Source organism: Schistocerca americana, chromosome 1, assembly GCF_021461395.2.
Source record: "Schistocerca americana isolate TAMUIC-IGC-003095 chromosome 1, iqSchAmer2.1, whole genome shotgun sequence".
Taxonomy (NCBI): Eukaryota; Metazoa; Arthropoda; class Insecta; order Orthoptera; family Acrididae; genus Schistocerca; species Schistocerca americana.
Window position 1 is genome coordinate 1221072829 of NC_060119.1, and position 144179 is coordinate 1221217007.

Below are 144179 nucleotides of genomic sequence, written 5' to 3' on the forward strand. Positions count from 1 at the left end.
TGGTTTTCCTAGAGGTCGGAGGGACAAGCTCCTTCGAGTCTGTTATGGCCGATGGAATTGGATTCGCCGAGTTACTTCGGTGGGTTGCGTGCGGCTTAATTGAATATGGCAGTGTACTACACATCCTCTGGAATTGTTTTAGTTGTTTATCACTTACCTCGGTGTCGTGACTATCTTGACGGCAGTTGAGGAAGTGTGGCCACGCCCAACCTACCGACATGAAGCGTGGTTAAAGGCATAGCTAGAAGTGCAACTAGTAGTGAGTAAGTCAGGCTCTGGCGTTTCAAGACACGCAGAAATACGTCCTCTATTCTACATTGTATTTCATTTGGTAGTTTGGCGTGTAAATATGCGCCGAGATAATTCTTGTCAGCTCTACTTTAGAGCATGATTTCAGGGAACTTATTAATCAAAGTTCAAGGGCTGGCACTGGCCAAGTAATTCACGGAGGCTAATTTGTTTCTATTAAGTTGTATTGATCACATTTTCTCTAAATAAGATTGTGTAGTTTATGTCTGCCGTTCATGTGTGTTGTGTTACAGATAATTGGCAGCGGTCGAGGTGAGCATACTGGGAGCAGAGCACCACATGGGCAGAGATATATTTAAGGCCCTGTGCTCTCCTTTACATCTTGGGTTATGTTGTCACTATTGCGTGATTCCATCTTTCCAGTGGAGAATAGTGGAATCTGAAGTTCAATTACAGTGCCAAGTTGAGTACATTTCTATGACATTTGCTGTCTCGCGGATCTCTCGTATTGATTTGAATCCTTGGTCTGCTCGCGTCTACCGCTAATTCACACGCAATATTGAAGTAATCCCATTATACACTCCTGGAAATAGAAATAAGAACACCGTGAATTCATTGTCCCAGGAAGGGGAAACTTTATTGACACATTCCTGGGGTCAGATACATCACATGATCACACTGACAGAACCACAGGCACATAGACACAGGCAACAGAGCATGCACAATGTCGGCACTAGTACAGTGTATATCCACCTTTCGCAGCAATGCAGGCTGCTATTCTCCCATGGAGACGATCGTAGAGATGCTGGATGTAGTCCTGTGGAACGGCTTGCCATGCCATTTCCACCTGGCGCCTCAGTTGGACCAGCGTTCGTGCTGGACGTGCAGACCGCGTGAGACGACGCTTCATCCAGTCCCAAACATGCTCAATGGGGGACAGATCCGGAGATCGAGCTGGCCAGGGTAGTTGACTTACACCTTCTAGAGCACGTTGGGTGGCACGGGGTACATGCGGACGTGCATTGTCCTGTTGGAACAGCAAGTTCCCTTGCCGGTCTAGGAATGGTAGAACGATGGGTTCGATGACGGTTTGGATGTACCGTGCACTATTCAGTGTCCCCTCGATGATCACCAGTGGTGTACGGCCAGTGTAGGAGATCGCTCCCCACACCATGATGCCGGTTTTTGGCCCTGTGTGCCTCGGTCGTATGCAGTCCTGATTGTGGCGCTCACCTGCACAGCGCCAAACACGCATACGACCATCATTGGCACCAAGGCAGAAGCGACTCTCATCGCTGAAGACGACACGTCTCCATTCGTCCCTCCATTCACGCCTGTCGCGACACCACTGGAGGCGGGCTGCACGATGTTGGGGCGTGAGCGGAAGACGGCCTAACGGTGTGCGGGACCGTAGCCCAGCTTCATGGAGACGGTTGCGAATGGTCCTCGCCGATACCCCAGGAGCAACAGTGTCCCTAATTTGCTGGGAAGTGACAGTGCGGTCCCCTACGGCACTGCGTAGGATCCTACGGTCTTGGCGTGCATCCGTGCGTCGCTGCGGTCCGGTCCCAGGTCGACGGGCACGTGCACCTTCCGCCGACCACTGGCGACAACATCGATGTACTGTGGAGACCTCACGTCCCACGTGTTGAGTAATTCGGCGGTACGTCCACCCGGCCTCCCGCATGCCCACTATACGCCCTCGCTCAAAGTCCGTCAACTGCACATACGGTTCACGTCCACGCTGTCGCGGCATGCTACCAGTGTTAAAGACTGCGATGGAGCTCCGTATGCCACGGCAACCTGGCTGACACTGACGGCGGCGGTGTACATATGCTGCGCAGCTAGCGCCATTCGACGGCCAACACCGCGGTTCCTGGTGTGTCCGCTGTGCCGTGCGTGTGATCATTGCTTGTACAGCCCTCTCGCAGTGTCCGGAGCAAGTATGGTGGGTCTGACACACCGGTGTCAATGTGTTCTTTTTTCCATTTCCAGGAGTGTAGTTCAAAATGGCTCTGAGCACTATGGGACTTAACTTCTGAGGTCATCAGTCCCCTAGCACTTAGAACTACTTAAACCTAACTACCCTAAGGACATCACACACATCCATGCCCGAGGCAGGATTCGAACCTGCGACCCTAGCGGTAGCGCGGTTCCAGACTGTAGCGCCTAGAACCGCTGGTCCACCACGGCCGGCTACCCCATTTTAGTGATATTCTCATATGTTCATGTTATAGTTGTAATCATTCTAACAATATTGTTGATTAATCAACTGGGAAAGTAAATTTGAAGATTTTTTTAAATTAATATTAAAGCACCTCTCAAATTGTTTTAGTCATTTGTATATAGTTTTGTTCAGGAAAATTGGCTAGCCAAACTTTAAAGGATCTGTGTTCTCGTTCTCACCCTTAATCTATTCCTCAGATGATTGGAAGTAATAAAAGTTCTGATGGGAATTGTATGGACATTGGTACTATTTAAGTAAAGCTTTACCTGAGTGTATTCACCTAGTCATATGCAAATTTCAAGTTTTATGGGCCTTGTTCCGTTTAAAGAAATTTATTCGTTATATTTCAAAGTGGTCTGGCCTTGTAAGGCAGAGTCCTGTATTATTGTGATTGTAATTTTATAATGCTTCTGATTGTAATGAAATATGTAGCAACTGCAGCGGATTACTGTTGTGAGTTTGGTGTGTCACTACCATTGCCACATTTGACAGTGATTTGAACATAAGTGACTCAAAAATAGAATGTTTCGTTTCTGATTATTACAGTTTCTTTTTTAAAATGTACCGCCAGCTCCAACACTTCAGTCGTGGTGTCTAATTACACTTTGTATGCGAACTGTGCTTGCACTGGTTTCTGCGTTACGATTACTTTAATACCGGAAACAGCAATGTTTCCTACCCAAACCGTCTACATTGGAGGTAAAAAGTGACATTACTCTGTTATTTCTGGATCAACGATGCAAACGCGGTTATTTTGCAGAATTAGCTATATAAAGTATTAAATTCTTTTCCACTGTGTATCCGTTTTTCACGTTTCTACCGGGCCCTTTTCTATGTTTCAGGATGGCCTGAGCTCCTTTATCTGTCTATGGACGACCGCGAATTGTTGTTGTGGTCTTCAGTCCAGAGACTGGTTTGATGCAGCTCTCCATGCTACTCTGTACTGGCAAGCTTCATATCCCAGTACCTACTGCAACCTACTTCCTTTTGAAACGGTTTATTGTCTTCATCTCTTGGTGTCCCTCTACGATTTTTACCCTCCATTCTTCCCTCCAATGCTAAATTGGTACACCCTTGATGCCTCAGAATGTTTCCTACCAGCCGATGCATTCTTTTAGTCAGAATGTGCCACAAAGTCCTCTTCTTCTCAATTCTGTTCAAAACCTCCTCATTAGTTATATGATCCACCCATCTAATCTTCAGCATTCTTCTGTAGCACCACATTTCGAGAGCTTCTATTCTCTTCTTGACTAAACTACCTATCACACATGTTTCACTTCCCTACGGGACTACATTCAATACAAATACTTTCAGAAATGACTCCCTGAAACTGAAATCTGTACCTGATTTTAACAAATTGCTCTTGTTCAGAAAAGCTTTCTTTGCCAGAGCCAGTTTGCATTTTATATCCTCTCTCCTTCGACCATCATCAGTTATTTTGCTCCCCAAATAGCAAAACTCCTTTACTACTTTAAGCGTCTCATTTCCTAATCTAATTCCCTCATCATCACCCGACTTAATTAGACTACATCCCATTATCTTCGTTTTACTTTTGTTGATGTTGTTCATCTTATATCCTCCTTTCAAGACACTGTCCATTCCGTTCACCTGCTCTTCCAAGTCCATTGATGTCTCTGATAGAATTACAATGTCATCGGCAAACCTCAAAGTTTTTATTTCTTCTCCCAAGGCTTTAATTCCTACTCCAGATTTTTCTTTTGTTTCCTTTACTGTTTGCTCAATATACAGATTGAATAACATCGGGAACAGGCTACAATCCTGTCTCACTCCCTTTTCAATCATTGCTTCCCTTTCGTGTCCCTCGACTCTTATAACAGCCATCTGGTTTCTTTACAAATATTAAATAGACTTTCGCTTCCTGTATGTTACCCCTGCCACCTTCAGAATATGGAAGAGAGTATTCCAATTAACATTGTCAAAAGCTTTCTCTAAGTCTACAAATGCTAGAGGCGTGGCTTTGCCTTCCTTTAATCTATCTTGTAAGATAATTCGTATTGTCAGCCTCACGTGTTCCAACATCACTACAGAATCCAAACTGATCTTACCCGAGATCGGCTTCTACCAATTCTTTCATTCGTTGTACCGAATTCGAGTTAGCATTTTGCAGCCGTAACTTTTTAAACTGATAGTTCGGTAATTTTCACATCTGTGAACATCTGCTTTCTTTGGGATTGGAATTATTATATTCTTCTTGAAGTCTGAGCGTATTTCATCTTTCTCATACATCTTGCTCACTAGATGGTAGAGTTTTGTTAGGCCTGGCTCTCCCAAGGCTGTCAGTAGCTCTAATGGAATGTTGTCTACTCCTGGGGCCTTGTTTCGACTTAGGTCTTTCAGTGCTCTGTCCAACTCATCGCGCAGTATCAAATCTTCTGTTTCATCTTCATCTACATCCTCTTCCAGTTCCATAATATTGCCGTCAAGTACATCGCCCTTGTGTAGACTCTCTATATAATCCTTCCACCTTTCTGCTTTCTGCTCTTGGCTTAAGACTGTTTTTCCATCTGCGCTCTTGATATTCATACAGGCGGTTCTCTTTTCTCCAAAGGTCTCTGATATTCCTGTAGGCAGTATCTATCTTACGCCTAGTGATACATAAGCCTCGATATCCTTACATTTGTCCTCTAGCCATCCTTGCTTAGCCGTTTTGCACTTCCTGTTGATATCGTTTTTGAGACGTTTGGATTCCTTTTCTCTTGCTTCATTTACTGCATTTTTATATTTTCTCCTGTCATCAATTAAATTCAGTATCTCTTCCGTTACCCGAGGATTTACCTACTTGATCCTCTGCTGCCTTCACCATTACATCTTTCAAAGCTACCCATTCTTCTTCTACTGTATTTTTTCCCCTGTATTTGTCACTCTTTCCCTACTGCTCTTTCTGAACCTCTCTACGACCTCTGGTTCTTTCAGTTTATCCAGGTGCCATCTCCTTAAATTCCACCTTTTTTGCAGTTTCTTCTGTCTACAGTTCATAACCAATAAATTGTGGTCAGAGTCTGCATCTGGCCCTGGAAATGTCTTACAATTTGAAACCTGGTTCCTAAATCGCTGTCTTACCATTATATAATCTATCTGAAATCTAACAGTGTCTCCAGGCCACATTCACGTACACAACCTTCTTTCATTGTTCTTAAAGCAAGTGTTAACATTAATTAATTTATGCTCTGTGCAAAATTCTACCTGGCGGTTTCATCTTTCATTCCTTACACCCTGTCCATATTCACGCACTGCTTTTCCTTCTCTTCCTTTTCCTACTATTGAATTCGAGTCCCCCATGACTATTAAATTTTCAACGCCCTTCATTATCTGAATGATTTCTTTTATCGCATCATACATCTCTTCAATCTCTTCGTCCGCGGAATTAGTTGGCATACGAAGTTGTACTACTGTGATAGGCGTGGGCTTCGTGTCTATCTCGGCTACAGTAATGCTTTCACTATGCTGTTCGTAGTAGCTTACCCGTGCTCCTATTTCTTTTGTTCATTATTAAACTCACTCCTGCATTACTCCTATTTGATTTTGTATTTATAACACTGTATTCGCCTTACCATAAGTCTTGTTCCTCCTGCCACCGAACTTCACTAATTCCTACTGTATCTAACTTTAACCTATCCATTTCCCTATTCAAATTTTCAAATATACCTGCCCGATTAAGGGATGTGACATTCCATTCTCCGATCCGTAGAACACCAGTTTCAATTCTCCCGATAACGGATTCTTCTTGAGTAGTCCCCACCCGGAGATCCGAATGGGAGACTATTTTACCTCCGGAATATTTTACTCAAGAGGACGTCATCATCATTTAACCATACAGCTGCGACTTACAACTCGTAAATACTTATATGAGAATGTTACATGTATGGACCGACCATAAGTGGGTTTATAGTTATCACTTTTAATTTCCATTACCTGCCGTTACCAAACAGCTCAGCATTTACCAGTGTTGCTCTCCTATACTTACCAATGGTCCGCCGTCGTTTCCGCTCGCCACTTGGTAAGATGTGGTCTGAAGATGATTTTTTTATAAAATCTAAACCGGTTACCATTATTACGTGTGATTTTTTAGTTTGCAATAAACTGATTAGCTTTTTAATTATCTACTAGATCGCTGTTACTTTCCAGTAATATTTGGAAAGTTAATTATGTTTTACTTGCACTTTCTGAAGCTAGTACAACATAAAAAAGTAAAGACGCATTAGAAAAGGAATATACGTAAGTCAAATAAGCAAAAATTACCGAAGCAGCCAAAGAAGGCGTTGAATATGGTTCTCCTGGTTGAGTGATTATAAAGACGACTAAAGCACAATCATGGCACTCTAGATGACTCGTTTACCAGGGCTTTTTACTTCATCTACATCAATATTCTGATGTTCCACAACAAAAATTAAATAGAAGAGAAAAAATTCGAGATGAAGGAAAATTGGAAACATCACAGTATCTACAAATAAGATAAGCCTGTCTGATCATTAGAAACCTACGCCTTCTAAACAAAGGCCACTCAGTTACTCATACAGCTGATTTTCAATGTAGCCCCGTAAATGCATTGACTTCTGCGGCCAGTTATTTAATAAAAAAGTTCCCTAGGTCTAGAAAGTGCTTTAATCGGATGTTACTCTTTTCCCTTTTAGTCATCAGTCTTCTCACGTCTTGGCAGGGCCAGCAACGAGTTCTTCCCCCCCGTCTGTCCCATCATCCCAGAACAGCACTAACAATCCCTGGTCGAAAGCATAGGGGCACCATTATCTAATGCGGATTTTGACCGCTAATTTTTAGGAGAAGCGGACCCACCAGCATAAAGAGAGGCAGGAGTACAGAGTAGAGAAGCCGTGACAAAAGAATGGGTCGGACAGGAGAGCTCAATGACTTCGTAGGTGTACTAGAGTCACTGCCTGTCACCTGAGTAACAAATACATCATAAACATTCCAACCTTTCTAATGCTGTCCAGTGTTGGTAGTGTCCATGCGAGGTGGAACCGCGAAAGAGCAACCACAACTAAACCGAGAATGATTGTCTTCATGTACTTCATGGCGGGAGTCGAGCGTTGCGGAGAGTGGTTGTAAAAATTTGACTGAAATCAGCGGAAGGAATTATAAAGCGCTACCAGTGGTCCAGCTACCGCAGTGACTGTGTGTAAGAAGTTAAAAGGAATGGAATACAACGATCAAGCAGCTCCTCACAAATTATATACATATCTATAGATAGTGCTAAGCGACTCTTCACGTAGTGTAAAGAGCACTGGACAGTGGATAACTGGAAACTAATTCTTTGGGTTACGAATCATCTTAATTGTTCTATATTCGTTAAAGTTCATATAGCAAATTATTCATCTTTCCTTATAGCATTTACCAGTCATTCACAAAATTTAAATCACATTGCATCTCCATATGTCGTGTAATGATTTTTGTAGGACCAATACAAAATGGTTCAGATGGCTCTAAGCACTATGGGACTTAATATCTGAGGTCATCAGTCCCCTAGAACTTAGAACTATTTAAACTCTAACTAACCTAAGGACATCACACACATCCATGACCGAGGAAAGATTCAAACCTTCGACCGTAGCAGCAGCGTGGCTTCAGACTGAAACGCCTAGAACCGCTCGGCCACAGCGGCCGACCCTGTGTAACCTGCTTCATCTCAGAACAACTACTGTAACCTACATCCTTCTAAATATGCTTAATGTATTGATATCTTGGTCTCCCTTTGTGATTTTTAACCCCAACACTTCCCTCAAACGCTAAGTTGTTGGTCCCTTGTTGTCCCAGAATGTGTCCTATCAAGCGATCCCTTCCTTCAGGCAATCTGTGCACAAATTTCTTGTCTCCCCAACTCTGTTCAAGTGCTCTGCTTATATAAATCTTATGGCATCTTCTGGAGGCTTCCAGAGAGGGCCGGGTTGACGCATGGACGGAAGGCAAATGGAGCAGCTCTTAGCAGCTCCGTCCTGCCGCGGCACTGAGGTCCACGAGGAAGACAGGCCGTGGCGCACAAATGACATCACTGTACACAGCAGGTCTTACGAGGACCACCAGCCATCTCGGGCTGGGAGCGAGTAACTGTTTCAGACGAGTTTAACAATCCTGGCTTCGTGTTTAAATGCATGCAAGTTCCCGATGTCACTCGACAACAGTGGTTAGCACACTGGACTCGCATTCGGGAGGACGACGGTTCAATCCCGTCTCCGGCCATCCTGATTTAGGTTTTCCGTGATTTCCCTAAATCATTTCAGGCAAATGCCGGGATGGTTCCTTTGAAAGGGCACGGCCGATTTCCTTCCCAATCCTTCCCTAACCCGAGCTTGCGCTCCGTCTCTAATGACCTCGTTGTCGACGGGACGTTAAACACTAACCACCACCACCACCATCACTCGACAAAACTAGATCTTCAAGTGTATTCCTTTGCAATTCATATTGGTTTCCCGTGGGACCTGCGTGGAGTCGAGCGTTCGCGAAGTGTGGCGGACAAGCCGACTAGTGTGACGTCACAGGTTCGTGGCAAGGTCCGTATATCCTCGTTAGCCACGAGCGGGACCAAGTAACAAGTAACATCACAATGCGCAAGGGGTCGGCGTCACGTTCAAAACTGTCGCTCCTGCGTCCCAAATAACGTCGAGCCTACATTTTTGCTGTTTCGCTCAACGTCGAAAGGTCGCCCTCGTGCCATACTAGGTGTGAGCCCCTCGTCTCTGCTAAAATTGTTGCTGTGTATTCTAATTTTGGCCTCTTCCTTGACAACAGAATCCCAGTATGATGGTGTTTGAGCCAAAACTCTTCTCTTTCCGAACTGTATTTTATGACAGTTCTCTAGGCGACCTTCACCCACGGCCGACTTCTCAAATGGTTGAAATGGCTCTGAGCCCTATGGGAATTAACATCTGAGGCCATCAGTCTCCTAGAACGTAGAACTACTTAAACGTAACCAACCTAAGGACATCACACACATCCATGCCCAAGGCAGGATTCGAACCTGCGACCGCAGCGGTCGCGCGGTTCCAGACTGAAGGGCCTTGAATCGCTCAGCCACACCGGCCGGTGGCCGACTTCACATGTTCCCTTTGTTTGACTTGTCGTGAATGCTCTGCATCACGCTCAGAAACTGTGAGAACTCTTTGACCTGTATACATGCTATCACATTCACAAGGGACACCATATACGCCAGGAACTCTAAGACCTATGTAGTTTTTAACGAGGCGTAACGTATCTTTCACCTTGTTTCAAGGTCGACAGATCCAGCTTTCGCTATTAAACTTAAAGTTACACACTCATATCTGGTGCCTTTACCTTTCGTAACACCAAACTAATCATCGTCTAACAGATCCTCAGCTTTTTTCGTCCTCTGGTATAGTTTTATTAGCAACGAACTTTTTAGCTGATTGTGCGGTAGTTGCTGCGTTTATCTGCCCCTACATGGTCCTACGAAACCTACAACGGTTTGCGTAGATATGGCGTTCTTAATGCAATTCTGTCGGCTACCACGTCACGCTCACGTAGTCGAAAGACGAGAAACTCGTTCGCCACTTCTGGTGCCACACCTCTGGCGGCCGACTGATGGATTCCTCTGCCGTCGGAAATTGGATGGAAGTCGGCGCTCCTCAAAGGCCGCCTGCTCGCGGCGCTTTTTTCGGTGGGAAGTCGTTGCTAGGCCGGCGTGATGCGAAAGAAAGGTCTCCATATCACTTCAAACGCACAGACGTCAGTTTTGACGTAAATTGCGTCAGCCTCCAAGTATATCACCATCGCGACGAAATCCTCAAAGGAAGTTTGAGGGTAATTACACGTAAACAATTCGTCAACTGCATAATTGGGTACAGCCACGTCAAAATGAGACTTATGATCCATCTATGTCAGCTCCAAAGACACTAACCACATAACTAACAATATGTAGGAAAGCTGACAGCTACACCATACATTAAATTTAGTGCCTTGTTTCGACATGCTACAAGCGGAATACGTACAACGAAACCGTAAAGCATGCCAAATGACAGCTCGCCTTTTACAGACTTGTACACTGCCCGTCCAAAAAGTTCCGAGACGTCAGTGCAGTACTACAGTGGCAGCTTGAACTAACAGCTGTGAACAGGAAATGAGCCATGTTAACACTACAGACAGAAGATTTAATTAGCTTGTGTTCCTCCAAGTGTACAGAGGCTCATTACAAATAACCCAGCACGAACTCACCTTATACAATACCAACTAGGATGAGCCTCTCTGTACACAACATGAACAATGCCTCCAAGTGCCAGGTGCCGCCGGCCATCCTATAACGCGGCGGCAAAGAGCACTCTTAGACCGGCACCGCTGCAGGCATGGCTCAGCAGGCATGCGTCATTGGATCCACCAGATCTGCGTGACCGCTGTCGGCGTCAGACGGAAACTTGCTGCTCCGTTACGCTTGGGGTGGTACTGATAATGTGATACTACAGTTTCCAGGACGGTATATATTGAAACGTCAACACTTTGTTGGCTGAAGATGAGACTACAATATCACTGAAGTAGTCGTGACCAATACATCATTTTGACGCAGCTGCTCTGATTTTCGTCAGTCAAAATTCTTCAGAATTTTCAGAAAAAGTGAAAAGTTCGTGCACATTGTCAAAAACAACAACGCGTGGATTAAAAGAACGGATAATTCGTTTCCGAAAAAAAGTGTCAGTAGTGATGAAACTCAGTGTTATCAACACGAACCTACCAAAAAACAACAAACTACGAAAATTCACAGAAAGGGTCAATGCTTTGACGACATAACCAAGATTGAAGAAACTGTGACGCGCGAATTAAGCGTCTGGAAGCAGGGTTTTTCTGACACTTTCACTTGGTTGTATGAATGTTCTGCTCAATTTCAGGAGACTGTACAGAACACCTGAAGCGTGATTCCAATCTCGAAATTTTTTGTACTGACTGATACTCGTATTTCACGAAACTAGTCGCATCAATAAATCACTTTGACGCGACTGTTCATGAAGAGGAAGAATGTTTCAGTATGTCAAACTGCATTTACTAAACCGCTGGACAGCCGCAGAATTGCTTAGGCTTTTCATGCGTTTCCGAGATCCTACTTTAATATTGACATGAACTAAGTTCTAAGTTCTAGGGGACTGTTGACCTCAGAAGTTAAGTCACGATTAAGCACGATTCGCAGGAGTGCTCCTGTAAAGTTTGGAAGGTAGGAGACGAGATACTGGCAGAAGTAAAGCTGTGAGTACCGGGCGTGAGTCGTGCTTCAGTAGCTCAGTTGGTAGAGCACTTGCCCGCGAAAGGCAAAGGTCCCGAGTTCGAGTCTCGGTCGGGCACACAGTTTTAATCTGCCAGGAATTTTCTAAATTATGGCCAATTATGTTAAAGGCGGGGGCGGAGAGGGGGGGGGGGGGGAGGGGGAAGCGTTGGTGCAAGTCCGGTATTCAGCAAGTTGTATGTGTGAAAGCTTAAAATCTACATTCAGACTGGCGCAGACATCGGCCCTCGTCATTAAGCGGGTTGGCGGATTCGATTCGGAGACTCGCCTTCCTCCCCGAGGCTTGGAAGCGACGTGCTAACTCACGCGTCTCTCCGGGCAGATAACTCTATTACAATTAATAATTGTAAACTGAGAGGCTTAACATCAAAATTGGATTATTGTGAAAATACTTCCGCACCTACAGAATAGCATGGTCCATTTTCAGACGCTCTCTCGTCTCATCAACATATAGGCAAACGTTACTAAAAATGTTTAATACATGATTGATTAAATCATTTGCTAAAATATAAAACTTCAAGTAACTGTCGCTGAATTTCAACCCCCGGAAACTGCCTGTATCGACTCATGGAAAATTCAAAACATGTTACTGTATTAACGGCAATGCTCTTTCGCAGTGTAAACGAGAGCAGAGCTGTGTGTCACACTTGTAGAATTTAATTTATTTATTACTGCTGGCTGCAGGCCTAACGTGTAGTGTTTACATAATATATCCTCTTTAAATGCAACTTGATAACGAAGCTACGTTACAGCATAATACCAGCAGGCATTATTATTAATATGAAATAACAATACTGATTAAATAAGAGTAAAAGTTTACATACTAATCGTAATTTTAATTGAAATACTTTATGTATACGTACTGGCTAAAATACGAGGATAAATCAAATTTTAAAATTAAAATGAATAAGAAACAAATAAAAATACTGTAAATATGAAATTTAAAGTTTCTGTTTTAAATTTAAAGGTTGTTCTAAAGAAGAGAGTCAGATGATGTTGCCAGCTAGGCACGCGTGGGAAAGGCTGGGAAAGGCTGGGAAAGTGGTTTTATTTCATTTGCTCCTCTAAATCCTGACCATTCTACAACTACATGTTTACATCTACATGATACTCTACAAATCACATTTAAGTGCCTGGCAGAGGGTTCATCGAACTACCTTCACAATTCTCTATTATTCCAATCTCGTATAGCGCGTGGAAAGAACGAACATCTACATCTTCCCGTAGGAGCTCTGACTTCCCTTATTTTATCACGGAGATCGTTTCTCCCTATATAGGTCGGTGTGCACAAAATATTTTCGCTTTCGAAGGAGAAAGTTGGTGATTGCAATTTCGTGAGAAGATCACGCCGCAACGAAAAACGCCTTTGTTTTAATTATGTCCACCTCAAATGCTGTATAATCTCAGTGACACTCTCTCCCCTATAGAAAATGCACTGCCCTTCTTTGAACTTTTTCGATGTACTCCGTTCATCCTATCTGGTAAGGATTCTACACCGTGCAGAAGTATTCTGAAACAGGACGGACAACCTTAGTGTAGGCAGTCTCCTTAGTAGGACTGTTACATTTTCTAAGTGTGCCGCCAATAAAACGCAGTCTTTGGTTAGCCTTTCCCACAACGTTTTCTACGTGTTCCCTTCAATTTAAGTTGTTCGTAATCGTAATTCGTAGGTATTTAGTTGAATTTACGTCCTTTAGATTTGACTGCTTTATCAAATGGCTCTGAGGATTATGCGACTTAACTTCTGAGGTCATCAGTCGCCTAGAACTTAGAACTAATTAAACCTAACTAACCTGAGGACATCACACATATCCATGCCCGAGGCAGGATTCGAACCTGCGACTGTAGCGGTCGCTCGGTTCCAGACTGTAGGGCCCAGAACCGCACGGCCACTCCGGCCGGCTGACTGCTTTATATTGTAACAGAAATTTAACTGATTCTTTTTAGCACTCATGTGATGGCATCAGACTATTCGTTATTTAGGGTCAATGGCCAATTTTCGCACCATACAGATATCTTTTCTAAATCGTTTTGCAATTTTATCTCTTGATGACTCTATTAGTCGATAAATGACAGCGTCATTTGCAAGCAACCTAAGAGGGCTCCTTAGATTGTCTTCTAAATCCTTTATATAGATAAGTAACAGCGTGGGGCCTATAACACTACCTTGAGGAACGCCAGAAATCACTTCTGTTTTACTCTATGACTTTCCGTCAATTACTACGAAGTGTGACCATCTGACAGGAAATCATGAATTCAGTTACATAACTGAGACGATATTCCATAAGTGCGCAATTTCACTACAAGCCGCATGTGTGGTACAGTGACAAAAGCCTCCGGAAATCCAGAAATACGGAATCAATCTCAAATCCCTTGTCACTAGCACTCAATACTTCATGCGAACATCCATGCCCGAGGCAGGATTCGAACCTTCGACCGTAGCGGCCGCGCGGTTCCAGACTGAAGCGCCTAGAACAGCACGGCCACACCGGCCGGCAACAGACCGTTTCCTTCGTTGTAATTCATAATGTTAGAACACAATGTATGTTCCAAAATCCTGATGCATATCGACGATCATGATAAGGGCCTGTAATTTAGTGGATTACTCATACCACCTTTCTTGGCTATTGGTGTGACCTGTGCAGCTTTCCAGTCTTTGGGTATCTTTCCTCGAGCGACCCGTTGTATATGATTGTTAAGTATGGAGCTATTGCATCAGCATACTCTGAAAGGAACCTAATTGTTATACAGTCTGGACCAGAAGACTTGCTCTTATTAAGTTATTTAAGTTGCTTCACTACTCCGAGGATATTTACTTCTATGTTACACATGTTGAATTCTGGAATATTTACTTCTTCTTTCGTGAAGGCATTTCGGAAGGCTGTGTTTAGTATCCCTGCTTCGGCAACACTGTCCATTGCTATCGCGCAGAGAAGGCATTGATTGTGTCTTGCCGCTAGCATACTTCACACAAGACCAGACTCTCTTTGGATGTTCTGCCAGATTTCGAGACAAAGTTTTGTTGTGCAAAGTATTATAACCGTTTCGCATTGAAGTCCAGGCTGAATTTCTAGCTTCTCGCAATGTAATTTCACGGTTTCTCAAAATTCCATTCTGATGGTGACACCCTTAGTAGGTGTCGGGACCTAGGTCAATATACCAACAGTTATTTGCAACCGGTTGGCTGTACAATCCTATGTTGGAAGTAGTATACGGTCACTGTGTTGAAAACTGTATTTCAGGACGTTTGGTCAGTATTCAGGGACATAACAGGAACGGTCATTTAAAGCAATCAAGTCTAGTAAACAAGAGCCGTAAAATGCATGTCTCAATAGCTGTGAGCACTTTTTTCAGTAGTCGAGATGAGTTTCACAGTTTCGAAGATGAAAAAGTGCTCAGGTATGTATTTCAGAGCCCATGTTTATTAGATTTTTCTGCTTCGAATGAGCGTTAAATGCCCCAGTACTGACCATTCCTATTGGGACATCCTGTTGGCCTTCATCATTTATTTTAGGACAGGGAGGACAGTGCCAAAGCAGACCTCATAAAATATGAATTTATTAAGTTGCGACATAGTTCCGCGCAGTAGACCTGCGTCCAATATATGGATACTGAACACTTTTTTAAAACACTTTTTGTCTGGTGGTAGCAACAGTCCACTTGTTATTAAAACTCGTAAATAGGCTGTTTAGATTTTTATGTTGGTAACGCCACGTAGTGATCTTTATGAAAATCTGTGACTGCGCTGTGTGCAGTCTGTGGCTGGTTGGACTCATTGTTGGAATATTCGCTTGGTGTTGGGCTGCTGGATGTGAACAGCCCGTAGCTTTGGGCAGTTGGAGGTGAGCCGCCAGCAGTGGTGGATGTGGGGAGAGAGATGCCACGGTTTTGAGAGCGGACGATCTGGACGTGTGTCCGTCAGAAAAAGGAAAAGTTGTAAGACTGGATGACATGAACTGATATATACGACGTCTGAACACTAGTAAGGTAAATATATTGTTTGTTCTCTATCAAAATCTTTCATTTGCTAACTATGCCTATCAGAGTTAGTGCCTTCATAGTTAGAATCTTTTATTTAGCTGGCAGTATTGGCGCTCGCTGTATTTCAGTAGTTCGAGTAACGAAGATTTTTGTGAGATAAGTGATTTAGGGTATAGGTTATTGTTAGTCAGGGCTATTCTTTTGTAGGGATTATTGAAAGTCAGATTGGGTTGCCCTAAAATATTGTGTGTCAGTTTAGTGATAATCAGAATAAGTAAAGAGAAAACTGTTTGAGTACGTTGAGTTTTACCCTGCTGTTTCTGTACCAAATAACGCAGAAGTTTACTAGCACAGTCATTCTTAATTTTCAAAGGGGAAGTTCCAAATTTAAATAAATTAAGTAAGTAAATAGATGTATACTAAGATGGTATCTGCTGTTTCGGACAAAAAGGTACGGCCAAACTTTCAGGAAACATTCCTCACACACAAAGAAAGAAAATATGTTATGTGGACATGTGTGCGGAAACGCTTAATTTCCATGTTAGAGCTCATTTTAGTCTCTACATTTGGTACCGGGGTTACGTAGACAAGAGCTTTCAAATGCCCCCATAAATGAAAGTCAATAGGGTTGAAGTCAGGAGAGCGTGGAGGCCATGGAATTGGTCCGCTTCTACCAATCCTTCGGTCACCGAATCTGTTGTTGAGAAGCGTACGAACACTTCGACTGAAATGTGCAGGAGCTCCATCGTGCATGCACCACATGTTGTGTCATACTTGTAAAGGCACATGTTCTAGCAGCACAGGTAGAGTAGTATGAAATCATGATAACGTGCTTCATTGAGCGTAGGTGGAAGAAACTAAAATGAGCTCTAACATGGAAATTAAGCGTTTCCGGACACATGCCCACATAACATCTTCTCTTTATTTGTATGGGAGGAATGTTTCCTGAAAGTTTGGCCGTACCTTTTTGTAACACCCTGTATATAGTCATGGCTCACCGGCCACTTGACCATCGCGTCCGGCCATCCTGATTTAGGTTTTCCGTGATTTCCCTAAATCACTCCAGGCAAATGCCGGGATGGTTCCTCTGAAAGGGCACGGCCGACTTCCTTCCCCATCCTTCCCTAATCCGATGAGACCGGTGACCACGCTGTCTGGTCTCCTTCCCCAAACCAACCAACCAACCACTTGACCATCTTCTCCTTCTGTGCGAATGCACAAAGAGTGCCCGAACTCATTCGGGAATCGGCAACGCGGCGCGAGTAATGAGTATAATGGGCCGGGGCACTACGAATGTAGTTCGGGAGAATACGTTGAGAATGTGGGATGTGGGTTTCGCGGGAGGCGTGAAAGAGCTAAATCCCTGCAGCTGCGCTATCCTCTGTGTCCTCGGTGGCTCAGCGTGTTCGGTCAGAGTACTGCGTGCTCTCTGTAATGAAAAAAAACTGAGTCAAGGAACCAACGATCAATTTGAACGGATGTCCTGTGACGTCTGCCCCGACCAAACGCAACGAACTACATCGAACAAAAAAAAAAAAAGAAAAAAAAAATGGACAGAGCGTCTGCCAAGTAAGCAGGAGATCCCCGAGTTCGAGTCCCGGTCGGGGCACACATTTTCATCTGTCCGCGTTGACGTATGTCAACGCCTGTAAGCAGCTAAGGGTGTTCATTTGATTGTAATTTCAAGTAAATAGAGTTTTATCAACAAGTGGACTGTTGTTAATAAACGCAAAATAGCGGTGAAGGAAGACGTGCTAAGTGAGCATTGTTTTACGTGTTCTGGAATGGCGTTTTGGATAATAGAAAAATATCTCGGAATGGTATCAGGAATGATGTCCACTGCACATAGTGAATTGCAATTGATGTATTACGTTCCTTCTCCGATACGTAATTCTTCCTCTTTCGGGAAGCTCAATATAAAAAAATTAGGAAAAGGTATGGAATCCATCGAGATATCTTTCATTGCCTTACAAATAACAAACGCCATTTAATGTCGACGATAGCGCTCGAGATGGAAGCAGGTTGCCTCTTTCGAGCAGCGCGAGGCTGTAGGCGAAATTCCGTTACCTACAGCGACGTCCAAATGCGAAAGAGCCGATAAAAACCGCCTACACAGCCATCCAAACTCATTGGCACGCCGCGTCGTTCTTCGGCTGCGCAATCGGCACACGTCCGTTCCCTAGCACTATTTTTCCAGCGCCGCCTCCATTTTATCGGGCACCGGTTTCTGACAGAGAGCGGACGGCCCACCCTACTGAGCAGACAGTCGCCGACTCGCTAAAATAGCGCGCGGGATGAGGAAGAAGGGAAGGGGAGAGAGCTGGGTCAACTGGCGGGACGGACCCGTACGACAAGTAGCGAAGGCTGCACGTGGCGCCGAAGTGCCGCTTTAATATTTAACAGCCTTCCAGGCGGCGAGAGAAAAATTTTATCTGCTGCCAGCACAGTGGCCATTCGGGCAATAATTTATGTGACCGCCTTAGCGGCGGCGCTGTGCAGGTAAGCGGCCGGCGGCGCGCGCCTGTTTGTGTTGTTTGGTATCGCGCGCCGTCGCAGCCAGAGGTGGCGGAGGCAGCAGGGAGGGAGTCACAGGAGTCGTCGACGTAATAGACAGCCGTCCGTGAAATATGCAGCCCGGGCGCGTGTCCGCTCGATACGACCGCCGCGGCGGCGGTCTGCCGGCGCAGACAACACGCTGTTAACCGCGTAACGCCCTCGAGCCACTTTGCGCCGCCGCCCGCCGCCCGCTGCCCGTCGCATTACTGCACTGCGGCCGCTGCTGGTTCATTACTCTCCCGCGAGTCATCTCGCGCCGGTTAACACGCCCGCTTGGTCACGCTACACCGCATATACGCCCTACAGCATTCCTCATACTACACGGCTGGCCATTTAAACTGCTACTGCAGGAAAAGTGACAAATAGCGAAATATGACCTATTCCGTGCATATAGTATAGCAGGAAGAACACATAATTCTGTTGTTAAATGATAGGACTTAGAATTTAACAAGTTTCTTGTAGTGGCCATTTTCGCAACAGCTGTATATAAATTGCAGTTGTTTCAAAGAAAATGCCCCTTTTGCATGCTGCACATCGAAATTTTTATTTTTATTTATGCACCCAGCCGCGCTTCGCCTTTTTTATAAAAAATATTAATAAAAATGAAATAATTTTTATTTTATTAAAAAAAGTAAGAAATCTTTCTCCCTCTCGCACACACGCGCGTGCACACACACACACACACACACACACACACACACACACACACACACACAACACAACACACACACATATACACAAAAGAGTTGCCGGTCGCGGTGGCCGTGTGGTTCTAGGCGCTGCAGTCCGGAACCACGGAACTGCTACGGTCGCAGGTTCGTATCCTGCCTCGGCCATGGATGTGTGTGATGTCCTTAGGTTACTTAGGTTTAAGTAGTTCTAAGTTCTAGGAGACTGATGACCACAGATGTTAAGTCCCATGGCGCTCAAAGCCATTTGAACCACAAAAGAGTTGAATACAGAAAACTGAGAATGTTGGTAACACTTAGAAAAATAAATGAAACTCTGTATTAAAAAGAGGACAGTTACGGTGCTGTGTAACGTAAACAGTGAACTGAAAGTGAACTGTAAGATATCCACCTGGTTGCCAGATGAAAAGCAGTTTACTTAGATGCAATGAATTAGAAGTTACCTGTAAGTACCTTTCCATTCCATAAGAAACGTTAAGGAACTGTTTTTAAATCTATAACCTAGATGTTTGACTGGAATACTCTCTTTCAAAATCTGAAGGTGGCAGGGGTGAAATACAGGGAGCGAAAGGCTATTTACAATTTTCACAGAAACCAGATGGCAGTTATAACAATCGAGGGACGTGAAAGGGAAATAGTGGTTGGGAAGGGAGTGAGACAGGCTTTTAGCCTCTCCCCGATGTTATACAATCTGTATATTGAGCAAGCAGTAAAGGAAACAAAAGAAAAGTTCGGAGCAGGTATTAAAATCCATGAAGAAGAAATAAAACCTTTGAGGTTCGCCGATGACATTGTAATTCTGTCAGAGACAGCAAAGGACTTGTAAGAGCAGTTGAACGGAATCGACAGTTCAGAATTGGCTCTGAGCGCTATGGGACTTAACTTCTGAGGCCATCAGTCCCGAAGAACTTAGAACTACTTTAACGTAACTAACCTAAGGACATCACACACATCCAAGCCCGAGGCAGGATTCGAACCTGCGACCGTAGCGGTCGCGCGATTCCAGACTGTAGCGCCTAAAACCGCACGGCCCCTCCGGCCGGCCTAGGCGGGATCGGTACTAGAAGTGACGACACCTCCATGGCAAAAAGTGCCATCTACATCTACATGGATACTCCGCAAATCACATTTATGTGCCGGCCTGGCAGAGGGTTCATGGAACCACCTTCACAATTCTCTATTATTCCAGTTTCGTACAGCGACCGGAAGGAATGAACACCTTTATCTTCCCGTACGACCTCTGATTTCCCTTATCGTGGTGATTGTTCCTCCCTGTGTAGGTCGGTGTCAATAAAATATTTTCGCATTCGTAGGAGAAAGTTGGTGATTCGAATTTCGTGAGAAGATTCCGTCGCGACGAAAAACGACTTTCTTTTAATGATTTCCAGCACAAATCCTGTTTCATTTCTGTGACACTCTCTCCCATATTTCGCGATAATACAAAACGTGCTGCCTTTCTTTGAACTCCGTTAGTCCTATCTGGTAAGGATCCCACACCGCGCAGCAGTATTCTAAAAGAGGGCGGACAAGCGTAGTGTAGGCAATCTCCTTCGTAGATCTGTTACATTTTCTAAGTGTCCCGCCAATAAAACACAGTCTTTGGTTAGCCTTCCCCACAACATTTTCTATGTACTCCTTCCAATTTAAGTTGTTCGTAATTGTAATACCTAGGTATTTAGTTGAATTTAGGGTTTTTAGATTAGACTGACTTATCATGTAACCGAAGTTCAACGAGTCCCTTTTAACACTCATGTGGATGACATCACACTTTTCTTTATTTAGGGTCAACTGCCATATTTCGCACCATTCAGATATCTTTTATAAATCGTTTTGCAGTTTGTTTTGATGTTCTGATGACTTTATTAGTCGATAAACGACAGCGACATCTGCAAACAACCGGAGACGGTTGCACAGATTGTCTCCCAAATCATTTATATAGATCAGAAACAGCAAATGGCCTATAACACTACCTTGGGGAAAACCATAAATCACTTATGTTTTACTGGATGACTTTCCGTCAATTACTACGAACTGTGACCTCTCTGACAGGAAATCACAAATCCAGTCACATAACTGAGACGATATCCATTAAGAACGCAATATCACTACGAGCCGCTTGTGTGGTACAGTGTCAAACCCCTACCGTAAATCCAGAAATACGGAATCAATCTGAAATCCCTTGTCAATAGCACTCAACGCTTCATGTGAATACAGAGCTAGTTGTTTCACAGGAAGGATGTTTTCTAAACCCATGTTGACTGTGTGTCAATAGACAGTTTTCATCTTTCTCCTTACGACCCAGGAGAAACTTGGCAAAGGCGATGGTTAGACAAATCAAGGAGGATATGCAAATGAAAACCGGAGGGATCTCCTTCACCGAAACCCGTAGAGGAGGGTTTACACGCAAGCGGACCCTATATTACTGTGGTGCCCACGCCAGAAAAGATGAATGTATTGAGACATTTACACTGAAGATCCAAAGAAAATGGTACACCTGCCTAATATCGTGTAGGGCCCCCGCAAGCACGCAGAAGTGCCACAACACGATGCGGCATGGACCCGGCTAGTATCTGAAGTTGTGCTGGAGGGAACTGTCACAATAAATCCTGCAGCGCTGTTCATAAATCCATAAGAGTACGAGGGGGTGGAGATCTCTTCTGAACAGCACATTGCAAGGCATCTAGATATGCTCAATAATGTTCATGACTGGGGAAGTTTGGTGGCCAGCGGAAGTGTTTACATTCAGAACATTGTTACTGGAGCCACTTTATAGCAATTCTGGACGTGTGGGGTGTCGCGTTGTCCTGCTGGAATTGCCAAAGTCCATCGGAATGCACAATGGATATGAATGGATGCAAGTTTTTGTATGTCCATCCTTTTGATAGAAGGTCTTGGGGACGACGGCCGTTTACTATTATAAGACAATGAAACGCCCACAGCCGTTCTTTTGATTTTATTTATTTTGTTGCAACCAGTTGCGGCGCTTCAGTGCGCCATCTTCAGTCTGTATTTGATGCTGAAGGGGTTCAAACGATCCCTATATACACCCCATCAGTGGCCAGAGTAACTGGTTACGCAGGCGATCTGAAAACATTGGTGTCAGCATTCCAACCATCAACTGCCAACTGCTATTCAAGATGGCTGAGATTGTTGCTATCAGCTTAAAAACACGGCTATTTAGTCACACAAAAAAGGCATTTATCCACTCTTTGCTGCATCGAGTTATTAGTATTCCATTAGAAAACCATGAGGTAAATGAAGAGTTGCGATTTTTGCGACAGACAGCTAGAAACAATGCTTTCAAGCTACTTACAACAGAGACAAAGTAAGCAAATACATTAAAGAAAAGTAGAGCGACAAGTGACACAGAAATTACTCTGTGTAACGAAGATATAGTATGAGGAAAATGAAATACACATCGGTATCGTAAACTGATAAAATCGCAGACAGAATCGCGCTGCTGGGACTTTTAAAAAACAAAAGTCTCAGTTACGTACTGGACATACATTAGATACTTCGAGACGTCACAAAAACAGCAAAGTGCACACTTCGTCAAAATCTCGAATAAACAAAATTAACTCTGATGAATGCCTGAAATTTTATATAGTTTAGACAAGACGTAATTTCATCATCAGATTTAAAGAGCAAACAATGGTGAACGATAGTAACAATACCACAGTGACAACACGTTTGAAAGAGACCGCCCACACTATTTCTGAGCCCGCCAAAGCCCCAAAAACACTACATACAAGCAAGAAAGAAAGAGCTATGGATTCATTCGAGAAAATGGAGAAATACACGCCTTCTAAAAGAGAGTGAGACAACAGGTTGAACGAATAAAAACAATATGTAGCATAAGGTTTTTATAGAAGTTTAGCCCAATGTTTAACGAAAGGGAACTCTGTCATTGTTGTAAGTAAGTGCCAAGCCAGTCTGCAGTGAAATGTGTTGTTTAATATATCCAACTTACAATCTTGTGAAGCTTGTAAAATTTTTACATTTCTGTGCATGAAAATGTTCTTTTTTTAAAGTTTTCACTTCATTTTATATAGGTACTAGCTATAAGACATCATATAAGCTTGACGATATTTGTGTGTGAGAGCTGTAATACATATAAGTTAATAACATTAAAAATACTGACATAAGACATGATAGTGAGGCACTATATCTCCGATAGGAACGTTCAGCTGGGCAATGGTGACCGATTATCGGTATATCTTTGAACGGATGTTTACGTGAACTGGGCTGCGTCAGTCAACCCAGATAGAACAACGTTCTGTGCGATATACATATTGCGAGCTTTTGTGCTAGGGTACAACCGCTCGGAGTTTTTATATTTACTTACCACATGCTACTATGGCACATATGTAATTTTAAACCATTGACATACATTAAACGTTTGTTCTCGCTCGTATTTACTGCGACCAGCGACTATACATGGCCGGCCGGTGTGGCCGTGCGGTTCTAGGCGCTTCAGTCTGGAACCGCGTGACCGCTACGGTCGCAGGTTCGAATCCTGCCGCGGGCATGGATGTGTGTGATGTCCTTAGGTTAGTTAGGTTTAAGTAGTTCTAAGTTCTAGGGGACTGATGATCACAGATGTTAAGTCCCATAGTGCTCAGAGCCATTTCAACCATTTGACTATACATGAAAAAGGGAAGTGTACACTTATTTATACACCTAAAAAGTGTGACGCTATAAATTTATGACTATACAATATTGCGCTTGAAAATGGCAAACGGCGGAATTCAGCTGATCGTGGCATAAGTGACAGTGATTATTAAGCGGCCAAGAAATAAAATGAATTTTTTTCAGTAAGAACGTGGTTGCAGCGGCTGAACTGAAAAGAAACTTTTCCTCGATTTTGGTGCCTATTATTCGGCACATATATTTACACTACTGGCCATTAAAATTGCTACACCAAGAAGAAATGCAGATGATAAACGGGTATTCATTGGACAAATATATTATACTAGAACTGATATGTGATTACATTTTCACAAAATTTGGGTGCATAGATCCTAAGAAACCAGTACCCAAAACAACCACCTCTGGCCGTAATAACGGCCTTGATATGCCTGGGCATTGAGTCAAACAGAGCTTGGATGGCGTGTACAGGTACAGCTGCCCATGCAGCTTGAACACGATACACTGTTCATCAAGAGTAGTGACTGGCGTACTGTGACGAGCCAGTTGCTCGGCCACCATTAACCAGACGTTTTCAATTGATGAGAGATCTGGAGGATGTGCTGGCCAGGGCAGCAGTCGAACATTTTCTGTATTCAGAAAGGTCCGTACAGGACCTGCAACATGCGGTCGTGCATTATCCTGCTGAAATGTAGGGTTTCGCAGGGATCGAATTAACGGTAGAGCCACGGGTCCTAACACATCTGAAATGTAACGTCCACTGTTCAAAGTGCCGTCAATGCGAATAAGAGGTGACCGAGACGTGTAACCAATGGCACCCCATACCATCACGCCGGGTGATACGCCAGTATGGCGATGACGAATAAACGCTTCCAATGTGCGTTCACCACGATGTCGTCAAACACGGTAGCGACCATCATGATGCTGTAAACTGAACCTGGATTCATCCGAAAAAATGACGTTTTGCCATTCGTGCACCCAGGTTCGTCGTTGAGTACACCATCTCAGGCACTCCTGTCTGTGATGCAGCGTCAAGGGTAACCGCAGCCATGGTCTCCGAACTGATAGTCCATGCTGCTGCAAACGTCGTCGAACTGTTCGTGCAGATGGTTGTTGTCTTGCAAACGTCCCCATCTGTTGACTCAGCGGATAAGATGCCTGTCATCTCGACAGCTAGTGATACGAGGCCGTTGGGATCCATCACGGCGTTCCGTATTACCCTCCTGAACCCACCGATTCCATTTTCTGCCAACAGTCATTGGATCTCGACCAACGCGAGCAGCTGTGTCGCGATACGATAAACTGCAATGGCGATAGGCTTCAATCCGACCTTTATCAAAGTCGGAAACGTGATGGTACGCATTTTTTCTCCTTACACGAGGCATCGCAACAACGTTTCACCAGGCAACACCGGTCCACTGCTGTTTGTCTATGAGAAATCGGTTGGAAACTTTCCTCATGTCAGCACGTTGTAGGTGTCGCCATCGGCGCCAGCCTTGTGTGAATGCTCTGAAAAGCTAATCATTTTTATATCACAGCATCTTCTCCCTTTCGGTTAAATTTCGCGTCTGTAGCAAGTCATCTTCGTGGTGTAGCAATTTTGATGTCCAGTAGTGTACTATCAAAGCACTGTGTGCTTTAGAGGCATGCGGCAATGTCGCCTGCACAAAGTACTGATCATCTGCGTACGAAATTCCTTTTACCGTTTCCTTGTATGACCCTCGGTGTCATTAATAATGTATTACTGTAGTTTTGTCTGCTGTTTTGTTTTTAGGAACTATCTTCGGAAGCTGCCTGTGCAAGGAGAGACAGCCAAGTGAGGATGTGACAGGAAGCAGCTGTACAGGAGACGTTAAAGCTACTGTTGATGATAAACGGAGGATTTGTACACCGGGAAGCATGTTAAATTCACCCGAATTCAGTGTCTATATACACGGTCAAATAGCCACCTTACGGTATTAAACTTCCTGACCGAGACTCGAACTCGAGACCTTTGCTCCTCGCGGGCAAGTGCCCAGCCAACTGAGCTTCCGAAGCACGACTCACGACCCGTCCTCACAGCCTCAATTCTGCCAGTACCTCGTCTCCAACCTTCCAAACTTCACAGAAGCTCTTCTGCAAACCTTGCAAACCTTTCCTGGAAGAAAGGTTCGCAGAAGAGCTTCTGGGAAGTTTGGAAGGCAGGAGACGAGGTAGTGGCAAAATTGAAGCTATGAGGACGGGTCGTGAGTCGTGCTTGGGTAGCTTAGTTGGTCTCTGGCACGGTAGCTCAGCGTGTCCGGTCAGAGAGCTGATTGGCCTCTGTAATAAAAAAACTGAGTAGAAGGGTCAAAAAAACTAACTTCAACGGATGTCACGTGACGTCCCCGCCGACCAAACACAACGATCAACAACAAACAATATGCAAAAAGAAAAGTTGGTAGAACACTTGCCCGCGAAAGGCAAAGGTCCCGAGTTCGAGTCTCGGACCGGAACAGATTTTTAATCTGTTAGAAAGTTTCATATCAGCGCATACTCCACTGCAGAGTGAAAATCTCATTCTGGAAACATCCCCTAGGCTGTGAGTCGTGCTTGGGTAGCTCATTTGGTAGAGCACTTGCCCGCGAAAGGCAAAGGTCCGGAGTACGAGTCTCGATCCGGCACACAATTTTAATCCGCCAGGAAGTTTCATGTCAACGCACAAAAAATGGTTCAAATGGCTCTGAGCACTATGGAACTTAACATCTAAGGTCATCAGTCCCCTAGAACTTAGAGCTACTTAAACCTAACTAACCCAAGGACATCACACACATCCATGCCAGAGGCAGGATTCGAACCTGCGACCGTAGCGGTCACGCGGTTTCAGATTGAAGAACCGCACGGCCACACTGGCCGGCTATCAACGCACATTCCGATGAAGAGTGAAAATCTCATTCTGGCATCTTACAGTACTTGTAGCACAGCTAGTATTATTACTACTCATTCGCTTTCTTTTCCCACTTGCAAAAGGAGCGAGGCAAAGACGATTGTAAGTTTTTTTTTTCTTTTTTGCTCATCAGTCTTCTGACTGGTATGATGCACCCCTCCACGAACTCTTGTCCTGTGCCAACCTCTTCATCTCAGACTAGCATTTGCGACTTACGTCTTCAATTATTTGTTGGATGTATTCCAATCTCTGTCTTCCCCTACAGTTTTTATCCTCTGCAGGTCCCTCTGGTAACTTGGGCGTAATTCCCTGATGTCATAAAAGATGTCCTGTCAAACCGTCCCTTTATCTTGTCGGTGTTTTTCACATATTCCTTTCCTAATGTGTTCCTCGCAGAACCTCCTCGTTCCTTACTTTATTCCTCCATCTAATTTTCAACTTTCTTCTGTAGCACTACTTCTCAAATGCTTCGATTCTCTTCTGTTCCGGTTTTCTCACAGTCCATCTTTCACTACCATACAATGCTGTGCTGCAAACATACATCCTCAGAAATTTCTTCATGAAACTATGGATTATGTTTGATACTAATAGACATCTCTTGAAAAGAATACCCTTTTTTGCCAGTGCTAGTCTGCTTTTGATGTCCTCCTTCCTCCGTCCGTCATGGGTTATTTTGTTACCTAGGTAGCAGAATTCTTTAACTTCATATACTTCGTGAACACCAATCTTGATGTTATATTGTTGCCATTTCTGCTACTTATCATTACTTTCGTCTTCCTCCTATTTACTCTCAGTCCATATTCCGTGCACGTTAGCCTGTTCATTCCATCCCGTAATTCTTCTTCACTTATACTGAGGATAGCAATGCCATCTACGAATCTTATCTTTGATATCCTTACACCTTGAATTTTAGTTCCACTCTTGAACCTTTATTCCCGTCATACTTCAGTATATAGATTGTACAGTAGGGCAAAAGACTACATCCCTGTCGTAAACGTTTTTTAGTGCGAGCACTTCGTTCTTGGTTCTCGACTCTCACTGTTCACACTTGGCTCTTATATGCATTGTATACTTGCTGTCTTTTCCTACAGCTTACCTCGATTTTTCTTAGAATGTCAAACATCTTGCACCATTTTACACTGTCGAATGCTTTTACTAGGTCCACAGGCCATATGAACGAGTCTTAATTTACTTTAGTCTTGCTCCCACTGTCAACCTCAACGTTATAATTGCCTCTCTGGTGCCTTTACCTTTCCTAAACCCAAACTGATCGCCACCCAATACATTCTCAATTTTTTTTCCATTCTTCTTTATATTAGTCTTATCAGCAACTTGGACGCATGAGCTGTTAGGCTAAATGTGCGATACTTCTCGAACTTGTCTGCTTTTGCAATTTTTGGAATTGTGTGAATAGTGTTTTTTTCCGAAAATCAGATGGTCTATCACCAAACTCATACTTACTACACACCATCGATAATTGTCATTTTGTTACCACTTCCCCTTAATGATTTTAGAAATTCTGATGGAATGTTATCCATCCCTTTTGCCTTAATCAATATTTAGTCTTCCAAAACTCTTTAAATTCTGCTTCTAATGTTGTATCTCGTATATCAGCTCCTGTTTTTTCATCTATCACAACATCAAACAAGTCTTCGCCCTCGTAGACGCCTTCAAGGTACTCATTCCACCTATCCGCTCTCTCTTCTGCATTTAACTGTGGGATTGCACTTTTAATGTTAAAATCCTTGCTTTTAATTTCACCGAAGGTTGTTTTGACGTTTCCTTCCTACAATCATTTCTTTTTCGCTTTTTCTAATTTTTCATTCAGCCGTTTCACTTTAGCTTCCCTGCATTTCTTATTTATTCCATTCGTAAGTGGCTTGCATTTCTGTATTCCCGAATTTCTCTGAACATTTTTGTACTTCCTTGTTTCATTGATCAACTGAAGTACTGCTTTGTTACCCATGGTTTCTCCGCAATTACTTTCTTTGTACCTACTTTTCTTCTTTTCAGCTTCTGTGATTGCCCTTTTTAGAGGTGTTCATTCCTCTTCAACTTAGCTGCTTACTGAGCTATTCCATATGGCAGTATCTATAGCCTCAGAACGCCAAGCACTCTCCTCCTCCCTTAGTACCTACGCATCCCACTTCTATGGGCATTGAATCTTCCTGACTAGTCAGCCTAATCTTCCTCGCAACTTAACTGTGATCCTGATCTATGTCTGCACCTAGTGTCGCCTTACAATCCAGTATCTGATTTCGGAATATCTGTCTGACTATGATGTAATCTAACTGAAATCTTTCCGTACCTCTCAGCCTTTTCCCAGTACATCTCATCCTCTTGTGATTCTTGAACAGAGTATTCGCTATTGCTAGCTGCTGCTTATTACAGAAGTCAATTAGTATTTCTCCTCTTTTTGCCTGTTGCCAATGCCATATACTTGCGTAATCTTTCTTCCACTTCTCCACGCACGAGAGCATTCCATTCCTCCATGACTATTAGATTTTCATCTCCCTTTACGTACTGAATTATCCGTTCAATATCCTCAAATACTTTATCTTCATCTTCGGCTTGCGATGTCGGCACGAATACCCGAACTATCGCTGTTGGTGCTTCCGTAAGAGGCCTCATTTTGCTTGTCTTGTCGTCACCGTTATTATGCAGAAAAGAATTTCCCCTTCGCTTCATCTGACTTTGTAGCTTTTCTGATCAAGCCTACTGGTAACAAATCCAGCAGCAAACCTCTGAATTGCTTCGCTGCCCTCCGTTTTCGTGGGGATCCAAAACACTCTAGTAGTACTCAAGTATGGGTAGCACAAGTGTTGTGTGCGTTCTCCTGCCGGCCGCGGTGGCCGAGCGGCTCTAGGCCCTTCAGTCTGGAACCGCGCGACTGCTGCGGTCGCAGGTTCGAATGCTGCCTCGGGCATGGATGTGTGTGATGTCCTTAGGTTAGTTAGGTTTAAGTAGTTCTAAGTTCTAGGGAATGTTGAGTGGTACTTAAGTAAATAAATTAGTGAAATCAAAGTGAACTAGAAATTAGAATATAAATGGAAAACTTGGTTTAGTTTAGAGAGTTACATACTGGCACACAGCGGGCACAACAGCAGAGCAGAAGAGACAATGACCGTGAAGTCAGCAAGTTCCACATAAGCGGGCGCTGTCGATTCAGCCATCAGGGCATCGCCCGACCGGCTCACGTGTTTCTCAGTTGTCGCATGTGAGCAAAGGCCCTCGCCTACATTCCAAGAGCCAATGACCGAGGTCAAGAAGATTCTTCGAGAAGCTTTTCAACGTGACAGAAGAGGCAATGGCCGTGAAGTCGTTCACCTCCAGTGAACTGAAGTGAATAAATACGCGAGACGCGGTGGGCCCGACAGATGAAGACGGGGACGAAGACGAAGACGGAGACGGGGACGGAGACGAAGACGAGAGACGAAGGAAGAAAAGAAGAGTAGCAGTAGTTTTCAGTCAGTTTCGGTGCTGAAGACCGTCATGCAAGAAGAGACTGCATCATGCACAGACGCACCAAGTCCGCCGCTGTAATGGAATAGCAAGCAGCAGCCGCGGCGCCAGAAGACAGAAGTTAAAAGGTATTTGAAGTCCGATTTTTACGTACCCGGGTGACTCGTGAGGACGGGAAGGAGACGGCCTCACCTCAGCAGTCACCTGTGAGCTGGGATGAAGACCTGATAGCCGAAGACTGGCAAGCGGGAGTCCGTGGTTCGAGTTCGGGACACTGGCCTTGCCCCGCTGCGCCGCTCCGCTGGTCGACGCACAACACACGCGGCCTCTTAGAGAAGAGAAACACTGGGACGACACATCCAAGGTATCACCATCCGATGCACGTCTTCGCTCGCAATAATTAAACGGGCCACCTCGCGCTGCGCGTCTCCAATCAACTGGGCGAGACGGCGACACGAGATACACACCGCTACGCGTAATCAGACGCCGCCGCCGCCGCCGCCGCCGCCGCCGCTGCCGCAGCAGAAGACTTCACAAACGACACAGCTACCGCTCTCCGAACCAGAACATCCCGTAAGATACAGTTGTACAAATCTTCAATAAAAGTTATCTTATGTAAAAATGATGTTTCATTCGACCTCATACCCGAGCCAAGGAAGAACCCACCCTGCCCCCATGTTGTTAAGAGAGAAAAGTTAATTATTTAATATTTTCACCCTGACAGAATGCTTTAGAATGCTCATCCTGACAATTGACAGCATCAAAAGAGAAAACCCAGTTACATTGAGTGACAGAAGTGTCACATTTAGTAACACAACTGTTACATGAACTGATGACCTCAGATGTTAAGTGCCATAGTGCTCAGAGCCATTTGAACCATTTCATCGTCCTGTACCCTCCCACAGTCAGTGACGACTCTTTTCCCTTAGGCTACAGCGTCATCAGCAAACAGCGGCAAACTGCTGTTCACACTATCTGACATATCATTTATGTATGTCGAGGACAAGACTAATCCTATCACACTTTCTTCCGACATTTCCCAAGTAGTCCTTCCGGTCAATCTCAGATGAACAAGTCAATATTTTGAACAAGGCTGCAATTCACCAACGGTTTCAGAACAGCGGGTGTAACAGACAGCCAACCAATTGCAATAAATGGTGGTTTTTCAATTAACCTCTACCATGGTTTCAACGGTTTTAAACCAGTCGTCCTCAGAAGGGCAAGAAACAAATGTCGCATTAGCACTCAGTCAGTAAAGCTGTCTCCACATGAGTTATGTCGGCAATGGTCTATAGATCCAGGTGTAAAAGTTATGGCCCCAAGTACCAAGGGCTTGTCAATTCAGTAAAACCGATCTCATAAAGTACCAGGCCATGTTACGAGCTACATGGCGACTGAAGAAGAGTGGAGAGTGTGGATACCAGGAAAACAAACCCTGAAGCGCATGCGCCGATAAACATGTACGCTTGGTGGCATAAACGACCAAAAAGCGTAAGTTATTGATACAAATACACCATGCAAATTAACGAGTATAGAACAAAATGCTGAAAAAGATAAATACATAATAGATATTAGCATACGATAAGACCCTTGTAGGACTAGCAGTACATTATCGAATGTAAATAATGCTGTCTGTGCACAAGTACGTTATTACAAGTATAATGAGAGCAAAAGGATTAATATCACCTGCAGTATATCAACGTACCAAAAGAAATAATGCCAGTCCATTACCACGCTATTAAACATAATGACAGTAAATGACAAAAATTCATAGACCTCCCAACAGCGGCAAACGTAACAAAAGTGAGTGGCATCAACATCTTTGTTCAACGTAGACTGACAAACGAAACTTTGTCCATAAAAATTGTATAATAGAATTTTGATGAGATGAACCACTCGTAAAGGCTACCGTAGTCATACGAAGATTTTTTTTTAGGAACAGTATGGGTTTGAAAAATTGCCTGCAGGTGAGCTGCAGCTGGTCGTTTAGTGAATTCCCGTCTTTGAGCTGAAGATGTTTATAGATCTCTAACTCTTCCCAAAGATTCACGCTACGACCTTTGATTGCTCTGTGAAGAATAATTGTCTCCCAAATTTTTGGGAGTGTGGTTAGCAATTAGTAGATGTTCAGCAAACGTAGAATTACGTGTGTTATCTCCTATTTCCCTGACGTATGGTCGTTGTATCTTGTCCTCACAGCTCTGCCTGTTTGTGCAATGTAATAACATGTGTTGGCATGTAGCTTTTAACATGGTCTGGTACTTTATGAGATTGGTTTTACTGATGTGACAAGCTCTTGATTCTTCTAACCATAAATTTTATATACGAATGTACAGACCGTTGCCAACACATTTGGCAACATTTCACGTGGACATAGCTTTACTGACTGATTCCTAATGTGAACATTGTTTCTTGTCCTTCTGATGAAGACGGTTTTAAATCCGTTGAAACTACAGTAAAAGTAATTGGAAACAGCCATTTATTGCAACTGGTTGGCTGTCTGTTACACTTGCAGACGAATAAGTACTATATTCCCTAAGTTACGGCTCTCTCCCCTGTTCGTTTAAAGGAATAAGTTTAATAAATTCTTTATAATGTAATCAATTAAAATTTTGTGATTTATGGTGTTCCAGTCGTTTGTAAGATAAATAGATATTAGTTTGCGTGAAAAATTGTAGGCTACATAAGTTTTCGACTGCTGACAGCATTATCTGTTCGTCGTTTGATTTTCCGTAGACATCGAGAAGTCAGCAAATGTTCGGACGTAATGCACACGCAATTGGGAGGAATTAAACTGTAAGTCCTGTCTGACCCTCCGGAGTTGGGTTCACTATGTTTTCCGTAAATCGTTGTAATGAATACCAGGCTCTGAGTAACGTCGTAATTCAGAATTGTCAAGTGATGTTGTTAAAATAAATCTTTTTTGTTCTTTTTTTCTGATGGGACTTAACTGCTAAGGTTATTAGTCCCGAAGCTTACACGCTTCTTAACCTAAATTATCCTAACGGCAAACACATACACCCACCCATGCCCGAGGGAGGACTCGAACGTCCGCCGGGAGCAGCCGCACAGTCCCTGACTGCAGCGCCTTAGACAATAAATCTTTATTAACTACCGGGTACTGTCATCTGATCGTCAGGTATCGTAGAATTATTCACAGTGGTCAGTGTGACAGGACACAAACCGTTCTGCTTCACTCCTGTCAATAGTAAAATGTGACTCAAGACGATTTTCATTTAATTGGTAAAATCCTGTGACATGTAATTAATTTTTGGAGACGTCTTAGGGGCAGACAAATTTCTTTATTGTGACACGTTTCATCATCTTCAGAAAACAGTGGTAATAGAAGATAATGACGTATGGGAACGTGATACAGTAAACAAATTTTTTAAAAAAAATGTGTGTGAAATCTTGTGGACTTAACTGATAACGTCATCAGTCCCTAAGCTTACACACTACTTAACCTAAATTATCCTAAGGACAAACACACACATCCATGCCCGAGGGAGGACTCGAACCTCCGCCGGGACCAGCCGCACAATCCGTGACTGCAGCGCCTCAGACCGTTCGGCTAACTAAACAAATCTGGCTACGACCAATCCGTCTCCAGAAATTTATTATATGCCAAGTATGAATAGCTGCATTTATCAAAGATGGATGAATTCGTCAATCAAATGGAAAAAAGTCCTTAGAGAATCTACAGATTCCTCCACTACTCGACATTTCTATCTCCCAGCTGTAATTTTAATCAATATTCTGCTGGTGTCCCTGGATAGTGTCACTCGATTTTCCGGAGGAGTTATTAAGGAAACTTTCAGGTAGCACTTCCTGCGTATTTGACGCCTTAGTGAGAACCTTGCCACATAAACCTTGTTTCATGATATTTGATGATGGTCAGATGCTCGATACCGGTTGCTAATAAAGATTTATTGCATCACGAGCTCTTGTTGGTTCTGAAGTATGATTTATTTTTCAAATATCTGCAGTCTTTGGGGCTCCACCCGTCAAAACATATTGGAATGCTGGGATGGTTCCTATGTAAAGGTAGTGTCTCTACGAGGCAAGTTCTACGCACCTCCTCTAATGACACTCACAGTCTCATTGAGGTTTATGATGATGATGAGGTCCCATACTCAGAGGAGCGTAGGAGACGATGCGAGAGAACCGCACCGCTGTACTAGGCAAGGTTCTCGACAGCTTATTAATCGCGACTGCCCGCCACTGAGCCATCCACCATTGCACTGTCTTCTAAGACATGAATGTGGCAACACCTTGCAGGAGCACTGAACAGCAGGCAGGATGTGGAACAGCTCAAACCTTCTTGGCAGCCGAACCAGCGAGTTGATTTCCCGGATCCCAACATGCCCTGGAACCCAGCAGAAGATGACTGCTGTGTTGGTGGGAAGCTCAGTGGCTATAAATACTGAGCAACAGGCTTAGATCAGTGAAACCTTCAGTATGACCGCGGCTTACCTCCTTGTGACCACAACGAGCTAGGAAGTGGCACTTACAATGCTTAGACCGAGACATTGCGCATAACCCATGACTTTCTCTTACGTCGCAAGGAGCCCCACGGTGTGTCACAGATGTAGAACACAGCTGTCGATATGATATACCTTATCTGGGTGTCTTTTGTATTATGAACTGAGGACAGATCTGGGCCTCCCGAAGGACCTGCCCTATATTTTGACCGATAATGAGGAGAGTGCGGTTCGTGTTTTAAGATTTTTTGTGATGTCAGGAACTCTGCCCATAATATCGAGTGTGGCGTTTCAATATGTCGCAAAGTGATTGGGTCACCAATTGTTTCTTACTAAAGTGCGCGTTATATATCTTGGCGTCCGAGTTTAGCTTCGATCTGCGCATCTGACGTCACAAAACACAGTCAGCCAATGAACAGAGAATGACGTTGCCAGATCTCGACAGCAGTGCAGAGCACGGACGAGTGTCTTCAGTTTTAGAAACGTTCAGTCATAAATAAAGTAATAGAACAAAAGCAATGTCTTGATAGCAGACTTTCGTTTACAGAAAGTTTGGAAAAAGCATTCTTTATACCAATTGCGTCATATTCTATTAATTAATTAAACCAAACAAGCAATAAGACTCCTAATTCAGGCGGTAGCAAGGAAAGGTGTTTGTTTCAATCTCACGAACTGCTTTTTCGCAATGAAGAACAGCGGTAATTGTTTATTTCCTATTGTACTTCGACGAAGCGTGAGTAATTCATAGTCATACCAACAGTGTTTATAAGAAGTTGTGTGAGGTGTTAGAGTCCTTATGGAGTCGCATTGTTCGATGAGCTGAGGTAGCGGAACGGTTAAGGTGTTGAGCTGCCAAGTGAAAGTTTATAAGTTCAAGCCTTGTGTGGTGCTTAATATTTTCTTTATTTAAAAACAATATTGGAGTGCCTTACTTCACGAATTTTAATCGTTTGAATGAAATTTCTAGTGCTTTGCCTCTTCATTAACTTTTTCACTGCTGCAGACACGTCCTCCCCGCATTCCGCGCTGTGCGCGATTTTGTCATCATTGCACTTCTCGCCTGTGCAGACACATGGTGTTCCCACTGCCTTGACACACTTATCATTCGATTTCACAAAAACTATTTGGCCAAAAAATTTGATTTTTACACGTCTTCTTGCCTGATACCTTCCCCCCATTAATGACTTAATTTTGTTTTGATGTGCAGCATTAAATGTAGTAAACCACTGCACGAAATTTTTAAGAGTTTGCAGAGGTAAAAGTCCATAACGTATACTTTCCGAATGGTCGATTTTAGTTGCCACAATGTTGAGAATGAAATGTGGACAAGATACCTAAATTTCATATAATATTTACTGTATAACAATATCTCATTTAATTTAAGTACCACATAGGTGTCGTATGTAATATTGAGAAATATTCCGTCTTTCGCGACTGTAATAAAAGTTTTATATACACACGGCGTGTTTGGCTTTATTTTAAAGCACTTCCATCGGTGAAAGGTATGGCACATACACAATGGTATTCATGTTCTATTTCTTGTTTTTGTTCCACAGTCGCAGTTTTACCAATGGTATTGAAATATATCCCTCTTCTGCAACTGTAATAAGCGACTTATTTAGACCAGACGCGTTTCTCTCTTTTGAAGCATCATAAGAGGACTGTATTTTGTGTCCTCCATTGCCAAATCACCTTTCATAGTTTTGTGCTGCGGTAGCACAATATTCAACGTTTGTGTTGGCTCATCAGTGTTTTAGCAAATCAATGCTGTCTGTGTGTGCCACACACAAAATTATATTTGACATAGCTCTGAGCATTCACTGACAGACGGTATGTTCAAGTCCTAATGTTTTTGTAAGTCCACAGTTTTGTTTAATGTATTTTGTCTACTTCCTTTTGATTGATTGAAGTGCTTTAAAATAAAGCCAAACGTGCCCAGTGTAAGTAAAACTTTTGTTACAGTCGCGAAAGGTGGAATATTTCTCAATATTACATATGACACTTATGTGGTACTTAAATTAAATTAAATTAAATATATAGGTATCTTGTCCACATTTCTTTCTCAACATTGTGGCAACTAAAATCGACCATACGGAAAGTATACTCTATGGACTTTTACCTCTGCAAACTCTTCAAAATTTCGTGCAAAGGTTTACTATATTTAATGCTGCATAATAACTGCGTTGAACATCGAAACAAAATTAAGTCATTTATGGGGGGAAGGTATCAGTCAAGAAGATAGGTAAAAATCTAATTTTTGAGCCAAATAGTTTTTGTGGAATCGAACGATAAAGAGTGTCAAAGCAGTCGGAACACAATGTGTCTGCACAGGCGAGCAGTGCAGTGACAAAATCGCCCACAGTGCGGAATGCAGGGAGCACATCTTTGTAGCAGCGAAAGGATTAATGCGGCCGTGGTGGCTTTACTTCATGAACTGCGCGCTCCCCCCTACACGTAAGCTTGCGAACTATGCTATACTATGGCACTGCTTCTATTGGCGCGTGCGTCGTGTGCAACTGGCAACGCAGCAATCTCCAGCGTCTGGGCGGGCATGCGCGAGCCGCCAAGATAAAAGAATTGAACTATAGTCGCCCAGTAATAGTCATCTGTGTCTTGTACCACCTCCGTTTTTATCCCGACCTGATCTGATCGAATAGCAGCCCAATATTTATTATTAACATGACCGTGAACCTAATGGGGCTGGTAATCGGAATTGACTGCTACGGAAGTTGTTACTTTCCAGTTGGTCCTGTTCAATACTATAATACTGAATGTATGGTAATAAGGAACACCAACACAGTTTTACTAGTTACGAACTTATATTCTTCTCCAAACACAAAAAGGAGACAGCCACTGCCTTCGTCATACATATCTAATTACGGCTAATCTCAGCACAGGCTTTCTTCATTTGCCATTATCGTCACATGCTAATCCATCGCTGTATCCAACACTGCAATCCAAGGTTAGGCCAGCGCGGTAGACGCGAAACTAAATATCGGCACTAGTAACGTCACTGATCACTTTTATAAAGATACTTCATCACTTTCCCGGTATTTATTTATTATTTAGGGGTCTCACCACGGCGATGGTGACCCCTTCTCGGTTAAAAACCCTGTATTCCAATAATGGCCTCCACACACACACACCATTCCCGCCAACCACTCTGGCGCATCTCGACACTCGCTCTCGCAACACGTCACAATCGATTGTTCGCCCTATCGATCAGTGCCGAGTGCAAAGTTATAGTAAGGGCCTACGGACGCCTTACAGTCTGTAGGGGTATTTTATCCTTGATTTTATCTATTTATTCTGCTATGATTCTTCTGACTTTTATGGTTGGTTTTTTATAAATCTCGTAATATCAGGGTTGTATTTTCAATACTTGTGTGAGGATACAACTTTTTAACAGATTTTTACCACGATCTTCTATATTTATTTCAAATAACGGCACTGGCGACTCACCCGTTTAGCACCCTAAACATCTACCTAATCATCATCATCATCATCATCATCATCTAATGACAGTATCACAGACAAAGTGCCACAGCCTAGTATTCCTCCCTTTTCTTTTAATTATGCAAAAATTATCTTTTCCCTAACTTCGGTGTATAGACCTTCTGATTGGTTAAAGTTTGAATCTATTCCTTGCTTACAGCAAAGAATGCTCTAACCTACAGTATTAAAAAGCCCGTTTGGATCCTTCTTTTTTCCTACCTCTTCTTTTAAAATTATAAATCTGATTTCACGAAGGGACTCTTGATGTCACACTTACTTATTAAGCAAGAAATACAAGCTAGAATAACGTTTTAATCTTCCGCGAACTCTTGATGTTGCATACGCGTTGAAAGAAAAACATTTTACACTAGAGTGAAGCAATTACTGGCCACTGCTTCCAGCCAGCAAAAAACATACAAGTGCCGGCATCATATTACACAAACACATCAGTCGCAATTACGAGCGTCGGTTCACACATGTATTCATTGCTGTGCAGTATTCATTCTCGCAATTGCTCGGTATTTGCACTAACACGGCTAGTAAAGTGATGTGATGTCAGAGGTGAGGGATACACAGCGACGTTACCGCTAAGCGTATTCAGTACTGGGTAAATCTTTCATTTCTTTTTTCTTTCTTTCTTTTCCATCTGTAGTCGTGTTCCACGGATCGTTGGAAACAGCAAACGAGGAGCAGAGATTACGCACGTGGAGCAGACGGACCCGCTTTCCGCGCCATAAACTGTTCGCAGGATGGCGTCGCCGAATGCCGGCGAGTAACGAGTGGGGCCGACTGACATCTGAGTCGCGATGAGGCCGTAAAAGCAAACGGACGGGATCGAATGGTCCTTTTCGCTCAACAGCTGCCAGCAGCTACTAATGGTGACAGCCAGAGGTGGCGTAATGTGTTCCTCCACCCCCGCACCCCGTCGCCCCCCTCATCACGCGATTCCAGCCAGCTATCACTTGGTTGCCGCTATTCTTCCTTTCCTTTTTTTTTACGTTACGATACCCTCAGCTTTCCTACACCATGAAACAAATTTTACGAATTCTTTGCCAAATCACGACTCAGATCATTTATGCGAGTTTGCTATTTCTGTCTACAAAATATCTGATGTTCACTGAACCGCCAGAGAAACTGGTGTAGGAATGCGTATTCAAATACAGAGATATGTATACAGACAAAATACGGTGCTGCGTTCGGCAATGCCTATATAAGACAACAAGTGTCTGGCGCAGTTGTTAGATCGGTTACTGCTTCTACAATAGCAGGTTCAAATGGTATATACGAAGACAGTAACTGTTCTCGAAAGAAGAGATACTGTTGATGACCGTGCAGCTTTTCCCTGGAATAAATGATGATTAACTTAAACCCTCAGCTGCCGATAGGTGTTGTTGAAATACCTCAATGTGGACAGTTGAAAATGTGTGCTGTCCACATCAAGGTATATCAACAACACCTGTCGGCAGCTGAGGGTTTAAGTTAATCATCATTTATTCCAGGGAAAAGCTGCACGGCCATCAACAGTATCTCTTCTTTCGAGAACAGTTACTGTCTTCGTATACATAGTTAAAGGCTACCCAGCCATTGACCTTCGTCTGTGCGAATGCGCACAGGTTGCCCAAACTCTTACGGGAATCGCCAAAGTGTGCGCGAGTAATGAGTGGATGGGCAAATGTCTATAAAGTACATTACATATGTAGAATTGTGGACAGTTGGGAATGTGAGTTTCACGGGAAGCGTGCAAGGGATAAGTCCCTGCAGTCGCGCTGTTCATCTGTGTCCTCGGTGGCTCAGATGGATAGAGCGTCTGCCATGTAAGCAGGAAATCACGGGTTCGAGTCCCGGTCGGGACACATATTTTCAGCTGACCACTTCGAGGTATATCAACACCTCTCGGCAGCTGAGGGTTTCAGTTAATCATCAGGTTCAAATGGCTCTGAGCACTATGGGACTTAACATCTAAGGTCATCAGTCCCCTAGAACTACTTAAACCTAACTAACGTAAGGACATCACACACATCCATGCCCGAGGCAGGATTCGAACCTGCGACCGTAGCGGTCGCGCGGTTCCAGACTGAAGTGCCTAGAACCGCTCGGCCACCCCGGCCGGCACAATGGCAGGTTATCAAGATTTAAATGAGTTTGAACGTGGTGTTATAGTCGGCGCACGAGCAATGGGTCACAGCATTTTCGAGGTAGCTATGAAGTGCGGGTTTTCACATACGACCATTTCACCGATCCGATAAAACAATAAATCTTCGACGTCGCTGCTGTCGGAAAAAGATCCTGCAAGAAATGGACCAACGATGACAGACAAGAGTCAGCGTGTGAATCATTCAATAAAACATCATTGATATGGGCTTTTGGAGCCGAAGGTTCACTCGCGTACCCTTGATGATTATAAGACAGAAAGCTTTACACCTCGGCTGGGCCCGTCAAGACCGACACTGGCCCATTGATGAGTGGAAACGTGTTGCCTGGTCGGACGAGTCTCGTTTCAAATTGTATCGAGCAGACGGACGTGTACGGGTATGGAGACAACCTCGTGAATCCATGGACCCTGCGTGTCAGCAGGGGACTGTTCAAGCTGGTGGAGGCTCGCTGATAGTGTAGGGCGTGCGCAGTTGGAGTGATCTGGGACCCCTGATACATTTAGATACGATTCTGATACGTGACACATGCGAAAGCATCTTGTCTCATCATCTACATCTACTCATGTCCATTGTATTATACATTCCGCCGGACTGGGACAACTCCGGCAGGCAATGCGACACACCACAGGTCCACAATTGCTACGGAATGGCTCCAGGAACACTCTTCTGAGTTTAAATACTTCATCTGGACGACGGCTCAATCCCGCGTCCGGCCATCCAGATTTAGGTTTCCGTGCTTTCCCTAAATCTCTTCACGCAAATGACGGGATGGTTTCTTCGACAGGGCACGGCCGACTTCCTTCCTTAATCCGATGAGACCGATGACCTCGCTCTTTGGTCTCTTTCCCCAAATCAATCCAACCCAACTTCTGCTGGCCACTAAACTCCCTAAACCCGAACATTATTGAGCATATCTGGGATGCCTTGCTACATACTGTTCATAAGAGTTCTCTGACCGCTCATACTCTTACGGATATATGGACAGTCCTACAGGATTCAAGGCGTCAGTTCCCCCCCTGCGCTACTTCAGACATCAGTCGAGTCCATGTCACGTCGTCTTTCCTTACTTCTGCCTGTTCGTGGGGGCCCTACACGTTATTGGGCAGGTGTACCACTTTTTGGCGCTTCACTGTAACTCGATAAGGCACGTCTTTAGGCAAAATGGAGCAGTGACATATTATTAATAATTTATATAACAATATATCTAAACATACCCTCTGATAAATCAGAGTTTTACTCCCTTCCCATATTTACTGAACGTATTAGTTGCTTAATTTCATTCCAGTTGCACAGGACTAGCGATCCGGCCCGGCTTAGCACGGGTAGCAGGGTCTCCTTTCATTTACTGCGCAGAATAAAATTTTGATAACAGTGTTAAATAACATCACACTAACGTAACTTACACGACGCAACCAGTGAATAGAAGAAAAGTTGTCTGGAGTCATGAATGTTATTTGTTCCATGATGAACTGGCTTTCATGATCGGAGCATATAGCGATGTAAGCAAGACCTTTACAACCATATAAATACTGTATGCAAACGTTGGGTGTATGTGTGTGTGAGTGATTCAATATGTATCGGAGGCTGGCTGATGTGGGCACAAATGAAAGAAAAAAATAAGAAATGCCGCGCATGACGTACAAGTTTAGCTCGTGTTACAGCAATGCTATAAGAAGCTTAGTACGCTGTGTGATGCGCTCTTCAGACTCATTTCCGCAATTCTTTCTCATGGGTTCTTTATGGAAAACTACTACACCGAGTCACGCAAAAAATGGTGCCCGAATCTAAGTTTGATTCAGGAAAGGCAGAAAGCTGAAAGTTGAGTCATCTGTTGCACTTCTGAAGAACGTACTCTACGTGGCCGAAGCAAAGTTGCTGCTGTTGCTGAAGTAGTTTTTCGGAGAACGTTTTACTTTTAGCGTAAAAAATAAAACACATATTTTTCCATTTGCATGTTCTTTTGCTATTCTATTGCTATTAAACAGCTGTAGGATAAGCATTGGTTAAAAATAATTGATTATTTCAAATTGCAAGTCTCACAGCACATTTTCTTTTTTGCAAAAACAGACTTAACGTCTTATAGGATAGCCGCAATCAGCGATTTTACAATGTAACTTTTAATCTGTCTTGATTGCAAAATGTTCATTGTTATGACCGGTTTCGGTTCCTTTAGAACCATCTTCAGATCTGATATATCGTTTACAGGAGTAACCCGTCCAAATACAGCAACTTTCACATACTGCGTCATCCCCCCCCCCCCCCCCCAGACTGTATAAACAGAGCAACTTATTTCGCCAAGGTTCAGAAATTCGATTTCGCTCTTAAAAAGTGTGAACGTACAGGGTTAATTGACGAAACATCTGTGAAGAGGACGTTTGTTTTGTGGCTGATTTGTATGTGGAAGGATAGGTGATCACTAGTAGGATCTATTAGAATGGACATCTTTTCGTGAGAATAAAGAAGTGCTTATTAAAGTACGTCGTGCGTGTGAAGGTGTATTATTATTGAGATAGGTACATGTCATTTTAAATCTGTAGATACTTTATTATTGTTGAGTATCTAAATGAAAGGAAATCTAGAGCCAGCAGGAGAGAAGGCATACCACTTTGAAGTTGGAGGGTTTAAGACAGTGAGAATGTACGCGTCCTGTCCACAACAGCTGTTTGTAGGCGGAACGCTTATTCCCGGTCGTCACAAATCGCGTTGTTTTCAAAGGGACGTATCGCGTATCCGTAAAACGACAGCGTTTCTGTATGGGCCGTCCTGATGAAAGGGAAAATCGAAACGATCAGCTCTCGTATATTCAACAATAGACAGCGGTACGGCAGTTGAATGTGGAATAGTTATCCTCTGTTTGTAATCGTTCGAGCAATGCGATGAACAGTATATAGTCTGAAGCGGCAGTCTTTCTAGCTATCAGTGAGATTGTGGATAAGATGTGATTTGAGCAACTTGGTTGACATACGTACAAATATTATTTATGGAAAATCTGTAAGTCAGGAAGTGCATCTGAGTACCCAGTAGGCGAATACATGCATGTTCACTAGCCTAATTACATTATTTTCGTAATCACAATTCTATGACTTCTTCAGTTTTCCATGAAATCTTTTGTATGCTGTTATGGGTAATTTTTAGCACAGAATGGATTAAACAATTACGGAACATCCACAAACAAAATTGATAGCAGTATATAAATAGATCTAAATAGATAATTGCTAGTGGACATGTATTCCGGTTGAGAGAAAATTGTGTTCTTCACTGGCACGAAAAATTTAAGGACGAAAGTAGCCTTCGCATGGTGTGTCAGCCCCAAGTAACATTGCTATATGAAACTTTGACCATACCCAGAAAGCACTGTGCTGCAGTGCAGTACAGAAGCGCGGCAGACAACGCCTGAGTAACAGCTGCTGCTTATGGACGGGCTGAACAAGTCCCCACAACGCATTTCACATGTGATCGATGGGATTTAATTCGGTGAAACGGGCAGACTATCCCGTTTACCTAACATCCCGCCTTTGCAAAAGTTCCTCCACCGACTTTGTTTGATGCGGTCACGCATTGTCGTCATAAAAATGAAGTCAGGCCTGAATGTACCCCTGGACACACGCAAGTGAGGAAGGAGTACCGTGGCAAAATAACCGTGACTTGTGAGTTTACTACATCCAAAGATTCGTTCAACATTATGACTCCCCACACCGTGGTAGGTGGGCCACCAAAACTATCATGTTCGACCGTGTTCCTGGGTGCATTACATGTTACCACCTCGCGCCTCACGTCCACTATCACTACTCATACTGAACCTGCTCTCATCTGCATCTACATAGTCGAAATGCCTGGGCTAGCAGGAGATAGCGGATTAGGTTGTGGAAAGGGGCCAAAATGAGTTCCTGTCAGTTGCACTCAACATACAAACTTTATTTATCAACACACTATATTACAACAAGGATTCAAAATGGTTCAAATGGCTCTGAGCACTATGGGACTCAACTGCTGAGGTCATTAGTCCCCTAGAACTTAGAACTAGTTAAACCTAACTAACCTAAGGACATCACAAACATCCATGTCCGAGGCAGGATTCGAACCTGCGACCGTAGCGGTCTTGCGGTTCCAGACTGCAGCGCCTTTAACCGCACGGCCACTTCGGCCGGCCCAAGGAACGGCGCTCAGATGTTTCCAAGGGTCAGCCTGAGATTGTAATACTAACGCCCGTTTAGGTGAGACAGGCAGCCTATCCAACCACTTCTTAATCTGGAGGCAACCCATCCGACAAGTTAGCCGAACGACCAATCAACCAAATCAGTTCCGCTCCACGCAACCAGAAAAATGACCACAATATTTCAATATACGACACACAGAATATTGGCACTCACAACGACCAACAACACTCAGCTGTCAAACTACACGCTGCGCTGGACAGCAACAACACGACGAGGAAAATGGACTGCCTAAAATTACGTCAACGACCAGGGCAGGTAACCGGAACGTCAAAGACCACAATGCAGAAGATATCGCTGGTGCACATCACTAACAGGGAATAAATGAAGTTAAATTTCACAGGAAGACGACTGGAATCTTAGCCGACTTACATACACAAACGTTGTTGCTCGCGGGAATGTCCCATAAGCGACAACCAGTGCAACGGGGGCTTGCATGCTGCTCCACGCCAACCGAACGACTGGACTGCTGGTCTGTCACCGACTGCTGCTCGGTCGCGACTGCACTGGTGGTGCGTCACCCACTCACTGACTACGCAACACACGAAGACCCGGAAATACTACCGGTCGCTCCAGAGATGGTACAACAGTGCGTTTATCAAAAAAATGGTTCAAATGGCTCTGAGCACTATGGGACTTAACTTCTGAGGTCATCAGTCCTCTAGAACTTAGAACTACTTAAACCTAACTAACCTAGAGACACCACACACATCCATGCCCGAGGCAGGATTCGAACCACGGTTCCAGATTGTAGCGCCTAGCCACTCCGGCCGGATAGTGCGTTTATCGACACGCGCTGCTGCTGCCACTCACGGGCAAGTAAGGCAGGAAGTTAGTGACGCCAGTAAATGGAACAAGAAAACGAGGCGGCACTTCGGCAACAGCCGGCCGCGGTGGTCTCGCGGTTCTAAGCGCGCAGTCCGGGACCGCGCGACTGCTGCGGTCGCAGGTTCGAATCCTGCCTCGGGCATGGATGTGTGTGATGTCCTTAGGTTAGTTAGGTTTAAGTAGTTCTAAGTTCTAGGGGACTGATGACCACAGCTGTTAAGTCCCATAGTGCTCAGAGCCATTTGATCCATTTTTGGACTTCGGCAATAGAAGATGACAAACAATTAATGGGATGAACACGAGCCGCGCAAACCAAGCCATCGTATGGTGCGTGGCGTAGGGTACCCTGTACCACTGTTAGTCATTTTCTTTCCTGTTCCATTCACAAATAAAATGGCTCTGAGCATTATGGGACTTAACTTCTGAGGTCATCAGTCCTCTAGAGCTTAGAACTACTTAAACCTAACTAACCTAAGAACATCACACACATCCATGCCCGAGGCAGGATTCGAACCTGCAACCGTAGCGGTCGCGCGGTTCCAGACTGTAGTGCCTAGAACCGCTCGCCCACTCTGGCCGGCCATTCACAAATAGGGAGAGGTAAAAAAGACTGTGTATATTCTTCCGTACGAGCCCTAATCCCTCGAATCTTATCTTCGTAGTTCTCCAGCGCATTGTATGTTCATGGCAGTGGAATCGTTCGCCAGTCAGCTTCAAATGCCTGTTCTCAAAAATTTTCTCAACAGTGTCTCTCGGAAAGAAGGTCCCTCCAGGGATTCCCATTTGCGTTCCCGAAGCAACTCAGTAACACTTAGGTGTTGTTCGAACTTGCCGCTAACAAATCCGAATTGCTTCAATCTCTTCCTTCAATCCAAACTGGCGCAGATCCCAAACATCGATCAGCACTCAATAATAGGCCGCACAAGCGTCCTATATGCAGTCTCTTTTACAGGTGAACCAACCGTTCCTAAAATTCTCTCAATAAGCCGAAGTCGACCATTCGGCTTTCGTAACACAGTGCTCGCCTGTTCGTTCCTTTCATATCGCTCTGCAATGTTACGCCCAGATATTTAAACGGCTTTACTGTATCAAGTAGGACACTAGGCATACTATAACTGAACGCTACAGGCTTTTTCTTGCTACTCATCCACATTGACTTACATTTTTCCACATTTAGAGCTAGCTGTCATTCACCATACTGACTATAAATTTTCTCTAAGTCGTCTTCTATCTTCCTACGCTCAATTACGTCACCTTACCGTACACCACACACCCATCAGCACACAATCGTAGGCTGCTGTCCACCCTCTCCTGGCCGTGCGGTTCTAGGCGCTGCAGTCTGGAGCTGAGCGACCGCTACGATCGCAGGTTTGAATCCTGCTTCGGGCATGGATGTGTGTGATGTCCTTAGGTTAGTTAGGTTTAATTAGTTCTAAGTTCTAGGCGACTGATGACCTCAGAAGTTAAGTCGCATAGTGCTCAGAGCCATTAGAACCATTTAAACCACCCTGTCCGGCAAATCATTTATGTATATAGAGAACAGTAGTGGTCCTATCACAATTTCCTGGGGCACTGCTGACGATACCCTTGTTTCTGTTGAACATTCGCCGTCGAGGACGACGTAATAGCTTCTATTACTCAAGAAGTATCCGAGCCAGTCACATATCTATGAACTTATTCCATATGCTCGGACCTTCGTTACGGTCTTCTCATTTCTCGTTGGTCCAGTCCCTTTGCTATTGGCAACATCGCAAACGGTGCAGTCCTGTTAAATGCTGTACGATATGGCTTCAACTGATGCTGCAGGGCTCTGGATTGGTGACAGCGCTTCTGTCTGGAACCGCACGACCGCTACGGTCGTAGGTTCGAATCATGCCTCAGGCATGGATGTGTGTGACGTCCTTAGGTTAGTTAGGTTTAAGTAGTTCTAAGTTCTAGGGAACTGATGACCTCTGATGTTAAGTCTCATAGTGCTCAGAGCCATTTGAACCATTTGAACAGATTCGTGCCCGGGTCCTGCCCACCTTCCCACTCGGGAAGCAGCGCGTAAGACCGCGGGCTCGGACACGATAGTACTCAGATCGTGTGACAACTAGGACGCCGAGTCACTGGCAACTGCTTGGTAACGCGCTGCACGCGATTTGCTGGTCAGCCACTGTGCAGTGACAACATCTACCGAGCTCCGTGTGCGGTCGGCCTGTACCTTCCGTCACGATCGCATGCAATCCAGCATCTGGCCACTGTCATATCCAAACGCCCCATAAACCTGGATAGTGCACGAGTCGATTAGCATGACAAACGGAGATCCACAGTGGTCCCCCTTTTTAAAGTCTGTCAGCTGATAACGCAGTCTCAGACGAATACGAGTCATCTCCGTGTCTTTCACAGCGATCGCAAATCGTCTGGCTCTGTTCACGCCTCTGTTATGCCTGGCCTTGTCTGGAACCGACAATAAAAACGAACAACTCTAAAGCACTCTGACGGGTGTTCTACTTGTCGCAGAGGACTGCAACCTTAATTGTTTGCACAAAAGCCGATGGTTTGTGTGTGTACGAAGTTGCATTGATACCTGATCCCGTCTTCGTGGTGCTCTGCTTACTTTGTGATACGTGCGTTTGGTTATCTTTCGATCATCAGGAACGCTGTCGCTCAGGTTGGACAGTCTGCCCAGTGGCGAGAGGGGGCACGTGGCTGTTGTGGGAAGTTCTTGAGCCGTGCAGAAGAGCGAGTACGCAGCAGCGTCTTGTGATTGCCGCCAGAAGCGACGGTGCAGGAGGAGCGCTGGAGTTTGGCGGCCTGTATGAACGCCGGGACGCGTGATCTTTTCTGGACCAGCACGGCGAGAGCAAGACGCACCGGTGAAGAGGGAGGCTATGCTGTTATCGCCACAGAAAAGGACGTACAGTGCAGAGCACAGCTATCCTCGCCTGGCTGAGGGAGGGCGAGATGCGGTGTGTAGTTACAGCATCAAGCTGAGGGCCGTGGACTTCTGACTGTTTCCACCGTCAGATTCCCTGTTTCCTGCAAAGACAACTGTCTTACCAAGATGTCATATTCTCTGCTGTGAAACTTCCTGGCAGATTAAAACTGTGTGCCGGACCGAGACTTGAACTCGGGACCTTTGCCTATCGCGGGCAAGTGCTCTACCAACTGAGCTACCCAAGCACGACTCACGCCTCGTTCTCACAGCTTTACTTCTGCCAGTACCTCGTCTCCTACCTTCCAAACTTTACAGGAACACTCCTGCGAATCGTGCTTGGGTAGCTCAGTTGGTAGAGCACTTGCCCACGAAAGGCAAAGGTCCCGAGTTCGAGTCTCGGTCCGACACACAGTTTTAATCTGCCAGGAAGTTTCATATCAGTGCACATTCCACTGCAGAGTGAAAATATCTTTCTGGAACATCCCCTAGGCTGTGGCTAAGCCATGTCTCCGCAATATCCTTTCTTTTAGGAGTGCTAGTTCTGCAAGGTTCGCGGGAGAGCTTCTGTAAAAGTTTGGAAGGTAGGAGACAAGGTACTGGCAGAAGTAAAGCTGCGAGGACGGGACGTGAGTCGTGCTTGGGTAGCTCAGTTGGTAGATCACTTGCCAGCGAAAGGCAAAGGTCCCGAGTTCGAGTCTCGGTCCGGCACACAGTTTTAATCTTCCAGGAAGTTTCATATCAGCGCACACTCCGCAGCAGAGTGAAACTCTCATTCTAGATTCTCTGCTGTTTGGCTTGACTGTAAGCCTTGACAAGTTCAAGAGCCGCATTGTAGCACGTGCTTAGAACATTTCTGTACGGTATGCGGCCGCATATAGTATCATTCCAGTTAACACACTCCAGAAAACCCAGCATATGCCTGCAAGGTTCCGAACTGTTGATTTGTCGATAATTTTCACTTCGACTCGAGCCACAGTCATGGTAAACTTTTTGAATGATCCTGAGCCATTTTATTGTAATAATTTTTTGTTTTATTGTTATACAATCCAAATCACGGACTTAGGTACGTAATTTTCAAGTACAAAAGCTTTTGACCTATGAATTTGAAGCTGCCTATGGCCGAATGCTGGATTGTATAACAATAAAATAAAAATTATTACATTCAAATGGCGGCAGAAGCATTCAAAAAATACTTATTGTTACTTGCTCTGTGGTAATTTGGCCAGGCATTACAACTGTGACATACTTCAGTACTAAATTGTTTCACTACCGTTTCCTACGCTTGCTGAAGCTAAATTATTTCATTGCTGTATTGGTTCTCGTTCCTTGTGAGGCAGGTTAGTGAAAATTTTGGTGTTAATAATGTCTCATTATGATACGTAAGTTCATTGTGTTCCTTTCCCTGTTATAAAGTTCTGCTTGTATATTGTGTATCGTAAGGTGGCTCTGCTCAAGGAGTGGAACTCGACCGCATTTTATTTGGGTACTGATTACGGCCTGGCACAAAGAAAACAACGCCATCTTTACGAGCAAGTGCACTTCGACTCATGTCTTCCCAGTCGAAAAAAGATCAATTACATTTTGAGCTATTCCCTTTTATTAATAATTACACTGGCGTCCAAAATCAAAGCAACAAAATAGAAATTTTGCAAGGTTGCGTTCATTTTGTCACAAAACATTATAAACAGGTGACAGCAAAGTAGAAACAATGCAGAACGTAAACAACTGCAACATTCATAACCCTGGACGAAAACGTTCTTCGTTGTTTCTAACTTAACGGGTTTGCACACACGTTCTGACAGCTGCTTAATGTGCTCAGCATTGGCGGCCGAAGACTTCCGGCATAAGAAGTCAGCCTCATTCTGCCAACGGCCTTGTCAAAAGAGGGCGGAGGAGCGGATAGAGGTTCAGGGCACTCTCTTGTCCTAGGGGTGGGAAATTGCCCCTAAAGGCGGAAGAATCAACAATGATCAACGACATGAGGATGCAGAAGGCAATGGAAACCACTGCATTAAAGACAAGTAACGTGTATCCACAGGACATGTGGCCTGTATTTGAAGAAGTGTCATGATGATCTCTCCATTGGCAAAAGATTCCGGAATAGTCCCCCATTCGGATCTCCGGGAGGGGACTGCCAAGGGGGAGGTTACCATGAGAAAAAGATTGAATAATCAACGAAAGGATAACGTTCTACGAGTCGGGGCGTGGAATGTCAGAAGCTTGAACGTGGTATGGAAACTAGAAAATCTGAAAAGGGAAAAGGCTCAATCTAGATATAGTAGGGGTCAGTGAAGTGAAGTGGAAGGAAGACAAGTATTTCTGGTCAGATGAGTATCGGGTAATATCAACAGCAGCAGAAAATGGTATAACAGGTGTAGGATTCGTTATGAATAGGAAGGTAGGGCAGAGGATGTGTTACTGTGAACAGTTCAGTGACCGGGTTGTTCTAATCAGAATCAACAGCAGACCAACACCGACAACGATAGTTCAGGTATACATGCCGACGTCGCAAGCTGAAGATGAACAGATAGAGAAAGTGTATGAGGATATTGAAAGGGTAATGCAGTATGTAAAGGGGGACGTAAATCTAATAGTCATGGGCAACTGGTATGCAGCTGTAGGGGAAGGAGTAGAAGAAAAGGTTACAGGAGAATATGGGCTTGTGACAAGGAATGAAAGAGGAGAAAGACTAATTGAGTTCTGTAGCAAGTTTCAGCTAGTAATAGCGAATACCCTGTTCAAGAATCACAAGAGGAGGAGGTATACTTGGAAAAGGCCGGGAGATACGGGAAGATTTCAATTAGATTACATCATTGTAAGGCGTACCCAGGAGCAGATATAGGCTCAGATCACAATAAAGTAGTGATGAAGAGTAGGCTGAAGTTCAAGACATTAGTCAGGAAGAATCAATACGCAAAGAAGTGGGATACGGAAGTACTAAGGAATGACGAGATACGTCTGAAGTTCTCTAACGCTATAGATACAGCAATAAGGAATAGCGCAGTAGGCAGTACAGTTGAAGAGGAATGGACATCTCTAAAAAGGGCCATCACAGAAGTTGGGAAGGAAAACAACCTTTGGTGACATTAAAAGCAACGGTGGTAACATTAAGAGTGCAACGGGAATTCCACTGTTAAATGCAGAGGAGAGAGCAGATAGGTGGAAAGAATACCTTGAAAGCCTCTATGAGGGTGAAGATTTGTCTGATGTGATAGAAGAAGAAACATGAGTCGATTTAGAAGAGATAGGGGATCCAGTATTAGAATCGGAATTTAAAAGAGCTTTGGAGGACTTACGGTCAATTAAGGCAGAAGGGATAGATAACATTCCATCAGAATTTCTAAAGTCATTGGGGTAAGTGGCAACAAAACGACTATTCACGTTGGTGTGTAGAATATATGAGTCTGGCGATATACCATCTGACATTCGGAAAAGCATCATCCACACAATTCCGAAGACGGCAAGAGCTGACAAGTGCGAGAGTTATCGCACAATCAGCTTAACAGCTCATGCATCGAAGCTGCTTACAAGAATAATATACAGAAGAATGGAAAAGAAAATTGAGACGCTAGGTGACGATCAGTTTGGCTTTAGGAAAAGTTAAGGGACGAGAGAGGCAATTCTGACGTTACGGCTAATAATGGAAGCAAGGCTAAAGAAAAATCAAGACACGTTCATAGGATTTGTCGACCTGGAAAAAGCATTCGACAATATAAAATAGTGCAAGCTGTTCGAGATTCTGAAAAAAGTAGGGGTAAGCTATAGGGAGAGACGGGTCATATACAATATGTACAACAACCAAGAGGGAATAATAAGAGTGGACGATCAAGAACGAAGTGCTCGTATTAAGAAGGGTGTGAGACAAGCCTGTAGCCTTTCGCCCCTACTCTTCAATCCGTACATCGAGAAAGCAATGATGGAAATAAAAGAAAGGTCAGGAGTGAAATTAAAATACAAGGTCAAAGGATATCAATGATACGATTCGCTGATGACATTGCTATCCTGAGTGAAAGTGAAGAAGAATTAATTGATCTGCTGAACGGAATGAGCAGTCTAATGAGTACAGAGTATGGTTTGAGAGTAAATCGGAGAAAGACGATGGTAATGAGAAGTAGTAGAAATGAGAACAGCGAGAAAGTTAACATCAGGATTGATGGTCACGAAGTCAATGAAGTTAAGGAATTCTGCTACCTAGGCAGTAAAATAACCGATGACGGACGGAGCAAGGAGGACAACAAAAGCAGACTCGCTATGGCAAAAAAGGCATTTCTGGCCAAGAGAAGTCTACTAATATCAAATACCGGCCTTAATTTGAGGAAGAAATTTCTGAGGATGTACGTCTGGAGTATAGCATTGTATGGTAGTGAAACACGGACTGTGGGAAAACCGGAACAGAAGAGAATCGAAGCATTTGAGATGTGGTGCTATAGACGAATGTTGAAAATTAGGTGGACTGATAAGGTAAGGAATGAGGAGGTTCTACGCAGAATCGGAGAGGAAAGGAATATGTGGAAAACACTGATAAGGAGAAGGGACAGGATGATAGGACATCTGCTAAGACACGAGGGAATTACTTCCATGGTACTAGAGGGAACTGTAGAGGGCAAAAACTTTAGAGGAAGACAGAGATTGGAATACGTCAAGCAAATAATTGAGGACGTAGGTTGCAAGTGCTACTCTGAGATGAAGAGGTTAGCACAGGGAAGGAATTCGTGGCGGGCCACATCAAACCAGTCAGTAGACTGATGACCAAAAAAAAAAAAAAAAAAAAAAATTAGGTGTGATCAACTCTGGCAGCAGCACAGGCCTTCCAACTACGAGACACGCTGCGAATGTTGTCATCAGTCTCATGTTGGGGCAGTAACGCCCATTCTTCCTGCAGAGCTGCTCGCAGTCTTGGAGGGTGGTTGGTGGATGCTGACGTGATGCAAGCGGTCTCCCTAGTGCATCGCAGACTTGCTCTGTGGTATTCAAATCGGGAGCCACGACATGCGTGCAATATCTTCCTTGTCCAAGAAAACAGCAACTAACCGTGCTCTATGGGGTCGAGCATTATTGTCCACTAATACGTGGTCTGGGCCGACAGCATCTCGCAACAACCGCAAATGAGTTTCCAAGAGCTCGTCACGATACCTGACAGCTGTTAAACCTTGCCAGTTCACCCTTAAAATTTCATGAGTAGGTGTTCGAGTAATAAACATGATCCCTGCCCACACCATTAGCTACCCTCTTCGAAATCAGTCTTTTTCCACGATGTTTGTGTCACGAAATCGTGTTCCACGTTCACTCGAGAAGCGAATCCATCGAGAATCGCTCTCCAGACTAAATCGGGACTCATCTGTGAAAACAACATTGGCCCGCCGTTTGACCGTCCAGGTGGCATGATGATGACTCCACACTAGACTTCCCTTCTATGAAGACGCATCAGAAGTAGACATACAGCGGGTCTCCGACAATAAAGACCACTCTGCCGGAGCCTTTTGTTATCAACAGTCCGAACGAATTCAAAAGTAATAGCAGTGTACATGGTTACAACACCAGGAGAAAGTATGATCTTCACTACTCGAGGTTAAATCTAACTTTGGCTCAGAAGGGGGTAAATTATGCTGCCACAAAAGTCTTTGGTCACATACCTAATAGCATCAAAAGTGTGACAGATAGCCACATAGCATTTAAAAGGAAATTAAAAGAATTTCTTAATGGCAACTCCTTCTACTCATTAGATGAATTTTTGGATATAGTAAGTGTGTAATTTCCCCAACACCCACCAAAAAAAAAAAAAAGAAAAAAAATATTGAGTGTCATGTAATATTTTGTGTAATGTAATATCTTGTATAGACACCTTTTATTAACCTGCCACGTTCCACATCATTACGAACTGTCGTATTCATGATCTATGGAACTAGTACTAATCTAATCTAATCAAATCTCATCTAATCTAACCTGCTGCACACCGTTTGCCTCGATACAACAGTCCAGTGGATGCTGCGAGCTCATATGCCAGTTGCTGTGCAGTACTAAGGCGGTACTGTCGTGCCCTTAGAGCTAAATAACGGTCCTGTCTTCTAAAGTCAGACCTAGTCGGTCCCGCCCTGGACTTTTTGATGTTGTTTCGGTCTCTATGAACTGTCGCCACACCCGAGAAACAGCAGAACCATTCACATTAAGCCACCGGGCCAAATCAGTTTGCCACTGTCCTCCTTCCTTTCTTTCTATGGCTCTCCACCGCAGAGGGTCTGGTAGGGATATTCTCTGTGCCATACCACACCGTCTGTGACTGTGTACACAGCGGTTGTAGATGTGGGTCTACCCGGCAAACACTACCTCATGTCACAGGTGCCCGACGTCGCCGTTGGCTGGTTGTTCATTGACCAGAATGCTATCTTTCATGCGACCACGATCGTATGGACAACTGGTTGACAGTTTGTATCATTATATCATGAATTAGACACAGGACGGTGAAATAGAGGTCTGTTGGTTTAATTTTGGACACCAGTGTAATTAATGTGATGTTGCTCGTATGAGCTTGAGTCTTTGTTAATTGTAAGGTATGATTAGATATAAAAAGTTGTTTTCGGAATAACTTTGAAGTGGCTTCATGCTTAAGGTTTGTTATCATGGTTTTATAAACGCAGCTCGTAACCAGGTAAGTAACTGAAATTTCTACACCCTCGTGGTTTTTCTAATGGCCTACGCTTTATTTTGGTGCAACTGTCTAGCATTACTTAATCGTGATAGGGAATTACCAGGAATTGCAGCAGTGATTTCTTATTTGACGTTTAGAGATTGCTTTAAAATTTTGAATACCACTTGCCACTAATTGAGACCAGCTGAAGCCTATGATTTATATTTTAACGATTGTTTGTCAGTTCATTTGTTTCTCAAATGAGGTTTTTTATTATTGCAAAGGCTAAATGGGAAAGAGCAGAAGCCCACGTTTTTTTAAGAGATTTCGGTGTCAATTTTCTTCCTGTAAATGGAGTTAGGCTGTTCAAATACCAATGTACGCAAATATATACATGGCGTAGTTCAATAAATGGTTGTAAGTAAAAATTTTAAAGTAAATGCTTAGTGGCTTACCATATATGGATCCTTGCGTCGAAGCTATTCTGCACAACCGCACTTGGTGCACATCAGTACAGATTCATCCTTGTCGATATTCCATTTACACTACTTTCACTTGCGTATTATGGATTACACTACTCCTGTCTCTCTCTCTCTCTCTCTCTCTCTCTCTCTCTCTCTCTCTGTGTGTGTGTGTGTGTGTGTGTGTGTGTGTGTGTGTGTGTTTCTTCCCCTCCCCCTTTCTCTCTCTCTGTCTCTCTCTCCCTCTCTGTCTCTCTCTCTCTCTCTCTCTCATTTTCTCTCTCTCTCATTTTCTCTCTCTCTCTCTCTCTCTCTCTCTCTCTCTCTCTATCTTTTCCTCTTTCTGTCTGAGGTTTGACTAAGCATTGTTAACGTTTTAATCTATTCTAATAGCTTATATGATTCCTCTACTTTCCGTGAAATCAATATGCTTCAAATACTTCCGCCATTTTTCCTTCGTTTTTTTTTTATAATCTACATAGCGTTAGGGTGTCTGAGTCGTCGTCATACTAGGAACATACACAGGGTATAAATTTTAAGTTGACAAACCAGAATAACTCCAAAAATAATATTCACACGAAAAAATATGTAGAATCCAAAGTTGATTATTTTCGAGGGGGACGTTTGCTGCTGCTAAAATTGGCCCGCCACCCCAGCCTCCTGGGGATGGGGCGGAAGGCAACTTTAAAATTTCAAATGGGAACAAACATTTTTATTGCAGAATAAGATTCCACATAAAAAACTACGTACATATTGTACTAAACATTTGTTTTGATTCTTGCTAGTTGGCGCTGTAATTCAAGAAAATCCATGTTCTCATTTTTCCGTGGAATATGGTTACGTATAAATAAAAAATACTCAATTTGCTTCGTAAATTTTGATTCGTTAAAACTGCAACTCTCACTCCCTCCACAAAGGGTGGGGTTTGAGAGAGAGGAATTAGAGTTTTACAAATGTTGACCTAAATATTAATTTTTTCCGCAGATTTTCTTGAATTAGAGCGCCAACTACCAAGAATCAAAACAAACGTTTAAAACAAAATGTCCGTAGTTTTTTTATATAGAATCTGATTCTGCAATTAAAAAATGGGGAGGGGGGTTCCATTTCAAATTTGAAAGTTGCCTCCCGACCTATCCCCAGGGGGCTCCCGCCCCATCCCCAGGGGGCTGGGATGGTAGGCAAATTTTAGCACCTGCAAATGTCCCCCTTGAAAATAATCAACTTTGGATTCTACACATTTTTTAGTGCGAAGCTTATTTTTGGAGTTATTCTGTTTCGTCAACTTAAAATTTACACCCTGTACAAGCAGCCGCCGGCCGGAGTGGCCGAGCGGTTCTAGGCGCTACAGTCTGGACCCGCGCTGCTGTTACGGTCGCAGGTTCGAATCCTGCCTCGAGCATGGATGTGTGTGACGTCCTTAGGTTAGTTAGGATTAAGTAGTTCTAAGTTCTAGGGGACTGATGACCTCAGATATTAAGTTCCATAGTGCTCAGAGCCGTATGACCAGCCCTACGAGCACAGCTGTTGTCATGCAGAAAGGTAGCAGTGTCCATAGCAAATTTGTCACGAAAATGTAGAGAAATGGGGAACGCTTGGTCACTGAGAATGTTGAAATTTTTATATGACCGCTGGTTTCACGTCATGTTACACGGTTGCGAGAGATACTCCATTCATTGTGGACACGATGGACGGTCTGCTTTGACACTCCAACAAATTGACTATCTTCATTACTGTCATGGGCTCAGTTCTGCCATTCTGTACCGCCTCCAAATGGACCTGTCTTACTGCTATGATTCCATTCACCCCAGTAGGTAGTATACCGTTTCACTACCATGACTTACATAGTGGTGTAATGTCACGCGACTGCCTGATACCATTTCGACGCCACATGGGGAACTCCATATTTAACGCAGATCTATTTTAAGTGGTTGTCTGGTATTTTGTGTGGGGAGACATTGCATTAATATTAGGAATTTTGCTACAGAGTACTTCTGAGTAATCTCAGATCAACATGCTCGGTGAAATGCTCATTGCATTACTGGAGTGACTGACTCTTAAAACCAATTTTTTTTTTTTCATTATTGAGTTTCGATTCTCTCCGAAGGGGGCGGGCTGGCAGCAGCTTAGTACGCCGCTCTTCAGCCTACAGAATTTGTTTTAAAAAGATGAAGATAATAAATAATAAAAGCAGCGAAAAAATCTGTGACTTAAATGGTGAAATGGCGGAAAATCGGGGAACTTAAAACATAGAACAAAGGGTTGATGATGCTAATAAAATACACATGAAGCAGACAGGCAAAATAATAGACAGACAATTAAGAGACACGGCGACAGTCTGGTTTCTGTTCGCAAGAGATATAAAATTCACACTCAGCGACTGCATGATTTCTGTTCACAACACTTTGGAAAGACGCACAACACTGAGCATGAACACTGCACTAAAAAGTTGGCACAAATATTACATACCACAGCCGAGGGCAGACAGGGGGAAACCTGGACAGATGATGCGAAAGAAAAAGGGCGGTGGGGGTGGTGGTGGTGGTGGTGGTGGTTAATGTTTAACGTCCCGTCGACAACGAGGTCATTGGAGACGGAGCACAAGCTCGGGGTGGGGAAGGATAGGGAAGAAAATCGGCCGTGCCCTTTCAAAGGAACCATCCCGGCATTTGCCTGAAACGATTTAGGGAAATCACGGAAAACCTAAATCAGGATGGCCGGAGACGGGATTGAACCGTCGTCCTCCCGAAAAAGGGGAGAAGGAAAGAAAAAACGAAATGGTGGGAGGAGGGGGGAGGGGGGAAAGGATCTGATGGAGGACGAGGACCAATAAGAGAGGGGGGCAGGGGCTGGGCAGACGCGACATGGAGTGGGGGAAGGCAGAGGAGGGGAATACGAAAGGATTTTTGGGGGGAGGAGAAGAGAAGCAGAGAGAGGTTAGGTGGGGAGAAAAATAGGATGGAAGGGGGGGGGGAAGAGGGAGCGCAGGGAAAGGACAGAGGAAAGGAGGGGGGTGAGGATCATAGTTGATAGGAGGAATAAGTGGAGGGAGAGAGGCCATCATGCAGGAGAGGGAGTTGATGGAAGCCGCCTTGGGAAAGGAGATGAAGGGTGTAGAGATGGAGGGTAGCGGGGACACAACAGTGAAGGCGTGGCAGAGGGCAGGGTTTGAAGAGGAGAGGGGCAACCAGGAAGTGAGGGGGATCAAGGCGGCGGGAGGTGTAGAGTAAGCAGATATGTTCGAGGAATAGGAGCAGATGGGGGAAAGGATTGAGGTCATAGAGGATCCGCATGGGGGACGGGAGGCATATACGGAAGGCGAGGTGGAGTGCATGGGACTCGAGGATCTGGAGGGACTTATAGAATTTGGGGGGAGCGGATATCCAGGCGGGACAGATTAAGGATTTGTAGGTATGGAGGATGGTAGAGGAGTGCAATCCCTGTGTCTGGCAAGAGAGGAGTTTGAGGAGTCGGAGGCGCTTGTGGGCTATGGATTGGATTGAGTGATAAGGGATCCAGGTGAGGTGACGGTCAATGGTCAGGCCAAGGCAGGTGAGGGTGCTTAAAACCAAATTCCATTCTCGCCTTTATCTTCGCTGGCAGACACAGTCAGCGGGCTCCTGACATCTTCATCTCCTCTTTCCAACAGGAATTTCGTATCTGCATCTGAAGCTTAAACCCATACTGCAGAAAAATTGTTACGCTCTACCTTGGCTACGTGAATTGTCTGCAACTATTTACAAATAGTACCTTATTAATCCGTCTGCTTCTGTACTGATGAGTACGTATTACCACACTTCCACAACACTACTTTCTCTTGTTATGTATTTGAAGTTTTTCTATAAAATATTAGCCTAGATTTCGTTCCGAGTACTGGCGCGATTTCTGCGCGTCCCCTTTATAACAGCCATAGCCAGGAAAGTAATATTGAACTATTTCTCTCTGGTCGTAAACTCGGCGCCCTAACAGCGACCGTAAAGTATTTATGGCCGACAGCAGACGCCGGGAGGCGCTGCGCTGCGGTGCACATTGTGGGGTAGGGCGGCGGCGTCCACCACTGCCACGGCCCTGGTAGCGCCCGGCACGTACACACATCTCTGTTCCTCGCCGCGCTTTACTGCCCGGCATCAGCGCAGTCGTTACACGACGGTCGGGTTCCTTAGAATAACGGGAGCAGGTGTCGTGTCTCAGTAATTGTTGTGCCAATCGAGCAATCGATGCGACAGCAGCTAAACTCACATGGCGGCAACAAGGATAACCATTTACAGTACAGTAATATCAGTAAAGTCCCGATACTTTGAGGGGACACAGTCGCGAAAGAACTCTCATAAGGAATCACTGTTAAAATGAGTAAACTTCAGGTACACTTTCTGCTGTTGTTGTTGTGGACTTCAGTCCTGAGACTGGTTTGGTGCAGCTCTCCATGCTACTCTATCCAGTGCAAGCTGCTTCATCTCCCAGTACATACTGCAACCTACATCCTTATGAATATGCTTACTGTATTCATCTCTTGGTCTTCCTCTACGACTTTTACCCTCCACGCTGCCCTCCAATTATAAATTTGTGATCCGTTGATGCCTCAGAACATGGTCCTACCAACCGGTCCTTTCTTCTTTGCAAGTTGAGCTACAAACTCCTCTTCTCCCCAATTCTATTCAATACCTCCTCATTAGTTATGTCATCTACCCATCTAATATTCAGCATTGTTCTGTAGCACCACATTTCGAAAGCTTCTATTCTCTTCTTGTCCAAACTATTTATCGCCCATGTTTCACTTCCTTACACGGCTACACTCCATACAAATACTTTCAGAAACGACTTCCTGACACTTAAATCAATACTCGATGTTAACAAATTTCTCGTCTTCAGAAACGCTTTCCTTTCCATTGCCAGTCTACTTTTTATAACCTCTCTACTTCGACCACCATCAGTTATTTTTCTCCCCAAATAGCAAAACTCCTTTACTACTTTAAGTGTCTCATTTCCTAATGTAATTTCCTCAGCATCACCCGACTTAATTTGACAACATTCCATTATCCTTGTTTTGCTTTTGTTGATGTTCATCTTATATCCTCCTTTCAAGACACTGTCCATCCCGTTCAACTACTCTTCCCAGTCCTTTGCTGTCGCTGACAGAATTACAATGTCATCGGCGAACCTCAAACTTTTTATTTCTTCTCCATGGATTTTAATACCTACTCCAAATGTTTCTTTTGTTCCCTTTACTGCTTGCTCAATATACAGATTGAATAGCATCGGGGATAGGCTACAACCCTGTCTCACTCCCTTCCCAACCGCTGCTTCCCCTTCATGCCCCTCGACTCTTATAACTGCCATCTGGTTTTTGTACAAATTGTAAATAGCCTTTCGCTCCCTGTATTTTACCCCCTGCCACCTTGAGAATTTGAAAGAGAGTATTCCAGTCAACATTGTCAAAAGCTTTCTCTAAGGCTACAAATTCTAGAAATGTAGGTTTGCCTTTCATTAATCTATTTTCTATGATAAGTCGTAGGGTCAGTATTGCCTGCTAGAGATAAAATACCCGAAACTCTTAGCGAATACAGATGAAACACCATCCCCAAATCGCATAAAAACTGGCTACTGTATTTTATACAGGGTGTTTCAGGAGGAATGGTAAATATTTTAAGAGATGGTAGTACAGACGAATTGCAATAAAAAGGCCATATAACGTGTCCATTTTTTATTGAGTACAGGGGTACACCAGATTTCAATGCATTATCGATTTGTGTGTTGATACACGAGCTGCTATGGGTGTATTTATCGAATGTGAGCAATACAGTGTTGATGTTCACGTTGTGAAGTTGTGTTTTAGTTTACATTAAAATTTTCATTGTGAATTGCTGGCAAAGTCTACTGTACTGTACTGTCCTGTAAACATGCCGCACGTACGAGGGTTGTCCAGAAAGTGAGTTCCGATCGGTCGCGAAATGGAAACCACAGTGAAAACCAGAAACGTTTTATTTGCAACAGTTAGGTACACCTTCCACCTACTTCTCTACATAGTCGCCGCTCCAGCTTCGAGTTTTGTCGTAGTGTTGTATCAACTTTCCAGTATCCTCGTCATAGAAAGCAGCCGCCTGTGCTTTCGGCCAGTTACCTGCCCTGGTCTGCAGCTCATTGTCACGTAAGAAGTTTGTCTTCATAGCCAGCGGTTCTTGTCAGCAGAGATGAGACTCAGGGGGAGCCAATTACGGACTGTATTGTGGGTGATCAGACACTTCTCATCGGAAACGCTGCAGGAGCGTCTTCATAGCTCCTGCAGTGTGCGACCGAGAACCGGTATGAAGAAGGAACTGGTCGACAGTTGAGTTATGTGGGGTGCATGACACAGGCGAAATCTCTAACCAGACCCTCATACTTGGCGGGAGACGCCATTCCCTAGGCATCTTTACGTGCTCACTGTTCACTCAAAACTAAAAAGAGCGACGCGATACAATCGACGGGAGGCACTGCCCAACATATCTGTGGAAAGCTTTACCGGGTTTTCATAGTGTTTTCCATACTGCGACCGATCGGAACTTACTTTCTGAACAACCCTCGTATTTACACGTGCTGAGTATGCCGATATGCTATTTATGTATGGGTATTGTACTGGAAACGCTGCTGCTGCTTGTACAGAATATGGCATATGCTTTCCTAACCACAGACTAAGAGTGTATACTCGTGTGTTCAGTACACTGCGTGACACTGGTACAGTCCCCCGAAGTCATATTCCAAATGAACGTGTAAATGGACAGACTGTGCATGAAGTTACTTAGTCGGTAGAACGTAGTCATTCAACAAGCGCACATAGAATTTCCTCACGTATCAGTTTTCCACATACAAGAGTATGGCGGACATTGAGTACGCACGGGATCCATCCGTATCATTTATAGCTCATTCAACGTCTTCGAAAAAGAGATGAAGATAAACAACTGGAATTTTGTCAATTGATACTTCAAAATCGCAAGGTAATCTCATTTTTACTCTTCACCGTATCTGAAACCCTAGGCTCATACACACCCCAAGGACGACGCAATAGAATTTGGAGCTGCCTTTATAGAGGCAACTGTACAGTCTGTGTCTGCCCATAAAGTACGCAACCGTATCCATGCGATAAGTTTGATTCCCAGGCGTCCATTACGAACAACACTGCAAACCTTCCAGCACCGTCGTGCGCGATGAAGGGTGCAAGGGAACATCTGAAATGGAATCTGATTCAATGATTCCCTTCAGAGATGAGCGTAAGGTTTGTCTGACGCGTGATGACGGTATCAAAGAGTTTGCAGGCGGCCAGGTGTCAAGGTATATGTGATACACGTGGATCCACATTTCATCAGGGACCTTTGTTAATCATAGTTATGGCTGGTTGTGAGAAAACAGTTTCTTTTGTTTTCCATTTGTCAACTCTAAATACAGACGGGTTGTTCGATCAATGATCCACCTGAGGGACAGCGGCTTTCATTCCAACTACCGATACATATATTTGGGAGGTGATTTATAGATCCGGAATTTGTGTTACAACCAAGGGAGACCGACTGAAGTGATTGGTCAGAAGAGGGGGTTGAGGAATACTTCCAATTCAATTCTTAAAGTTTGTCTCAGACAAAAAAATGAGAGTCTATTGTGTGTGAGAAGTATACGTGTATGTCTGTCGTAGTAAAGTCAACAGCTTGCTCTCCACATGCTGTGTACTTAACTACCTACTTACCTATTAAACTGTTGACGAGGGTTGCGAGCTAAATCCCAAAGAAGGGCTCACATGCGATTCCTCTTCGTCGAATTGTATTGGCTCAAACTCGTCTAGGGGCTGAACCGCACGTCTCGCATTAGACGTCCTAAATTAGACACTTGTGACCCTTTGGTTAAATTGTGTGGCTGATGTCATGTTTGCGAAATACGAAGTTAACATAACATATAATGACAGTAATAATAATATCGGGAATTAACAACCCATAAATGATGTAGGCCACACAGTTGCGATTTGGTTAGAATAATGTTTATTCAGAAAGCAAACTAATAGCGAAAGAGATCGTATTTAGAGTTACTGTTACACTCGAGCACGTATCCATTTGACACAGTTCGGTCATTCACAGTCTCATCGCGAAATACGAGTTATCTACGCGAAAAGTTTTCTAAGTCGTTTCACTTCCTTGCTGCCTAAAGACCGACTGTCCACTTTCGCGTCTCAGTCCGAGCTGTACCCTTTGGTAACTCCAGCCCAACTGTCCGCTTTCGCGTCTGCACCAGCACTCTCCCTCTGCCTGTCTGTCCCTGGCCGCATTTCCCGTGCGTCGGATATCCTCGCTCACCTGACTAGGGAAGTTCCCTTTCCTGAAGCAGACCGTACGATTGGCTACAGCTTATTCTACATTATCTTTACATTTTAACATATTTAAATAATCAAAGCTTCACCACTTTCACGTTCTAAATAGAGTAACAATAATATCCATTACATAATAAACGTTAAATTCTTTTACATAAAACCAATACAATTTCCTTCTTAGCTTTGAATGCCATGGCCAGTAGCCTTGAACCAATGTGCTTTCTGATAAATAAATAAAGAGCAAAAGTAACTATTATGCACTAAACCTTTCAACAAATATTCTATTACCTAATGCTTAATAAGGTGTCATGCTGTCATCGTTCAATGGGTTTTGTGTGGAGGAAATGACTATCTGATGCTTAACTGTAACTACTGAAATTTAAATTTACTATATCTTTTAAACGAATAAAGTTACAGAGTTGATATTTACAACGTTTTGTCATTATAATGATGCACTTCTACATGTAATGTCGATTGTTAAGATCGACCAAAGCGTTCAGATTTTAATATTGAGGTCTTTTTTACAAACCTTCTTAATTTCACATTAACAGTAAATCCTAAACTATTATAGATATGATTAATATTCAAGTTTTATTGGGATCACTATGGAATTTTATGAAGGATGGTAGATTAAAATTACTGTGGCTTCATTCCCTGTATTACTACAGAATTAAATAGTTTTCATAAATGTTTCCCTTTCGTGACCGATCGATTTACGACAATGTGAATGGATTTGTGCTGCAAGGATGAATGCAAAGATGTAGGAAAGTGGAAAAATGTTATCAGAAGAATAGGTTTGTTTGTGACACAAATGTTACGTCATCCAGCGACAGTTAAAACGTCTGTTTAAGGAACAATAGAAGAGAAGAATTGCAGGGATTCACAAACAATATACTATCGAGGATGCCAAATTTGGTAAATATACGTAGCATGGAAAGAAAGTTGTTGGAACAGGACAATGACATAGAAGTAATTGAAATAAATATTACTGCAAACAAAGGTTAAAAAGTACAAATAAAAACAGGAAGGCCATAAATAGTCTCCAAACGTGCATATGAAAATTAATGTGAATTATCAATTTTACATACACTGGGCATCATTTTGCAATTACCCCAGCTAATACATCCATGTATCAAATAAAACAAAAACATATTTGCAGAGATTTTAATTAGTTGTTAATATTTCACATTGTTTGTGACCGCGTGTCATATTACTCGTATAAATGAGGCAGGTCACTGCACTAGTCCAATCGATAATTAATAGCTCACTCTGAATTCTATTTACATTTAGCATCACTGGTGGAGATAAATTCGTCGTAAATATTTCCACAGTTGATTTTCCTTTCAACGGCGGTCATCAGGCTTTTGTGCGTTCCTTTATTCTTCATTAAAAGAGTTCCCCGTTAGAAATACCTACGTGAAATACATGAAGTGTACATTATAAATTGCATGGCAGAATACGCTTTGTTCCCTACATGTTGGATTTCAGTCATCTTCAGCTCATGGAAGCAGGGTCGCAAGAATGATTGCTTATCCGTGGATGAGTGAAAAAATAATGACTACTTTCTTAATAGCCTCTTGGACTGCCTTTGGAATTTGGTACAACAGCGGTAGTGGATTCGACAAGTTCTTGGTAGGTTTCCGGAGGTATATGCCACCAGCTGTCTGCATAAAGACCACTCAGTTTACGTTAATTACTGGGTGGTGCCGTTTGGACACAGACCTGACACCCGTTAGCTTCTCAGATGTTCCATCATGTTCATATTAGACAAACTACGTGACCAAGACATCAATGTGAGTTCACCATAAGCTCCTCAGATCACCGAAACACAATTATATCCTTGTGCCACTGACAGTTATCCTGCTACAATATTAGATCACCGTCATATCATATCAAGCATGTACGGGTGCATGTAGTCCGCGGTAGTGTTCACATAGTGCATTCGATTACTGCCACAGGTTCTACAGACGTCCAGCATAGTACATTACTGTCCTCACCCTCTGTGGCGCTGTGCATTTGCAGCCGTGACTTATTAAACTGATGGTTCGTTAATTTTCACACCTGTCAGCATCTGCTTTCTTTGGTATCTGTATTACATTCACAGAAACTTATTCTTCAGATAAAGGCCAATGACTGATATTAGTAGACTATTTTTGATTAGGAATGCCCACTTTCCCTCTGCTGGTATAATTCCTTCACTTCCACTACTTGGTGGTCGCCAGCTATTGATGTCAAGTTCGTCGCTAATCTCATTTCTGGTACTCCTCTCATTACTTTCTTCTGTTTATTCTCAGTCCATTATATTGTTCACGACATTCAAAAGTCCTCTTATTCCCTCTCACTTTTTCTGAGAGTAGCGAAGTATCAGCGATTCTTTTCACTCTTATCCTTTCATCCTGAAACTGTGTCTCACTTCCGAAACTTTCTTTCATTTCCGTCATTGTTTCTTCGATGTACAGACTGAATAATAGAGGAGAAAGACTGTTCCCAGCATTGCACTGTTTTTAATCCAAACATTTTGCTCTTTCTTTTCTATACTTATTTTTCCCTCTTGTTTCTGGTACATGTTTTACATCACCCGACTTTCCCTAAAGCTGACGCCGATTTCCCTGAAGGTTTCGAAGCTCTTGTACCATTTTGCATTGTCTAAGAATTTTGCAGGGCGACAAGTCCTATTAGATTGATTTTTCGTAAGTCTTGATTCCATTATCAAGAACAAGTGTAGAACTGTCTTTTTTGTGCCGTTACCTTTCCTGTTAAAAAACTGATAATCAGACTGATCCTCTACTTTATACACATTCTGCTAGAACACCTCTGATATACGGCTCGATTAAATGCCTCAATATGTCATAAATTCGATGGTTACTGTCCAAATTACCGGCTATGGAAGGAGAAGTGATCGTCCTGTGCTCCCAGATTTTGTTGTAATGGCACAGCATACCATAATGCGAGGAGATGGGCCCGTACGATGATGATCGATTCGTTTGGCAACGTCCGTACTGCTCGGAGCCTACAGGAACGAGCACGTCCATCTTGATACTATACCCCAAAATGGTACGTCTGAAAAGGCGTGGTCCCATTCCGGTGTTCATAGTAGTCGGTATTTCCTGCAGCCGCGCCAAAGGGAGCCGCAGTCAGGTGTGTTCAGGGCGTCGTCGCACTGCCCACGTTGAATGCTGGTCCTGCTGCAGGCAAGCCCGTTTCCCACACTCAAGGTACGTGACTCAGATATACGGTCCAGCATGGCCAAGCCAACAAAGCCTCTATCCTATCGGGCTCTAGTCCTAGGGGGCTATTACAATTCTGTATGGCGTTGAGTGCGGCCCTTTTTTGAACCTCTTGTCTCCACATTCACTTGACACTGGTAGCACTAAACCAACGCGCGTAGCAAGATCTTAGAATGGTAAAACCTATTCTCATTACGCCACGATCCTGCCACTGTGGAATTCCGAAACATACGCGCAGACATCTCTCTGTCCTACACGTGGTTCAACACGATACTCTCACATGAAATCAACCTTCAGATGCGATTGCATAACGATAGATCTGCTACGTAATCTTTCCTCATTCTCTCTTGTTTTCCCCTTCTCGAATGGACCATCCAAGGACCACGTGAAATTAAAAATGCTTCAGGCGTTGTTCTCTACTTTTCTTCCAGTGCTTTCATCTCTTCACTATGTTCTTATTCCTGATTTCCAAACGCTTCAAAAGATTTTTTTTTCTCTTCTACCTTGTAAGCCTACCATATCCAATACTTTTTCTACATATTTCCTAAACAATTCCCTGTCAATTGTTTCTTCGCAGTTTGAGACAGGCATTTTTAGTTGTAGAAGTCTTTCTTATACAATATGTCCTCCTCATTTTATGTATCCTCCCCTCCATAGTAGCTTTCTGCGAACCATTTCCTTGGCATATCTCCCCAGGATACTCGTATTTAAATTGTTTCAACTTTTCATCTTCGCCAGTATTTGTTTTTAGAAATTTCGGCGCAGTTTAATGTTTGTAATGTTTCTTCCGCACAGTCTTAAACCGGTCCTACTGAATTTTCTTCTAAAAGATTAATTTATGTTACAGCAGATGTGTTATTTTCAGAAAGTATACCAAAGTCATCTGCAAAAGTGAGACAATTTATTTCAATTTTTTTGTATCCTCTTCCCAACTTTAACCGTGAAATCTTTTATTCATTTAGTTTCTCATTCCAAAATTCCTTATTTATTTATAAGTTTATTTCACCCGGAAATAATGGAAAGCATATAGATGGCGTTACTTCTGCTTACTTCGTCTGGCTGCGCTGAAATTCTAATAACTTGCATATCCAAGCCTGTATTACACATCGTCCCAGTTTGCCATAAATTTAATGTCATCTTCATAGTACTCCAATTTTACTGGTCGGAAGTCTAATTTTTACTTTGGTGACGGAGATACCACATGAAATATCAACAAGATCTTCGGTCGTCACCGGCCATCTTCAGATCAGAATAAGTTGCACTTTGATAAAACCACACTGTCAAGCGGCGACGGCTGAGTCCACTCATTTCTTCTTTAAATTTTCGTTTATTGAACCAGATACTCAATGATTAAAAACAAATACTGAGTTCTATGAAGTAAGACATCCCGAGTACAGTCATAAAGCTCACCTGTTTTTCCTTTAAGCTAGTGTTCTGTTCAATAAGCGACAGACTTTCGCAGAGGTTTGGATGACTTCCGATCTGATAAGGCGGAGGATGTAGGTAACTTTCCTTCGCAATTTCTGAAATAATTAAGGGAAGTGGAAACCAAACGACTCTTCAGCTTGGTTTGTAGATTATATAGGTATAGAGAAATACGACTTCCGTAGAAATAGCATTGTCACAATCCTGAAGATAGAAATGATAGACATGTGCGAGAACCACAGCGAAATCAGCTGAACATCACAAGAATCCAAGCTGCTGACTCGAATAATAGACAAACGGACGGAAAAGAAAATTAAGGATCTTTCAGATGACGATTATTTTGGTACATGCGCTAGAGAGGCAATTCCGACGCTGGGCCTGAAAATGGAAGCAAGATACGAGAATGATTTGGGTGCGTTCCTAGGAACTTTTGGCTTAGGAAAACCTTTCGACACCTTAAATTGGTGCCAGATGTTCGAAATTCTCAGGAAACATGTGTGCGCTATAGATTCATTGCTGTCATAGCTATCCTCAGAGAAAGTGAGGTAGAGTTGGAGAAATTGAATCGAGAACAAAGCGAAGACACAGGAGCAGCGATAAACTGAACATCAAAAATCTGCAATGCTGAAACAGTAATTTACAGTCCTCTTATTCTGTCCACTGTACAGTGCCACGCGTTCGGGCTTTAGCTGGTTGCAGTGGGGATGAGCTAGTGACGGACAACGGGTACACGCAAAAGTTTAAAAGCTCCCGCTTCAGAGGGTCATGGCTGTGTGTTAATAGAATTAATGCCCAGATTTCCGCCTTGAATCATTTGCTAGGGCTGATGTCTTACAGCCGAGCGGGATTAGCCGAGAGGTCTAAGGCGCTGCAGTCATGGACTGTGCAGCTGGTCCCGACGGAGGTTCGAGTCCTCCCTTAGGCATGGGTGTGTGTGTGTTTGTCCTTAGGATAATTTAAGTTAAGTAGTGTGTAAGCTTAGGGACTGATGACTTTAGCAGTTACGTCCCATCAGATTTCACACACATTTGAGCATTTGATGTCTTACACGTGCATTTCTCCTTAAAATGTGAGACGCAGTGAAGAATTCTGCTCCATTGCAAGCAACGTATCACATGATGCACGACGTAAGAAGCACTTAAAAGCCGAACAGCAAAGAGGACGTTCCTGGCCAAAATAATTCTACTAGATAGAGGTCAACATTGTATCGAAGCGAATTATGGAGAATGGAAAACGAGAAAAGAAGGGAATCGAAGCGTTTGAAACGTGGTGCTACAGAAGGATGTTGAAAATTAGGTGGAATGAAAAAATTAGGAGGTTTTCTGCAGAACGTCGACAAAGTAACATATTGAAAACACTGGCAAGGACAAGGGACAGGTTGATAGGACATGATTTAAGACATCAAGCAATAACTTCAGTGGTACCTGAGGGTTCTGTAGACGGTAAAAACTGTAGGGGAACACAGAGATTGGAACACATATGAGAAAAGATTGAGGACGTTGGATACAAGTGTTACTCTAAGAAGAACAGTTTGCCACAGGAGAGGAATTCGTGACGGGCCACATTAATATAGGCGACTGCAATGACAGCCCTTTGTAAATCTAAGAGTGGGGCATCTACTTGGTATCATTATTTGCGTCGCTATGGAACCCATAGACGTAAATTTCGCAACATTTCTGCTTATAGAATCCTTGTTGTTTACTACGGACCATACTTTCACGCCAGGCCTGCAGATATATACATCTGTAGGACAATGTCTCTCGAAAACGTAAATTGTTGTTATTGTTGTTGTGGTCTTCAGTCCTGAGACTGGTTTGATGCACTTCTCCATGCTTCTCTATCCTGTACAAGCTTCTTCATCTCCCAGTACCTCCTGCTACCTACATCCCTCTGAATCTGCTTAGTGTATTCATCTCTTGGTCTCCCTCTACGATTTCTACCTTCCACGCTGCCCTCCAATACTAAATTGGTGATCTCTTGATGCCTCAGAACATGTCCTACCAACCGATCCCTTCTTCTAGTCACGTTGTGCCACAAACTCCTATCCTCCCCTATTTTATTCAATACCTCCTCATTAGTTATGTGATCTACCCATCTAATCTTCAGCATTCTTCTGTAGCACCACATTTCGAAAGCTTCTATTGTCTTTGTGTCCAAACTATTTATCGTCCATGTTTCACTTCCATACATGGCTAAAATCCATAGAAATATTTTCAGAAACGTCTTCCTGACACTTAAATCTATACTGGATGTTAACAAATTTCTCTTCTTTAGAAACGCATTCCTTGCCATCGCCAGTCTACATTTTATATCCTCTCTCCTTCGACCATCATCAGTTGTTTTGCCCCCAAATAGAAAAACTCCTTTACTTCTTTAAGTGACTAAAAGTTTTTATTTCTTGTCCATGAATTTTAATACCTACTCTGAATTTTTCTTTTGTTTCCTTCACTGCTTGCTGAATATACAGATTGAATAACATCGGGGAGAGGCTACAACCCTGTCTCACTCCCTTCCCAACCACTGCTTCCCTTTCATGTCCCTAGACTCTTGTGACTGCCATATGGTTTCTGTACAAAGTGTAAATAGCCTTTCGCTCCCTGTATTTTACCCCTGCCACCTTCCGAATTTAAAAGAGAGTAGTCCAGTTAACATTGTCAAAAGCTTTCTCTAAGTCTACAATTGCAAGAAACGTAGGTTTGCCTTTCCTTAATTTATCTTCTAAGATAGGTCGTAGGGTCAGTACTGCCTAACGTGTTCAGATATTTCTACGGAATCCAAACTGATGTTCCCCGAGGTCGGCTTCTACTAGTTCTTCCATTCATCTGTAAAGAATTCGCGTTAGTATTTTACAGCCGTGACTTATTAAACTGATAGTTCGGTAATTATCACATCTTTCAACCCCTGCTTTCTTTGGGATTGGAATTATTATATTCTTCTGAGCGCCTGTCTCATACATCTTGCTCACCATATGGTAGAGTTTTGTCAGCACTGGGTCTCCCAAGGCTGTCAGTAGTTCTAATGGAATGTTGTCTACTCCTGGAGCCTTGTTTCGACTTAGATCTTTCAGCGCTCTACTACCTTTTAGAAATGGCTTGGAAGCGTTCTTTTGCTCCAGCGACATGCACTAAACTGCTCTTTCGCGTATGCCAGACCATTCGGCGATTTGCTCGAACTAACAGGGGGACTGTTTTCGTAGTGCAGCCATTTGAGCGCTCGCCCGCGTCAGTTCCAGCGGTACGGTGCTCTACAGAGAGGGTGTACCCTCCCTGCCACGTGTTCTGGTCTCTACTCCAACCAACGCATCGCGCACCGGTTGGCGTACCTCTCGCCGACACACGCGCTTACATTTCGCGCTGCAAATGTTTGCTTTCTGACGGTCTATTACACCGGAATTAATTGGATATCACCCGAAATCAATTTAATTAACAACTTCGTAAACGTAATTACTATTGCATTACCCGAACGACTTGTTCCGGAAGCGCGGGCTTACCACTGCCCTCCGGCGTTCTTCCATTCGGTAAACATTGTTTTATTAGTTGCGCGGATTAATTCAGCGCGCCAGCGCACTGTGGCCAGCTGAGCAGCACGGGCTGAAACTGCACGCGATTACATCCGTCTCGCTGCCTGCGACGAAATGTTGTACCTAGCGAAATAGCACTCCAAATGTTCGCCACAAGTCTTTCACAGTTCTGCACATCTCGTCGGCCGAATGGCAGCTCTTTTTAAATGTAGGCAAACGATACTGTTATGTACAGTAAAGTATTATCGGTACGAAGAGGTGTTAGACGGTCAAATGGTCTCTCCCATATTAAAATGTGTTCTTTAATAGGTGATCCAAGAGTTGAAATAAAAAAAAGGGAGGACTGAATGAGCAGATGCAACTTGGCAATAAAAGTACAGTGTTTAGCTTTTGTCGACAATCTTGCAGTACTCTCGGGGGAGAAAGCAATGTCAACAAGTAAAATCAACATTTGAAAACAATTGAAGAAAACACAAGTCTTCTAATATCTTACGCAAAGATAAAATACATGGTAAATATAAAAAATGTTGAAAATCTCATAAACAAATTGCGGAAAAATTAAAATATACAGTAACTTAAGTTTAAAAATCTTGGAGATCTAATACAGAAGAACAGTACTAACGGGGAGGCTAATGAACCCAGAGCCAGGAATATGGAAATGGTTTTTCAGTTCACTAAAGATGTGTGAATAACACAGGCAAAGGTCCCGAGTTCGAGTCTCGGTCCGGCACACAGATTTAATCTGCCAAGAAGTTTCATATCAGCGCACACTCCGCTGCAGAGTGAAAATCTCATTCTGGGAACTGAATACGTCGACTCACACAAACACCTAGGTGCAATAATTTGTGGAGATATGAAATGGAAAGGATGATATAGGCTGAGTCGTAGGGAAAGCTGGTATTAAACTTCGGGTAGTTGGAATTGCAACGGGCAGTCCATTTTTAAATGCAGAGGAGAGAGCGGTCAGAACGAAAGAATATATTTAAGGCCTCTATGAGGGGTAGGCTTCTCTGATGGCGTTATAGAAGAAGAACCATGAATCGATATTCAGAAGAGCTTTTTGCAAGACTTAAAACCAAATAAGGCAGAAGAAATCGTTAAAATTTCACCTGAATTTCTAAAATTATGGGGATGGGGGGGGGGGGGGGGAGGGGGGAGGTGGTAGTGGCAACAAAACGATTCTTCAAGCTGGTACGTACAATATATCAGTCTGGCGATATACCATCTGACTTTTTGAAAAGCATCAACCACACAATTCCCACGATTGCAAGAGCTGACAAGTGCGAGAATTATCGGACAATCAGCTTAATAGCTCGTGCTTAAAAGTTGCTAACAAGAATAATATACAGAAGAATGGAAAAGAATACATTAAAAAAATTGTTTCTCTCTTATACATACTGGGTGTTACAAAAAGGTACGGCCAAATGTTCAGGAAACATTCCTCGCACACAAAGAAAGAAAAGATGTTGTGTGGACATGTGTCCGAAAACGCTTAATTTCCATGTTAGAGCTCATTTTAGTTTCGTCGATTCACCGCCAGTTGGGCACCGAGCGAGGTGGCGCAGTGGTTAGACACTGGACTCGCATTCGGGAGGACGACGGTTCAATCCCGCGTCCGGCCATCCTGATTTAGGTTTTCCGTGATTTCCCTAAATCAGTCCAGGCAAATGCCGGGATGGTTCCTCTGAAAGGGCACGGCCGACTTCCTTCCCCATCCTTCCCTAATCCGATGAGACCGATGACCACGCAGTCTGGTCTCCTTCCCCAAACCAACCAATCACCGCCAGTTGACCCAATTGACGGAAGGTAATGTTGACTTCGGTGCTTGTGTCGACATGCGACTCATTGCTCTACAGTACTAGCATCAAGCACATCAGTACGTAGCATCAACAGGTTAGTGTTCATCACGAACTCGGTTTTGCAGTCAGTGCAATGTTTACAAATGTGGAGTTGGCAGATGCCAATTTGATGTATGGATTAGCACGGGGCGATAGCCGTGGCTTGGTACGTTTGTATCGAGACAGATTTCCAGAACGAAGGTGTCCCGACAGGAAGATGTTCGAAGCAATTGATCGGCGTCTTAGGGAGCACGGAACATTCCAGCCTCTGGGGAAGACCTACAACGACGAGGACACCTGCAATGGACGAGGCAATTCTTCGTGCAGTTGACGATAACCCTAATGTCAGCGTCAGAGAAGTTGCTGCTGTACAAGGTAACGCTGACCACGTCACTGTATGGAGAGTGCTGCGGGAGAACCAGTTGTTTCCGTACCATGTACAGCGTGTGCAGGCACTATCAGCAGCTGATTGGCCTCCACGGGTACACTTCTGCGAATGACTGATCCAACAATGTACCAATCCTCATTTCAGGGCAAATGTTCTCTTTACGGATGAGGCTCCATTCCAACGTGATCAAATTGTAAATTTTCACAATCAACATGTGTGGGCTGACGAGAATCCGCACGCAATTGTGCAATCACGTCATCAACACAGATTTTCTGTGAACGTTTGGGCAGGCATTGTTGGTGATGTCTTGATTGGGCCCCATGTTCTTCCACCTTCGCTCAATGGAGCACGTTATCATGATTTCATACGGGATACTCAACCTGTGCTGCTAGAACATGTGCCTTTACAAGTACGACAAAACATGTGGTTCATGCTCGATGGAGCTCCTGCACATTTCAGTCGAAGTGTTAGTACGCTTCTCAACAACAGATTCGGTGACTGATGGATTGGTAGACGCGGACCAATTCCATGGCCTCCACGCTCTCGTGACCTCAACCCTCTTGACTTTCATTTATGGGGGCATTTGAAAGCTCTTGTCTACTCAACCCCGGTACCAAATGTACAGACTCTTCGTGCTCGTATTGTGGACGGCTGTGATACAATACGCCATTCTCCAGGGCTGCATCAGCGCATCAGGGATTCCACGCGACGGAGGGTGGATGCATGTATCCTCGCTAACGCAAGACATTTTGAACATTTCCTGTAACAAAGTGTTTGAAGTCACGCTGGTACGTTCTGTTGCTGTGTGTTTCCATTCCATGATTAATGTGATTTGAAGAGAAGTAATAAAATGAGCTCTAACATGGAAAGTAAAGGTTTCCGGACACATGTCCACATAACATATTTTCTATATTTGCGTGTGAGGAATGTTTCCTGAAAGTTTGGCCGTACCTTTTTGTGACACCCTGTATACTTTCTCCTTAGATATAACTTAAACAAAAATTGCAGACACAACTATATGCTGTTTCGTTTTCTTCTTAGCAGGCGATTTTGACATGAAAGTCGTATTTATGGCTTAGACGGGACCAATCTGTACAAAATGCAAATTTGAGGGCGCCGAGATCAACAGCAAATACCTTGAGTTAATAGAACACGATTGTTTCCAAAGTAGACACCAGAGTATACCGTCAAAGTTTGCAGTGTTGCGCAGATAATTTCACAGCGTTAAGGACCTAAAGACAAACTGGATAAAAAATCAAACGCAAATTGTTACGAGCCGCAACAGGCCGAGCATCCCTTGTACCAAATTACTTAGAAAATCTTAAAGAATAGCCTCTGAAATTTTAATCGTTGTTCTCAGGTTCAACTTGCATACAGTTTTCGCCTCTGCAAGTATAGCTCCTCAAAAGCAGCGTAAATGAAAATCGGCGTATAATTGGATGCGTGGGGTGGAGAGGAACAGAGCTGTTGCTCTTCATTGACACTGTGTTATATTGGCTCATCTCGGCCAATCAGGACGGAGCTGCCTAGGTGACGCAGTGAGGCAGTGTAGTGTCCAGTGGCGATTAGTACGGGACTTCCGCCGTACTATTTACGGCCACGAGTGCTGGAGTCTTCATCTGTAGCTACTTCTGGAACCAAGAAAATGGAAGCCTGTAACCATCATCGTCGTCCATGTTGATCTCCTCTATAACCAGTCATACCTTCCCCCTGATGTCATGTGGCTTCCTGTTTAGTACCCGAGTCTCCGTACATTAATGCATCATTCATTTCGAAGTTCTGCCAATACGAATTTATTGTGAGGTTCGAGATGTATGTGGCACTCGTGATCTTTTGACCTTGGCTGAATAGTCGTCCCGTTTCTTTAACATAAACTAATCTTTGCTCACAGCTGATGTCGTAAATTTCTGCCGCGTGCAGCATCTTTGGTCCACCCTAGCAGATCTCTAATGTAGTTGAGGCTCCAATAGAGCAATTTAATGCCTCATGTTCGGTACTTCCTCCACGCATGATGGAAGACTTTTCGTTATCAGCATCACGGATTCAGTTTAATCTCTTAGCAGGAGTATGTTTCCGCATAAACTTTAAGATCCGCGACTATGTGTTGAGACATTTAAGCAATTTATTGGTTTCTATTTGATCACGAGGCCAGTCGTTGAATGTATCCAAACTGTCGCTCAGTGAAGAAAATACGAGCTTACAGAGTATCAGACATGATTTGCATTTGATTTCAGGACTTTCTAAGTGACAGAGCCCAGTATGTTGTTCTTAACAGGTCGAAATCAACAAATGTAGAAGTAATTTCTGGAGTAGCCCAAAGAGTATTAAAGAAACGTTACTGCTTACAGTATGTGTAAAGGATATAATGGATGACGTCAGAAACACTATGCGCCTTTTTTGCTTACTGTGCTGTTGTCTATAGGAACGTTGCAAAGGCAGAAGACTGTAGTTAAATACGGAATGACCTGCGGATGGTTGTTCGTTGATATAGGGACTAGCAGTTGTCTCTGGGTGTAAGTAAATGTAATATATTGTGCGTAAATAGTCGCAGAGATCCACTACTTTGGGATTACGCTATTGTTAAAAATCTCTGAAAACAGAAACAACTATAAGATTAACTGTCGACAAAGTCTAATGAGAGCATAAAGTATAAGATTAACTGTCGATAAAGTCTAATGAGAGCATAAAGTAAATTGTGGAAGAAGCAGATGCCAACCAGATATTCATCGGAAGAATCTTAAGGTAATGTAATCCAACCGTGACAGAAATGGCTTACAAAACACTTGCTTGATTCTTGATCACTGTTCAGAAATCAATGTACCCTTACTGCAACGTGTCTGCCACGCGCCTACCAATACAGCTACCAGGGATACACCTGCATACGACAGGTTGACAAGCTCCGTGGGCCGCTGAAAAAAAATGGTTCAAATGGCTCTGAGCACTGTGGTTCATCAGTCCCCTAGAACTTAAACCACTTAAACCTAACTAACCGAAGGACATGACACACACATCCATTCCCGAGGCAGGATTCGAACCTGCGACCGTAGCGGTTGCGCGGTTCCAGACTGAAGCGCCTAGAACCACTCGGCCACAATGGCCGGCGGGCCACTGAAACCAGTCAACACACCAGCAAGCCCAAACCGACTGGTTCATGCACTGTGTGTTCGTAACTGTCCAAACAAAGACCAAAATATGTTGGCTTCTTATTTGTCCTGCACTTGCTGCCGATGGCCGATGTAGAGAGGATACAAACTGAAGGCTGACAGTAGGAAGAAAATCATTTCTGAAAAACATTAATTTGTTAATATTGAACATAAATATGGATTTTAGAAAATCTTTCCTCAAGCTACATTTTGAGCGCAGCCTTGTGTGAAAGTGAACTTCGACTAACGGTACGGATAAAAAGACAACAGAATCCTATTAAGGGTGGTGCTAAAGAAGAATACTGAAAGTTGTATTAGTAGATCGGGTTGCTAGTGACGAAGTACTGGATTAAATTGTAGAGAAAGGAAATTTATCGTACAGTTCGACAAAAATTAGGGACCCATTGATACGATACATCCTGAGGCATCAAAAAATGGTTCAAATGGCTCTGAGCACTATGGGACTCAACTGCTGAGGTCATTAGTCCCCTAGAACTTAGAACTAGTTAAACCTAACTAACCTAAGGACATCACAAACATCCATGCCCGAGGCAGGATTCGAATCTGCGACCGTAGCGGTCTTGCGGTCCCAGACTTCAGCGGCTGAGGCATCAAGGAATAGTTAAGTGGGTAATGGAGGTAAAGGTGTAGTATAAAAATGGTAGTGGGAAGTCAACGCTTGACTACAGTAAGACATGAAGACGCTTTCACAGGATAGACTAGCATTGAGAGCTGTATAGAAGCAGGCTTCGGACTGAATATCGCTGCATCAACAACAACAATTCACTTATAAAAAGCTGTCGCTAAACTGTGTCACATGAGATTACATACAGGGTGATACCGTGACGATGTCACAAACTTTTAGGGATGATGACGAATGGTAAATGCATCAATTGAATGCGAGGGACCATTGTCGAGAAACAACCAGTTGGAAAGATATGGCAGGAAATCTACACAAGTTGCTTCCCAACCTCGCGCTTCCGAACCCTGATCATGACGTACAAAATCTCCGCTGAATACTCCCCGATACCCTCAGATAACTTTCCCTGTTGAAGGTCTAGTAACGGTACACGTAGCGTGATTTCAGAGACTGAAAATTCTAATTCTGTGTTTCAGTATCAGTAAATTTTATCTACATGGACAAGTTCAACAAGCTGACAGATTTACAACAGTTATTCCAAATGGCGTTTCCCAGCGTCGATGCAGGCAAGGCAACGTCGCACAAAGTTCTCTCGTACCTGTTCTCCACTGAGGTGATGCACAGTATCTCGTACCAGGGTGTTAAAGGTCAATGCGTAGGAAGAGCTGCCATTTATAGTCAAGTGATTCGTTTGAAAAGGTTTCCGACGTGATTATGGCTGCACCATGGAAATTAAAAGGCTTTGAACGCGGAATGGTAGTTGGAGCTAGACTCATGGAACATTCCACTTCGTAAATTTTCAGGCAATTCAATATTCAGAGATGCACAGTGTCAAGAGTGTGCCGAGAATACTAGATTCAAGGCGCACCAGGGACACCATAGTGGGACAGCATGGCTGTCTCAAGTTCTTTTTTAGTTTTTTTTATTTACCTGACTTTTCTATATTATTAGTTAATTTAAAATACACTCCTGGAAATTGAAATAAGAACACCGTGAATTCATTGTCCCAGGAAGGGGAAACTTTATTGACACATTCCTGGGGTCAGATACATCACATGATCACACTGACAGAACCACAGGCACATAGACACAGGCAACAGAGCATGCACAATGTCGGCACTAGTACAGTGTATATCCACCTTTCGCAGCAATGCAGGCTGCTATTCTCCCATGGAGACGATCGTAGAGATGCTGGATGTAGTCCTGTGGAACGGCTTGCCATGCCATTTCCACCTGGCGCCTCAGTTGGACCAGCGTTCGTGCTGGACGTGCAGACCGCGTGAGACGACGCTTCATCCAGTCCCAAACATGCTCAATGGGGGACAGATCCGGAGATCTTGCTGGCCAGGGTAGTTGACTTACACCTTCTAGAGCACGTTGGGTGGCACGGGATACATGCGGACGTGCATTGTCCTGTTGGAACAGCAAGTTCCCTTGCCGGTCTAGGAATGGTAGAACGATGGGTTCGATGACGGTTTGGATGTACCGTGCACTATTCAGTGTCCCCTCGACGATCACCAGTGGTGTACGGCCAGTGTAGGAGATCGCTCCCCACACCATGATGCCGGGTGTTGGCCCTGTGTGCCTCGGTCGTATGCAGTCCTGATTGTGGCGCTCACCTGCACGGCGCCAAACACGCATACGACCATCATTGGCACCAAGGCAGAAGCGACTCTCATCGCTGAAGACGACACATCTCCATTCGTCCCTCCATTCACGCCTGTCGCCACACCACTGGAGGCGGGCTGCACGATGTTGGGGCGTGAGCGGAAGACGGCCTAACGGTGTGCGGGACCGTAGCCCAGCTTCATGAAGACGGTTGCGAATGGTCCTCGCCGATACCCCAGGAGCAACAGTGTCCCTAATTTGCTGGGAAGTGGCGGTGCGGTCCCCTACGGCACTGCGTAGGATCCTACGGTCTTGGCGTGCATCCGTGCGTCGCTGCGGTCCGGTCCCAGGTCGACGGGCACGTGCACCTTCCGCCGACCACTGGCGACAACATCGATGTACTGTGGAGACCTCACGCCCCACGTGTTGAGCAATTCGGCGGTACGTCCACCCGGCCTCCCGCATGCCCACTATACGCCCTCGCTCAAAGTCCGTCAACTGCACATACGGTTCACGTCCACGCTGTCGCGGCATGCTACCTGTGTTAAAGACTGCGATGGAGCTCCGTATGCCACGGCAAACTGGCTGACACTGACGGCGGCGGTGCACAAATGCTGCGCAGCTAGCGCCATTCGACGGCCAACACCGCGGTTCCTGGTGTGTCCGCTGTGCCGTGCGTGTGATCATTGCTTGTACAGCCCTCTCGCAGTGTCCGGAGCAAGTATGGTGGGTCTGACACACCGGTGTCAATGTGTTCTTTTTTCCATTTCCAGGAGTGTATTATCATGCCTGATAAAGTGAGATCTGTTTGTTCTATCCCGTGAGATTTCTTTTCTTTTTAGATTAAAAACACTTATCAGCTACTGAAGCATTTCTATCTTCTATGGGTTTCAGGGGTTACGACCCCTGGGGAGGTGGGTCGGTGTTTATGCATGGCTGTCTTGACTCAGACGCTGTAGCTACGCAAGGCAGGTGACCTTGAACGAGCTTCGCCTGGCTGCCGCCAGAGCTGGAGGATCGCGCTATAGGTCTAACATAGCGGGATCCGCTGTGAAAGCGTACATCCGGTCGGGCGACGCCCATCCGGTCCGGCCCTGATTGGCTGACGCTGCGCCTTATCAGTAGTGACGTAGTGCGCAGCTCTTATCTGTAACGACTACCGCTAGCAGCTGGCTACAGAGGCCACTGCATCACTGACTCTTCACGAAGCAACAGCCTTCGCTTAACGACCGACAGCAGCGGGGGTTCGTGTAGAGTTGTCACTGCTAACAGATAAGCATGACTGTGCGAAATAATCGCAGAAGTCAATGTGGGACAGTACAACGATCGTATCCGTTGAGACTTGTCGCGAAATTTTCTGTCAGTAGGCTGTGGCAGCAGACGACCGGAGCTAGTACCTTTGCTAACAGGACTAAATCGCCTGCAGCGCCTCTCCTGGGCTCTTGACCACATCAGTTGGACCAAAGACGACTGGAAAACCGTTATCTGGTCAGATCAGTTGATAAGAGCTGACGACAGGCTTATAGTGGGAGCAGACCCCACGAAGTCAAAGACACAGTTTGCCAACAGCACAGTGTGCAAGGTGGTGGTGGCTGTATTTACATGGAATGGACTGGTTCCTCCTGTCCAGCTGAACCAATCATTGGTTATGTTCAGCTGCTTGGAGATCATTTGCAGTCATTCATGGACTTCATATTCCCCAACAACGATGGATTTTTTATAGATGACAATACGTCATGTCACTCGGCCACAGTTGCTCTAGATTGGTATGAAGAACATTCGGAGTACTCGAGGGAATGATTTGGGCACCCAGATCACACGAAGTGAATCCCACCTAACGCCTATGGACCATAATCGAGAGATGGTACTTACAACAACTGGCTGAGTTCATGCCACGTCAAGTTCAATTACGTCGGACAGAAACGAGGTCTCGCATGATATTGTCAGGTTTCTCATGACACCTCAGTGTAACATCCTAGATGTCGTCTGGACAGTGTCGCAGGCAGCGATAAGCTTTCCAGGAGATCCTCTCCGCTCTCAATAGGCGTCTCGTACAGAAGACGTTTCACATGGCGCCACAAAAAGGAATCGAGCAGGGGTGATATCAGGTGAACGTGATGGCCACGAAACAGGACCTCCTCTGCTCGTTCACTTTCAAAGAACTTCCGATCCAGGTGTTAACGAACCCTGAGCCCAATGTGAGGTGCGATACCATCATGTTGGAACAACATCCGTACACGATTAACAAGTGTATGTTTCAGGAACCTGGATAGTATGTCTCTGATAAACACTGCATATACTGGGGCATTTAAACGGGGAGGTAGAATAAACTACGCCTGCCCGGACGTTGACCGATGATCTGTGTTGATGGCTCTTTTCAAGTTAGTGCACAATACGCTATCTCCATTGGATTAGCTATTATCCCAACCTCTACATCTAAGTGCTCGTCGGGATTGCCTACCCTGAATTCTTAGCAACAACAGGTCCGGCACATGTTTTCCACTGTCAGCGATCTCAGAACGACTTTCGCTTATACTTTTCGACTTCATTGTTTCTGTACTGGGGTTCCTCAACTCAAGCTGATGTACAGAGGGGTCCAAAACAATGTATCCACTGTTTAAAAGTCTATAACTTGCAAACCAATTGACGGAGGTGTCTCATTTTTGGTGGAAGTGTAGCTTAAAGTCCAACTTAGAGATATCACTGTAGGTATTCGAAATGTTTACCATTAACATCCACACACAAACGATGCTGCAGAACTGCAGCACAAACTACTGACTGCAAAGTGTTCAGCTGGATATTTGCACATGAATGTACGATGGATTCTCGAAGTTCATCCAATGTGCGTCGATAAACAAAATCCTTTAGTGTTCACCACAGGTAAAAGTCCAGAGGAGTTTGGTCTGGGGAACGTGGTGGGTACTCCACACCACCTCGACGGCCTATACATCTTCCTGGTAGATTTTTGTCGAGATACGCCCTAAGACGATTTTGGTAGTCGGCTGGGGCACAATCTTGTTGAAAGTAAACTCTTCGATCTCCATACAAGTCTCGGATGGCAGACAAAATGGATGTCTGAAGCTTCTGAAGGTACACCTCACCGGTAACTGTGCTGGCAAAGAAGAATGGCCCAATCTAGCCCCGGTAAGACAATCCACACCACACATTTACTCCAGGCAAATACACGGCTTTGTCTACATGGACGTTTGGATTTTCGGCGGCCCAGTAGATGCAACTGTGGCGATTTACTGTACCACTGAGTTGAACTGTGCCTCATCAGACCACACAATCATCTCTGCAAACTCTTCATCGTTGCGCACCATGTTAGTAAACCACTCGCAGTACTCCATTCTACGATCTGGGTCGTCCTCGTTCATTGCGCGTAGCAATCGTGGGATGTAGCACTTCCACTTTGCTGTCTTCAAAATTCGCCGAACACTTGAGCGACTCCAGTTTCACGGGCACACTCTGTCACAGACTTCTGTGGTGAGCGAGAAAATTGTTGTAACACACGACGGGAGTTAACTGGACTTGGTACTGTTACAGGTAGTCCAGATCGTTGTTTGTGTACGTCTTTAACACAGCCATTGGCTTCAAATTTGTCTCGAAAGTGATGAACGTATCGGTGGCTCTGTTTGATACTCATTTCGCCATTGCCGTTGAACCTCATTAATATTTTCGTACTTAAAATACCACTTCAAAACCGATCTCCTTTCATAGAATGTAAGCCTTGCGACAACCATGTTTACTCGAGTAACTAGGTGCAACTCAGAACAAATCACTGACAATCTGGCGACTGTCATCTGACAAAACAAAACAATGCGATACAACGCTTGTGTGGCGATTGCCGGAACTACAAACTATTACACTACCAAAGATGAGACAACTCCGTCAATTAGTTTGCCAGTTATGGACTTTTAAACAGTGGATACATTTTTTTTTGGACCCTTCTGTATTTACCCTTGATCCCTGAGTGCCAATAAAAACACCATCTTATCTCTGCGTATAGGGCATAGCTTGTTGTAATATATTTACCGTGTCTTCCTCTGGTACATTTGAACAGCAACGTCGCGCCGAAACTATAGAGCTCTTTAGGACTGAAGATTTCACGTTTGTTGGCGTATCACACCAAATGCTTCTTGCCGTAGTGGCCCAAACGCTGGTTCAACATTTTACAGAAGTCGAGGTCAGCAACCCAGAAAGCTTTAATGGTACACAATAGTCGATAGCTTTTCATATCTTTGCGGAGACTTGTTGAGGTGGGCCCAGGCAGAAGCCGTCACACACCGCAACGCGACGGCTCCCTTATGTTTACACACTGACGCGGCAGATGCGCGCCGGTGCCGGTTCGCGAGATAGCTAAACGGGTGATTTATATTCGCAGTTACAAAGGCGGCGGGCGCTATCTCGCTAGATGAAGCGGAACGCGAGTTATGGAGGCCAGGAGCAGCGCGGTCGGTCCATTTGCGACGAAAGAGCAGAGCGCAGATTGCATTTAGATTGAAACGCGAGTGACTGCGGGGCTCTCCGCTGCGCGGCGCCACCGTCGCCTCGGTAGCGCTCGCCATCTGTCCCGCTAATCGGTGCGTTCATCTGCGATGGCCCCAAGCGCGGGACTGCAGGATGCCACTACAGTTTCAACTGTGAAATGCGTTTTTATTCGAAAATTCTTTGCGCCCTCGTTTCCACGAGTATGCAGTTGAGATTGTAATAAGAGTCACGAAACAACAAAAAGTTTCTTGTGAGTAGGAAAAGCAGAACCACTGCATTTGATTAAGTCGATAAATTTCGCTTTTTTTAAGCACACTTTTTTTTAAGATAACATATATTTTCAGGAAATAGCTGTAACTCCGAAGAATACGAAATAACAGTGCCTGTGTCATTAAGAAGTACGACGCCATGTTCCTTCGGTCATTCATGCATGTCTGAACGAACAGTGCTTCTTAAAACACACATATCAGAAGGAACATTGTATCGAAGGTACAGTGCTTCGCAAAACACACATATCAGAAGGAACATTGTATCGAAGGTACAGTGCTTCGTAAAACACACATATCAGAAGGAACATTGTATCGAAGGTACAGTGCTTCTTAAAACACACATATCAGAAGTAACATTGTATCGAAGGTACAGTGCTTCGTAAAACACACATATCAGAAGTAACATTGTATCGAAGGTACAGTGCTTGGCAAAACACACATATCAGAAGGAACATTGTATCGAAGGTACAGTGCTTCGTAAAACACACATATCAGAAGGAACATTGTATCGAAGGTACAGTGCTTCGTAAAACACACATATCAGAAGAAACATTGTATCGAAGGTACAGTGCATTGTAAAACACACATATCAGAAGGAACATTGTATCGAAGGTACAGTGCTTCGTAAAACACACATATGAGAAGGAACATTGTATCGAAGGTACAGTGCATTGTAAAACACACATATCAGAAGGAACATTGTATCGAAGGTACAGTGCTTGGTGAAACACACATATCAGAAGGAACATTGTATCGAAGGTACAGTGCTTCGCAAAAAATGCATATCAGAAGGAACATTGTATCGAAGGTACAGTGCTTCGCAAAAAACACATATCAGATGGAACATTGTATCGAAGGTACAGTGCTTCGTAAAACACACATATCAGAAGGAACATTGTATCGTAGGTACAGTGCTTCGTAAAACACACATATCAGAAGGAACATTGTATTGAAGGTACAGTGCTTTGCAGAACACACATATCAGAAGGAACATTGTATCAAAGGTACAGTGCTTCGTAAAACACACATATCAGAAGGAACATTGTATCGAAGGTACAGTGCTTTGTAAAACACACATATCAGAAGGAACATTGTATCGAAGGTATAGTGCTTCGTAAAAAAACACGCATATCAGAAGGAACATTGTATCGAAGGTACAGTGCTTCGCAAAACACACAATATCAGAAGGAACATTGTATCGAAGGTACAGTGCTTCGTAAAACACACATATCGGAAGGATCATTGTATCGAAGGTACAGTGCTTCGTAAAACACACATATCAGAAGGAACATTGTATCGAAGGTACAGTGCTTCGCAAAACACACATATCAGAAGGAACATTGTATCTAAGGTACAGTGCTTCGTAAAACACACATATCAGAAGGAACAATGCATCATACTTCTTAATACACAGGCACTGTCATTTCGTATTTATTCGCCAATACCATGCCCTCGACTCTCCATAAATACACTGATGAGCCAACACATTATGACCACCTGTTTAATAGCTTGTTCGTCCGTCTTTTGAACGAAATATAGCATGATTCTGCGTATCAGGGATCCGTCAGTTTGTTGTTAGGTTTGTGGAGGTATGCAGCAGTAGATATCTACGCACAGGTCATGTAATTCGCGTAGAGAGCCGCTGATATAATTGCGTAGGCTTCCGCAGGCAGAGTCAGTTGACATAAAAGTTTTCTGTGTATAGTACCGCGTCATAATGTAAAAAAAAAGTAGAAAAGAATGGTGCAATCCCACTTCTAGACGTCGAAGTATACAGGAGAACGGAGGGCACACTGGGACACAGAGTATATCGCAAGCCTACACACACAGACAGGTGTCTGCACGCCCAATCCTACCACCACCCAGCGCAGAAGAACTCTGTCATCCGTTCTTTGGCAATCCGTGCGCAGCACCGAAGTGATGCTCAAAACATCACACCTGATCTTAAAAGGCTACGCACAACGTTTCTAGCCAATGGCTACAATCATAAATCGATAAACACAGCCTTGTCGACGAACACAAGTAACAAAGAAAGGCAAGAAATAGACAAACAGCGGCCAACAGTGCACTTACCTTATTTGAAAAATGTTTCTGACCGAATGGGCAAACGTCTTCGCCGCGTTGGGATGCAGCCTGTCTTCTATAGAGGTCGTAGGATCCACGGCGGACTAGGCTCCACTAAGGACAAGGTGGATGCAATACACACTGCAGGCGTTTACAAGGTGGAATGCGAGTGTGGAGAGGCATACATTGGCGAGACTGGTAGGCGAATAGCAACGCGCATTCGGGAACACGAGCGCTATATTCGTCTAGGGCAACACAGCAAATCCGCAGTGGTAGAACATCAGCAAGACGGCGGAAAAGAAATACAATTCAGCGAAACCTGTGTGTCGGCCAAGCAGCCAATTATGACGAAACGCAAAATCAGAGAGGCCATCGAAATACTTAAACACCCTAATAACATGAACAGGGTGAATGGACTCAGGCTTGCCCCATCTTGGCTGCCAGCAATCAGAGCCCAACAGACCGCACTGTCAACACGAGGCACGAGCACTACCGGCGAGTGACTGCCGCCGCGCGGCCGACGTCCAGCAGTTGGTAAACAGCAGCCAACGTCTCATTCGACGGTGGCCACCAATCATGGTACACAACACAAGAGCCAATAGACAACAGATGTCACGTTCTCCTTCCTGCGCAATAACCTATTAAAATAAAGTTCCCTCTCCTTCTTCCTTAAGTGACCAATGAAACTAACTACGTTTTTAAAATTCTAACGTAATGGCATGCGCAGTGAACAGTGACAATAGATATAAAGGGCACTGCGTAGCTAGAACGCACCAGTAGACCCGGAAGAAGGCCGCTGGCTGGCTCTGAGCACTATGGGACTTAACATCGATGGTCATCAGTCCCCTAGAACTTAGAACTACTTAAACCTAACTAACCTAAGGACATCACACAACACCCAGTCATCACGAGGCAGAGAAAATCCCTGACCCCGCCGGGAATCGAACCCGGGAACCCGGGCGCGGGAACCGAGAACGATACCGCATGACCACGAGCTGCGGACAAGAAGGCCGCTGAAACCGTGGCCGAAACGTTGTTTTTTCTCCAGCAGTATTAGTTCTTTTTATTTTATTTTTTTGTTTTTATTTTTATTTTATTATTATTATTATTATTTTGCATTATGGCGCGGTACCATACCCAGAAAACTTTCATGTAGAGAGCCGCTGATTTGTGTACGTGTTGATGCCGCCCCTTAGCAGTCCAGTGGGTTCCACAGGATTTGCATCAGGCGAGACATCAACGTGAGTTCATTACAATGCTCCTCCAACCTCTGTAGCACGGTTCTGGCTCCGAGGCACGGAAATTTATACTACTGAAAGATAACATCGTCGTCAGGGAAGACATCAAACACGAAAGGATGCAGGTGGTTCGCAGCTGCGTCCCATGCAAACGCAGGAGAATGTCGCCCACTGCGTAATACTAGTCCAACCAGCCTGCATCCACGGCGCGCTGTGCGTTTCCAGCCGCCGTTCGCCTTGAGGACGGCGTTTGTGGAGAAGAGCATCAACCTAGTGTGTCAAAAATTTGATTCATTCGAAAAGGAGGCATGTTTCCATTGATCGGCGATGAATCGTGGTGTTGCCGTGCCAACTGCAACCGTAATAGCCGATGTCGTTGGGTCATCATGTTCTGCGAAGCTCTATATTCAGCAATGTTGTGCTCCGAAACACGTGTGTGTGTGTGTGTGTGTGTGTGTGTGTGTGTGTGTGTGTGTGTGTGTGTGTGTGCGTGCCAGCATCATGCTCTTTCGGCAGAGATGCGACAAATCACCATCCATAGCATACAAGCCTCCGAACTCACGTTCTCTGAAGAGTCGTGGACGTCCAACGACTTACCAAATGGCTCTGAGCACTATGGGACTTAACATCTGAGGTCATCAGTCCCCTACAGGCTTAGAACTACTTAATCCTAACCAACCTAAGGACATCACACATTGCCATGCCCGAGACAGGATTCGAACCTGCGACCGTAGCGTTCGCGCGGTTCCAGACTGAAGCGCCTGGAACCGGTCGGTCATAGAGGCCGGCAACGATTTACTACGCAGCAGTAGTTTCACTGTTCTTCTACCTGTTTCCGTAGATGCTCACGACAGTAGCACGTGAGCATTCGACCAGCTTCGCCGCTTTTGAGATACTCTTACATACTTTTGTAACCGCTTCATGTGCCCGCAACGCCATCAGACGATATCCATGGTCGTAATGTTTTAGCTTATCATTGTGTGTATGGGAATATACGCAACTTAGGAGTACAGGTTGTGACACAAGAACGTCGACACACGGAAGTTTGGGTCTGAATGTAATTCGCTCACGGATAGCCGAAGCCCTTATAACACTGCAACAGCATTTATGTACTTTATTCAATCAAATACCAAGTTTGGCTTAGTACGTACGATTCCCCAACAGAACAATTAGTCCTGTCACGGAAAAGCCACGTATAACACTCCTGTCCGCTACTACTATACCATAACCTTAAAGTTGAAGGCAGGTCGTTAAATAAAACTATCTTGTTAAAGCAATTATGGTATACAGCAACAGAGCAGTGTTACCCTCTGAAGGGAATTTTGTTACGTTGACCGTGATATACCTAACGGAGGTGGCTTATCGGAAGTGAAAGTCAGAATTACGTAAATATTTAAACAGTAATAAATAATATTTTACCTAGCTACACTGTTTAAAGAGTAAGGAAAACGGTCGCCAGACTAATTAGGCAAGAGAATGATTAACATTCTTGTTAATGAAATTAGGTATGCGTAACTTGAACGGACAAACACAACCTAGACTTGGCCACACGCGAGTGCAATGTACTGTGAAACATACATATGTTTACCGTAAGATTGAAGCTAACAGCTAGAGCGGCACAAACTATTTGCAAAAATATAACGGATACCGAAACACACTATTACTTTCAGGGCTTATTCAAACTGAATGGTCTTTATAACATTACTATTAATATTCACTGTAAGATCATAAAATGGACATAAGTTCAGTATTACTTCTCACGCATTTTTCTAGCTGACATAAAATTTTAAATGTACTGCATTGCTAAATTATGAGCTGATCACAGGTTAAGTCTCTCCCAGTTAAATACTTTACTATTTAAAATGAAAGTTATATGAAATTGGATAACATGTTACTTCTCACTGTCTTTTAAATACATAAATTGTGGTTTTCATAATTAGTGGTCTTTCCGTTACTTGTTACCTAGCAATAGCACAATAGACAAACTGTGGATCCTGTTATACTATTAATATGCACTTCCAATACACAAGATAGACAAACACTTAGCAAACGAGTATATAACTTTCCATAAATGCAATTCACGATTTTTACTACAGTGAGACACAATGTGTACAAATTTGCAAGAAACTGACTCACCTTCTGCGATTTACAACAGACAGCAATGTGATCATTTACTAAGCAAAACTTTATAAGCTTCAGTCTTAAGAACTTTTAATTTTGAAGTTGGCAACAACACTTTAATAAGCAGTTTTAATAGCAAAATTATTTTCAGTAAGCATCATTTACTTTAACTCACTCTCTTGCCACATTAACTTTACTTTTGCTATGTTCAAGAGATTAATTAGCAAAACACTGGGCTTTAATGTTCATTCGGTAAGGACACTCGGTAATCACTTTAGTTCAAACGGAGAGGAACCTGAGAGGTGTTATGATAAGGAAAAAATCAAGGTAGGTACATAAAGCCAGTTATATGGTTCAAATGGCTCTGAGCACTATGGGACTTAACTACTGTGGTCATCAGTCCCCTAGAACTTAGAACTACTTAAACCTAACTAACCTAAGGACATCACACACATCCATGCCCGAGGCAGGATTCGAACCTGCGACCGTAGCGGTCACGCGGTTCCAGACTGAAGCGCCTTTAACCGCACGGCCACACCGGCCGGCAAGCCAGTTATAAATTACCTTATATTTGAGCACACTAAAACATCCAATAAGCTGATCCTTCACTGTACATTACTATAGTGCTCCATTATAGTAATTGCGCAATGTGGTGGCGATTACATGTTGGTAGGTGGAATTGCAGGTAGAAATGCTGGACTCTGTCATTTCTTGGTTGCGATGATAGATACCAATTCCAGAATAGTTCCAGCTATTTATCCATCCATCCGAGGCATTGGAAAGTAGCAGAAAAAGCCTCTCTCGGAACCAGCACAATATGCATCTTTTACATGGCAGTGCACAGTTTGGTAGCTCGTCCCCGACTTGTAGCTCGTCCCCGACTGACTCTTGTTCCACCTTTTCCACCTAGGCCAACCACAATTTGCGCGCGCTACACGGTTCCGTTCCCGAGGGGAACCACTACACCCTTTACATACTAAAGAACTAAGAACCCTAAGTGAGGATCAGCAGTTTACATAACAGCAACCAAACACATTAAATAAAATAGAACATGTGCACGTATTGACATTTCTACAAAAAATTATTCACACAGAAATTACAATTATATTTAGTAAGTTTTGTTCCCTCCAAATGGGACAAAGAATTTAAATGACAGATATACTACAGTACTTTGCATAGGATCAAACCATGACATCAAAGTTTTAACAAAGAAAGGAGTATACAGTTTTGTGTTATCGTTCAATCAAACAATATTTACAGAAGTTTAACGATGTAATATTAAATGAAACAAAAGCAAAATAAATCAGTAGAGCATTAGAGCTATGGTGTTACACCCTTATTGCGACTGCCCACGAGAAGGTGGAAATACGGTTTTGAGATCAGGCCTGGCACAAAGTTTCACTGTCGCAATTCTAATACACTGTCGAAGGTGTTTCATATTCGCAACAGCAAATACATTTTCTTTTCTATAACTCCACTGTGGATAGAGAAAAGTTTGGTGACGTTGAATTTAATATTAGTTTCCGCTTGTCGATACAGAACTGCACACTGGTATTGCCACTTGAATACAAACCTTTACTCTACAGAATCTGCAGGACGCCAGTGTTAACTATTTGCACAGCTGTATAATTCATGGTACTTGAGCACGACAAAAGAAACTGCGTGAAAAATTACTAATATACTTACTGTATCGCAGATTAGATTTTGAGTGAAAATGGTAACCAATAGCGACCGATGCAAACCTAATTCTGTCAAAGACCTTATAAAGAGAGCTGAATAGCGGATAGATTTCACGGCTCTTGATGCTAAAAGCGGAAGAATCGGCATGATCAACGGCATGACGATGTAGATGATAATGGAAACCATTGCAATAAACATAAATAATGTGTATCCGTAGGAAATGTGGCCTGTAATTAAAACCAACGAGGCGATCTGCTTAAACATAACACGTAACGCCTGAGACAAAGGTAGTGTCACTGTTATGAAGACACCTTTCATACCCTCATGCCCTCTCATCACCTGTCTCATAAGTTCACTGCAAAAGTATCTTTGACGAAAGTTTTGACCACAGTCGTTTGAGACACGAAGGTTCTCCTGCAAATCTATTTCCTCGTCTATGGAGAGAACGTAATTTCTTTACAGGTACCATTGTTTTGAACTTCTAATGATATTTTTGGTGAGGGTCGGAGGGGAAGGAGACGAGTGTTGTCTCCACAACCTCCTTTGTCTTAGGTTTCACATGGTTATTTCATGCAGACTATCACGATTTTTTTTTTCAATTACAGTCAAGAGACTCGACACCCACAAAAAAAGAGATGCTTGGAGAGATCAGAAATCGCAAATTATGCCTGTATACTTGCTTTAAACTGGCTAGGCGATCGTATGACGTCATTTCCGAACTCGCTAATGGCTAAGCCATTATCAAACAAATAGCATTAAAACCTGGACACAAAGCAACAATGGTAGACAAACTAAATAAAAAATAAAGAAACAAATAGTGAAAAAAACCAACCAAACCACACTAACTCGTAAAACTTGCAATACAACAAAGAAGTGGCATACAATGACCTACCACAACAAATTCACTCATAAAATAGGCATAAACATTGCTTACAAAACTAACAATTCCATACAAATCACATCCCAAAAATAAAATCAAAACCAGACAGATACCAGCAATGTGGTATCTATCAGCTCAGTTGCAGAGATTATGAGAAGATATACATCGGAATGACTGGCAGGGCATTTGACACAAGATATAAAGAACACATCAGAGCATTCAAATACGGTACAAATCGTTGAACATTTGCGGATCATGTAAAAGAAGAACACCAGAGACCAAGCAATATTGAAAACGATATGAACATCATAAAAATCGGTAAAGACAGACACCTCCTTCCTTTCCAAGAAAATTTCCATATACAAAAACCATTAACACAAGATAAAAAGTTGCTCACTGACCAGATAAATATTGGAAATCAGACTCCATATAGAAAAGTGATGAAATTACATGACAAAGAAGAGAGCCTTTTCCATTCTGCACCCCCTCCCACACTCCCACAACCCCCCCCCCCCCCCCCCACCCTTCACAGTTTCATTTCACTTCTCGCTCCTCACTTTCTCCCCTAACTCACACTCCATCGCACCGATATATACTTATGTCCACTCGTCATCGTTTCACCCCCCTCACCCCCAAAAAAAAATAAAAAAATAAAAATAAAAATAATAAATCTCTCCATCGGTATTCCTTCTCAACTCTTACACAGTACATAAATACACAGAAACATAGTTAAATAGAATCACACATACAATAATCTATTTTTTTTTTTAAGTTGTAGCTCAAAGTCAAAGTAGGGGAAAGGTTATGTTGGCAACACTACAAAACACAAACAAAAACACATACTTGAATCACAAAAACAAACAAAATACAGTGATGTGCATAAAAGTGTGTTGTGAGAAATGCATAGTGCTGCAGAACATCTAAAAATTAGAACAAAATGATCAGCGTCTAACACAGAAAAACAACGATGTGATAGCAGACGGCAATTCCCGATATAAGGGAGAAATCAGCCGAAAAATCACCGTAAGTACAAATCAACCTATTCTTAACGAACTGTTTTTCGATCTAGAAAGCAAATCAAAATGCAAATAACTTAATTACAGACCACTGATGATGCTTTACCTTAATAAAGCGAAACGCGTCTGGTGAAAAAATCACGCATTTTGTAGCTGCAACGACAGAAGAAAAATACCGTCCAGAATTATTTACTATTTCGCTGACCACCGTAATTTTTAAATAGGAATACGGTCACTGCTTTGCACCGGGAAAATTTTGTATGTTTACAGTTTGAAGTGTGAACTGTAGCATAGAACGTTTTCTGGAACTCAGTCTTCCTGTTACAGAGCAAATTTATAAAAAATGGTTCAGTCGGCTCTGAGCACTATGGGACTTAGCATCTGAGATCATAAGTCCCCCTAGAATTAGAACTTCTTAAACCTAACTAACCTAAGGACATCACACACATCCATGCCCGAGGAAGGATTCGAACCTGCGACCGTAGCGGTCGCGCGGTTCCAGACTGTAGTGCCTAGAACCGCTCGGCCACTCCGGCCGGCACAAATTTACAATTGCATACATTGCATCAATTTTTATCTTACACCCTCCATAGTGGCACAAAATACTACTTCGTTAGAAGTCATCTGATACGTAACTCGGTCATTTTCATCGTGTCAGTGGTACGCCGCAGTAGCAAGATCGTGCACTGAACTTCCGTGCTACGTCACGGCTTTACACTTCTGTGCACATCATTAAGACGGAAAGAGACGAAGAGGAGGAAATGATGGTATCGCCACATCGAGACTTCATTACATAAGGACCTAAAATACCACCCGTCAGATCTCTAGTAGAAGCATCAGGAAAATTTTGACTCCTGGCATATTCTGATGCAGCCATGGCTTACTGCTAATGACAAGATACTCGTAGCGCTTGAGGAATTTACCTGCGCATTCACTAAAATAAAGTTTCTGAATGTCGTATGGTTGCGTGGACCATCTGAGAAGTCCTCAATTCGCAAAAGTGTTCAGCTGCGGTTGAGAAAGCTGCAGCTGATACATATTAGAATTTGAATAGAAGAAATACTGCGCCGTGGCAAGAGCGTACTGGGTATGTGATCAAGAATTCGATCTACGCCGGCCGGGGTGGCCGACCGGTTCTAGGCGTTACAGTCTGGAACTGAGTGACCGCTACGGTCGCAGGTTCGAATCCTGCCTCGGGCATGAATGTGTGTGATGTCCTTAGGTTAGTTAGGTTTACTTAGTTCTAAGTTCTATGGGACTGATGACCTCAGATGTTAAGTCCCATAGCGCTCAGAGCCATTTGAACCATTTGAATAGTATTCAACTGGCAAAATGATTTAGTATTCAGATTTTCGTGCAGTCCTGTATTTTCGCAAAATTCAGCAAGAATTCTCTTGAAACCTCCTGCCAGATTAAAACGGCCCGGCACACAGTTTTCATCTGACAGGAAGTTTCATATCAGCGCACATTCCGCTGCAGAGTGAAAATTTCATTCTGAAGAATTCTCTTGGATCTACAACAGCATACCCCTCACGGGAGAGAATAGTGGGGGGGGGGGACTTCAACCTGTAGTAGGTCATTCTGAATCGGAGCAACAACCTCTGGACTAAGCTCCTGCAAACATTGCGGGACGAACAGGAAGCTGAAAAAAAAAAACATAAATAGTCACGTCAAATCTATGATCAATGGCGTATCAGTCGGGAGAGAGGAGAGGGGGAGTGGGACGTGAAGGCACTTCCGCCCCCTCCACTCTTCTGGGGCAGCGAAATACGGTTTCAGCACGCTTCCGCCACATTCACCACCAATCCCAGAGATGTGAATGATCTATAGTCAGAGTCGGTTGCTGCACGTCAGCAGAAACGCTATTACTAAAGCGGTTGACACCAATTTCTGCTTATAACTGAATCAAACTGCTTTTAATAGAAGCTGAGTTGCCAACGTCCCAGGAAATCGCATGTAGGGCCTTATAGGTGAAACAATGGTCTCCTTGGACCAAACAGTCTGGTGAAACATGTCCTGCGTTAAAAGTTCTCCAGAGTAAAGCTCATTTTGTATGCCGTTACAGTAAGCTGAAGATTGTTCTAAGACTCTAAATCTGAAAAATCCAAAGAACTCATAACCAACAAAAATAGCAGTGAGATTGAAACACACAGAAACACGGTCTATTCCTGAAGAACTGTCACATGAATATTTAAGAAAAACGTGTATAAAATGTTTGATCTTCTTCAGAATGAAATTGATCGCATGTTAACCAGCAGTATTTAAAGCGAATATCCATCTTGATGTCATAACTGTTACGTCCACCGAAACGAATCCTCCACCTACACGACGTTTAAAGTTTGCAGGAATCGCTTGGAGTATATGGATAGCTTCATGCACAACTCGAATTCCTGCGAACCATTATGACAGGTGTACAACATTGTAATGTATGTAATGCTAAACATGGTAGGATTGAAGAACTGTTTCTGGAAATTATTTGCTTAATCATTGCGATATGACAGTTCCAGTGTCGTCAGTAGCTTCTCAGAGGTCACACAGTGCCTTTCGGGGACTTAAAACGTGCCACAGATAAACACCGACTCAGTCGAGACTGCCGCGCAGGGTAGCCGCGCGGTCTAGGGCGCCTTGCCACAGTTCGCACGGCTGCCACCGTCGGAGGTTCGAGTCCCCCCTCGAGCATGGGTGTGTGTGTTGTCCTTAGAGTAAGTTAGTTTAAGTTATATTAAGTAGTGTGTAAGCCTAGGGACTGATGACAAGAGCAGTTTGGTCCATAGGAACTTACCACAATTTACATTTACATTTATTCAGTCGAGACTCACCCATGTACTACTCCTACATGTTCATCAGGACAGTGTAGAAAAATTAATCTCCTGGATGTCAAGAAAGAGACAGTTTCTTAAAAAGTGGAAAGAGAACTTCTTTTAGAAACAGAACAGAATTTATCCAGACTTGTGGACTACACTAGACTCCTGTATCTTGTGACACCCTCAGCGGGAAGCTGATTTGTGTGTGAATAAGATCTTTCTGCAGCTGTGACGTGTAGAAACTCAGTTAGCCATTACTGAGATGGAAAAATGTCGAGAGGTCTACATTTCGCCTGATAATTACGAATAGGAAATACATCGAAACGATGTTTCATGACGACTTTATTACTCATCCTAGAATATTTCATCTGTTAAATTCGTCGAGAAAACTTTCACTATCAGTAACTTCTTTTTTCATCAAAACATAGTCAAGTATTCAGGCAAATCTTAATAAGGAGGGGTGGCTGCAAGAAGAGCTTGCAGCCACTCTCTACAACCAACATTACAAATTCAAAAATTAACTCGTCCACCACGTGAAGATATTGATGAAATTCTATGAAAAAGGAGAAGAATGCAGCGACGTCTGATTCGCAGTACACATATTTATTATTTTTGCTTTTAACGAACCCTGGGGACAGTAGGTCACGTCCATTTCTTTCCCACCAAAATACTAAGTTCAAGTTCCCATTGTGCCACCTGTTGACGACTCACGTTAACTGATAAATCTAGTCTACACTTTATTATACTTTCGTCCTTTCCTAGAGGGTTTGAGGTACTCTAACACATCAGCCGTAAGACGGTCCCTGACAGCTAGCAGCACAGTTGATTCCATATTTTTAGATTTCCAGAAGGCTTTCGACACCGTTCCTCACAAGCGTCTTCTAACCCAACTGCATGCCTATGGAATATCACCTGAGTTGTGCGACTGGATCCGTGATTTTACTGTCGGAAAGGTCACAGTTCGTAGTAACATACGGAAAGCCATCGAGTGAAACAGAAGTAATATCCGGTGTTCCCCAAGGAACTGTTACAGGCCCTTTTATTGTTCCTGGTCTATATTAACAACACAGGAGACAATCTGAGTAGCCCTCTTAGATTATTTGCAGATGATGCTGTCATTTGCTGTGTTCTAACGTCATCAGATGACGAAAACGAATTGCAAAATAATTTAGATACGATATCTGTTTGGTGCGAAAAGTGGCAGTTGACCCTGAATAAAGAAAAGTGTGAAATTGTTCACATGACTACTAAAAGAAATCAGCTAAATTTCGATTACGCGATAACTCTCACAAAGGCTGTAAGGCTGTAATTTCTACTAAATACTTAGGGATTACAATTAGAAATAACCTAAATTGGAACGATCACATAGATAATATCGTGGGTAGAGCAAACCAAAGACTGGGATTCATTGGCAGAACACTTAGAAGGTGCAACAGGTCTACCAAACAGACTGCTTACACTACGCTTGTCCGCCATATTCTGGAGTATTGCTGCGCGGTGTGAGATCCATATCAGGTGGGACTGACGGATGTCATCGAAAAAGTTCACAGAAGGGCGGCTCGTTTTGTATTATCGCAAAATAGGTGAGATAGTGCCCAGACATGATGCATGAATCGGAGTAGTAATCATTAAAATAAGGCGTTATTCTTTGCGACGGGATCTTCTCATGAAATTTCAATCACCTGTTTTCTCCTACGATTTCGAAAACATTCTGTTGGCACCCACCTATATAGGGAGAAATGGTCATTACGATAAAATAAAAGAAATCAGGGCTCGCACAGAAAAAATTAAGTGCTCGTTTCCCCTGCGCGCCCTTTGAAAGTGGAAAGGTAGACAGCTTGAAGTGGTTCACTGAACCCTCTGCCAGGCGCTTTATTATGAATAGCAGAGTATTCACGTAGATGTCGATGAAGGCCGCGTTGTCGTGGTGAGAGGTAATGCTAGAAATGTGGTATTCTCAGCACACTCCTGACACTGTGGATCTCGGAATATTGAATTCCCTAACGATATACGCAACTGGAAATCCCATGCGTCCAGCTCCAACTAACATACCGCGTTTACGGTCTGTTAATTCCCGTCGCGCTGCGATAATCATGTCGGAAATCATTTCACACGAATCTCCCGATTACAAATGACAGCACCTCTCTGCGTTGCTTCTTCGCGAAGAAACTTCAGTCTTCGAGTAAAGCGGAGTTCACAACATATACATGTTTTGCCTCCTATTTATTCTGGTGGTGCGTCTTCTAGAGGTGATTGGCCGCTGGTTGTTTCCACTCTGTCTTCTTCTTCAGTTGCAGCCTATGCTGCAAGGAGCTGGGGCCAGCGTGTGTTGGCATTGCGCCGTATCTTCTGCCCCAGAGAGCGTATGTACCGGTTCTCGGATTGCCGCGCCTGTTCGTAGAAGCGGCGGGCAACCATACGGACGTGGTCCTTGACTTTGCGGACCTCAGCGAGGTCGTGCAGTGGTCCAGATGGGAAGTCCCGCGGCAGGTGCAGCGCGAGGCGGAGAGCCCTGTTCTGCAGAGATTGTAGTTTCTTCAGGTGGTCGTCTGCCGCATTCCCCCAGACGACAGCCACGTAATCGAAGACAGGGCGGATTAGCGCCCTGTACAACGTGACGCCCAGTCGCGGAGGAAGAGTCGACGTCGGGTTGAGCAGGGGGTAGAGCTGGAGAAGTCGACCCCTTGCTTTGTTTACGACGCCCTTCACGTGTGGGCCCCAGGTGAGGCGGCGATCTATGGTGACCCCAAGATACTGCGCGGTCGGTCGCCAGTTGACAGGACTGCCTCCAACGACGAGTGGGGGCATAGCGGCTGGGATGACACGACGGGTTGCAATGAAAAATTGCGTCTTGGCGCCATTGAACTGCAGTTTCCACTTGACGGCCCAATCGGCTAGGTTGTCGACAGCGTGCTGCAACCTCTGGCGAAGTGTGTCCGCGCGCATACTTCGTGAGTAGAGCGCAGTGTCGTCGGCGTACAGTGCTAGATGCACACGAGGGACCGTCGGCGTATCAGCCGTGTAGAGCGTGTACAGGATCGGCCCCAAGACCGACCATTGTGGCACGCCTGCTCTGATGGGACGGACTGTCGACAGGCCAGTTTCTGCACGGACGTGAAAAGTCCGTCCATCGAGGAAGGACCGTAGCAGACGGATGTGGGATCCAGGGACCCCCATTTCGAGAAGTTTGAAGAGCAGCCCATCGTGCCAGACGCTGTCAAAAGCGCGCGAGACATCAAGGAAGACTGCTCCGAAGTATTCGCGCCTCTCCAGGGAATCGAAGGCTTCTTCCACGAGTCGGAGAAGTTGGTGCTCCGTAGAGTGGCCCTTACGGAAGCCGAACTGGGCATCTGGGAGTAGAGCTTCGGCGGTGACGTGTTGCTGTAGCCTCTTCAGGTAGATGCGCTCGAAAACTTTCGAGATGGCAGGCAGCAGACTAATCGGGCGATAGCTCTTCGGCTGCCGGAGATCTTTTCCCATCTTAGGAATAGCCACAATCTCAGCATGCTTCCACTGCAGGGGAAAGTGACCGGTGCGAAAGACCTTGTTGAAGATTGCAGCCAGGTGAGTAGAGGCGTCCTCAGGCAGTTGTTTCAGCATGGCAGTGGAGACGTCGTCAGGGCCTGCAGCTCTCTTTGGATTGAGGGCCTTCAGAGCCGCCGAGACTTCTTCAGGAGTTGTGGCCTCGATGTCATCATCGCCCTCCGTTTCCAGATAGCGAGGGAGCCGGTCAGCGACCATCTCTTCATGTTCTGCGTCCAGTGGATCCTCTACAGGCTTGAAGTTCTCTTCAAAAACATCGGCGAGGGCATCAGCCTTCGCGTTCGGTTCACAGACAGTTCCGGTTGCAGATCGGAGAGGCGGCATACGCTGCGTTCGCCGTAGGAAGTGTTTCGCGGTCCTCCAGGCAGACCCGTCGTCAAGCTGAAGAGTCGCCACACGGCTAACCCACTCCCGGTTGCGGTGATTGGCCACAGCCACCGTGATTTCGCGCCGCATACGGTTGAGTTGCCGTTTGGTGGCGGGGTTCCGTGTACGCTGCCATTCGCGGTACACTCTGTTCTTCTCGGCAATTTGTGCAAGGAGATCGGGGGGCAGCTGTCGAGAGTGGTCCTGGCGCTCGCGTCTGGGTGGAGCCGCTTCATTGACTGCGGCGAGGGCGGCGTCCGTGAAGTGGAGGAGGGAATCTTCAGCTTCTGCGTCGTCTACAGGTGGCATCCCAACTAGGGACTCGGTCAGGGTGTGGCGAAAGAGATCCCAGTTGACTCCAGAGAGTGACACCCCACGCCTGGGTAGCTGCAGTGGGTCGAGGTCGACGTCAAAAACAACTGGCACATGGTCAGAGGAGAGAACATTCCGTGTCGAGGCGAGGATGCGGTGCGGAATGCCTTTCACGACCGCGAAGTCGACGATGTCCGGTTGTCCATTAGCGGGGAAGATGGTGGGATCATAGGGACCCACTACCACGGCGTCATTGCGATCCACGATTCGGAGGACGCGGCGTCCGTCTCTGTTGGTGAGTCGTCAACGCCAAGCGACGTGCTTGGAGTTATAGTCTCCAGCGATGAACAGCTTGCCTCCGATGGAGAGAAGAGATTCTAAGTCCGCATCTACCCATGGATGCGACGGTGGTTTGTAGATGGCAATGAAGGTTATGGCTCCCGCTGACGTGTGCGCGACAACTCCAATCGCCTCCAGAGTCACGAGCGGCGGCAGTTGAATCTGGTGGTGACGGATCCCATTCCGTATGTAGATGGCCATTCCTCCGCCGGCAGTTGGCCTGTCAGCACGGTAACAGGAGTAGTTCGGCGCTTTGACTGCAATGCCTGGTTTAAGGCGGGTTTCGCTGAGCAGACAGATGTCCACGGCTTCATCACGAAGAAATTGACGAAATTCGCCAGCTTGTGTGCGTAGACAGAGGGTGTTCCACGCGACGACCGTGCAGCGGTCAGGTGCTGCGTGAGGACATCAAGCAGTTTGGTTGTGCTCGTCACAAGTGCGGTGAGTTGAGTAATCAGACTGGCGATGTCCGTGGCGGAGGCGGCAGGAGCCGTATCTTCTCTGGCGCCGATGGAAGTGGCCACGTCTTCGCCATTGTATGTGGCTTCTTCTGGGGCGTTGGATGTGCGACCCCCCGTCTTGCGCCGGCCGCCGCGGCGTTGGGGGCGTGCACCAGACGTCACGGGTAGAGCAGCAGAGGAGGGGCCCGATTCCGGGTCCGACGAATTCTGCACAGGTGGAGTGGCGCAGTTTAGTAGTGGATGTCGTGCCCCTGCGTCTTCAAAAACATCGCGGGTGTGGGAGTCTTCATGGCGGCGACGTGCCTGTGGGCCTGCATGGTCGGCGTCATCGCTGTTGGGTCGGCGGGGCGCCAGTCCTCTGGCGACAACCGTGGCGTGGGAGATTGTAGGTTCAGCCTTGGCAGACTTCTTCTGTTTCGCGGCGACTGGCTGGCCTCGCTGACGAGCACTGGCGCGTCTCCAAGCTTCACAGCCGCGGTAGCTGGCAACGTGAGCGCCCCCACAGAGAGCGCACGTTGGCTGCTGCTTCCGAGGGATGGGACAGTCCTTCGCTGGGTGTGCACCGGCGCACTTCACACATTTTTCAGGCATGGAGCAATGCCGGGCGACATGGTTGATGCCCTGGCACCGGTAGCACTGAACAGGGCCTCTCTTGGCGCGCAAGTCTTCTGTGGTCACCGAGACGTTGGCGAGTCGGGTGAGCTGGTAGAGCTTCCTGTTCTCGATTGTATCGGTTGCGATGACGAGAAACAGGGGCATGTAGTCACGTGATTTGGGCTGCTTCATCTTGACCACAGTTCTGACACTGAAGTCGAGCTCTTCGAGTTCTTCTTTAATGTGATCCGGCTCCATGTTGAAGGGCAGATGCCGGATGACAATCTTCAGGACGCGGTCCGGTGTGGTGGCGTGAGTGAAGAAAGGGATTGCCCTTTCAGACGCCTCCTGCGTCACGCGTCGGAAGTCGTCTGCTGAGCGCAGCGTAATCTTGTACATGTCTCGTCCGGCGACCTTCACATTGTAGACTGCCGTCGTCCAGCTATTGGGAAGCTGTTGCAGCTGCCGGAAGGTCCCTTCGTATTTCAGAACGATCGGCGGAAGTGGCGCATCCCTCCTTGGCGCCGTGGAAGGGCGCGGTGGTTCCTCTGGGGCATCCTCAAGGGCAGCAAAAGTGTTGGCAGTGGATGCCGGCTCGTGGGTGGACAGCACCCGTCGTCGCGCTGTATGGCGTCGCTTCGGGAGAGTGAATCCGTCAGCATCGTCAGCAGGCGTTTGTTTCGATCGCTTCTCAGCCGGGGAGCTGCGCCCGCCGGTAGGGGCCGTATCGTCTTCTCTTCTGCTTTTGCCGGATTGCCGACGAGGTGGTGGTACGGCAGACGGCTCGTCTGCTTCCGACTCCGGAAGTGGAACTGTAAGCGCATCCATAGCGATATCCATCATGTCCTCATTCGTTGCGTGGTCCGTCATAAGTGGGGGGCCAGATCGGGCCGCCGACGTAGCAATCTCCGCCGGACGGCGATCTGCCACACCCTTCGCAGTACGTAGCTCCGTTCGCTTCGACATCTCTCGCGCTGCGGTCTGCACTGAACACTGGATGACAGCACCGCCAATGCACTGCCCTTTTATACCATGTGTATGCGATACGACCGCCATCTTTGTATGAACATATAGCTATCCCACGAATTTTGTCACCTCAATGTACTTAATTGTGAAATTTACGAGTGAACACACGCCAATGGTGTTCACCATCTGGCCTGTTTGAGTGGCAGTTGTTACTAGAGACACGCCAAGGGTATGACGAATGTGTGCAGACTTAAGAACCACGAATAACATGAACATTGTGCCCCGTAATAGGTCATTGTGAATGAAGGTGAGCTCCGGTGTTACGTGGAACAATGGGGGCATTCCAGACGACTACGAAGACGACGGGTTAACATCTGCAATGAGGTACAAGGTTGTTTTATTTTAGTTTACGTAAGAAACGTGGTAAGGCAGTTCCCAGTGACATTATCAGTGAAATTTATTGCAGTAATATGTGTTGTGCGTAAAAGCTGTAGGTACCTGATCTTGTCATTACCCTCAGTAATTGCCACCTACTTAGGGTCCCACTCGTTTCCAGTTATTGAGTGCGCTAGTGTCATTGTTTAAATAGCTAAGAGAAAAGTAATAGAAGACTATTATTACCAGATAATTGAAAGTAATTGATACTGAAGGCTCAATCCGTTATCAGTGTCGTTCAACAATACTATTTAGGTGGGGGAGGGGGGGGGTGGCAGTCATTCTCGATAACTGAGTGAAGGCAAAGCAAAATAATTTAAAATTAAAATAATTCTGGTAATCTCAAATTAAAGAAAAGAATAAATTATGTTTATATATGTCATATCTGTGTTTATTGTTGTAATGCTGTTATGTGCCGGTTTGTTCGTATTTCGGTGTTGTCAGTCTGCTGAAACCCAAAAGTAGCTTATTTGATTCAGTAAATTTCCATATTAATTACATTATATTCAAAGTGCATAGCTTACCATGTCTAGGGATCTAGTGCACGTCAGTAAACATTAATCTGAGGTTACATAAATTACTGCCTTAATATTTTTTTAATAATTAGTTTCAGTACCTTTTCCAAATCGGCGTATTTGAGTATTAACGAAATGAGACAGTTACGTTCCTTATTCATAATTATTTCGTAAGGTTTTGTGTGTCAACCGTTTGTTTTCGCACGACTTACAGCCGAACGTTTACGTATCCATTGCAGTCCGCATTATTGATCACGTAGTGGACAAACAGTGGAAAATTGGGCTGGAGACCGTATTAAATAATTTCTTTATTGTTTTAATTAGTTTAGTTGTGTTCATTTGAGTTATGTGGTACCCCTTCTCGTGTCTTACGTGAGTGTCGGCACTCCTTTACGTACTAAACAAGATCCTTATAAGTAGAAAGTTTTGGAGTAGTCTAGGTTGTTCTTTACAGCTACTTGATGTACACTTTTCGTCACTAACCGATCAAAATTTCCCCTGGGGTAGCAGCTTTATTCAAAATCAAGTTCATAAGGCATATACGACTACCGTGATATTATCGCATTAAAACGAATTAGTAAGGGAGAAGGTTACAGGCTCTACCGCGATATTCTCCACTGTTTAGTGGTGCCAAAATTCACTAGTAAAATATGGATAGAATGCTTCTTCCTAACAATTTATACATACCGCAAACAGTTTAAACTACTTTCTTCCTATAAATTTATATATCGTTTATTTTTTCCATCTCAGTGTACAGTTTTTATAATATTAGTTTCGATCACATGTGAGAATCTGTAGATCTATGTAGATGCGTAAACAACACGTTTTATCGTGCAGCAGTCACACATCAGAATACAGTAATGTGACATGCAGTTCTGCATGACACAACATTTGCTTACGAATCTATTGATCCGTAGGCAATCACATGTGTTAGAAATTAATCACGCTGTATAAACTGTGCAACTGAGATGGAAAAAAAATATATAAAGTTTCAGATATTTAACCTAGTTTCTGAAGTCTCTCGCTACGAATGTCAGGTACGGTATTTTCTTTCTCTTAACAGAGAACAGTTCACGAAACGGAATTACAAAATTAACAACTGTGCAGCAATATCTAAAATAAACTTGAAGAAACTTGGAGCAATTACTTACGCATATAGCAGTACCAGCGACCCGTCACGGCTTCGCAAGGATAGCAGTAAGTGTCTTCGGACGGACTGGCGTAAAAAATGGTTCAAATGGCTCCAAGCATTATGGGACTTAACATCTGAGGTCATCAGTCCCCTAGACTTGAAACTACTTAAACCTAACTAACCTAAGGACATCACACACATCCGTGCCCAAGGCAGGATTCGAACCTGCGACCGTAGCAGTAGTGCGGTTCCGGACTGAAGCGCCTAGAACCGCTCGGCCACAGCAGCCGGCGGACTGGCGTAGCGTAATTTGGAGCACTACGCAGTGTTATGACTAAAAATCAGAGCACAACGTTAGGTGATGGAATATCATCTCTTTCATATAAACTAATCCATTTAAGCAGCACACGTCAGTTGCCGGCGTAGCAACGTGCTACCAATGCGAGCCGTGCTTGAAACACACTGCGTCATCGCTCATTTGTCGGTGGGGCGGTCGAGCCAGTACGCAACGAGTATCAAAATCCCTATAGTAGTCCCCGTGAATAGTCTTCACACACAAACAGACTGTAATTGATTAGAATTCGGCAAATTTGCAACAAATACGAGGGTCACACCAAAATAAATGCACACTATTTTTGTAAAAATACAGTTTTCATTCTGCATGTGTGATAGTTTTACAATGTGTAGATGCATCCTTCCCGCTTGTTTTCAAACTTAGTTCAACCTGTTCCCGTGAGTGGCGCCGTCACAGCATGTCTTCAAGATGGCTGCTACACTTGCCGTTCGTCAGAAGCAACGTGCTGTCATAGAATTCCTTGTGCTGTGAAAACGAGACAGTGGGAAACGTCCACAAGGGGTTGAAAAAGGTGTATGGAGATGCTGCTGTCGATCGCAGTGCAGTTAGTCGGTGGGTAGGCAGGTTACGTGATGAAAGCGGGCACGGCAATATTGGGGATTGTCCTCGCAGCGGCAGGCCTCGTACTGCACACACTCCAGACAATGTGCAGAGAGTTAACGAATTGATGACTGCTGACAGACGCATAGCAGTGAACGAATTGTCACGCTACGTTTGGATAAGGGAAGGAAGTGTTTGCAGAATACTGAAAGTGTTGGCGTTAAAAAAGGTTTGTGCCAGGTGGGTTCCCAGGATGTTGACAGTGGCTCATAAAGAAACAAGGAGAAGGGTATGCAGCGAACTTTTGGAACAGTACAAGAATGGTGGAGATGAATTTCTTGGAAGAATTGTGGCAGGTGATGAAACATGGCCCCATCATTTTTCACCAGAGACGAAGAGGCGATCAATGGAGTGGCATCATGCAAATTCACCCCAGAAAAAAAATTCAGAACCACACCTTCTTCTAGCTTCAGTGTTTTTCGATTCCGAAGGACTCTTGCTTGTGGACATTATGCCTAGTGGAACCACAATAAATTCGGATGCATATGTGACGACACTGAAGAAACTTCAAGCTCGACTGAGTCCTGTTCGCCCACATCGGCAAAAGCAGGATGTTTTACTGTTGCACGGCCACATAGCAGTCAAAAACACCATGGAAGCGATCCCAAAGCTTGGATGGACAACACTGAAACACCCGCCTTACAGTCATGACCTGGCTTCATGTGATTATCATCTCTTTGCGAAAATGTAAGACTGTTTTCGTGGAACAGGGTTTGAAAATGATGACTCCCTTGTGCACGCTGCCAAATAGTGCCTCCAACAGGTTGGTCCAGAATTTTACCGTGCGGGTATACAGGCGCTGGTTCCAAGATGGCGTAAGGTAGTTGAGAGGGATGGAAATTATGTGGAGAAATGAAAATATTGTTCATGAAGGATGTATCTACACATTGTAAAACTTTCAAAGATGTAGAATAAAAGATGTATTTTTAAAAAATAGTGTGCATTTCTTTTGGAGTGACCCTCGTATTTATAAATTATACAGACGTACCTTCCTTGTGAATCGATGTATCCAATAGTGAAAGCGTTATAAAATTCCTACAGCCATTCCTGGCATTAGACTTCAAATATAGACATAAAATGTGCCACGTGCTGATAAGGGACATTAATTTATAACTTGTGTAGAAGGAGAATGTATGTGTAAATGTTATATTCTGGTAACAATAATTTTGCACGGCTTAATGTCCTGGTGGAAGTATAAATCGGAGTCACTTCGGCGACTTGCGTCTCCCTAGCCATTCATAGAACCGGGAAACGATTCTGGTGAATGTAAAACTAACTGCGAGCTTAGGCAGGGTTAAAATGGAGCGAAAAAATCCGTGGTCCGACTGGGATTCTATCACGCGACTTTTCGGTGCTGATGCAATCACTAGATTACCACGTCCAACTCGAATTCTAATCTAGTTTCGCTGATGGCTGGAGTTGCGGCGGCTGTGCCACTAGATGGAAATGCCATCATTTCCACGGCGGCGGCGGAATTTAATGCATTATAGTTCAACGAATTTCCACGAAGTATTTATAAATTATTTGCGTGAACCTCCCACGCGAAACGCTCTATTAGTCAATATCGGATAATATCTTCACAGTACTTTGATCCGGTTTTGACTAATAGAGTAAATAGCCTACACACACAGACACAAGCGAGCATGTATCTCCAATCCATACAGAGAGAGAAATAGACAGAATAGACGCCGTTTCTGGAAGCCATTTAAAATATTGGTGAAGAATACTAAGCTGGCAGATGTTAGCGTCAGTCAGGTACAAAGAAGGTTTGTTTGTGCGACAGAAAAATGGTTCAAATGGCTCTGAGCACTGTGGGACTTAACTTCTGAGGTCATCAGTCCCCTAGAACTTAGAACTACTTAAACCTAACTAAGCTAAGGACATCACACACATCCATGCCCGAGGCAGGATTCGAACCTGCGACCGTAGCGGTCGCGCGGTTCCAGACTGTAGTGCGACAGAAAAGCGTAATGGAAATGCTGAAAAAGTGGAACATAGATGTCAACTATTCCACGGAAGCCAGTTTACGAAATTTTGAGACCAGAATTTGATACAGGATTTAGGCACATACTTCGGAATGCTGCGTACTGCTCCCGTAGCGACGACAAAGACAACACTAGACTAATTTCCATGCGCATAGATGTGTGTAAGGAATTGTTATGCCTGTTCTCCATTCGCCAATGGAATCTTAAGAAGTCCTTCTACAGGGTACAACAGGCGTAATGGCGTTTAAGCAATCATTCCCTCCGCATTCCATTCGAGAATCCAGCGAAATACCAATACATGATACAAACGGAGACTGTGGACTGCAGAGTGTACATGGTTAGTACATACGCTCGGGGTAGAGGCACCAGCAGTAAACTATTATTGCATTCGGTGTTCTGCTGTCCATCTTTTAGTCAGTCCCGATTTTCTGACTTTCACTCTTTGCGGATAATTGTATTTTGCTTAATCTCGAAACATTATTTTCTCCACAAATGTTCCTCTCGGTTTGTGGCAGAGAGTCTCCGCTTGCAGTCAGCACCACGAATTAAAAATAAATCACTCCACGAAAGCAATTTTTCGCATTTACCAGAAGAGTTTATTCCGCCGTGGTTATGCCATGTGGCAATGACAAATTCAAAACGTAGGCTTCATTCAAAGTGAAATATTTATGATCGTCGAAAATTAAAGCTTCACACTGAGATTAATATTTTTCTCGCTCTTTATCACGAAAGAAACTAACAAACCAACGTAATCTACTCTGTCTTTCATTTTACTTCCATATTCGTTTCTTGGCAATAAATGAAGGCGTACAAGATTTAATTTAGACGTTTCTGCTTTTGAATGTCACAATACCCTTTAATAAATATTCTTTTCACATTACAGCATCATCATTGACCACGTTGTATTATTGGGTGCGAAACAGTCTACGAAAATTGAAGTATTCTTATTTATCTATTTGTACTGCATACGGACAAATTACTTCGGCATTGCGCATTAAGGTTTCAGTCAATGAATATTGAACCGTCAGAATGCAATGATAGCAATAAAACGAGCAAGTTATTAAAACCAGGACGTCTTTTTAAATATCACTGTATATTTTTTATTCGTTAATTCATGTCAAAGAGACGTAACACAAAATTGGCTTCGCGTGTCCTGTAATGACACACAGGACAGGTACCTAGGTTAACGTAACTCGCTGGAAATGACAGTTAACAAATGGAAACACAAGCAATATGCACTGTGCACCACCGAAGAGAAGGTATAAATGCTGATGAGCAATGGTTCAAATGGTTCAAATGGCTCTGAGCACTGTGGGACTTAACTACTGAGGTCATCAGTCCCCTAGAATTTAGAACTACTTAAACCTAACTAACCTAAGGACATCACACACATCCATGCCCGAGGCAGGATTCGAACCTGCGACCGTAGCGGTCACGCGGTTCCAAACTGAAGCGCTTAGAACCGCACGGCCACACCGGCCGGCAATCTATGGAAATGCTGATGATCTATAAGTTAGAAGAACGATAACGAACGGTGTGCATTTTCCTAAAATTTTGATTTGGTTAACGTCACCTCCAACAAGTGGTCAAATTACGTCACCTCAAATGCTTAACTTGTGTTTTAGTACATGAGGGTCGATGTCAGTACCGTATTGCGTTTCCAATAACGTCATTTTTAGTTGAATGGTACACTGTGATACACTGATTCTGGGCCAAAAGTTATTTGGAGTCATCATTATAAATGGGACACCTTGTACAGTCTTTGGTTGATGTATGTTCGAGGCTACCAGTGTTTTCAAAATGCATTAAATATTTGTGATGCAAGCTTTACTACGCAAAGAAGAGTTATTGCCTTACTATGCTAATTGCATTGACGTGCAAAACTGTAGTCAGTGAAATGCGCTGTTACTTTTTCAAAAGAACTAGTGCCACATCCTGCATCAATGAAACTGTCGATGAGACTGCTTATCATTCGTTTCGTGGCTGTAAAGATACATGTGCACACGTCAATAATATCAGTACTGGTGGGAATGCACCTGCTGAACACTCCACATGGCGATTGTCTAAGAGGCACTAACGTGGGGATCTGTCGCTCATCAGCTACAGCTGACCGACATTTTACAGTGTTAGAAAGCTCTCCATTCGTAAATACTGTCGCAAAATTCAACTTGAAAACTCTGTCGTTTTTTAATAAATAAGACTGTTATAGTATCTGTCATTCACCAGCGACCTACTTGTCCCAGTGTATGTTTTGCGTAGCCTACCCATAAGAGTTTCAGTATCTCAGCGGGCATATGATAAAAGGAATCTATTTACGGCGTGGTGGTTTCACTTATAAAGTACTTAATTTTACATTACATGCATCACATCTTCCTGAGTACTTTATACGATGTCCGATATACAGCGTGTAACTACATACCCTTTCCAGACTTGAAGGACTCATAGTTTAGCACCGAAACTCGTATTCGGGAACTTAACATTTTCTCGCTACATGTAAAATCCCATAACACACGTTCAAATCTCCTCCATTTTCGGCACCGCTAACTACTGTGTACTGTATTACGCAAGTCATTCACCGATCACTTGAATTTTTATGCCCAGTTGTGGCACTGGATGTGCGTCAAAGCCTTTGGTTCCAATGCCATGGCTTAACACCTCTTTTTCCACTTGTGGTCCGAGATCATCTGGACCGATGAGTTAGGCAACAGTGGATAGGTCATGATGATACGACTTCATGACCTTAACGTACTGCTGACGTGAAATGAAACCTTTGATTTACGAGATCATCCGAGGAATACCTGTTGCTTAGAGTGAAGTAGCTGCGGCCGATGCAAGAAGACCATCGATTGTTGATCGTGTCCACTGGTATTTGGTGAGCAGGTATCGTATCTGTGTCGTCGTCGGCGGTCGTCACATCGAGTTCTACTTTTAAGTGGACCAAGACGGTAGGTATTCAAGGGGCAACGTATGTTATATTTTGCGAGTAGCGGGAAAACAGTACGTTTCCGTATATGAGTTCCTACGCTAAACTTAATCTTCTTGCTTCCCATAACACGTCTTCAAAGTCTGTAGAGTGTATTTAGTTACAGCCTTTATTGTCCTATCTGTGTATGAAAGTTTCAAGTGTTCTGACGCGTGCTCTTGCACGTTTGTGTATGCTTAGAGTATTTATTTCTAAACTCTATTGAAATGGAATATACGCGCACGTAAGAATGGAGTTCTTGTTTGGCCGATCAAAGCATAGTAGAGTTTCTCATTGCTGCAACGCTCAGACACAACGAAATATTTAAAACTGACACCTCGTACGAGACAGTATTGTTTCGTGTCATCGGTCTTTCCGTTGTTGAGGGAATATGTACGACTCTTCAGTTATCGTACGTAGTCATTACAGCACAAGTGGATGTGTTTGCTGTAAATTCTGAACGATTTTAATTTCCTCTTCTAATTTACATTTTTTTTTTCTTTCTTAACTTAGGAATGGAGTCAAGAAGCTCTACAGGGTGTAAACGAGAATTGTTTACGACGTACCCTAGTAGTGTACAGGACACAGAGATAAAGGACACTTGTCACCTATCAAGTTGAGTAAGTATCTCAAATTGGCCGGCAAAACCCGCCTAAGCTACAGCGCATGCGCGTCATTGGGATTTTCGTATTCTTTCGCTGTTTACTCGCAAACTATTAGTCCTAGACAAAAACTGAATATGACCTTTATTATTGTAGGAAATTTAATGTAGTTTAATTTTGTACTGGGGTACGTTTCCACTACAGGCTACGGTTTCCGAGTTACTCAAGGAAAACCTACACAAGTGACATTCAAATGCACCTCACCCACCACCGGTCGGTAATTTCAATGTGTTGTTCATGGCACTCTCCCCTCACACTCTACAAATATTTGCTCCTACACTAATTATTTCCCATTTCGATCTTTTTCCGGCTTCGTTGACTGAGTTATTACACCGCCGGTTACTCGACTATTCCGTTAACATTAATAATTTAAACGTGCACATGAGGGTAATGAAGTAAAAAAGAATTTTGTAAAGAAGATGCAAAAATTTATTACTTTGGCAGTTAGACCCATACTTAATTTGTACGAAGATAGTAGTTCAAAAAATGGCTCTAAGCACTATGCGACTTAACATCTGAGATCATCAGTCCCCTAGACTTAGAACTACTTAAACGTAACTAACCTACGGAAATCACACACATCCATGCCCGAGGCAGGATTCGAACCTCCGACTGTAGCAGCAACGCGCTTCCGGACTGAAGCACCTAAAACCGCTCGGCCACAACGGCCGGCGAACACAGTAGTTTTGTAGTTAGAAGGCAAACCAAATAAAACGACTCAATTCTTAATTTTATGCTGTTCAATTTCACAAAACCGTTAAGTAAAATTTACGCAAACGTCAAATTTACAATATGTAAGTGCACGACTAAGCCGGTGACGTAATAAAGTCCAGCCAATGAAAACCAAAAAAAAGGTGGAATGCGGGGACATAATTAGTGTAGTCGCAAGTTTTTTGTACATCGGTAGGACTAAAAATCCTGACCTATGGGTGTGGGAATGAGAGGGCATTTCAAGGGCACATCTGAATAACTCGGAAATCGTGGCCTCTATTGGAGAACTAGATACTAAATTAAACAACTTAAAACCTTATACAAAAGTTACCATTTATAATTTTTTTTCTCTAGGACTAATAACTTGCCCGTGTAGACCGATAGAATATGAAAATTTCACGCGAAGCGCACGCACTGTAGCTTAGTTCGTTTTTGCAGGCCAATTTGAGGTTCTTACCGAAGTTGGTTAACCCCAAGTCTCATGTACTAAAACACAGCTTAAGCACCTGAAGTGACCTCTTCACGGATGTCGTATGTTGAAAACAATTACCTCTACATACTGTGTAGAAATTCCACACGTTACGTGACATTTTTTCTATTTTAGAGCCGGCCGCTGTGGTCGAGCGATTCTAGGAGCTTCAGACCGAAACCACGCTGCTGCTACGGTCGCAGGTTCGAATCCTGCCTCGGGCATGGATGTGTGTGATGTCCTTAGGTTAGTTATGTTTAAGTAGTTCTAAGTCTAGTGAACTGATGACCTCAGATGCTAAGTCCCATAGGTTTTAGAGCCATTTGAACCATTTCTATTTTAGAGAAGCGTGTCTTAATCCTGGAGTTATTTTTTCTTTTTAATTTTAGCTACACGGTTTCACTTTAACGATTGCTGTAAACAAAGGAAGACTTTATTTCATTACACCGTGTCGCCTACGTGTGTCTGACTGTGGCACAGGAGGCTGGAAAAACTAGCCTTCCTCACCTATCTCTATCTCGGGCCGCTCCCCACATCACGAGTAGAACGAGTCGTCCTTAATCTTGGATTATATAGCATATTGATACGAAGCTGACATATTCTGCTCGTTAGCAACCAATACATTCGCGCAATTACTGGCAGCTGCTCCGTCACTGCAGACGCAAGAGTGTGTGTAACGTGACACTCCGCTCTAATCCACTCATGTCATGTGGATTACGGATTCCTGTGCTCTGATTCAACCACTGACAGACGTCAGCACAAAGAGATCAAGTTGTCGCCAGTTCGCAACGGGACGAAGAGTTATGACGAGGTTCTCCACGTAAATCTACCGCAGTACATGTAGCACCAAACTGAGCTGTATACCAAAGCATGGGATGTATCGCGAACATTCCTTTACGGCAGCAGTTCGAATCTGGAGTCCATCACAGTAACATTCTCGTGTCAATATTCCGACTTTGAATTAATCATGCATCTTCGATTAGAGTATATAGTCACACTTATGCTAATGAGAGCGTCACAGATGCCAAGGCGTGAGTTAATGAGCATTTCGCTCTCATTTAAATATATGGCCGAAAGAGGCAGCCTTCGGGAATTGTGAAATGAGCCCTATCGTCCAGGACCATGTGCCACAAAGAGCGCAGATTAGCCACGAGATGGGGAAATTCACAGACGTTTATTGTGCTGAATGAGGCCTAAATGCTGTAGTGTGCGAGTGAGGCAGACGAGAACTCGCGTCATAGAGAACCCCCATAGAAGCTATTTGTGACTAAGGAGACGTAGAACTGTTAAATATGGCGGACTTAAGATCTGCCATAAAGGGAAAGATTTATGAAAGCTATTTAATTCTGTAGTAATTCAGGGAAGAAGCCACAGTAATTTTAACCTACCATCCTTCATAAATGTTCATGGTGATCGCAATAAAACTTGAATATCTATCATATCTATAATAGTTTAGGATTTACTGTTAAGGTGAAGTTAACAAGTTTCGTAACAAAGACCTGAATGTCAAAATCTGAACGCTTTGTTCGATCTTAACGATCGACATTTCATATAGAAGCGCATCATTAAAATGAAAAATGTTGTAAATATCAACTCTATAACTTTTTTTTAAACGATATAGTAAATTTAAATTATCAGTATTTTCAGTTAAGCATTAGATTATCATTTCCTCCACACAAAACACACTGAACGATGACAGCATGACACCTTATTGAATCATTAGGTAATAGAATATTTGTTGTAAAGTTTAGTGCATAATAGTTACTTTTTTTCTTTATTTTTTTATCAGAAAGCACATTGGTGCAAGGCTATTGGCCGTGAAATTCAAAGTTAAGAAGGAAATTGTATTCGTTTTATGTAAAAGGATTTAACGTTTATTGTATAATGGATATTATTGTTGTCTTCAAGCTTTCCCGGGGAGGCGTTGTCATGTTGATAAATAGGGTTTCTGCCGGTTATTCGAGGCTTTCCTGCACGATATTTCAACTGCGTGACTCGCAGTCTTCTTCAGGTGCTGTCTGCAGGGCACCTGTCAGGTGCTGATAATACAGGGCATAACACAGAAGGTCACCATGGGAGTACGCGTAATCTACAACTATGTTATATCCTCTTAAAATAGCAGTATGTAAACCTACATTCACGACAAAAAAACACTATGATCACTGCCCACAGCAAGGCGAAATGTCACCTGGTGGGGTTTCGGGCACGTTACGCGGTAAAGAAAGTAGAGAGACGAATGTAGAGCCATTTTAGCAACGGTGCAGGTCGCTAGATGGGAAATACACTGACATAAGCTACTTTGACAGAGGTTTGATTGTTATGGCCCTGCGCCTAGGAAACACCCGAGCTGGATGGCTGCTTACGGGCTACCGTCGTGAGCGTCTATGGAAAGTGGCTGAAGGAAACCATGGATAGGCGATAAGGTGTAGGATGTCTATGTCTTATTACACAATATGAAGGTCGGAGGTTTGACCGCTTTGTAAATCAGGACAGACGGCGTTCTGTGGCTGATCTGACGCCAGCGAACAATAAAGTGTTATGAAACACATCGTTCAGTGTACATCGATGAACACGAATTTCCACAACAAGTAACCTCTATGTTTTCTTATGTTGACCCAAAGGCATCGTCATTTATCACTGCAGTGGAACGTGATAACCGAGACTGGATGGTAGATCAATGGAAACGTATCACCTGGTTAGGTAATTTACGTTACTTGTTAGACCAGATAGATGATCGTGTCCGAACATGTCCGAATACGTCATCATCGAGGTCAAAGGATGGTCGAAATATGCACCGTGCCTGTGATTTCCTCGAGTCGCTCCAGCAAACGCTTGGATGGCTCCTTTGTAAAGGGCCTGGCCGATTTACTTCCCATTCTTTCGTAATGCGATCTTGCGCTCCGTCTCTAACAACCGCCCTATTGACCGGACGTTATAGCCTAATCTCCCTTCCTGCACCGGTCCACAGACGGCTGCTTACACTGCAATTGGCGTGTCGCCCGGCCACTACGACTAACGACACAGCACTGGGGACCAGCGGGTAGTCTAGCTCCAGGACCGCAGGCCCTCTCCACCAGGGACAGTACGCGCTCCGAACTATGCAAATACAACGCGTGTTTAGCAACATATAGCCGAGAAACATAAGCACACCTGGGTGAGCAGTGCGTGGCTCTTGTTCGTGCCATATCTCATTTGACATCCTGTTCTTACTGTACTACCACCTCGTTATGTTAATTTCAATTACTGGTGTCACCGAGTTGCCCCCTTGCTTGCCCGTGAGCGGCAGCAGAGGCGCTTATCTATATAAGCCCTGGCATATTATCCTTCAGGCGCTCGCGCGGGCGGTGAAGTGATCGCCTTTTTGCAATTTCGCGCCATACTTACTCCACAAAGGTAACGAGGCGGCGGGAGGGACATGTATTCTCTAGTTGCACCTTTTTCCGACAGATGCTGCTCAAAGTTCGTCCAAGTCGCACCTCTCTGCCTCTCAGGACAAGTTCAAATAGGACCGAACACGTTCGGCGGTCAGTTTACCGCCTCGCGAGCGCTTACGGCACCTACAAAAACGGTCAGTTACCGCCTTGCGAGCGCTTACGAGACTTTTTTCTACTCGTATACTTCGGAATGTAAGTATTTCTTTTTGTAATTCCCCTATAATTCCTCAGTTTTATAGACTCTTCCGATTCTCTAGTGAATGTGCATGTGCTCCAGAATTTCAACATCAAGAAGAACAAAAAGGTGGCCTGCATGTATATTTTTCCGCTTACTTCACTTGGCAGGAATAAATTCGTTACGCATTTTACAATTCAGCACAGGTAATATGAAAGAAAAAACGAGAAGACAATTCTTACATGCGTTATCTTTGGAACTGATGAGCGAAAACCTGAAAGAAAGAGCTAAATTGAAGCATTTACCAAAAGATTTGTTAGTATTTTTGGAAAATTACAGAGAGAGTGACGTAGTCTATCCAGCTGTATCAACCCCTACAAGGAGAGGAATATGTTATTTGTGTGGCTCCAAAAAGAATATAAAAACAAAGCGAGAATTCGGCGAATGTGGAAGAAACGTCTGTCTACGACATTCAACCACGACAGTTGCGTGCAATAATTATTGTCAGCCTCAAAACGAAAATGAAATGCATACAGACTGATCAGCAGTTTTCATCTGACAGAAATGTTTGTGACGTTTTCAATCAAAAATTCTTTTTTCAAACCAAAATTAGCTTTTGTTGTGACGAATTAAGCCAGTGAATAATTCTAGTCTTAAGTATTACATTATATAGTCCCAAAACATTGCAATTACAAAAATGTTCTTATATTTCATTTGGGTATTTGGCTTCCTTTTTGTATTCCATTGTATATTTTATTGTTAAATAAATAATTTTGATTACAAATGTGTTTGCAATATTGTGTGAGATATCCTATGTCGATATTTTACGGAAATGTGACCTTTAAAAACGGAAAACGTCAAGAGATTGATGAAATTTCTCGGACGGTCGGCCGACCGCCCGCGCGAGCGCTCGCGTGACTATTTCTAGCGCGGCGCATGAAGTTCATCTTTGCTGACTGCTATTACTTCCCGGTTGTCGTGAGTTGGGAATTAGTTCGTATCAGGCAGTGAGTTGCAATGCGCCAGCAGTGGGATTCGGACCTGGCAGTCGGACAGCCGGGACGCGGCAGGAGTCGGTCGGGTTGGAGCAGTAGTGAGGTCCGGATAGCCCTGACTCGCTCGACCTTTGCCGGCACACATGGTTTCAATAGGGACGTTCTTGGTTGATCGCCGGTTGGTAGTCTTACTCAACGACGTGGTTGCTCCCCAATCGTTTATGTGTTGGAGATGTGTGTTATGAACTCGTGGTTTGACCTCGTCACTGCATAGTCACTGCTTTTACCATTGGTCGCTTCTTCGTCCAAGTATTTGTGATATTCTGTGTAGATTATGATGTCGGCTGCCCAATTATTTTAGTGCTGTTTGCGTGCTGATGTGTAGCAGTTGGTCGGTTTGCGCAGTCGCGACGTAGCACCATTGGAGCATGCAGCGTCAAGAAGGTGCGGATAGCCATAACTTGCCCGACGATTGCCGACACACATGTTTTGACTGGGGACGACCTTGGTTCACCGTCGGTCGGCCGTCTTGTTAGACATGTATTTGGAAGGGGCTATTGCTTATGGGTTGGCTGTGTCCGCCGACTCGTGGTTCGTCCTCGTTATTGCACGGTCATTGCCGTGAGCATCGTCTAGTCCTCGTGCATCTACATCTACATCCACACTCCGTAAGCCACCTGACGGTGTGTGCCAGAGGGTACCTTGAATACCTCTATCGGTTCTACCTTCTATTTCAGTCTCGTATTGATCGTGGAAAGAAGGATTGTCCGTATGCCTCTGTGTCGGCTCTAATCTCTCTGGTTTTATCCTCATGGTCTCTTTGCGAGATATACGTAGGAGGAAGCAATACACTGCTTGACTCGATATACAGATTGAATAACATCGGGGAGAGGTAATACCTTAAATTTCTCGACGCACACTTGACCCTGTGGATACCGAAGTACTGAATTCGCTAACGATTTCCGAAATGGAATATCCCATGGGTCTACATCCAACATTCCGCGTTCAAATTCCATTCGTGCAGCCAAAATGACGTCGAAAACATTTTCACATGAATGACCTGAGTACAAAAGACAGCTTCGCCAATGTACTGCACTTTTATACTTTATATGTGCACGTTGGTATCATATGATTTTTGTCAGCACAGTATACTGTTTTGTCTGACTCATGTGCTGTATTCAAACTCCCTAATAACTTAAAACACAGTAAAAACATATTATTTTTTTCTCAAGTACCATTTCTATTTTCATCATTTTATTTATTTTGCTTTCAACCTATTGTGAACAACGGCCAGCTGCACGTAACACTCTGACACTTTTTCAGTTTTCTTTCCATCATTTAATTGTACAGAGCATTGCGTTCCCCATTCCATTTGGTGACAGTAGGAAATTTCACATCCCACAATGTCTTAAATTCGCAATAATCATTACGGAATATTCTCCATCGTGTACTCAATTTTACTGACGTTTCTTTAAATTCGCGTATTACGATATTATTGTTTCTAGTTATGAATTACAGATTATCGAGCGCTGTCCTTCGGTCGTATAGGACTGTAAAATCAAGGTCTGTCATTTGTAAATGCATCTGTTATCTATGTAGGTCAGAGCATATTCTCTGTTTGGCCTTACGTAACCTCCCGTTTTGTAATTAGGGCTAACTGAATTGTTTAAAATCTTTTACTCTTTACATTCTAGTTCAGCAAGAAAACTTTTTTTTTTTTTAAGTTGTATGGAAAATCAGAACATTCAGAGATACCGCCTTGAAGAACGCGCTGTGATCTGAATCTAAAACGCTTATCTCAGTCTTCACATTAAGGCGTCATTATCAAGTCCATGTAATTGAGCTCATTCAAAAAGTATTTCTGTTCAGTCATAAGACTTACTCTTACATATTTGAAATTTATTTGAAATTTGGAAGTTCAGATTATTTTGGTTTTCCCAATGGATTTATGAAAGCCTGTTTTTTCTCCTATTTCTTCCAGAGCATTTATTTCTTCCGCTGGAGTTTCAAAACTCTTTGTTAACATGTGTATATCGTGTGTATTATTATTACTATTATTATTGTTGTTGTTATTATTGTCCGCCCCCGGTAGCTGAGTGGTCAGCATGACAGAATGTCAATCCTAAGGCTCCGGCTTCGATTCCCGGCTGGGTGGATGATTTTCTCCGCTCAGGGACTGGGTGTTGTGGTGTCCTAATCATCATCATTTCATCCCCATCGACGAGCAAGTCGCCGAAGTGGAGTCAAATCGAAAGACTTGCACCCGGCGAACGGTCTATCCGACGGTAGGCCCTGATAATTATTTATTTATTTATTATTATTCTCCTACCAAACTCTTGTACCTCAAATTACCAGTACATTGCTTCTCTAGTCATTAGTATTACTCTTCTTAAAATTGTTGCTAATATTCTCGCGGTGGTAGTTTATTCTTACTGTATTTTACTCCTTTGGGTTTTTCATTTTCTAGAATAATATTCGATGTTAGTGGAGTTTGCACAGAATTACTGATTAAATGTACGAGAGAAAGATGCGACAGTAAAATATGAAAAGATGTAGTAAAAACTGGAACTGCATACGGGGTAATCGTGTTTTCACGCAACTGGGCGCATCGTGTTTTTCGCCTGCTGAAATGACATGAAGCGTCGCAAATCAACCTTAAAAACGTAAATGCATTGTCTCTCGCGTAGCCTGCGAATAAAAGCTAGTAAATACGTAAGTCAATATCGCACCCAGTTTTAAACACGAGCTGCGCATGAAATTTAGTTGATTCGTATATAATTCTATTAATTGGTGCTAATGGTTTCGTAATGCATTCTCACTGACAGGTGGACGTTGCAAAAAACAACAGTTTATGATTAGCACGCTCGGCTAATGTATTCCGGCACTTCAATTCGCAACAAAATTACCTAGTTAATGAAGTAACAAATACAGCGTGCGTCGCCGGCTGTTTTAATGCCCCTAACTCAAACAGGCACATAATCTCATAGCGCAAACGAAGCCGTTTTCTAGACGGCTCGCTACTAGGACTAAGGCAGAAATCTGACTTAATTAACAAACTGAGTTCCATTCGAAGTTACCATATACGAATCTTAGTCTAATGGAATATTAACTTCTCAGTTCTTCGAACACTTAAGCAAAATACTCGGCGGGTTCAGCTCTGAAACATTCACTCTGTTACACGAACAAAACCAGTAATTAATTTGCGTCCTAGCGTGCTTTCAGAATGGGCGTTCGTTGGTCTCTACCGTCCGTTCCAGGCCTTTTTGAAGGCCTTCAAGCAACCATTACGCTTGTAACTACAAGAAAGGAATTAATGGTGTACCGTAAGCATGAAAGCTTCTGTGGAATTTGAAGGAGAGTACTGTGGGAATTGGTTGTGGTTCGTACCTGGATAGGTCAGTCGAAAAGAACGTTTCCCGTGAAAGGCAAGGTTCTGGGTTCGCATCTCTGTCTGCAACATAGTTTTAATGCACCAGGAAGATTGAATACGCCCACATTCCGCTTTAGAGTGAAACATTCTTTCTCGATATAGAAACTTCAGAATATTTAACAATATCACCGTACGGCTTAGCGCTGCCTATGGTTACGACCGATTACCGTAATAAAGTAAATTAGAAAAAGAGCTTCTACTTTGAACGCTGGTGCTGCTTCCCCAACTGTATGGAACAGCTGCGCGTATCTCCAACATTCGCATAATATACACTTCACTCGAGGGCTGTAGATAATTTCATGGGCATTTCTCTATTATTTGGATGTCGTGAACGCATAAGCGCCTTTGTACTGGTTGAAATTGTAAGCGCCTAGTGCTATCAGAGATGCTGTGTCGCCTTGAGTCCTACCCGAACCATCTCTGCTTTGCAACATACGTAGGAGATGATGCGCACCGTTAATCGTGTTGTGGTCCTCAGTCCTGAGACTGGTTTGATGCAGCTCTTCATGCTACTCTATCCTGTGCAAGCTTCTTCATCTCCCAGTACCTACTGCAATCTACATCCTTCTGAATCTGTATTCAACTCTTGTTCTCCCTCTACGATTTTTACCCTCCACGCTGCCCTCCAATACTAAATTGATGATCCCTTGATGCCTCAGAGCATGTCCTACCAACCGATCCCGTCTTCTGGTCAAGTTGTACCACAAACTTCTCTTCTCCCCAATCCTGTTCAATGCTTCCTCATTAGTTACGTGATCTACCCATCTAATCTTCAGCATTCTTCTGTAGCACCACATTTCGAATGCTTCTATTCTCTTCTTGTCCAAACTATATATCGTCCATGTTTCACTTCCATACATGGCTACACTCCATACAAATACTTTCAGAAATGACTTCCTGACGCTTAAATCTATACTAGATGTTAACAAATTTCTCTTCTTCAGAAAAGCTTTCCTTGCCATTGCAAGTCTACATCGTGAGATGAAGTGACACAGTAGTCGGCAGTGGTGTGTCGTAAGTAGTGGTGCGCCATAGGCTGAGTGGTACGATTCCAGGTATATACTGAGGAAGTGGAACATGCTGATTCACTTATTAAGTATTTGAGATGAAGAAAGAGATTGAAGTGTTTTGAGGAAAAAAATTGAATATAATTATTTTGATGAGTAACACAAGAGGATTTCATTTAAGGTAATTGATTTCACATTTTGTACATTATTGCAGCAGCTTAAAGTTACGCATTCTTGGTTCAGACATCCAGAGACTTGTGCTCAGGGAAAGATAAACAGTCATGCACAATTTTCAATTTGAATTTGGGTAGGAATAATTGCTGGATATTTAATGTCATTTTTACGAGCTGAATTTAAAAAAAAAAATATCATTTACTTACGTTTGTCCTCTCAAGAAATGTAATTTTTCGTGTATTAAAATTCGTAAAGAAAGGAGATTATTTTTCAATTCAGAACTTTTCTAATCACAAAACTGAGTACATCTGAAGTTATAATTTATTCCAAGTCATTGTCCTCGTACGAAGTCTATGCCAACATATGAGTAGTCCTTTTTATTTATTCGAAGTTTTTTATGCACCAAGAATGCTGTGCCTTGCGCATTGCACCACACGCATCTCAGTAGAGAGGTGCAGCTCAGCAGATGCGACGCGCTTTCAAGACAAGAGCCGCGTCACAGTGTCTGCACTGTGCAACAGGTGAGCTTAAAAGAGCAAAGTACTTTTTTTTCAAATTATGGTATAGCTCTCCTGCCGTTTATGGCAGCTAAGCTGGATAGTGGTCATTGAACAAAACTAGCTGGGAACTGTGCAAAATAAATGACAGCTGAAGGTTTCACCGATTTATTTTAACAGTGATCAAGAAATTTAGTCGGCCTTCATTATGTGCTTAGACCGCTACAGAAGCTGGTTTTTATTAGAAACATGGCGTACGATATGCATTAACGACCTGCGGCCCTAAAATTAGATAATATTTGAAACGTCCCACTTGAAAAATTAAAAATGATTGTGGTGGGAAAGTTCTACGTTATTTGATTTTCAAACAGCTGAGTAAAACTGAACGTACTCAGACATTGCTCTCTTTACTTATTCTGATCATCACTAAACAGACACACAATATTTTTAGCTAAACGCAATCTGACTTTCAATAATCCCCACAAAAGAATGGCCCTGACTAACAATAAGCTATACCTTTCATCAATCGCATTAAATACTAATAGGCATAGCTGATGGAGAACAAACAATGTATTTACCTTAATAATGTTCAAAAGTCATTATATATATATCAATTCATGACCTCCATCTTTACAAATTTCCTTTTCCTGGTGGACACACGTCCAGATCGTCCGCTTATAGCACCCTCTCAAAACTCTGGCATCTCTCTCCCCACATCCACCACTGCTGGCGGCTCACCTCCAACTGCACAACGCTACGCCCTTTTCACATACATCTGCCCAACACTACAATAGCGAATATTCCAACAATACCAACCAGCCACAGACTGCACACAGCACAGTCAGTGATTTTCCTGCCGAGCACTACGTGGCGTTACGAACATAAAAACCTAAACAGCCTACCTAAACAGCCTACATATTGTCACACTGAGTAAAAAACTCATCAGCAGAAATGAATTAATCACATGACGCAATGTAATGGAAACAAAATGCAAATTTACACAGAATGTTTGGCCGGCCGAAGTGGCCGTGCGGTTAAAGGCGCTGCAGTCTGGAACCGCAAGACCGCTACGGTCGCAGGTTCGAATCCTGCCTCGGGCATGGATGTTTGTGATGTCCTTAGGTTAGATAGGTTTAACTAGTTCTAAGTTCTAGGGGACTAATGACCTCAGCAGTTGAGTCCCATAGTGCTCAGAGCCATTTGAACCATTTTTGAGCCAGAATATTTGTTTTCTTTGGAGCACAAGATGCGCTTATTCGATACTTGAATAAAAGGCAGCTTCTGCACAGAATTACGTTGTGGACGCGATGACGACATGAAAAGAAAAGCAGACTGTTTTACCTAGTTAAAACTCTGCATTTCAACACAACAGCAAAATTGATACTGAAATTAAGCACTGCATCAAAATCTTTGTTCAGTTTTCTAGTTTTTATGCAGTCAGATACGAAGATGGCAATTTGAATGTCAAGTATCAGTAAGAAACACATGTAGGCCTATACATCTTCAGGCAAGTGACTGCAGTACCGATTTCCAGTCCAGGCAGGTGTTGCCAGGGATCACTCGTTGTTAATCGAGTTATGAAGAGAGGCAGCTTGATGTACAGTTTATTGTCGCATCGACCATCTGACGAGTCACAACGTTATGATCACTCCCCACAGCGACCCTGGATGCTGCTGCCTGGTGCGTTGCGGGCACGAGAAGGAAGTGATAACAAAAGTATGTAAGAGTATCTCGAAAACGGCGAAGCTGGTCGAATATTAACGTGCTAATGCCGTGAGCACCTATGGAAAGAGCTAAAGGACAGTGAAACTGCAACTACGCCCTAAACGGTTGGATTTCCATGACTCTTCACAGAACGTGGGGTTCGGAGGCTTGTTAGCCTTGTAAAGTAGGACATATGGTGATCTGTGGTATCTCTGCCGAAAGAGCACAATGCTGGTTCACGCACAAGTGTTTCGGAGCACATCGTCCATCTCACAATGTTGAGCATGAATCGCCGCAGCAGCGTTCACATGTTGACGCAACGACGATGTCAATTACAATTGCAATGGGCACGAGACCATGGAATTCGGCCGTCAATCAACGGAAACGTGTCGGCTCTGCAGGTGAATCACATTTTTGCTACACTGTGTATGGTCGTCTCCACAAACGCTGTCATCAAGGTAAACGGCGGCTCGATACATGCAGCGCCGGCGGTGTGACCGAGCGGCTCTAGGCGCTACAGTCTGGAACCGCGCGACCGCTACGGTCGCAGGTTCGAATCCTGCCTCGGGCATGGATGTGTGTGATGTCCTTAGGTTAGTTAGGTTTAAGTCGTTCTAAGTCCTAGGAGACTGATGACCTCAGAAGTTAAATCCCATAGTGCTCAGAACCATTTGAACCGTTTTTGAAACATGCAGCGCGCCACAGACGCAGGCTCATGTAAACGGCATCATGCTATGGGAGACATTCTCCTTCGCTGTGGTAGTAATTGAGGAGACTCCGGCAGCTGCGAACCATCTGTATCCTTTGATGCAGGACGTCTTCCTCGACGGCGGTGTCATGTCTCAGCAGTGTAACTGTCCGTGTCTCGGAACCAGAACCGTGCCACAGAGCTTTGTGGACCGTTATAGTGAACACACTTTGATGTCTCGCCAAGCAAATTCACCTGATGTGTAGCCTATAGAACCCATGTGGGTCGCTATCGGAATCCATCACCACGTATTCAGACCAGCGGCTCGTTATTTAATCGAATTTAATGACCCGTGCGTGAGCCGTGTGCAGCTCGTGTTCATGCCGTTTCTTGCTCGACAGCTTCTCTTTACGGAACTTGTGGGGCGGCGGGTGGAATAAATGGTGTTATTTAAATGTAGAATGTTTTGTAATGTAGATGCATCTCCCGGCCGATTAACCATATATGTGGGGCTGCGTGTGGAATAATTGTTATTATAAATGTTCCTATTATTTATTTATTTAATGCTGTTGTTTGCCGTTCTCAACACTGGCTCTCTAACTACAATATTGGCAACCAGAAAGTGGTGTTATTTAAATATAGAATGTTTTGTAATGTAGATGCATCTCCCGGCCGATTAACCATATATGTGGGGCTGCGGGTGGAATAATTGTTATTATAAATGTTCCTATTATTTATTTATTTAATGCTGTTGTTTGCCGTTCTCAACACTGGCTCTCTAACTACAATATTGGCAACCAGAAAGTGATTAGCAAAACGTGAAGCCTGTAATTAGAATTCCTAGTGCCCACTTCATCTGAGAAATACACTTATAGCTACGGCTTATAGCTCTGAGGAATTAGGAGATTGTCTGGGATTCATAATCAAAAACGACTCCGTCTAAAATGCTCACTATATTCTGAAAGTCACAGATAAAAAAGAATCCACACAATCCAACTACCAGAGCAGTTCAGAGTCTTAACGCGCTGATGCAACTATAACTGTCCAAATTAAATGTTTAAGTGAATGTTCGCCATAATTTGATGATATTGTTCATCAAACGCCACGCTAAATAATGGTAGAATGTCTGTCCCGCAGCGGCACGTGAAAATACGACATACGCAAACTGAAGATAGACCATTAAAGTCATCCCAGAATTAACACTTCACTCGAAAACGATTTCATGGTTACGCTTATCAAGAGTAACTTACTACGGCATCTGAGGCTGTTTATAGCATTTATAGCAATGATACCGAAGCGACGCGACTGCCCGCACAGGTGGTGCGCTAATCAGCGCCCGGAGAGAACTGGGGCCTTTTCTCTCGCGCAGCGTTCTTATATTTAAAGCCACGGTGCGGACGGCTAAGGGAACACCTGATCAAATCCGCACTCCCGACTAGCCGCGGGGCTAGTAATGCACCACTTCAAGTTACCGAATAAATCATTGCTTCTTTTGCTGATGGCCGATGAAGCTCTCAATTTATATGTGCAATCAGCACACAAGTAAGTAATCATAATAAAAGTCTGACGTGGCTAAGTCAAATATTTTGGGTGAGACAATTAATTTAATTACACTACACGCAGTAGACGAGCTCTGAACTTCCCCTTTGGAGAAACGCTATCGCTATAGTTTTATAGTTATTCAGTTGAAACATCTCACTTCATTATGATTATAGCGGATCTCCCTTCTACTTAAATTTAAACATCCTAGCCTTATTTATTCGCCTACTTAATCTATCTTGCTTCCTTAGTTTTTAAGACAAAAACCAGAAAATCATGAATTTCAACTAAAATTTCAATTTGTGAGATCCAGAATATTGTTTCTACTAAATTATTATGAAAAAGGAATCTAAATATAAATTTTTAAGGCTCTAGCTCTTTTCTGTTGCGCCAATGATTTTTACAGAAAAACTTCAAAATTTCGAAAATGGTTAAAGTTATTGAACTGATATTCATCATACATTGATTTAGTATTACTCCTGACATGCTACAAATGTTTAAGGTTATTTAATTGATTTTTAAATTATTGCGCAACATTTATGACATCAGAGCAAGTTACAGCGGACTAGGCTGGCACACAACGGAAAGACTGATGTGAATTTTATACGGCGTGAGTAGGCTGCTTCCCTACAAACTGTCACCTCGATTCTTATTCGATTTACTGCCGTCACTAAGTTGCTGGCTTGCCTGCCCATGAGTGGCAACAGCAGTACATATCGATAAGAACACTGTCCATTATAATTATCCGGACTGTTATGCCGTGGTCGGTTGATGAATTCTGTCTCAATTCTCAACGTTTCGTCCCCGTCTGCGGAAGACATCTTCAGGTGCAATTGTAAAGAGGGGAAACGGAACGATCAGCTGTTGCGGAGCATGCTTTCCAGCCGGGTAACCACCATTTTGATACCGAGGAGACGTAAGTACTAGTGGCCACAAGCGGATATTACGAAAGGCTCTACAGGGAGGCAATCGAAATCGCCAAACACCCTAATAATTTCAGTCGAAAGGAGGAGGGCGTGAAATTAAACGATATATGCATGCCGGTGTTGAAGAAGATGTGTACCACCCGTCATCCATTGGGTGGTGGCAACGGCGATCGACGGCAGCCGACAGCGGCCAATTGCACTGACGTTTTCAAAACACGTGACGTCACGCCTCGGGGCGGCAGCGCGCGGACACGGAATTTAGCGGCAGTCAGTAGCGAGCCAGTGCGTGTGTTCGACCTTCCATCGAGCTACAGACCCCCTTGAAGATTTCCTCCGCAGACGGGGACAAAACGTTGGGAATTGACACAGAATTCATCAACCGACCGCGGCATATAGCCCGGATAATTATAATGGACATGACATAACCCCCCCCCCCCCTAGAACCATGGACCTTGCCATTGGTGGGGAGGCTTGCGTGCCTCAGCGATACAGATAGCCGTACCGTAGGTGCAAACACAATGGAGGGGTATCTGTTGAGAGGCCAGACAAACGTGTGGTTCCTGAAGAGGGGCAGCAGCCTTTTCAGTAGTTGCAAGGGCAACAGTCTGGATGATTGGCTGATCTGGCCTTGTAACAGTAACCAAAACGGCCTTGCTGTGCTGGTACTGCGAACGGCTGAAAGCAAGGGGAAACTACGGCCGTAATTTTTCCGAGGGCATGCAGCTTTACTGTATGATTAAATGATGATGGCGTCCTCTTGGGTAAAATATTCCGGAGGTAAAATAGTCCCCCATACGGATCTCCGGGCGGGGACTACTCAAGAGGATGTCGTTATCTGGAGAAAGAAAACGCGTCCTACGGATCGGAGCGTGGAATGTCAGATCCCTTAATCGGGCAGGTAGGTTAGAAAATTTAAAATCGGAAATGGATAGGTTCAAGTTAGATATAGTGGGAATTAGTGAAGTTCGGTGGCAGCAGGAACAAGACTTCTGGTCAGGTGACTACAGGGTTATAAACACAAAATCAAATAGGGGTAATGCAGGAATAGGTTTAATAATGAATAGGAAATTAGGAATGCGGGTAAGCTACTACAAACAGCATAGTGAACGCATTATTGTGGCCAAGATAGATACGAAGCCCACACCTACTACAGTAGTACAAGTTTATATGCCAACTAGCTCTGCAGATAACGAAGAAATTGAAGAAATGTATGATGAAATAAAAGAAATTATTCAGATAGTGAAGGATGACGAAAATTTAATAGTCATGGGTGACTGGAATTCGGTAGTAGGAAAAGGGAGAGAAGGAAACATAGTAGGTGAATATGGATTGGGGCTAAGAAATGAAAGAGGAACCCACCTGGTAGAATTTTGCACAGAGCACAACTTAATCATAGCTAGCACTTGGTTTAAGAATCATGAAAGATTGTTGTATACATGGAAAAACTCTGGAGATACTAGAAGGTATCAGATAGATTATACAATGTTAAGACAGAGATTTAGGAACCAGGTTTTAAATTGTAAGACATTTCCAAGGGCAGATGTGGACTCTGACCACAATCTATTGGTTATGACCTGTAGATTAAAACTGAAGAAACTCCAAAAAGGTGGGAATTTAAGGAGATGGGACCTGGATAAACTGAAAGAAAGTTTCAAGGAGAGCATAAGGGAACAATTGACAGGAATGTGGGAAAGAAATACAGTTGAAGAAGAATGGGTAGCTTTGAGGGATGAAGTAGTTAAGGCAGCAGAGGATCAACTAGGTAAAAGGACGAGGGCTAGTAGAAATCCTTGGGTAACAGAAGAAATATTGAATTTAATTGATGAAAGGAGAAAACATAAAAATGCAATGAATGAAGCAGGCAAAAAGGAATACAAACGTCTCAAAAATGAGATCGATAGGAAGTGCAAAATGGCTAAGCAGACATGGCTAGAGGACAAATGTAAGGATGTAGAGGCTTATCTCACTAGAGGTAAGATAGATATTGACTACAGGAAAATTAAAGAGACCTTTGGAGATAAGAGAAACACTTGTATGAACATCAAGAGCTCAGATGGAAACCCAGTTCTAAGCAAAGAAGGGAAAGCAGAAAGGTGGAAGGAGTATATAGAGGGTCTATACAAGGGCGATGGACTTGAGGACAATATTATGGAAATGGAAGAGGATGTAGATGAAGATGAAATGGGAGATATGATACTGCGTGAAGAGTTTGACAGAGTACTGATAGACCTGAGTCGAAACAAGGCCCCCGGAGTAGACAACACTCCATTGGAACTACTGACGGCCTTGGGAGAGCCAGTCCTGACAAAACTCTACCATCTGGTAAGCAAGATGTATGAAACAGGCGAAATACCCTCAGTCTTCAAGAAGAATATAAAAATTCCAATCCCAAAGAAAGCAAGTGTTGACAGATGTGAAAATTACCGATCAATCAGTTTAATAAGCCACAGCTGCAAAATACTAACACGAATTCTTTACAGAAGAATGGAAAAACTAGTAGAAGCCGACCTCGGGGAAGATCAGTTTGGATTCCATAGAAATACTGGAACACGTCAGGCAATACTGACCTTACGACTTATCTCAGAAGAAAGATTAAGGAAAGGCAAACCCACGTTTCTAGCATTTGTAGACTTAGAGAAAGCTATTGACAATGTTGACTGGAATAGTCTATTTCAAATTCTGAAGGTGGCAGGGGTAAAATACAGGGAGCGAAAGGCTATTTACAATTTGTACAGAAACCAGATGGCAGTTATAAGAGTCGAGGGACATGAAAGGCAAGCAGTGGTTGGGAAGGGAGTAAGACAGGGTTGTAGCCTCTCCCCGATGTTATTCAATCTGTATATAGAGCAAGCAGTAAAGGAAACAAAAGAAAGATTCGAAGTAGGTATTAAGATCCATTGAGAAGAAATAAAAACTTTGAGGTTCGCCCATGACATTGTAATTCTGTCAGAGACAGCAAAGGACTTGGAAGAGCACTTGAATGGAATGGACAGTGTCTTGAAAGGAGGATATAAGATGAACATAAACAAAAGCAAAACGAGGATGATGGAATGTAGTCGAATTAAGTCGGGTGATGCTGAGGGAATTAGATTAGGAAATGGGACACTTAAAGTAGTAAAGGAGTTTTGCTATTTGGGGAGCAAAATAACTGACGATGATCGAAGTAGAGAGGATATAAAATGTAGAGTGGCAATGGCAAGGAAAGCGTTTCTGAAGAAGAGAAATTTGTTAACATCCAGTACAGATTTAAGTGTCAGGAAGTCATTGCTGAAAGTATTTGTATGGAGTGTAGCCATGTATGGAAGTGAAACATGGACGATAAATAGTTTGGACAAAAAGAGAATAGAAGCTTTCGAAATGTGGTGCTACAGAAGAATGCTGAAGATAAGGTGGGTAGATCACGTAACTAATGAGGAGGTACTGAATAGGATTGGGGAGAAGAGTAGTTTGTGGCACAACTTGACCAGAAGAAGGGATCGGTTGGTAGGACATGTTCTGAGGTATCAAGGGATCACCAATTTAGTATTGGAGGGCAGCGTGGAGGGTAAAAATCGTAGAGGGAGACCAAGAGATGAATACACTAAGCAGATTCAGAAGGATGTGGGTTGCAGTAGGTACTGGGAGATGAAGAAACTTGCACAGGATAGAGTAGCATGTAGAGCTGCATCAAATCAGTCTCAGGACTGAAGACCACAACAACAACATCATGACATTTCCGGCCGTGAAAGTCTACATTTTAGGATAAGAACACTGTCGTATTATCTTTGAAGTGGCCGCTAGTATTTCCGGGTCGTCGTGTGTCGGCGGTTCAGTCGGGACGCAGCGCCAGTCAGGTCGGGACAGCAAGTACTCGCCGACCGCTTGCGACACACGCGCACTGTCCGACGGAAGGAGACTGGAGCGTAAACGACTGTTGGTTGGTCGTTCGGTCGGTCATCTCATCTTGGCGACTTGTATTTGGTCTTTTGACCGTTTCTGGGCCTCGTCAGGTGGTCATCTTGCCGGACGTGGGTCGGTTCCCTCCTTGTGCAGAGATGTCGGGTGGCCAATGGGCAAGTGTTACCTCTGCATGGTTGGATCCGAGCCAGTGTGCCCGGGTCGCCGTGTCTCCGAGTTCCGAACGGACATGGAGTAGAGTCGGGATGGAGCTGCTGTGAGGTCCGGTCAGCCAAGACACGCCGGACTGTTGCTGACACACATGACTTGAGTGGGGACGACGGTGGTTGGTCGTTCGGTCGGTCGTTTCATCGGACGACGTGTACTTGGTCGCCGACCGCTTCAGGTTTTCTGTGTGTGTCGACTTGTTCTTCCTGGTTGTTCCACTGTGATTGCTTTTACGATTGTTCGAGTTCTTGTGGAAGCGTTTTCGTGGAAATGTGTCTAGCTTGTGTAATTTCGACTGAGCAGTCATGTTAATGCTGTCTGTGTACTGTAGTAGGCAGTCGGTCGGTTGGGACAGTGCAGCGAGCAAGTCTCCGCGGCGAGGGCATTGGCGTAGTGTTCCGCAGTGTGTTTTTCCTCGTCGTGTTGATGCCGTCCGTACCGCGCGTAGTTTGACAGCCTTTGGTGTTGTTAATATTTTTGAGTGGTTATTGTGCCTTGGGTGTTTTTAGACGCCAATTTTTAAGACGTAATGCGGCTGATATCTTCCCCTTCGGCTGACGTTTTCCGTTGTCGTGCCGCTGGTCGGCGCAGCGGAATTGATTAGGTTGTTCGTCGGTCCTTCAGCCGTCCCTGGGTCCGGTTGCCATCTGATTACTCAATCTTATTCTTGGCTGGCTAACTCACTTAACCTTACGTTAGAGTTACCTCCTCAGGCCGACCCTTGGAACACTTCTGAGCGCCATTGTTCTGTTGTTTTTAGATTGTGATTTTAGTCTCAAGTACGGTGCGAGGCCTTCAGCCACCTATTAATTTAGTTTGTTTTAATTTTAAAATGAGGCCTTCAGCCATATGAAGTTAAAACTTTGAATATTCTTGTTTGAATTAAATTTTCTTAAAAGAAAAAAGGGGAATTTTGCTCTATTGCAGATCTTTGTTATCTAGGCCTTAAGCCGTGAGTAGTTTTACGTTCAGTATGTGGCCTTCAGGCGAGCTTTTATGTCAAATATTTTTAGTATTAGGTCTTCAGCCGTCTTAAATTAAAATTTGAAAATTCACTTGTTTAAAACCTTTTAAAATTTTCTTGTCTATTGGAAATTCTTATTATCCAGGCCTTAAGCCTTAGTCCTTCTGTGTCCAGTGTGTGGCCTTCGGCCGAGTATTTACACAAGATTTTCCTTTTTCGGTAAGGATTTCAGCCGCGTGTATTCCTTAAAATAATGGTAATAACTTGTGTTCGGGTTTCCATCCGTATTGTTTTGAATCTTTTTAAGGGCATGTGTGATTAAGTGTTTTTAGGAGAATAAGGTATGTGTGTTTCGAGCAACTGACAACAACTGATTTTGGCCCCTTTCCACAACCGTAACCTGACCGCTCTGAGCCCGCCGGTGTGGCCGTGCGGTTCTAGGCGCTTCAGTCTAGAACCGCGTGATCGCTACGATCGCAGGTTCGAATCCTGCCTTGGGCATGGATGTGTGTGATGTCCTTAGGTTAGTTAGGTTTAAGTAGTTCTAAGTTTTAGGGGACTGATGACTACAGATGTTAAGTCCCATAGTGCTTACAGCCATTTGAATCATTTTTTTCACCGCTCTGTCCTGCGAAACAAGATTTCAGTACGTCCACAAACCTACCAAAAAACCGGATCCCTGATACGCAGAATCAGTGATGTATTTCGATCCGAAGACGGACATACGAGCTATTAAGGAGACAGCATAATGTTTTGGCTCATCTGTAGAGTGACAACACAGTCGGAATGGAGATAGTTGGAGAAGGACACTGAATGAGGGTTGTCTGCAGTGAGGTGACAATAGTCATGGGATAGTGATATGCACATATACAGATGACAGTAGTATCGCATACACGAGGGATAAAAGGGCGGAGCTGTCAGCTGTAAGCAGGTGATTCATGCGAAAAGGTTTCCGACATGCCTGTAGTCAATAAAGTCGGAATGGCAGTTGGAGCTAGAGGCATGGGACATTCTATTTCGGAAATCGTTAGGAAATTCAGTATTTCGAGATCCACAGTGACAAGAGGGTGCCGAGAATACCGCATTTCAGGTATTCTCTCTCATCACGTACAACGCAGTGGCCGACGGTCTTCACTTAACGACCACCAGTCGCGGCGTTTGTGTAGACTTGTCACTGCTAACAGACAAGCAACACGGCATGAAGTAGCTGCAGAAATGAATGTTGGAATTACGACGAACGTATCCGGTACGGCAGCGTGGCGTAATCTGGCGTTAATGGGCAATGGCAGCAGACGACCGACTCGGATGCCTTTGCTAACAGCACAACATCGCCTGCTCGTGACCATATCGGTTGGACCCTAGAAGGCTGGAAAACGGTGGCCTGGTCAGACGAGTCCCGATTTCAGTTGGTAAGAGCTGATTGTAGGATTTGAGTGTGGCGAACACTCGACGAAGTCATGGACTCAAGTTATCAGTCAACAACGAACTGTGTAAGATGTTGGTGGCCCCATAACGATGTGGGCTGTGTTTACATGGAATGGACTGGATCCTATGGTCCAACTATTTGTAATTGCGTATGTTCGGATACTTTAGGACCATTTTCAGCGATTCACAGCCTTCGTGCTCCCAATTAACGATGGAATTTTTACGGATGACAATGCGTCACGTCATAATTGTTCACGATTGGTTTCAAGAACATTCTTGACAATTCGAGCGGATTGACATGAATCACATCGAACATATATGGCACATAATAGAGAGGTCTGTTTAAAGTTCTTATTCTTATTTTCTCTATTATTCAATGAGCGTTTTATTAATGTGATTGCGTATTATTATTTATTTTTATTTATGGTTTGGCATAGCGACTCCTTTTTACTGTTTGCTCCTTTTGTTTGAGTCCTTTTAATTATGTTTGCATTAGTTATGAAGTCTATATCCCTTACTGTTCACCGTAAGTTAAAAAATACTGTAATACCACACGCGTTTCGCGGCAGCAGATGTCGTTGAGTCCCCTTGCTGGAACTTCTCCACCTGAAATCGATAAAGATAATTTATCGCTCTACGGAAATCGATCGGTACAGCCAAGTGCTATGCTGTGTCATGTGAATGGAACGTGGCGTCCAACTTTAGTTCGTCAGATTATTTAGGTCTTCGGAGAAATATTCTCGACGAATCCCAAAACCGTGTTAAACTGCAGGTTCGCTACCTTTAAACCACACAACACTTCCGAACGACTTGCGCCTTTATAATCACTGAATATTTCTTTCGAAATGATTCAAATAGCTCTGAGCACTATGGGACTTCACTTCTAAGGTCCTTTTCAATTGCCTTACCCACGATTTATTTAGCTGAAGATTTTTAGGGTTTCGTGTGGCATGGATTTGTTGAAGAGAGATTATTAATCTCGGGGTGAGTCATGTTATTTGGAGATTCTTTGAATATGAGGTGAGTTTATTCATCAATTATGAATCGTCACACAAACATGAGAATGATGATGGGATAAAAACCCACAGTATATGAACACAACAAAAATACTATTCTGCTCTGATCCTTTAATGAATGCTTCTTTATGAAATATTAAGAATGGTTCGGCGAACATGAGCGCAGCCTGATGTTGAAATATTAGGAGACAGTATGGGAAATGGGATTGGAAAACATTCAAGTTTTTCGTGTACTTTTAAGCGCTATATACCAACATCTTCAATTCCACCGTGTACCTTCTTGCTAGGACTCAGACAGTGACTGGGAAATGCAGAGGCAAGCATCTAGTCGCACAAGACACATGCACGGCCGTCAAATGAAGTGGGACAAGTATATGAAAAGCAGAAACCAAAAGGCGTTTCCCACATGTATAGGTAGCCACTGAATTCACAGTTAATCACTTCCAATCATTGCATGGATTGGTCATCGGTTGTGACCAGGTTCAATGCGCACCATTAGCTGATGGCCAGAATTTAAACTGCAGTAAATTCGAAAACAGCAAAACAGACTGACATTAGACACGCACGTAACTGTTCATTAAACTCAAGGATTTGAGTTATACCGTTCAACCAGTGCCATTTATTAATAATTTCAAAGTAAGTGGTACGTGGTCGGCTGAGGGCCAGAATTTGGCCTATCTCACAAAGTAAATTCAATCAAAACCGCGAAAATTCACCATTTACAAATCATGACGCGAATAACAGAAAGACAGAAATACACTAAAAATAGAGCCGTTCGTGATACCTGAACATTGTACCCAGCAGGTCTCAGATTTAACGGATTGCCCAACGACACAAAGTGAATCACTCGAAGTTATATGCAGCACGTCGATTTGTACACGAAAATTAATAACCTGCATCTACACGACTACTTTGCTATTCACAGTTAAGTTTCTAGCACAGGTTTCATCGAACTAGCTTCAGATAGTTTCTTTACTGTTCCACGCTCGAACATAGAGCGGAAAAAACGAACACACAAATCTTTTCACGCGACCTCTGATTTCTCTTATTTTATTGTGATGATTGTTATAACCAGGAATAACACAATAACCTCGTCAGTCTGGTTAATTAAATCACAAATCACTTTTTAACAATTATGTTAACCAAGCGTCTACCCAGGCTCACACTCAGAAGTAATGCATAATTAAAGTTTGGTTATACCAATGTACAAATGTGCATAGTGGGGTGCACGTCCCGTAATTATTCCCAAGTTCAGTGAAGTTCAGTCTCTCCAAGTGAAGTCGCTAGATTTCCGCCGAGCAGCCAGGTAACCTCGAGTGGTGCGGCGAGTCATCCACAAGCAGCTGGAACACGGCGTACTGCACTTCCCGGTGAGAACTGTCGTTTGCGGCGGCGGCCGGGTTTATATAAGGCTTGCTAGTTAATGGAGACGTCGGCTGGGGTCGCTGTTTTCCAGGGAAAACCAATCGGAATGTTTCCTGGCGTAGCCAATTGCTGTGTGTTGACAAACGCGCGCGCGCGAAGGTGGCCAGCGATGGTAGCCGCGAGCCGCCCGGAGAAGTGCGGCCAGCGATGTATTTCTCGGCCACGTAAGGGAGCGTGCGTGTGAAGACGGCCAGCGATGGAAGCAGCGGGCCGCCCGGAGAAGTGCGGCCAGCGATGTATTTGGCGGCCGCGTACTGGAGCGCGTTGTTCGATGTTTGTTAGAAGTGGTGTATACCACAACGATCATTTCATGCTTTGTCAACAATATATTTTCGCATTCGGAGGAGAAACTAGGTGACTGAAAATTCTCAAAAAGATCTCGCCGCAGAGATAAACGTCTTTGTGCTAATGACTGCTATCACGTATTGCGTATCGTATCCGTGGCGCTTTGTCTCCTACATCGCGATAATGTGAAACGAGCTGCCCTTCTTTCAACTTTCTTTGCGTCCTCTGTCACTCCTATCTTTTACAGATCCCACACGGTGCATGAATACTTCAGAAGAAGATGGACAAGCGTTGTGTAGGCAGTCTCTTTAGTAGACTTCCAAGTGTTCTTCCAATAAAAACCCAGTCTTTTGTTCGGCTGTCCCACAAAATTATCTATGCGATCCTTGCAGTTTAACATGTTCGTAATTGTAATTCCTAGATATTCATGTGAATTAAAAGCCTCTAGATTTGTGTGATTTCTCGCGTAACCGAAATTTAACTCACATAGATCGCCTCAGATATATCTTGATTAGAGTCAATCGTCGCTTTGCGTACCATACACACATCTTGTCTAAATCAATCTCGTATTGGTTTTGACCTTCTGATGACTTTACAAGACTTTAAATAACAGCATCATGTGTAAACAATCTAGGAGGGCTGCTCATTTTATCTCCTACATTATTTATATACATTAAAAACATCAGAGGACCTATGATAGTTGCTTTTGGAACTAGAGATATCATTTTTGTTTTACTTGACGACTTTCCGTCAATTACAACGAATTGTGACCTTTCTGTCAGGAAGTGACGAACCCAGTCCCACTTTCGAGACGATACGCCATAGGCATGTACGTTGACTAGAATCCACTTGAAAGGAAAGATATCAAAAGTCTTCTGGGAGTCTAGAGATACGGAATCAATGGGAGATCCCATGTCGACAGCATTCACTACTTCCTGTAAGTGAGGAGCTGGTTACGTTTCAGTGTTTCTGAACCCATGCCGACTATGCGCCAGTAGATCGTTTTCTTCGAGATAATCGTTTATGTTCAAAATTCCTACTGTAAGTCGACGTTAGTGATACGCGGATCACCTTTATTTCCATCAAATGTTCAAATGTGTGTGAATTGCTAAGGGACCAAACTGCCTGGGTCATCGTTCCCTAGACTTATACACCACTTAAACTAACTTCAATATGCTAAGAACAACACACACACACCCATTCCCGAGGGAGGACTCGAACCTCCGGTGGGAGCGGCCACGCAGTCCGTGACATGACGCCCCAAACCGCGCGGCCACTCCGCGCGGTTTATTTCCATGTTAGTGAGACCCGTCTTTACGTGCGAGGGATTTAAGTGTGTAAGTATTACATCAGCGTACTCTGAGAGGAGTACTCAGTCTGGACGGGAAAACTTGCCTTTATTAAGTGATCCAAGCTGCTTCTCTACACCGAGGATATCTGTGTGTGACTCATGTAGGCAGCTTTTGTTGATCAGAATTCTGAAAATATTTACTTCGTATTGTGTGGTGAAGGAATTTCGAAAAATTGTATTCAGTAACTCAGCTTTAGTGGAACTCTCATCCGTAACACTATCATTAGTATCTCACATTGAAGGTGTTGGCCGGCCGAAGTGGCCGTGCGGTTAAAGGCGCTGCAGTCTGGAACCGCAAGACCGCTACGGTCGCAGGTTCGAATCCTGCCTCGGGCGTGGATGTTTGTGATGTCCTTAGGTTAGTTAGGTTTAACTAGTTCTAAGTTCTAGGGGACTAATGACCTCAGCAGTTGAGTCCCATAGTGATCAGAGCCATTTGAACCATTTTTTTGAAGGTGTTGATTGCATCTGTGTACATTACACATGACCAGAGTATCTTTGGATTTTCTCCCCGATTTCGTGACAGTTCCATTACGGAAACTATTAAAAACATCTCGCATTGAAATCGTCAGTAAGTTTCCATATTCAGTAAAACATGGCCCATCTTGTAGGTATTGCTTTATTTTAAATTAAACGTACTTTTTTTGTTGCTTCTGTAACCGCGTTATTGCTACTTAGCTTGCTCTGGGGCAACATCCCGTTTGTTATCAAATTATTTGGTCTAAATCTCTCAACTGGCATCTTTTTAAATAGGTATATGAATATCTGTAATTTATTTTCCATGGACTTCGGTGTTATGGTATTCAGCCTCGCTACAAACAGCACATGGTCGCTAATCGCTGTATGTGTCATGATGCTCACTGTTCCCCCTGGACTATTTGTTGCCAAGAGGTCAAGAAGGTTTTCGCAACCATATACACTTCGAGTGGACTCCTAAACTAATTGTTCAAAATAATTTTGAAATAAAGCATTTAGCCCGATTCAGGGCGATATTTTATGCCGTGTATGACTCGCTATGGCAAAAAAGGCATTTCTGGCCAAGAGAAGTCTACTAATATAAAAAAACCGGCCTTAATTTGAGGAAGAAATTTCTGAGAATGTACGTCTGGAGTACAGCATTGTATGGTAGTGAAACATGGACTGTGGGAAAACCGGAACAGAAGAGAATCGAAGCATTTGAGATGTGGTGCTATAGACGAATGTTGAAAATTAGGTGGACTGATAAGGTAAGGAATGAGGAGGTTCTACGCAGAATCGGAGAGGAAAGGAATATGTGGAAAACACTGATAAGGAGAAGGGACAGGATGATAGGACATCTGCTAAGACATGAGGGAATGACTTCCATGGTACTAGAGGGAGCTGTAGAGGGCAAAAACTGTAGAGGAAGACAGAGATTGGAATATGTCAAGCAAATAATTGAAGACGTAGGTTGCAAGTGCTACTCTGAGATGAAGAGGTTAGCACAGGAAAGGAATTCGTGGCGGGCCGCATCAAACCAGTCAGTAGACTGATGACAAAAAAAAAAAGTTCGACAACATATAGAGGGTGCTTGAAGTGACCCCCAACTATAAATGCACGAATGTGTTACCTATGTGTATCTTGTAATACATCGTGTTACGAACCTTCCCAAGGACGAGTATGTGGGCGGCCGTGCAAGGCCGGAAATAAAGAATGAGTCAAAGAGTAATTGATGAATATGAAATCAGATTACGTATTCGGGACCTTTTGACGAAGAAAAACCGCTGCAGTGTCCATAATTGGATATTAATTTTATTCCGAAGTTTCTAAAGATTCAACCGGGAATAAAAGCAGGTAAATAATTACAGAAACGAAAGCAATCTTGTAATAATAATTCCCTACAAAAAGAGAAACTGAAATCTGTAGACAGATCTCGGCTCCCGCAGTTTTGAGAGCAATTACCAAGTTTTTCAAAGTGCTGGCGGCCGTTGAGGAAGATTCAGATTTAAAGGGGTCGTCTTCTTCGTCTTGTGGCTAGATCGAACACACAACATCTCACCGTCCCAAAGGCCGAGGCTGCGGGGAGGTTAAGAAACTTCTGGGGCAAAAAGGAAGTGACCAGGTCTATGGAGCAGCAGGTGACAGCTAGCCGCTTGACCACCCAGCAAGTTGGCAACGGAACTATTGTTACTTAAAATACGTCTTGATTGCAAATTTTTTTTTATTCATATGACCGGTTTCGGTTCATTCAGAACCATCTTCAGATCTGATATTTCAGTTACAGGAGTAACCCGTCCAAATCCAGCAACTTTCACATGCTACGTCACATAAAATTGGTTGGCAGAGTGCACGTCATTTATATTAATTATAACACTATAACCGACAGGTGGCGTCTGGTACATTTGTTACATTCCATTTGCACATACTGTATTCAGTAGATCTTTTTTTATATTAAAAATACTTAATTAAAATATGTAGATGTCAAGGTTAAAATCTGTACTTAAAAAACAGTAACTTCTGTAAAGTTTGGAATGTAGGAGACGAGATACTGGCAGAAGTAAAGCTGTGAGTACCGGCCGTGAGTCGTACTTCGGTAGCTCAGTTGGTAGAGCACTTGCCCGCGAAAGGCAAAGGTCCCGAGTTCGAGTCTCGGTCGGGCACACAGTTTTAATCTGCCAGGAAGTTTCAAAAAACAGTAAAATTATCATTTTTATACGATCTAAAAAACATAGGGCGATTCATATATCTATGGTGCTGGTGTGAACTTGTTTTCCTCTACGGTCTGCTTCCGTGGTTCCCACCATTTCGGTGTTGTGCCGCGGTCCGCTCAGTCGTCTGATGTCCATCGCCGTGGGCAAGAGAGCCGCACCAGGAGGGCCCCGTCAACGACGCCAGGCGCTGCACACGTCTTCCGGCTTCTCCACCGCGCACCATCTCTCATCCCTCGGCCTGGATCTCTACACGCAACAGTTGTCATCTTAGCAGGTCGTCATAAATGCTAAAATAGGCGTTATGATTGAATTCGCTTTGCTCGTTGAGGATTAAATCCGGTTCTTTATTTTTGTGGGTGTATATTTCAATCTCTTCCAAAATGTTAAGAAACCGTCCCTTATGAGCTCTATGCAGGATGTCTAAATTGTGTTCAATCGTGACTGAGTGCTTTGTCGCAGACATATGCGCCCCAAAAGCTGTTTTGTTTTGAGAGTAGGTGTGCTCCCTGAATCTGGTTTCAAAGTTCCTACCAGTCTGCCCTATATATTGTTTACAGCAGTCATTACATTTGATCTTATATACACCTGAATCCCGAAATTTCTTCCTACTATTACATATTCTATGCCGGAGCTTCAATTTTAACGTGTTATTTGTTCGGAACCCTATTTTAACGCCGTATTTACGAAAGCATCTTTCAATTTTGTCTGTAATTCTTCCATTGTAAGTGAGAGCTACATATTTTTTCTTGTTTTTCCTCTTAACTGCTACTTAACTTCCTTCTATTTGTTCCATTTGCCTCTTCTTTATCTTCCTATAAATATTCATCACCTGCTTACACGTATATCCGTTCGCTACGGCCACTTGTTTCAAAATACTTAACTCCTTTTCTACTTCCTGTTGGTTTAGTGGCAATCTTAGTAGCCTGTATACCATCGAAGTAAAATATGCCCATTTGTATCGCGGTGGGTGACAAGAGCGCTCATTGATAACTAGATCTGTACATGTAGCTTTTCTGAATATGCTAAATTCATGCTTCCCATCTGTGACGTAGCATGTGAAAGTTGCTGGATTTGGACGGGTTACTCCTGTAACTGAAATATCAGATCTGAAGATGGTTCTGAATGAACCGAAACCGATCATATGAATAAAAAAAAATTTTGCAATCAAGACGGATTTTAAGTAACATTATAAAATCACTGATTGCTGTTATCCCATAAGACATTATGTCTATTTTTGCAAAGGAACTATTGTTTTCAGTCGTAGATACACTAGCATGAACTGTTGACCAGCATCGCCGCTCTAGCCCATTCCGGAGCGTCTTTATTGAAGGTCCACTAGCTGACGTCTCACCCGCGATCTATTAGATCTATTATTGCCCATAGGTACGCTCCGCCATGCGGCGGTGAAGATTGATGGTTCGTGTCTTCGGGCACGGTCTAATAATGATGCTCGGATTCGATCACCGACTCGGTCATTTGGCTATCGCCAGTATTTCGCAACACGACGGAAGAGCAGCAGCGCCAGCCGTACGGTAAGATTGAATTCTTGAATTCTACCTCTCCTCACCCCCCCCCCCCCCCCCCCACTGCTTTTGTTACTGAAACCAAGTTCTCATGGTTCAAGATTCTCACTCAGAAGTGTTATCAGTTCAGTTTATGTAGTGATAGGAGAATTCTGTGTCTCTGTTCTCTATATGTGTTCCGTTAATACGTGTATGCCAGTGAAGGCTGCCCACCGTTAAGTGTACGTTGCTCTGTTCTAAATGTCTGATTCTTTTATTTGTGTTCCGATTTCTACACCTTCCCACAGCATCTACTCAGATTAGTGGCTCCCTGCAAGTAGGGTGCGTAGTCCATGCCTTCCCAAGGTCTGATGCTGGGTAGACCAATAAAGTGAGACCTCGATGGTCTGTCAATATTTATCTCACGCACTAACTGTGACGACAGTGTGGTGGTGGTGGGAAGGGGGGAGGGAGTGGAGGAGGGGGGGTGGGGGGGGAAGACAGTCAGTGGAACCAGTTATTAATTTATTCTGGTTGTGACGCATACCTCTACTCACACTGACCCACAGAAATTATCTACTTCAATTTTGCTACAAGATAACCTATTACTAGTAGAAACAAACACGTTATCACCAGCAGTATATAACCCATCCTTTATGAAAACCGTTTGGTCCTTTGGAAAAATTTGCACTTGATCTTATCTCCAACTTTAGTCAGCCTTCTGTACCTATAAAGATTTGATCTTCAGTGCTTTCTGTTAGGACCTGGAATTCTGATTCTTTCCCAACACTGTTATAACAACTTACAAAACCGATTGTTGCTAGGTCTACTCTCGACCAGTGTTTGCCCTGCACCCTTTGAGACTAAAGCCCTTTCCATATTTTGAACCTGGAACCCGGCCACCCTATGGTATAAATTGAGGAATCTGCACCATACACAGTTATAGAACCGTCTGAGCCTCTGAGTCAGACCCTTCACTTGGGGAGGACGACGGTTCAATCCCGCTCCGGCCCTCCTGATTTAGGTTTTCCGTGATTTCCCTAAATCGCTTCAGGCAAATGCCAGGGTGGTTCCTATGAAAGGGCATGGGCGACTTCCTTCCGCATCCTTCCCTAATCTGATGGGACCGGTGACCTCACTGTTTGGTCCCCTTTCCCAAAAGACCCAACCCAACCCAACCCTTCACTTGGCTCTTTAGAAAGGTCTGCAATCCCTCGTATCGACGATGCAACAGATAGTGTGATCTGCCCCCAGTTCGGAACCAAGACTGACAGTCTTCACCATCCAAAACCAGGGAGAACATCTTCCAATCCAAAGCGGCACGCATCGTTAATATCGACATAAGCCACTACATGCAGTTGGCTGCACGCTGATCTCTTTATTGGGTCTGAAAAAAACCATTTAAAAGCTGGGAGAACTCCAGGAAATATGCACATAGTGTGCATCCTGGACTTCTTCCCCTCCTTGGCAGACATATCCCTAAGTGACCCCATTTCATGATCACCACTGCAGCTTCAAATACCAGTAGTGCCATCCTCTGTAAATGCCAGGCCTTTCAGGAAGAGAGGCTTCCTTTGAAGCACGAGAAGGGACTGCATCTGGCTCATGATCGTCATCAGCATGAAGCGTTTTTTTCGGACGAACTGGGGAGGCACTTCATTCGGCCCCATCGAAAGCTTTTTGTTACCTTCCACACCATTAAACCACCTCCCACTCAGTCATGGATGAGGGCCTTGACAAAAAATAAAAACACCTACAGCTGTCCTTGTGATTTTATTTTATTTTGCCGCTACCATTTACGATGCTTCATTGCGCCATCTTTGGGCTGTTTTGATGCACTACAGGTGGACAGTTGATGGTTGGAGTGCTGACACGTGAGCTTCAGATTATCTGTGAATCCATTAGGGCTGGCAACTGATCGCTTATGCATGGAGATTGTATCCACCAGTTCCGCATCAATACAGCCTGAAGATGACGCACTGAAGCGTCATAGCGACAAAATAAAATGAAATCATAAGGATGGCTGTAGGTGTTTATATTCTTTGTCAAGACAGCAAACGGCCTTCGTCCCAGAGACGTCCTTCAAAAAGGATGGACATACAAAAGCCACATCAGTGTGGTCAGTAACCAGGACAGCAACACTAGTGGGCCAGTTGGGGCACACGCAGGGCATCCCCACATCCGGCCCTGACAGTCATGCCCACTGGCAACAGCCTCAAGAAGGGTGACCAAAGCCAGCACAGCCTGGAGCTGTGAGCAACATCAGTGTGGTCGGCAACCAGGGCAGCAACACTAGTGGGCCAGTTGGGGCACACGCAGGACGTCCCCACATCCGGCCCTGACAGTCATGCCCACTGGCAACAGCCTCAAGAAGGGTGACCAAAGCCAGCACGGCCTGGAGCTGTGAGCAACGTTCACCAACTCACCTTCTATATAAACACAGCCCTATCAAGCGGAAAGTGTAACTATACACCAGGTACTTATTAAAATACGTGACTGTTCCTAGTACATACACAAACACGCAAAAATTTAAGAATTTAAGTTACAAAGCACACAGGTAAACCAAATGCGTCACTTATAGTTAGAATCTCATAAAATGATTCACAAACGAAACGCTGAGCTGATCCAGGGACAGACG